The 121,896-nt window shown below is 52.9% G+C and overlaps 4 protein-coding genes and 1 long non-coding RNA gene across 9 annotated transcripts; 2 read left to right on the top strand and 3 right to left on the bottom strand.

Moving 5' to 3' along the window:
- Positions 1 to 8,184: 8,184 nt before the first annotated feature.
- ISYNA1 (inositol-3-phosphate synthase 1) lies at positions 8,185 to 13,878 on the top strand. The gene is made up of 11 exons (XM_038772856.1): positions 8,185 to 8,268; positions 9,567 to 9,694; positions 10,445 to 10,606; positions 10,693 to 10,825; positions 10,935 to 11,128; positions 11,335 to 11,484; positions 11,716 to 11,931; positions 12,156 to 12,320; positions 12,425 to 12,538; positions 12,821 to 13,038; positions 13,467 to 13,878. Exons 2-11 carry the CDS (start codon positions 9,584 to 9,586, stop codon positions 13,669 to 13,671), a joined length of 1,668 nt encoding a protein of 555 aa, XP_038628784.1. The 5' UTR covers positions 8,185 to 8,268; positions 9,567 to 9,583; the 3' UTR covers positions 13,672 to 13,878.
- Positions 13,879 to 14,755: 877 nt separating this feature from the next.
- On the bottom strand, positions 14,756 to 44,353 carry SSBP4 (single stranded DNA binding protein 4). Of its 4 annotated transcripts, none has more exons than XM_038772530.1 (18): positions 44,133 to 44,188; positions 38,254 to 38,326; positions 37,807 to 37,868; positions 37,593 to 37,677; positions 24,691 to 24,780; positions 21,421 to 21,504; positions 20,306 to 20,365; positions 19,993 to 20,062; positions 19,542 to 19,612; positions 19,359 to 19,426; positions 19,047 to 19,092; positions 18,568 to 18,603; positions 18,271 to 18,325; positions 17,820 to 17,890; positions 17,196 to 17,274; positions 16,826 to 16,854; positions 16,431 to 16,532; positions 14,756 to 15,899 (listed from the first exon to the last, which is right to left on the bottom strand). In XM_038772530.1, the coding sequence occupies exons 1-18, from the start codon at positions 44,186 to 44,188 to the stop codon at positions 15,870 to 15,872; spliced, it is 1,167 nt and encodes a 388-aa protein (XP_038628458.1). In that variant the 3' UTR covers positions 14,756 to 15,869. The 4 variants fall into 4 exon arrangements, with proteins under 4 accessions (XP_038628458.1, XP_038628459.1, XP_038628460.1 ...); XM_038772531.1 differs by lacking the exon at positions 44,133 to 44,188 and adding an exon at positions 43,570 to 43,664 and having other exon boundaries at positions 15,870 to 15,899; XM_038772532.1 differs by lacking the exon at positions 21,421 to 21,504 and having other exon boundaries at positions 15,870 to 15,899; positions 44,133 to 44,353.
- Positions 44,354 to 45,863: 1,510 nt separating this feature from the next.
- Positions 45,864 to 61,475, bottom strand: LOC119919905. Its single transcript, XR_005447739.1, has 3 exons — positions 61,438 to 61,475; positions 54,393 to 54,524; positions 45,864 to 45,948 (listed from the first exon to the last, which is right to left on the bottom strand). It is a non-coding gene; the product is annotated as an uncharacterized LOC119919905 (long non-coding RNA).
- A 35,023-nt stretch (positions 61,476 to 96,498) lies between these two features.
- On the top strand, positions 96,499 to 99,947 carry LRRC25 (leucine rich repeat containing 25). Of its 2 annotated transcripts, none has more exons than XM_038740169.1 (3): positions 96,499 to 96,601; positions 97,608 to 98,430; positions 99,162 to 99,947. In XM_038740169.1, exons 2-3 carry the CDS (start codon positions 97,616 to 97,618, stop codon positions 99,295 to 99,297), a joined length of 951 nt encoding a protein of 316 aa, XP_038596097.1. In that variant the 5' UTR covers positions 96,499 to 96,601; positions 97,608 to 97,615; the 3' UTR covers positions 99,298 to 99,947. The 2 variants fall into 2 exon arrangements, with proteins under 2 accessions (XP_038596097.1, XP_038596096.1); XM_038740168.1 differs by having other exon boundaries at positions 99,159 to 99,947.
- A 16,370-nt stretch (positions 99,948 to 116,317) lies between these two features.
- On the bottom strand, positions 116,318 to 118,432 carry GDF15 (growth differentiation factor 15). Its single transcript, XM_038740005.1, has 2 exons — positions 118,039 to 118,432; positions 116,318 to 117,413 (listed from the first exon to the last, which is right to left on the bottom strand). Exons 1-2 carry the CDS (start codon positions 118,349 to 118,351, stop codon positions 116,596 to 116,598), a joined length of 1,131 nt encoding a protein of 376 aa, XP_038595933.1. The 5' UTR covers positions 118,352 to 118,432; the 3' UTR covers positions 116,318 to 116,595.
- Positions 118,433 to 121,896: the final 3,464 nt, after the last annotated feature.

The raw sequence follows: 121,896 nt of genomic DNA, 5'->3' as shown, positions 1-121,896 counted from the left end.
CCCATTATGGGCAGGGAATGTATCTGTTATACTGTACTCTCCCAAGGGCTTAGTATAGTGCTCTGCACACAGTAAGTGCTCACTAAATACAATTGAATGAATGAATGAGGGGGGATGAATAAAGGGACCGTACCAAAGCACTTGCCCTCTTCCCTCTACTTTCCCTTACTGCCATCTTCAACTGTTCATTCTCCAATGGCTTTTCCCCAATTGCTTTTAAACATGCTCATAATAATGAGGTGGATAGGCAACCACTGGAGGATCTTGAGTGGGGAGTCATGGATTGGATTTTTTTTTAGAAAAACAATCCCCATCTTTTTAGATACCACTGCTATGTGAATGACTCCCAAATCTACCTCACTAGTTCCTAACTACTCAATGCCTCTGCAATCTGAGAAGCAGCATAGCTTAGTGGAAAGAGCCCGGGCTTGGGAGTCAGAGGTTGTGGGTTTTAATCCTGGCTCTGCCACTTGTCAGCTGTGTGACTTTGGACATGTCACTTAACTTCTCTGTGCCTCAGTTACCTCATCTGAGATTAAGACTGTGAGCCCCACGGGGGACAACCTGATTACTTTGTATCTACTCCAGCGTTTAGAACAGTGCTTGGCACATAGTAAGCGCTTAACAAATACTATTATTATTATTATTTATCCCCATTTAACAGATGAGGTAACAGGCACAGGGAAGTTAAGCAACTTGCCCAAGGTCATACAGCAGACAAGTGGCAGAGCCGGGATTAGAACCCAGGTCCTTCTGACTCCCAGGCCCGTGCTCTATCCATTAGGCCACACTGCTTCATGTGCTCTTGTCTCCCCTATCCTAAAATAAACCCTCCCTTGAGCCCCACAGCTTCCTACAGTTATTGCCCCATCTCCCTCCTACCATTCCTCTCCAAACTCCTTGAGTGAGTTGTTTACCCCTGCTACCTCCTCATCCTCCGTAATTTTCTCCTTGACCCCTCCAATCTGATTTCCACCCCCTTCACTCCATAGAAACTGCCCTCTCAAAGGTCACCAATGATCTCCTTCTTGCCAAATCCAACAGCCTCTACTCCATCCTAATCCTCCTCAACCTCTCAGCTGCTTTCAACACTGTCGACCACCCGCTTCTGAAGACATTATCCAACTTTGGCTTCACTGACACTGTCCTCTCCTGGTTCTCCTCCTATCTCTCTAGTCGCTCATTCTCACTCCCTTTCACAGGCCCCTCCAATGCCTCCTGCCCCCTAACTGTGGGAGTCCCTCAAAGCTCAGTTCTGGGTCCCCTTCTATTCTCTATCTACACCCACTCCCTTGGAACACTCATTCACTCCCACTGCTTCAAATATCTTCTCTACATAGATGATTCCCCAAATCTACATCTCCAGCCCTGATCTCTCTCCTCTGCAGTACCCTAATTCTTCCTGCCTCAGGACACCTCTACTTGGATGTCCTGCCAACATCTCAAATGTAACATGTCCAATACAGAACTCATCTTTCCACCCAAACCCTGTCCTCTCCCAGACTTTCCCATCACTGTAGACAGCATCACCATCTTCCCTGTCTCTTAAGCCCATAACCCTCCTCCCCGTTGGCTTTAAAGCACTCAATCACCTTGCAGGCACTTATCCTATCCTGCCTTGATTACTGCATCAGGCTGCTTGCTGACTTCCCTCCTCCTGTCTCTCCCCACTCCAGTCCCTAGTTCATTAATTAACTAATTAATTAATGATGGCATTTGTTAAGTGCTTACTGTATGCAAAGCACTGTTCTAAGCGCTGGGGGGATACAAGGTGATCAGGTTGTCCCACGTGGGGCTCACAGTCTTAATCCCCATTTTACAGATGAGGTAACTGAGGCACAGAAAAGTGAAGTGACTTGCCCAAAGTCACACAGCTGACGAGTAGCGGAGCTGGGATTAGAACCCATGACCTCTGGCTCCCAAGCCCGTGCTCTTTCATTCTGCTTCCTGGATCATTTTTCTACAAAAACATTCAGCCCATGTCTCCCAACTCCTCAAGAACCTCCATTGGTTGCCCATCCATCTCCACATCAAACAGAAACTCCTTAACATCGGCTTTAAAGCACTCAATCACCTTGCCACCTCCTATCCTATCTTGCTGATTTCCTACTATAACCCAGCATGCTCAATTTGCTTCTCGAACGCTAACCTTCTCAATCAATTGTACTTATTGAGTGCTTACTGTGCACGGGGCACTGTACTAGCTGCTTGGGACAGTACAACACTACAATTTATCAGAAATAGTCCCTGCCCACAGTGAGCTTACAGTCTACCCACTGTACCTCGATCAATCAATCAATCAATCATACCTATTGATCTATCTCATCTATCTCCCCACTGACCCCTTGCCCTCATCCTGCCTCTGGCCTGGAACTCCCTCCCCCTTCATATCCAACAGATGTTCACTCTCTCCACCTTCAAAGCCTTATTAAAAGCACATCTCCTCCAAGAGGTTTTCTCCAACTAAGCCCTCATTTCCTCTACTCCCTCTCCCCTCTGCATCACCCTTGCACATGGATTTGCACCTTTTATTCACCCCTCCCTCCGTCCCACAGCACTTATGTACAGATCCAAGATGTATTTATTTATATTAATTTCTGTCTTCTCCTCTAGACTGTAAGCTCCTTGTGGGCAGGAAAGTGTCTACCAACACTGTCACATTATACTCTCCCAAGTGTTTACTACATAGTTCCGTGCATAGTAAGTGCTCAATAATGAAGAGGAGAAAAACTTGCCATTGGAAATTTACCAGGTTTCTGACCAGCTCTGTCTGTCCTCCCTCAGACTGCCCAACTGCTCAACCACCATCTCTCAGGCTAAAGAGAGAGAAGCAGCATGGCCCAGTGGAGAGCTCATGGACCTGGGAGTCAGAGGACCTGGGTTCTAATTCCAGCTCCACCACTTGTCTGCTGTGTGACCTTGAGTAAGTAACTTAACCCCACTGGGACTCAGTTTCCTCATCTGCAAACACTTGTTCTCCCTCCCTCTTAGACTGAGCCCCATGTGGCACAGGGACTGTGACTGACCTGATTGTCTTATATAATAATTATGGTATCTGTTAAGCATTTACTATGTGCCAAGCACTCTATTAAGTGCTGGGGTAGTTACAGATATCATCGGCTTTAAAGCACTCAATCAGCTCTCCCCCTCCTACCTAATCTTACTGGTCTCCTACTACAGCCCAGCCCGTACACTTCACTCCTCTAACTCCAACCTACTCTCTGTACCTCCATCTCATCCATCCCGCCATCAACCCCATGCCCACGCCCTCCCTCGGGCCTGGAACCCCCTTCCCCATCATATCTGACAACCCACCACTCTCCCTTCCTTCAAAATCCTCTTAAAATCACATCTCCTCCCAGAGGGCTTCCATGGATGAGCCCTAATTTCCCCTAATTGCCTGCCTTTCGGCATCGACTATTCATTCATTCAATCGTATTTATTGAGCGCTTACTGTGTGCAGAGCACTGTACTAAGCGCTTGGGAAGTACAAGTCGGCAACATATAGAGACGGTCCCTACCCAACAACGGGCTCACAGTCTAGAAGGGGGAGACAGACAACAAAACAAAGCATGTGGACAGGTGTCAAGTCATCAGAATAGAAATAAAGCTAGGTGCACATCATTAAGAAAATAAATAGAATAGTAAATACGTACAAGTAAAATAAATAGAGTGATAAATCTGCACAAACATATATATAGGTGCTGTGGGGAGGGGAAGGAGGTAGGGCAGGGGGATGAGGAAAAGGATAGGAAAAAGGGGGCTCAGTCTGTGAAGGCCTCCTGGAGGAGGTGAGCTCTCAGTAGGGCTTTGAAGGGAGGAAGAAAGCTATATTTGTGGATGTGCGGAGGGAGGGCATTCTGGGCCAGGGGGAGGATGTGGGCCAGGGGTCAATGGTGGGACAAGCGAGAACGAGGTACAGTGAGGAGGTTAGCGGCAGAGGAGCGGAGGGTGCAGGCTGGACTGGAGAAGGAGAGAAGGGAGGTGAGGTAGGAGGGGGAGAGGTGATGGAGAGCCCTGAAGCCAAGAGTGAGGAGTTTTTGCTTGATGCATAGGCTGACTGGCAGCCACTGGAGATTTTTGAGGAGGGGAGTAACATGCCCAGAGCATTTCTGCACAAAGATGATCCAGGCAGCAGTGTGAAGTATAGACTGAAGTGGGGAGAGACAGGAGGATGGGAGATCAGAGAGGATGGGAGATGGAAGAGAGCCACTATGCACTTGTCACTTTGATACTCACTACAGCCTGACAATCCTTGTGTAAATATTCCTATACTATACTACTTTCCCTATTCCTAGTCTCTTTTAGTGTCTGACTCCCCTTCTAGACTGAAAGCTCCTTGTGGGCAGGGAACGTGTCTACCAACTCTGTTGCATTGGACTCTCCCAAATGCTCAATACAGTGGTTGCACACAGTTAAATGCTCACTAAATACCATCGATTGATTGATACAAGATCATCAGATCAGGATTGGGAGTGAGTCTATGGAGCCTGGGAAAAAGGGAAAGGAGCCCCACTTATAGCCTCCCATGTTAGTGTCCCATGGTTCTGGGTCTCTCTGGCTTGTAAAATTGGTGGGGGCTCTCAGTGCTGGGGCTTTGACCCAGCAGAGGCCTCGCAATACATCGACACACCCAGACTTCCCTGCCACGGAGTGGGCCGGGGGTTTGTGCCTGAGATAACAACGTAACTAGGCGAAGTCGGCCTGTGTGAGACCCCTGGGTCCATGCGTGACCACATTCATCCAGGGCACGTGAACACGCAGTTGCCAAGAACAGCTTGACGGCTATATATTTTCCCCCCAAACTCAGTGAGGGCCGGCCGCATGCCAAGTCTGGCAATCCACGGGCAGCTTTTGAGGATGAAAAATCCATCCTGTGTCTCTTCCAGCTGAAAGTGTTCCCTGCTCCAGGAACCTGGGCTCCGTTAATGGTGGCCTCCCTCAAACTTTCCAAAAAATCCACCTTTGGACTGAGCTCCAGGGTGGAAAGTTTGGGGCCTGAAGGATATTGTTTTTGGAAATTTCTCAGTGAAAATAAGTTGGGGAGGGGGAGAGAGGGGGGTCGTCAGAGTGGAATCCTCCCCAAGGGGCTCCCCAGGGCCCTCCCTCCCAGTCCTTCCAGTTCTGTGTTGGTGCAGTGGTGTTGGGCCAAGTAACCATCACTGTTTCTTGGTGGGGTTTTAGCTGATTCTCCCAGGTTGGCACTATCTTCTTGATCAGCAGCAAGCACCCCCTTCCTGGCTCAGGGCTCGACATGGAAATGGAAGTGGTGGAAAGAGGTGGGTGGGGCGATCTTCAACTAGGTCTGCCGGTGCTCTGGGCCCCTTGGCCTTCCCTCCACCCTGCTCCCCACCACCCTGAGGGCTATGCAGGTCTTCTGCCTCCTGGGAGTTTGGTTTGAGCACTGGTGAAGCGAAGAGCTTCCGACTGTGCTGTTGACTTGTCCCCCTGCTTCCTCTGGCAGCGGATCCTAGCAGGAGGAGGTGGAGGAAGAGGGTCTGGGGGCAGAGGTGGTGGGGTTCGGGGTGGGGGGGGGGTTGGCTCCTTAGCACCTCCAGGATCTCAGGTCCCAACCCTGCTCCCTCCTCTCCAGATCAGCTGCTGTCGGAGACAGGGCTCAGGCTCCGGGAAAGAGGCTCTGGCTGGGGCCAGTGTTTTCAGTGGGACCTGGGAGGAAGAGCACAGGACTAGGACTGGGACTCAGGAGACCCAGATTCTAGCCCCAGCTTTGTCACTGGCTTGCTGGGTGACCTTGAGTAAGTCCCTTGACTGCTCCGTGCCTCCATTCCCTCCTCTGTAAAATGGGGGTACGATACCTCACTTCCCCCCACTCTTAGACTGTGAGCCCCTACTGAGACAGCGACTGTGTCCAATCTGAGTATAGCTCCTCCAGCTTGGCCCGTAGAAAGTGCTTAATTAATACCATCACCATCCTCGTTATCACTAGTATTAGTGCTATTATTATTATTGTTGTTGTTGTTATTGTTATCCACCAACATTAGCTACTCTGGTCCTCAGTCAGAGCAAAATGCAAGGCTTGAGAACTGAACTGGAGGCTGCCCGGGTTAAAACCCAACCCTCCAGTCATCCCTTAAGTGCCAGAGCTAGCTGGAGAGGGAAAAGGAGGAGGGAGGAGAGTTTCTAGCATGTGGCACCCTGGCAGGCTGGACCTGGACCCAGTGCCCTGTGGGAGAGGATGCTGATACCCGAGACCCCATCAGTGATTCAGTCCCTAAGACTAAACAAGTCCTGCTGATCTGTTTAGCCCTGGCTGGCATGAGTCAGATTCTAGAATATTGAAAGTTATTAGGGGGTGACAGGGTGGATGGGAGGGGAGGAATCCGGAGGGAGAAAACAGTGGAAAACTACCAGTGTCCTGGTTCCCAAGAATGAGAATCTCACTGTACGTTCAACACCTTCTAAAGCAGATTTGGGGCAGAGAAGGGCCAGCCTGGACACTTTTCAGTTCAGTTCAGTGCTGATTGGGAATTCCAAAGTTGGAGCTGGGACAATAAGGAAGGGATTGTTCAGCCCCCTTCAAAGAAATGGGGACTGGGACAAGGTGGGTGGGGGAGGAGTGCAGGGGCACGCACACGAGTTAAAAAACAAAGACTAAGAAGCCAGGGTCTCCTTGCCCCAGCGAAGTCATGATTCTCACTGCCCACCGGCCTCTCCCTCCTCCAAGGTCCTGTGAAGGCTCAAAATCCTGCCACCCCTCCACCCCAGTCCAGCCGAAAAAGCCCTGTATCCAGTCTCAAGGCAGAGGGCACCAGATGGGACTTGTGCTTTCTGTCTGGGATGGTGGCAGTGGGGGGGGAGGGTGCTAAGGACACGCCACTTATCTCCTTCCACTCTTTATGACCATGGATTCACACACTCACCAGCTCCCTCTGTGCTGACTCTAGCAAGGATGCAGATGGAAAGAGGTGAAGACACCAGAGCAAAGGCGGCGGGGGTGGGTGGGTGGGGGTTCCCCCCGGACTCAGCTGAACCAGCCCCAAGGGACAAAAAGACATTTTGCTAGTAAGAAGCCCCTCTGAAGGTGTGCCCTCCACCTCCCCGACCCGCTGTCCAGCTCAGCCTGCCCTAGTGCCCCAGCCTGGCTCAGCTCTCTCTCCTAGGGGGTGGGGATCGTCGAGCAGGGATGGGTTCTCGCTGGGCACCGCCCCCAGGTGAGTGGGTGACTCAGCACTCAGACCTGCCTGGTCCAGCCAAGTATAGGTGTGCCCAGTGGCCAGGAGGAAATGGAGCCATAAAAGCCGGATATGAAGGGCAGGGCTAGGCCAAGCCCCTAGAGCAGAGAGGGCAATGGAGGAAAGGAGTTGGCAGGAATACCCGAGTAAGGGGTGGTGGGAAGAGCGGAACACTAGGAAGCCAACGAGTGGGTGCCAGAATCCTGAGGTTCATGGCCCTGGTGAAGGCTGACCTCTCCCTCTGTTTCAGTTTCTCCTGCCGCCAACTGGGTTTGAGAATATGGTTTCATCGAGGCCTTCCTGGGTCCCCTCCCTCATGGACAATGCTGGTGGGAGAGAGAGGGGTCATGATCCGTGGGCAGGGAGTAAGAGGAACAAATGCCTATTTCACAGATGGGAAAAGGGCCTTCGGGCCTGCTGTCTCCTTCCCAGTCTCCTGCCTCTTTCCCTGCCTAGCTTGGCATCTGCCCACGGGGGAAGAGGAGGAAGCGCCCAGGACCCCCAGCCGGCAATGTGGGGGGGGCGGGGGGAGGCAGTCCCAGCTCCGTAGAGTGACAGGGGAACAGGGTGCCCCCCTGACTCCCCATCCTCCAGGGCCTGAGAGGTCACGGGTTGAAAAGAAGTGAGGCGCTCGGGTGCAAATCGAGCGGGCCCTTCCCTTGCACCTCTGAACATTGGAAATGCCGCTGTGGGGATGTTTTTTTCTTCGTATTTGACAGGAAAGCAGGGTGAGGAGGCGGGGAGGACGAAGGCTGCGGGGTCTCTGGGCGAGATCCCGGTTCCCTCTGGGTCCCTCTGGGGGGTTTTGGCCCGGGGCCCGGGACCCGGCGCGGGGGCGGCGAGGGGAGGGGAGGAGGGGGCACCAGGGTCCGCGTGGGAGTCGGGCTTCTAGAAGCACAGTTCCGGCGAGGGGAGAGGGAAGAAAGGGGGAGGGGAGAGGAGGCGGGGCTGGGGGGAGGCGGGGCCGGGGCTACTCATTTACCCCCGCTCTGGAGCGCCGCGCTCAGCTCTCCGGCCCAGTCAGTCCATGTGCCCTGCTGCCCGCAGCTACCCTCGCCACCTCGCCACCCCCCGGGTGAGTGAGGGGGAGGGGGAGGGCGTCCCTCGGGGAGTAGCGCGGACCCTCAGAACCCGGAACCTCGGGGCGGAGGGAGCGGCGAAGGGGGCCCGGGAGGGACTGGGGCCCGGGCCCAGGGCCGGGGGGGCGCCCCCGGGCCGGCCGCACGTGCGGAGCTGGCCCGTCTGCACCCCTTGGGGCGGGGCCGGGCCGGGCCGGGCCGGGCACTCCCCTTCGCTGGGGGCTCTGGGAACTGGTCCCGGGGGCCAGGGCGGGCGGGGGGCCCGGGCCCTCGCTCGCGGCAGCCTTCGTCCGCTCCACCTCCAGCTGTCCATTCATCTCAGATGGGGGGCGGAGGCCGGGCCGCTGCTTCCCATGGGGCTCTGAGCGGGGCCGGGAGGGGATGCTTGTTGGAGTGCCACTTCCCTCCCTCCCCTGGTGCCCAGGAATCCGGGGACCCGGCCCCCGGAGCCACCCCCACCCTCTTAGCAGGCGCTGCGAGTCCTCCCCCTCGGGAGCGGGGAGGGGGACGGAGGCAGGAGCGGCCCCGCAGGTGACGGCTCCTCGCAGGAGCCCTGGGCGCGCTGTCTCCTTTTCAGTCACAGCCCTAGCCAACCCCCAATTCTTCGCCTTTCCCTCCTCCTCTCCCCACTCCACCCTTTCCTCCTCCAGGTCGATTTCCTTCTCCTCCCCCTCCTCACCCTTGTCTTTCTCTTTCTCCTTTCCCCCCCTCACCCTCTTCCTTCTCTTCTCCTTTTCTTCCTCTTCTACCCTCCTCATCCTTCTTCTTCTTCCCCTCCCTCTCTCCCCTCGCCCGCTCCCCTACTGCGCAGCCAATGGAGAGAGGTTGGTTCACGAGTGTTCCATAGGGCATCGAATCGAATATCCAGCAGCTGCTTCTATACCAGCGGCTGTGGGTGGATTCCAGGACTGATGTGGGGAGCTAGCTCCAGTCTAGGGCAGGCCTTAGAGCAGCTCAGCACACCTGAATCCCCATGCTGACTTGGGCCCCTTCTCTCCCCCACCCCCGACACTGATCCAGCACCCCTTCTGCTCTCCCCAGGGGTCTGAGATGACCCCGGTGCTAGTCAGTGAACCGGAACGTGTAGGCATCCTGCTCTCTGTCGGATGCCCACGAGTGCACACTACCTCACCTGGGCTCCTCCTCCCACCCCCTCAGCCTGCTGCCCTGAGCACCTTGACCTGCCCCCAGGGAATGTGTGGGGATGGGAAAGGGAGCCGGAGGGAGGGGGGAGGGAGAAGTGTGCCTTTGCCCCCTTGCCTCACCCACTTCCTGACACTGTCTCTGGCAACAGTTCTCCACAGCACTGCGATGGACGGTTTTGTGGTGGAAAGCCCTGATGTAACCTATGGGCCAGACTTCATCCAGGCCAATTACATATATCAGACTGCCCGGGTGAGCCGAGAGGGTGAAATGACTAAGGTAGGTGAAAATCGGGGGTGGGGGGGTAATATGGGGTGGTGGGAGGGGGCAGACGAGGGCCTTGCCAGGCGAAGTTCTCAGGTCTAAAGACTTGGCCACAGCTCCTTCCTTCGAGACAGCAGGGACCCTGGGGGTGGCCCTGGATGGGTTGGGGGGAACTGGATAAGTCAATCACTTTCAGCTGGAGCTGCCTAGCCAATCCCTGGTCTCTTCATGAGAGGGCTTGGGGAGGCAATGTGGAGGAGGGAGAGAGAAAGATGATGCAGCCTGATCAAGAGAGAAAGGGAAGTGAGGGTGGTCTCACGTTCAGTTACGTGGCCCTTATGGTACGGGGGATGGGGGTGGGAGGGCTGAGCATCCAGGGTTGGTCCTGGCTATTCCCCTTTTTCCTTCTCCCCGCAGCTTTCTCTGGGCCCTCCCACGCCCTTGGCCCCTGACCTCTGAGGCCCATGAACTCTAGTTCCTGGGCAGTTCCAGGGCTGTCATTGCTGTGTGAGCCCCAACCTGGGGCTGAGCCTGTCAGGGTCAGCATGTCAAAATGGACAGTATCTCAGCCTGTCTGTCTGAGGCCTTGAAACAGAGTGTATGGAGGAGGGGGCTGGATCTGAGTGAGAAAGCTAGTCTCTCCACTTTCCCATGGGTGGTTTGGGGGAGGAGGAGAGGGTAGGAGGGTGTTCTGGCCCCGGGGTGCCTGGGGCTCCTGGGCTTCCCCCTCTTCACACTGCTCCCCTGAGGAGGAGGTCTCCCCAGGTGTACCCCAGCTCCACCCGATTCACCTTCCGTACCGAGCGCCACGTGCCCCGCCTCGGGGTCATGCTGGTGGGCTGGGGAGGGAACAACGGCTCCACGGTGACTGCGGCGGTGCTGGCCAATCGGCTCCATCTCTCTTGGATGACCAAGGCTGGCAAGAAGGTGAGGGCCGGGGAAAGGGGAAGTAAGGGAATGGGGAGAGGTTCCACCCGTGTTCCTTTTGCTCAGGCTGTGGCCCTTCTCTCCAGGAGGCAAACTATTACGGCTCGCTGCTGCAAGCTGCCACAGTGAGCCTAGGGAGCGATGCCAGCGGCGGGGAAGTCTACGTGCCCTTCCGAGACCTGTTACCCATGGTGCACCCTGATGACATCGTGTTTGATGGTGAGAGGGGGTGTGTGGCGCCAACAGGGATGGGGCGTGGGGCACGTGGCTCAGCTGGGGGAGACAGGAGATGGGGGACGAGCAATAGTTGGGCCGGTGTGGCTTTCAGGCTGGGACATCTCCTCTCTGAACCTGGCGGAGGCGATGCAGCGGGCCCAGGTGCTGGATTGGCCCCTGCAGGAGCAACTCTGGTCCCACATGGAGCGGCTGCAGCCTCGGCCCTCGGTCTACATCCCCGAATTCATCGCCGCCAACCAAGAGGGTCGGGCCGACAACCTAATCCCTGGCACCCGGGCGGAACAGGTGGGTGCCAGAGGCCCTGGGCTGACCCTGGCTCCCCAGGCTAGATGGGGCCCCTCATCCTTCGCTGTAAGGAACAGCCTGCTCCCTGGGCCCACCTGGAGGAGCTCAGGGGCAGAGGCGAGGGGGCCCACTCAACCTGCCATCTTGGGGACGGTGGGGGTGGGGGCCGGGACTCTGGAGACCAGCCTGTTCCCCTCCCGCCCCAGCTGGAGCAGATCCGCAAGGACATTCGGGAGTTCCGTGCAAGCAGCGGAGTGGACAAGGTCATTGTCCTGTGGACGGCCAACACCGAGCGTTTCTGTGATGTGGTGCCTGGCCTCAACGACACAGCGGAGAACCTGCTGCAGACCATCGAGGTGGATGGGGAGCTGGGGACCTAGGGAGGAGGCCAGGCCTGGGCCGGGCCTGGGGTTGCATGGCCCTTTGCGGGGGGGGAGGGCCGTGGCCAAATGAGGGGCAGGTGGGCTCGCGTTGAGCCCGGTGTGAGTTCTGGGCCAGAAGAAGCCAGTCAAAATGCTTTGTCCTCTTGCTCCCCTGCAATGTGCCCGCACCCCACCCCTTGCCTCACTGGCTGCATCCCTCTACAGCGGGGCCTGGAAGTGTCCCCGTCGACACTGTTTGCCGTGGCCAGCATCCTGGAGGGCTGCGCCTATCTCAACGGCTCCCCTCAAAACACCTTTGTGCCGGGGGCCGTGGAGCTGGCCCTGCAGCGCCAGGTCTTCATCGGTGGGGATGACTTCAAATCCGGCCAGACCAAGATCAAGTCTGTGTTGGTTGACTTCCTCATCGGAGCTGGCCTCAAGGTGGGGGGAGTTTGGAGGAGGGGGGAGAGACACACCTCTGGGCAGGGAGGGCCTCAAGGGTCCTGTCCCTTAGAGGGGGGAGCCTCTGGGATCTGGGGTGGAAGAGGTGGGTTAGTGGAGCAGGGGCACTCAGGAATGAGGAAGGGCTGAACCTGGCCTCTGATGCCAAGGGAGGGGAAGGCAGCAGGTACTCGGACTAACTCAGCTGCCCCCGTCACCCCCAGACCGTGTCCATCGTCAGCTACAATCACCTGGGCAACAACGATGGGCAGAACCTGTCTGCACCACAGCAGTTCCGCTCCAAGGAGATCTCCAAGAGCAGCGTGGTGGACGACATGGTCCGCTCCAACCCCCTCCTTTACGGCCCCAAGGAACTGCCCGACCACTGCGTACGTGGGTAGAGAGGGCGAGGGGTGTGGGAGAACTTCCTCCCCACCCTGGGGCGCTGCAAGCTGCCAGCGGGGACTCCAGCCATCTCGGCCTCTGACTGCAGGTGGTGATTAAGTATGTCCCGTATGTGGGTGACAGTAAGCGGGCGCTGGATGAGTACACATCGGAGATCATGCTGGGTGGCACCAACACGATCGTCCTGCACAACACCTGTGAGGTACAGGGAGGGGAGTGTGGGGCAGCACGGCGGGGGGGTAGAGAAGAGGCGCCAGGCACCCTGCTCGGTGCCCATCAGCTCCCAGGGACACCTTTGCCACCGGCACCCAGCTGACCCTCAGCAGGGTCTCCATCCCCCTCAGGCCTTGCTGGGCCGTGCCCAGCTCTGGGCACCGTCACTGGCAGGCAGCCACAAAGTGGTGGCCCAGCCGCAGTAGAGGGGGCCGCTTGGCCCCTGAAGCCCCGGGCCCATCTGCCAAGTTCTGTGCCCGTCTGCCGCCAGGACTCCCTGCTTGCCAGCCCCATCATTCTGGACCTGGTGATCCTGACGGAACTCTGCCAGCGCATCACCTTCTGTACCGACTCAGACCCCCAGTTCCAGAGCTTCCACCCAGTCCTGTCCATCCTCAGCTTCCTGTGTAAGGCACCGCTGGTGCCTGAGGGCACCCCTGTGGTCAACGCCCTCTTCCGCCAGAGGAGCTGCATTGAGAACATCCTCAGGTCTGGAGAGCCGGCAGGGAGGGGGCAGTTTGGAGGAGCAGTCTGGCCCGACTTGGGAGGGCGGTCTGTTTGGGGGAAGCTGGGCCAAGGGGTAGAGGTGACTTCCTCCCTCCCCTTCCCCCCGCCAGCCCCACCGCTCCACCATGATGGGGTGGCCTGGGTGGCATCGCCCCCTCACCCTGTGGAGGGGGGGGGCGTGGGGGCCCATGGATGGCAGGGATGCAGGTCCCCGCTGCTGTGGGCACTCCTCCGGCCCTGAGCAGGCTCAAGAACATCGGAGTGGACGCTTGACCCTCTGTTCAAATATGTTCCCTCCCCGTCGCCAACTGGCCGCTGGGATTAGGGTGGGATCGCGTCGCAATCCTAGGTGCTTTGGGTGCAAAAGCACCCGGACCCCGAGGCCGACAGGCGGTCTCCTTGCCACGCAGGGCCTGCGTGGGGCTGCCACCGCAGAACCACATGCTGCTGGAGCACAAGATGGAGCGGCCGGGAAACAGTCTCAAGAGGGGCGGCTCTGTGGCTCCTGACTGCCCTGCTCCGAAGAAGAAGGGGGCTGTGGCCCCCCCCGATGACTCGATGCGCGATGCCAATGGACACGGGTGCCCCACTGCACTGCACGCCACTCCCAAATAACACCCTGCCAGACACACGTATACCCAGGCCCCCGTTGGTGTGTGCGGGGTGTTCCCAATCCTAGTGGCTCCTTTTACTGCTTTGCTCCTCCTATTCTCCCTCCCCTCTCCCCATGCTTTCTCCTCTTACCACCAGCTTTCCCCCGTCGGGGACTGGGCGATGTGAACCGAGCAACATGGTTGCCAATAAAGTGGCATTAGAACAGTGTGACCCTGCTCCTTCCTCACCCACTACCTGCTACCCTCCCCTCTCCCCAGGTGCACCTGCCCCTCCCCCAGTCCCCTCCTTCGGGATGGGCTCTGGGGCACTACCCCAGCTCCCCTCTGGGACTTGGCCCTGGAGGCAGAGGGGCGTGGGAAAGGGGCACAGAGGAGTCACACACATCTACGAAAAAAAAAAAAACCAAATTACATTTATTGATGCAGGTCCACCCCTCTTCCCCACCCCCTTCCCCCCTGCCCGCCCACCCCTCTCCCTCCCCACCCTGATAACCCGACTTTCGGGCAGTCTAACGGCCCTGGAGGAAAGAAAGAACATACAATATCCCTACACGCAACAGCTAAAACCTAGGCCAGAGGCGCTATCTCTACAAGCAGATACAGAGGGGCTGGGGGCCATGAGCCAGGCTGGGGCAGGGGAGCAGCAGGGCCTGAGCCTTACCCCTCCCTTTTCCCAGCCATCCCAGCTCCCACCCAAGGGGATTACATCACGAGGAATGGGAGGAGGAGCAGGGGATTGGGGTTGAGCTGGAAGCAGGAAGGGAGGGAGACCCCTCTCCTTCCCTGCAAATCACAACAGGCAGAGTCGGTCCCCCCGGGGTCGGGCTGTACAGGGGCCGGGGGATAACGGGGAAAGGAAAGCCGAGAAAAAACGTCCATTGCCGCGAGGTCCTTGTGTTATAAAAGAGGAGAGTCCTTCATTATAAAGTTCCGAGTGGTCCCAACATGGAGTGGCGGAGAGGAAGAGGGAAGGGGGAAGAAGGAATTGATGTATCATCTCCCGCCCCCCCCCCCCCCCCAGCCCGTACGTGCGCCGACCCCCCCCCCCCCCCGCCATTTTGGGCGAGTCCCCTCCCACTGTCCACAAGATCACAGTCGTGTCTGAAGGGGCAGGGCAGGTTCGGCACCAGGCTCAGAAGACCCTGCCCGTGCCCAGAGGGGGAGAGGGATGCGTCCTGCTGCCGGCCCCTGCAGGAGGCCAGGGACTGGGCCAAGGGGACTGGCACTTCCCTGACCACAGGTCTCCGCCTTGTCTCCTCTGTCACTTGAAGTCGGAGGGGTCCGAGGGCCCGATGGCAGAGCCCTGGACTAGTTCTGGGGCCAAGGGGCAGCGTCACCCTGCAGCACCAGCTCCAGCCTAGGCTCAGCTCACACCAGGTGCCTGTGTGTCTCCAAAGTGGGTCAGCTTCTTCCCCTCCCACTCTGAGCAGGATGCGAGGGCTTGGGGGGGGGGGGGGGGCTCTTTGGCGCAATGCCAGGCTCTGGTCTGGAGAGGGGCCCGAAGAGCCTCAGCACAGAGCCGTTCTGGAGGCTGGGGCCCCGTGTCCAGGCGTCGCCTACCCCCAACCCCCGGCACAGGGGACCAGACGCAGCCACGGCTTCCACGGAGACGTCGGCTCCGCCCCTCCACCCCGCCTCTGCCCCAGTGGGAGGGAGAGGAAGGTGGGTGAGGGGGGAGGTCTTTGGTGGGCAACTCCACTTCCAGGAGCCCCTGCCCAGGCCCAGGGGGAAGAGGGCCCAGGGAGGGCTGGGAGGAATATCCAGCATCCAACACCCCCAACCTCTGCTTGTCCACAGAAAGCATCCTATGGAAGGCAGGGCCAGGACCAGGAGCCAACTCTGCCCCTCCTGTCTCCTTCCAGTCAGACCCTCTGATGCCACCACTCCAGCTGGCAACACCCCCATCTCCGTCCACCAAACATCCAGCTGGAGCTCAGACAGCCCAGGAGGATTGGGGGCGGGGGCATGTGCCAGGGCCAGGGCAGTGCCCATCTCAGTCCAAGCCTGCGGGAGGTGTGTTGGGGCTGGAGGCAAGTGCCCAAGACCAGGGGGAGAGGGAAGAGGGGTGAAGAGGGGATGGGAGAAGAGAGAGTCCTGTCCTTAAATACACAGTTTACAAAGGTGGTGCTCAGGGACGCTGCTGGCAGGCAGGGCTGGGCAGTGCCATCCTCACCCCAGGGCACCGCCAGCTCTGCAGCATCACACGCTCATCGTCATGCTGGGTGAGTACTGCAGAGAGAGGAGACACCCTGACACTCACAGTCTGGACTGCCTGTGCCCCGGGTTCAGGGAGAGCCCCGCACACCTAGCCCACCCACCCCAACTTTGCCTGCTCCCCGCTCAGAACATGGGGCACCGTGCCCCCAACCTCAACTTCAGCTCCCTCCCGCTCCCCCCACCCCCACCCCCTCCAGCAGGATCCACGGCCCCTCCCCTCCCTCCAGAGCAAGACCACAGCCCCCACCCCCACCCTCTCAGAGCCACAAGATGCTGAGGGGTCGGCACACACAGCCATGACCTGCAGCAGCCCACCCCCCTAGGAGCTGGGCACCCCAGGAAGGCTGGGTGTGGGTGCCCACAATTGGGGAGGGGGAAAAGGGGAGGGGGAGAGGGGTTGCCCGCGGCTGGCCCTCCCACCTGGTGCCCCTCGACCCGGCCCAGCGGTCACGGTCTTGTTCTTGCCACGCGGCCGCCACGCTTGGGCCTGCCCGTGAGGCCCCTCCTGCCCGACGCGGGGGAGGGGTTGGCGGGGTCTCTTACGCTTTCACTCTGGAAGGGGTTCAGGAAGCTCCCGCCCATCTCGCTGTCATCACGTGGAGTGCCCGGAGGGTTGCTCATACCCGCCATGTTGTTCGGAGAGTTCTGGGGTTAGGGGGCAGTATTGGAGGGGAGCCCCCGATCAGAACTCCTGCCCCCTGCCCTGGGAGATGGCTTGGGGTGGTGGGGACCTGGCTGAGGGCTACAGTGGTGTCGAGGGGCGGTGGCGGGGAGGGACTACAGGAAGAGGGGAGGAGGCCAAGGCTGGAGGGTAGGTATAGCTCTGTGCCCTCGATCTCTGCACCTTGTCAGAAGAGCTAGGGAGGGCAGTTAGGGATGAGTTAGGGGCAGGCGCAATTTATTTGGTGCCAACGAGCCTGACAGCTGGAAAAACTCACCTTTGGCAACCCATCCATTTCTCCCGAGCCTGTGGAAACAAATTGCGCTTGAGTCAAGTGCCCCAGGGCCCGGAGACCGCGCTTTCTTCTTCCCCACCTGGCAGGCACCGCCTCCACCCTCCCAAGGCTGCAAAAGCACCTTCGTGCGCTGACCACCGGCAACCGCCAGAGGGCGCCCCTTACCCACAGATCAAGCTACAGAGCCCTGGCGCTGGCAAAAGGAGTTGGACCCCAGGTAGGCGCCCTAGGCCACCCCTTCCCCACCCCGGCATCTGGAGTCTGACTAGCAAAGCCCCGTACCCCTTTCCACTACTTGGCGCTCCCCTCTCCACCTTGACCGAAGGGAAGGGAACCCCATGTACACACGCACCTAACGAGCCGTTCATGTGATGGGGTTCCATGGCTCCCATAGCTCCCATGGGGCCGTCTGGCCCGGGACCCATCGGGAACTGGAGAGAATGAAAAAAAGAGAGAGAGAGAGAGAGAGAATCAGGACGGGCAGCCTGCACACCAAAGCAGACAACCAGGCACAAGCAGCGTGGCTCAGTGGAAAGAGCCCAGGCTTTGGAGTCAGTGGTCATGGGTTCAAATCCCAGCTCCACCAATTGTCAGCTGTGTGACTTTGGGCAAGTCACTTAACTTCTCTGGGCCTCAGTTACCTCATCTGGAAAATGGGGATTGACTGCGAGCCCCCTGTGGGACAACCTGATCACCTTGTAACCTCCCCAGGGCTTAGAACAGTGCTTTGCACATACTAAGCACTTAATAAATGCCATTATTATTATTATTATCCCTTTTCTTGGGCATTGCTCAGGGCCTCTTGGTGGTGGAAGACTTAATGGGTAAGGGATAGAAAGAACATGGCATGGGAGAGGGGCCTTTTATTGAGGCAGAGGGCAGGCTGAGGTGAAAGCCCCTATAAGAAAGTTGGTTTCATTCCCTCCTCCTCCACCTACCCTGTCAGCAGCCCCCGACCCCTGACGATAGCACTCACATTGGGCCTGTTGCCGCCGGGCCCGATGGGGTTCATCATGGTGTACATGTTCTCACTGGAGTTGGTGGAGTCTGCGTTCCGGAGAGTGGGGAATGTCAGGGCACCCTCATGCTGCTCTTTTGCAGCCTCATCCCCCCAGTACCCCGAGGGGCGGGAGCTGGCCCCTTCTTTTCCGGGAGCCCAGGCTCCAGTGGTTGTGCTCTCTCCTTCTTTCTGGACCTGCCTCCCCAGACCCTGTTCCCCCAAAACCTTCAGCCCTCAGGCTTCTGCCCCTCTCCTTCCTTTTTCCTAATCATGTCAACTCCCATCTCCCCCCGCCCCCCCCCCCCCCCCCCCCCCCCCCCCACACACACACACACACACACACGTTTCCCTGTGCCCCCAGGCTTTCTTCATCTCCTTCCTCCCACCTCCCCACCGGGCTCTGGGCCATGCTCTTGGGAGGACCTACCTCCAGGGCTGGGCATGATGGGCGTTCCAGGGGGGCCGCCTCCTCCAGGGGGGCCCTGCAGGCAACAGACAAGGCAAGAGTGACCAAGAAAGAGAGCTCCCAGCCCTCCCCCTTCCCCTGGCCAGACCTAAAGTGCTCCCAGAGCCTCAAGAAAGGGACCCCCTGCCCCCTCACCATCCCCAGAGGCTGAACTTCTTCAGTGGAACCTAACGCAAGGAGACCAGGCTGCAGCAGGGCAGAATCTGGGCCATTCAGGGGCACCCCCACCCCAACCCAGCACACCTGGCACACACTCACCACGTAATTTCCTGGAGATGATGAAGAGTAGGCTATCTGCGGGGGGGAAACCAGGAGAAACAGCTGTCAGCCAGAGCCCCAACCCCATCCTACAGCCCAAAAGACAGCAGTTAGAGAAAGAGTGGGGCCCAGCACAGGGTCTATGCCTATGCTGGGTCTTGGGTGAATGAGGGTGCGGGCCAACCTGGGGGAGGTTGGGGAGGCTGAACTCTGACCTAACTGCCAAGGGAAAACCAACCAGAACTCACCGTTCCAGCTGTGGATTACTGGCCCCCACCGGGGCACTGTCTTGTCCAGACATGCTTTTTGTTGGTGTGTGAGAGTATGTGGGTGTGCGTGGGCAAAATGCCCACCCTACAAGCCTTGGCAACTACAGCCTGGCACCCCCCTCCCCCACACACAGTTCATGTACAAACTCCCCGGCCCTGGGGGCTTCAGAGCTGATGCTACGAGAAAGGGGGGCAGTTGCAGAGACTCACCGAATTGGCACTGGGATTCGGCCATGGCCCCCGTCCTCCTGGACCCCTGAAACAGACGGGGGCGGGTCAGCCCAGGGTGGGGGCATCAGAGAAGGTCCTGCGAGGATCAGCTCAGCGCCATGGCTGGCTCTCCTGCCCGGCACTCCCATCACTCTTGGCACAGGCCCTTGCCAAGTCTGGGCGGCTGGCACCATGGGCGGAGAAGGCCAAGCGCATCAGGCCACCCCTCTGGCACCCCCTGCTCAGGATGTCCAGATCCTGCAGGGTCCATGGCCGTGCCAGTGGGGGCTGGGGAGGGGAAGGGGCTCTTACATATTCATTCCTGGCATGCCTGGGCCTCCTAGGGAGTTGGGTGGAGGCCGCATCCCACTGCCATAGTTCTGCAAGAGAAAAGACCAAGAGACAGGTGAAGCTGGGGGGGAGCTGGCCCCGAGGCACCCCCTAGCCAGGTCCCAGAACCGCCCCCCCCCCCCCCCCAACCAATGTTGCCCTTACCTGAGGTGCCATCCCTGCCATGCCCCGTGGCGGGTTCATCCTTTGCATTGGACCCCCCATGTTTGGATGCCCTAGAAAGAAAGGAGAGAGCAGCACTCAGGGCTGTGGGGCAGAAGCTCAGGTTCTGGAGTCACGGTCCTGGAATGGAGGAAGGGGGAGAGGGGGCGGTGGGGGCGGTCCAGGTTCTAGAGCTGAGTGCTAGGACAGGGGGTTCCAGAGCTGGGTCCCCATCCTTCCCAGGGTGGCACCATCTCTACAGTGCCCTTAGGTTACAGGGGGCCAGAGGCTCCCCAAGAAAGGGGCCACAGGGTACCTGGTGGATGGGGATGGAGCAGGAGGAAAACAATGCACTGTGCCAGCTTCTGCTCCTAGCAGAAGCCTGGGTATTCTGGGCAAAGGGGCAGCAGGAATCTACCTATAGGTCCAGGAGAGTTGCATCCACGCTACTCACCCTGCGACCGTGTTGAGGGGTCCATGGTGTTGGGCAGCAGCGGCTGGGAGCCCGGGACCCCAACGGGTGGCTACAAGACACAGCAGAGGGATCTGTGACCCCAGGGCAAGGATGCCCCCTCTAAAGACCCTACCCCTGGCCCCTGGGCCTTTCCTCCCCCTCGGGCCCACCGTGACTGAGGGCTGCCTGCCCCCGGCCCCACCGCCCCCAGAGAGCCCAGCTTGGGGGCAGCTACACAGAGGGGAAGTGAGGGAAAGCCAGATGGGTTTGACCAGGGTTGGAGAGGGGGTGGGGATCCGGGGTGGGCTCTCACCTGGTTTGGCATTCGCAGGGAGGGTCGGGGGCCGCCTGGATACCGCGGGGACATGAAAGGCTGCAAGAGACCAGCAGGGGAAGGTTAGCACATGGACCCCTGAGCACTGTGGAGTGGGGAGAGGCCCAGGGTCCCCAAGCCTACAGTAGGGGGAGGGGAGAGAGCAGGGGAGATTGGATGCCAAATGTGCAGAAAGATGGGGCAAAGATGGCACAGGGATTTGTTGCGGGCGGGGGGGAGGGCGGGAGACACAGGCCAAGGGGGTAGATGGTGAATGCACTAGCCGGGGGAATTGTCAGCCACACGACCCCCAGTCTCCTCCTTTCCTGCCTCCTCTCCCAACCCGGAAGGGCTGCTTCCTCTCCTCCTGGCTGAGAAAATGGAACCAGCTGTAGGAGCCCAGGTCTGGTGTGTGTTAAAGCTGATGGGGGAAGGATGAGGGGGGCAAAGGCTGGGGGCCAGAGGGGGAAGAGAGAGGGGAGAGAGAAAGAAAGAGAGAGAGTCCACAAGGACTCTGTGATCGAGTGAGAGAGACAGACACATAGATACAGACACAGACCACGTATGCGATGGAGTGAATCTGTGGTGAGGGAACAAAAGCTAGAAGGCAAGAAGCATACACATGAGGAGGGACAAGTGTGCAAATCGCAGGGGGGAGGCAGTGTGGATAGGGGGGAGTCTTGATGGCTTGGTGCCTGCCCATTCTCTCCCATTGCACAGCCCTGGCCGTAGATGTGCCAGCTGAGGGCAGAAGGCACTGCCCAGGCACCTGTCCCAAAGCTGAGATGTGGGCTGGCTGTTTGAGATGGAGGAGGGGGGGCTAAGGGGGGGTTCAACTGCTGCAGGCCACCTCACCCCCACCCTTGAGGGGGCACAGGTGAGGACAGACCCTGAAGGGCCCCCACCTGGTCTCTGCTCTGGTGCAAGGTGCCCTGCCTGGGGGTGAGGGACAGTCAGAGAAAGCACCTGAACCTTGGCTCGGAAGAATCAAGGCCAAGGGGATCTGTCCGGGGGCGGGTGACGGCAAAGGAGTTGGTGGGGAAGGCAAGGCCGGAACCCGTCTGAATTCCTGGCTGTGCCTAGGGGCTAAGCCGAAAAGGGAGGGCAGTCCTTACCTGGCTATGAGGGCCCATCATGGGGGTGTTGGGGTTGTGTGGGGGGGGCTGGGCGTGCGGAGACGGCTGAGAGCCAGGAGGCCCCTTGGGGAGAAGCAGAACAGACAGGGTTACTGGTGACCCCAGCGGGCACTCCCAACTCCTGGTCCTGGCACCCTCTCTAAGGCTACCCAAGTGGGGTCATGCCATTTCGGGGGCGGTGGGGGGGAGAGCCAGAAACTAAAGCTACTCCCAGCTCGTGAACAGACCTGACTTCCTCCAGGGAGGTACTAGGCGGATGTCCTACCCAGGGCCAGCTTCTGTTTGCCTGGCACTCGCTTACTTCCTGGCACTGGCTGCCTGGAGCCCAGTGCTTTGCTCCTTGAACTTGGTGGGGAGGTAACCCTGGGGACTGCAGACTGCAGACAGGAGTGTGCCAGCAAGGAGGGATGAGGGAGGGGTGAGTGGCAACCCCCACTGCCTGTGCATGCGCACCTTTGCTGGACACCCCTCGTCCTGTCCCCTGTTGTCGTCTCCCCCGCCCCACCACCCATCAGAAATGACTGGCTTTGGTTCTCCATGTCCCAGAAAAAAGGCTCTCTGTGCCCTTCACGTAGCCTGATGGTAAACAGAGGGCACAGGGAGGTGCCCAGGGCTCACGGGGTGGGGGGGCATGGAGCCAATCCCTCCCAAGTTGCCATGCAGCAGCAAATGAGGCAATTAATAAAATCATCCTCTCCCAGGCTAGGGAGATAACCATTTGGCACCCGAGTATCCCTGGGGCAGGGGGCCAGGGCTGCAGTGGGCACTAGGGGGCACTATCTCCCCACACATGTCTCAACAGCAACAAGTTGAGGGGGGAGTTGAAGACGTGAGTGAGGCTGGGAGGGGACCCCCATTCCCACCGTTCCTCCACCTTCCCTCCGACAGGATTCTTTCTTTCTAGAAAAGCTCTGTCGTGGGGGATCCACTATACCATCCCTGCAACCTCTGCGAGCGGCTCAAGGAAGCTGAGGGCTGGGGAGAGGAGGAATGGGGGGCTTGTCTCCCTCCTCAGTTCCCCTGGAGAGGACCCAGGCCCCTTGGTCCTAGAATGATGCTAGACCACAGAGGGTCCAGCACCTGGGGAAATGGGGCAGGGAAATGACTCAGGGGGACTGATCCCTCAGGCCACTGGAACAGAAAGGGAGCACGGAACACGGGGTCAGGACGAGGACAATGGCATGAGCCCAGGAGAGCACACCACTAGAAGCACACATCCACTTGGGAGCAAATGGATCTGCCTACCCCCTCACAGGGAACCCCAGGTCCCCACATGCCCAGAGCCCACTAGGCATGAAGCCAAAGCCAAACTCTGCCCCATACCTCTTCCTGCCACCCCTCCGCCACTGGCCCACTCTGACCCTGTCATTGACCCCATCATAGTGTCAGCTGCTGACAAGGCTGAGCCTGGACAGTGGGAGGACAGCTGGTCCTGCTCCTTCCTCTTCCCCACTGTGCCCAGCTTAGACGGCACCCCTGGACAATCCCCTTTGCGCCTGGCTTCTCAAAGTGCTCCTTGCCACGCTGACCTCGGAGGCCCAGCAACCAGGCCCAATCCCACATTAGACCCTGGAAGAGATGGGGATCCCAGCCCCCAGAGCCAGGTGGCCACATCTCTAGAACCTCTCCCCCTCCCCAGGTCTCCCTGCAGTCCAGGTCCCAGATTAGCATGCGGAGACCATTGTGTCTCTGCTTCCCATTAGCACTAATTTGGAGCAGATGAGTTTATAAGGCAATTGCTGGTTGGAGACCATAGGCAATAAAATGGCAGGAGCAGAGAGGCACGCACACACACACACCCATATCCATACCCATATACACACAGACACAGGCACATTCAGACACATACAGATGCACCTCAGATACAGAAATGCATGCGCGCACACGCACACACACATACACACACACACTCCCATACTCATATCCATCCATATCCATACCCATCCAAACATAGACACAGGCACATTCAGACACATACAGATGCACCTCAGATATTCACAGAAACCTAGGTAGGTGCACATGGACTCAGTCCCACACAAATACACACATTCACTTAGTCAACAGTATTTATTGAGCCCCCACTGTGTACAGAACACTGCACTAGCACTGATCATAAACACATTTAGACACAAATATGGAAACAGACGCACAGAGGTGCACAGTCACAAATGTAGATACAATCAATCAATCAATCAATCAATCAATCGTATTTATTGAGCGCTTACTATGTGCAGAGCACTGTACTAAGCGCTTGGGAAGTACAAATTGGCATCACATAGAGACAGTCCCTACCCAACAGTGGGCTCACAGTCTAAAAGGGGGAGACAGAGAACAGAACCAAACATACCAACAAAATAAAATAAGTAGGATAGAAATGTACAAGTAAAATAAATAAATAAATAAATAAATAGAGTAATAAATATGTACAACCATATATACATATATACAGGTGCTGTGGGGAAGGGAAGGAGGTAAGACGGGGGGATGGAGAGGGGGACGAGGGGAGAGGAAAGAAGGGGCTCAGTCTGGGAAGGCCTCCTGGAGGAGGTGAGCTCTCAGCAGGGCCTTGAAGGGAGGAAGAGAGCTAGCTTGGCGGATGGGCAGAGGGAGGGCATTCCAGGCCCGGGGGATGACGTGGGCCGGGGATACAAGCACAGAGACCCCCAGCCACACACTTTGACACTGATTTAGAAACAGATATACCTTCAGACACTGTCATAGGCACACAGCCCCCTGCATGTGTGCAGGCGCGGGCACGCACGCACACACACACACACACACGCCTGCAAAGAAACAAAGACAGACTCAAACCCTGTGCATGTGCTTCTGTGCATGTTCCTGCTTTCTCTCTCTTCCCCCACCCCACGTTTCCACTCGAGTTGCTCACACATACTCAGAACTTTCAGATTCACTCCTACACCATTCCTGTACAGACACCTTGACTGCATCCTTCCATGGGTGTAAACTCTCCCAGACACACACTCCTGCAAACACTTATATACACGAACACACACATACATACAAGCACAAAGCTTAGTGAGTCTCCAGGGTGACTTGGCACGGAAGGTAAGCAGGGTATCCTCTCTGCTCCCTGCCCAGAGCCTATACCCAGGTCTCTATAGCATGCTGCCAAAGCCACCTCCCTAGAGTCACAACCTGACTCCCAGCTCCATTCCACAGCATCCCCTGCCACCCTGACTTTGGAGCCTGCCCCACACCAATGCTAGGGACAAGGGGCAGCATGGGTACCTGAAAGAATCCGGGGGGCATAGGCCCACCAGGCATCCCGTCGTTGGGTGGCATGTTGCCCATCACCGGGCTTGGAGCAGCTGCAGCACTCTGAGGAGAGAGGGCAAGAGGGCAAAGGTCAGAGTACTGGGCCTGGAGGCTGTTGGACATTGGTGTGTCCAAGCTATCCCCCCCCACTCCATCTCTGTCCACTGGTTCTTGAATCCACCTAGTTTCTGAATGGTTGCTGCCCTGACTATGCTGCAATTTGGGTACAGGCAGTTCAGAGCATCCAGTTCTCTGACACTTCCTAACAATTCTATAGGCATCCATTACTATCCCTGCTGGCCCAACGTGCTCCCCCTACCGTCCCCCCTCCCCCCACAGCACCTCCTCCAACTTGCCTGGCCTCTGTCCAGTTTTGCTTTACCCCTGGCTTCCCCACTCCACTCCACATCATCCCCTGCCACCCTGCCCTTGTAACCTGCCCCACATCAATGCTAGGAACAGCCTGGGTAGCTGAAGGAATCTGGGGGGCATAGGCCCACCGGAAATCCCCATGTTGGGTGGCATGTTGTCTGATTCTGGGGCTCAGCCCCACTCTCCCCATCTCCACCTCGTGCTGATGCCTGTTACAGCTTGGGGATGGAACTGGTGGAGCTGATCACCAGAGCTATGCCTGCCTTTCGCAAACCACATTCCTCCCGGGGCCCCGGCTACTTTTTCTCATATCCACCCCACTACCCAGCTGTACCCTGGCTGAGGTGGCAATTGCAGAGGGGGTGGGTGGGTGTATGTCCCCTCCCTCCCAGTCCCTACCGGTAACAGTGGCAACAATGAGGCTATGTGCCTCCCTACATATACACCACCTGATAACTGCCTTCACCCCAGCCTCACATGTCTTCCTCCCCCACACACACCGGGAGCAGCCTCACACAAGATGTGCATCCAGGGCAAGAACCTTACTTGCCACATCTTTAGCATGCCTCTGCCCGCCACTGTTCCTCCCTTTCTCTGTGGACCCAACCACCTGCTCTGTGTGCTGGCTTCCCTCCGGGTCCCTTCTCCCTTCCAACCACCATGTGGCCTCTGGAGTGGAGGGAGGAGAGAACACTGGGTTCAGAGGGTTTGGAGCGGGAGGGACGAGCGGTCAGGGCAGCATCCCCTGACATGGGGGCAAAGGGACAGGGGAGTAGGGAAGTGGGCAAGAGGACTCTAAAACAGGACTAATCCATGGCACATTTGAGACCTGGGAAGGACCCAGAGCCAGCTGCTGGGAGTGTCTTCCAGCAGCAGGGCTGGTGAGATAGGAGAGAAAAAACTCTCAGCCATCTTCTCCTTCTGCTTTAACACGGTGAGGTATGATGGGGGGAGATGGGAGAGGAGGATACATCCAGCTCCTGGTGAAGCCAATGCCTGCACCACCCTTACCCCAAAATTGAAGCCACAATTGAGGGGTAAACTGCACTCCATGAGGGGAGGAGGGGAGGGAGAGTCTCCACCCCCGGGGACCCCAGAGCAGCTGCCACCAGACTCTAGAATCAGTGATATTTATTGAGAGCTTACTGTGTGCAGACTACTATTCTTGGCGCTTGGGAGAGGACAATATAACAGGGTTGGGTAGACACATTCCCTGCCCACAATGAGCTTACAATCAATCCATTGATGGCATTTATTGAGCACTTACTATGTGCAGAACACAGGACTAGGCGCTTGGCAAAGTACAATAAGCAGAGATTTTGCCACCCTTCCACCACACTTCCCCACCTCATCCCTCTCCCTCTAGCAGGGCGCTCAACTCCACAGCTCCTGCTTCCTGCCTTTGTCCAGGCAGCCGCTGAGTCAGTCAGTGAGGCCACAGAAGGAATAGCCAGAGGCCTGTAAAGGCCGAATTGGGGTGGGGGTGGGGGCAGGGACACCAGGACTGCAGAGGGGTTATGGGTTACTCGAAAGGGTGGGAGAAATTCTACAGACTGAGATGGACCTGAGTTTGGCAGATTGGGATAAGAGGCAAAGAAGGGAAGCTCTCTGCTGTCTGGGGACCTTTAGACAGGCCAACTCCTTCTGGGCAGGTAACACACCTACCAACTCTTATACTGTACTCTCCCAGGTGCTTCATACCGTGCTCTACATGCAGTAAGCACTCAATATATACCATTGACTGATTAATTGATTTTGGTCTTACAAGCCTGTCCTACAGCTGCCCCCAATAAGATCATCATTCTCAGAACCTTCTGTTGCCAACATGTACTTCCCAAGCACTTAGTACAGTGCTCTGCACACAGTAAGCGCTCAATAAATACGATTGAATGAGTGAACCTTCTCCACTTAAAAGATGGCCGGTCTAGTAGAGAAGAGGATCTTGCAAGTTGTGACTTGCCCAAGGTCACAAAGCAGACAAGTGGCAGAGCTGGAATTAGAACCCTTGACCTTCTGACTCCCAGACCCGTGCTCTAGCCACTATACTATGCTGCTTCTCTGTCCGCCAGTTACTGCTGTGTGAACTTGGACAAGTCAAAACTTCTCTGTACCTCAGTTCCCTCATCTGCAAAATGGGGATTCAAATCCCTGTTCTACCCCATACTCAGACTGTGAGCCCCATGTGGGACCTGATTACCTTGTATCTATCGCAGTGCTCAGTACAGTGCTTGGCACATAGAATGCGCTTTGTATTATTATTATGATTATTAAGGTGGAAAGACTCAAGAAAGGCCTCTTTCTCCATGAATATGGAGCCCCTGGGCAGCAGAGGAGAGTGCTGTTGCTAGCTCTGGAAGTTACATATTGCTCTGCTTTGCTGGGGCTGAACTCTAGGGTTGGGTGCAGTGGGGCACAGTGGGTTAGAACACGGGTCTGGGAGTCAGAAGGTCAAGGGTTCTAATTCCAGCTCTGCCACTTGTCTGCTATGTGACCCTGGGCAAGTCACTTCACTTCTCTGTGCCTCAGTTACCTCGTGTGTAAAATGGGGACCGAGACTGTGAGCCCCACACAGGACAGGGACTACGTACAACTGGATTTGCCTGTATCTACCCCAGCGCTTAGCACAGTGCCTGGCACCTAGTAAGCGCTTAACAAATACCATAACTATCATTATTCTTCTTACAGAACCTAGGTTCCCCCGCCCCAGGCTCGTGCTCTTTCCATTCGGCCCACGCCGCCAACATCTTCCATGGAGCGCCCCCTGCCGCAAGAGCTGGTGAGACCCACCTCTCTCTTAGCTGAAGCGGGGCGGTCGCTAGGGCCCAGGGGGCGACCGATGGGATTGGGGGTGGGGGGGAAGAGAGCAGACATGGCCCTGGCCCCCTGCCTCATATTTATCGGCTGCTGGATCAGAGCGGCCGAACCCAGCTGAACTCACTTTAGGGCCAGGCACAAATCATTTGCAAGACAATGGCGAGTCTGTGGAGGCCGCCAAAACCAACAGCGCCCGGGGCGCGGCAGCTGAGCGCTCCCCGCGCCGCCCCCCAGCGCCGCGCCGCCCCGCGGAGCCGCCGCCGCCACCGCATTCCAGTCCGCGTTAACCCTCTACGCGCCCCGCCACCTGCGCAGCCCCCGCGCCCCAGCCCGGGAGGGGGGAAGGAGGTGCAGATGGAGACACCGGACGGGGGAGGGGACTCGCCCTTGATTTAACCCAACAAGCCCCTTCCCCACCTCCTGTTTTTCTACGGCACCCCTGGCGCTGGGGGAAGGGGAGACTATGCCCCCACCGGAAGGCGGGGTTTTTAGCAGAAGCGTTTTTCCAACACCCGTAGCGTATGCACAACGCAAGCGGTTACGGTCAATCGCGACTGCCTTTTGCTTTTGCCTCTGCTTTTGTTACTGTAGGGTCTCTTGGGAGCACGCAGTCCCTAAACTCAATCCCACAGTTATCTCCATGAGTATAGAATATGGCAGGGGCACAGCTTCTCCTTTCTCCCATGCATGCTTCCCCCGCCTCCCCTCGCGCGCCTCAACTCTTCCAGTTGCGTTTCCCCCCCGCCACCACCACCACCCTCGGGAGTCCCGGGGGCAGCGCCAGGCGCCTGAACGTTTCCTGGCACGGTAGCGGAGGAGGAAGCAAGGCGGGTGGGCCCGGCCGCTGGGGACAAGGCGGAACGGACACACGGAATTCCCGCCCCATCTCAGCCTGGCAGACGGGGTGGGGAACCCCATGTACCCTTCTGGTGAGAGGGCCACTGTCTGAGTTCCTATTCCTGCTCTGGTCAACCCACAGATAAGTGAAGTGACTTGCATGGCCCCCTGGAAGGGGTTAGTGGAATGAGGCCCTAAGGGGTGGAAAGGCAAGGGAGATTGTAAGCGTGGGGGGATTGGGAAGCCCCTCTCTCCTCCCTTTTTTTGAACGGCTCTCCCCACCCTGATGCTCCAAGGGCATCTACCCCGGGGGCAGGGGCACGAAGGGGGTTAATCCCCCAGGCGAGGCTGGGCCTGTTCGGTGCGTTGCCCCTGCCCCGGGGTCAACGGCCCCGCCTTCCGCCCCGCCTTCCCTGGGACAATCTGTCTACCAAGCAGGACCCCCCCCGACACACACACACACACACACACTCTCTCTCTCTCTCTCTCTCTCTCTCTCTCTCTCTCTCTCGGTAGCGGGGGCTGAGGCGTGTGTCCGGGGGCAGGGCAGGCCCGGGCCCAGGGACCTAGGCGGGGCTAGGGGGCGAGAAAAGCACAGCCGGACGGGAACGAGCGAGAGAGGGCGAGACAAAGGCCGGAGCCGGGCGAGGGAGGGAGATCGGGGTTCGGGGTCCGTTTCCCTCGCTGGGCTCGAAGGTCGGGTCGGGAATTCAAGGCGGGGGTAAACCTCTCCTTGTTCCCTGTGACTCTCGGGGCCCCTTGGAATGAAGCCGGGGTCCTTGCGCCCCCTGCCCCCCCACCACTTGCGACTCCCAAAAAAGCAAAGCAGGCGTTGCCATGACAACAAGTTGGGGAGCGCTCGGCTTCTCCTGAAGCCATCAAGGTCACAAAAGGAAGAAACCGAAGAGACACGGAGGTAGAGACAGAGACACACAGAGGGACCGAGAGACATTGAGATAGAGACGGTAGGCACAAAGAAACAAAGACACAGACAAAAGTACAGGGGAAACAGACACCTAAAAAGAGATGGAGAGAGACACTTAAGAGATTATGAGGCACACCCAGAAAGCGGAGGGAGATGTAGGAAGAGGTGGTGTGTCCCAGCAGGAGTGATGGCTCTCAAGCCCTGCCCCCATTTCCCCATTCCCTTTGAAAATTCCTAATGCACCCCCTCCCCATTCCATCCTCTCGACTCATTCCAAAGAACAAGGGTCTAAGAGCTTGGTGTCGGGGGAGGGGTGGGGGAGCGTTTGGCGCTGCTAGGCCTGGTTATCCTGGCAGGATGTCCGCCCTACTTCCTGACCAGCGCCTCGGGAAAGCTCGGGTCATCCCCAACCCCGGCCTGGCTCTGCGGTGCCTCCTCCTGGCCGGGCCAGGCTTCACAGGCCAAGGAGGGGTCTGGCTGTAGACAACGCAGACCCGACAGGGGGGTACGGACCCAGCCGCCCAGAGAACACCCCCCACCTCCACCCCTGAGCCGCTTCCCTCCTGTTAGTTGGTAGCAGATGTTGCTGTTTCCGCTGGTAGAGTTCCCCACCACCTCCCCACTGCACCCACCAACCCCCATCCCTCCGGCCCCCAAGACTCCACCGCTCTCCCAGGGACTGCATCAACGGGCTCCCGGCTCCCTATTCCCCAACCCCACCGACCCGCAATCTGGATGATCCTTCTCTGTGAATTCTTCCAACCCCCTCCCTCTAGGACAGGGGATGGGGGGTGAGAGACCGAAACATGACTGGGGCACTCCATTCCTGGGTCCTGACCCCAGAGTGGAGACCCCTTCTTCTGAGTTGGGGCCAGATCCAAGCCAAGTCACTTTTCCCAATTTCTCCAGTTCTCCCATGCTGCCCTCATCCATATCTGGGCCCATCCCTGTATGCCTTCTCAACATATAACCCTGCACCTTCCTCTTGCCACGGCCACGCGGGCCCAATTGAGCACCTACTTATCCTCTTTGCTCTCTTCTTCCCTGACCCTACCCCCATTACCCAACTACCGCCGCCACCACGGTCCCCAGCTTCTCTGTCTAGGGCCCTTCTTTCCCCCCCACCCCCCGCCGCCTGGGCCCCCCACTCCGTCTACTCCTCCTCCTGCCCCCCCAACCCCCACCCCCGTGCGGCCTTTGTCTGGCCTCCCCCTCCCCCAGCTCATTGTTCCTCGGGGGCTGGCTCCCCCCGAGCGGCGGGGGGGCGGGGGCGCTGCCTCAGTCCCAGAGCTCTCCGGCTTTACATATGCAAGGCAGCGCTGCCATGGCAACGGGGCCTGACTCCGCAGGCTGACCCGGGAGGCAGACGGCCCTCTGAAGCCGAGTGTGTCTCACTTCAGGAGAATCTCATTAATTCTGAAATGGAAATCATTTCTGCACACAGCGCACGGCTCCGCGCCGCCGCGCCCGAGCCCCCGCTTGTTCTTCCTCTGATACCAGGGAGGGAGAGAGAAAAGGAAGGAGGGAGAGTGTAAGAGAGAGACTGAGACAGGTACTGAGCAAAAGAGACTGAGGTTTGAGATAGAGACAGAGAAAGAGAATCGGAGACTGAAGGAGACAAGAGACGAAAACAAGGGAAACAATAGAAACAAGGAGAAAGGGTTTCTTTCCCCCTCGTGCTTGTGGCGATTTTATTCTAGTGTAAAAACTGAAAATGAATCTGAATCTCTTTCCCTTGCATCTCCACTCCACTCTCCAGAGTAGACTCCGGGACAGGGCAGAGACCATCAATCAGTAGTATTTATTGAATGCCTATTCTGTGTGTTTGAAAGAGGACAATAGACATGATCCCTGCCCTAGAGGAGTTTACAGTCTAACAAGGGAAAAAGAGAGAATCAGTTAGTCCTTACATGTTAGGTGGGATGCACCACAAGAAGAGGTCAGAGGATGGTACTCAGGGACACTTAGTGTGCAGCTGGTAGGAGCACTGAGTCTGAAGTTGCTTTCAGGGCCTATCATGCAAAAGGAACGAAAGGGCCTTCCCTGGGTCAGGATGGACCAAGCTCTGCCCCCCATTCTCTGTTCCAGTTCTCTCCCCAACACAGTTCTGGGAATGGTGACTTCCTACCCCTGGGTAAACTGACCAGCTTCATTTAGGTTAAGTGCCCACAGGCCCCTGGTACCCTGGGCAAAGTCCCCTGGCTGGGGAGATGGGGGAAGTGTAGTAGGGTGTGCACCCCCCACTCCAGTCTGAGACCTGGGATGACTCATTGCTAGCAGTAGCAATATTGAGCACTCCTTGGTGTAGTACCTAAGACAAGGATTGTGAGCAGGGGACTTCTGGCCAGTCCTTGACCAGACACAGAGTAAAAAGGATTTGCTCCCTTTATTCACCCCTCTCTCAACCCCATAGCACTTACATATACATCCATAATTTACTTATACAGACTGCAAGCTCGCTGTGGGCAGGGAATGTGTCTACCAACTCTGTTATATTGTACTCTCCCATGTGCTTAGAACAATGTTCTGCACACAGTAAGTGCTCAATAAATACAGTTGATCGATTGATTGATGAACTGAAAGGCACTGGGATGGGGTAGATTTAAAAAAACTCACACCATCTCAGGTTGCTCCTGAATACACTATACCTGGGGCTCTTCCGCTGAACATAGAGGCCACAGGGTAGGATCCTCTGGGATCCTGGAGAAGAATGTTCCAGGAAGGATCAAGAGGGGAGGTGGAGGTAGTAAAGCTGTGCATGAATCTGTAAATGTGTGTTTTGCATGTGTGTGAATTAGTGAAAGTGGTGGGAGAAGGGTGTATCTGTATAACCTGTTTGGAGGGTGGTGTGTATATCTGTTTTTCTATCTATCTGAATTAGTGTGTATCTATAACTGTGAATATGTTTGTTGCTAGGGCTGTGAATTTGAGTATGTGTGTATGTATGTATGTGTGTGTGTGTGTGTGTGTGTGGTGCTCTGTATGTGTATCTGGGAAGGGGGCAGGGTATGTGTCAGAAACTGTTTCACTTTCCTTGGGGAGGGAGAAAGTATGGGCTGGCCTGGGTTTGGGGAGTGTTCTACCAAAAGCCCAGGTTAAATAAAGGGAGGCCCGATAATGTGAGAGAAACCCCCCTCCCCTGCTTTATTGTTCTGCCCCTCCCACTTCCCTCCTCCTATTTTTCTGACCAGGCTCTGGTAGGATGAACACGGAGAGGGTCTGGGAGGGTCGAGGAGGGTCTTGAAACCGGCTAGAACTAACCAAGGTTCTTGAGCTGCAGGGACCTAGGTGTTTTTGCCAGCTATTCCTAGCACTCCCCTCTGGAAGGGTTCAGTGTCCCGGAGCCTTCTCCCTTCTTATTCCTCCTCCTTCATTCCCCTTACCAGAGCTTGACAGCAAGGAACCAGGAGTTGGGGGCGGGTACCTGGAGGCTAAGAAACGATTCGTGTTCTTCCCAAAATCCGGGATGAAAAACCTGGATAAGGGGACCTGCCCAGGAGCACGAGTGTGGATGGAACCAATCGCCTCTGCCTAAGCCTGCTTTCCATGGGAGCACATGGGCGATGAGTTGGGGGGTGGAAGGAATGGGGGACACGCTGAGCTGGACAACGGCAAAGTGGGCTGGGCAAAGTGCACAGCCTACTGACTGTGAGTCTGTTCCGGAATGAGAAGGGGAGATGCAGGGAAGGACCTGAGGTTGGTGCAGGATGAGGGAAGTGGGGGCAGAGCTGGGAAGGAGGTGTTGCCCGGAGTTTTCAGACTCCCCTTCCCCTATGGGCAGCCCTGGCTGGTTTCAATTAGCCCGCTGGCTTTGCTTGTTTCTCCCCCCCCCCCCCCACAACTTTCCCTGAAAGCCCCTGAGTCTCTTGCTCGGACCCCCGGAATCAGCCCCCAGGCAAGATGGAAGGGAGGGCTAGGGGCAGGGGGCCTCAATAGGAGGGAAGGGGAAGAAGGAGCTGCTGCTGTCCCTCTGGGCCCAGCAAGTGGTGGGGGAGGGGAGGGGGTGAGTTGTTGAAGGGAAGGGGGGGCAGACCCGGCAGAGGGCCCCCTGTGATCTCGGAGCAGCAAAAAGAACCTGGCCCCCCACAGATTTCCCCCCTTGCCCTCCCCCCTCCCGCCTGCAATATTAAAGCCGAGAACCTGCTCCCAGCAAAGGGCATCTGGAGTTTGGTGAAAAAGAGATGCAGGGGGAGGGGAGGAGGAGAGTGGTGTTGGGGAGCAGAGAGAAAGGAAAGGGGAGCTGGAACAAGCAAAGGGGGAAAGGAAGGAGAAAAGGAGGAGGGAGGAAGCTGAGCTCTATTCCGTGAAGAAGGGTGAAAAAAACGCAACCATCTCTGTTAACTCCTTCAAAGCCAGGCAGTGGGGCAGAGCCAGCTTTTTTCAGTCCCGCTCTTGGTGGGGGTTGGGGCAGTGGTGACAATCTCTGGGTGGAGGAGTCTCCCCTCTTAACCTACCTGCCTCCTGCATCCCTCCTAGCACAGCTTGGTCTTCCCTGGCTCCCAATATTCTCTCGACAGAGACTAGAAGAGGGGGTGTTGTTAAGGGTCACCTAATCTGGGAACCTCCCACCCCAAAACACAAGTTCCACTTGACCGGAATAGGGACCCAATTCCCCTCAAATCCACAAATCAGGATTTGGGGAGGGCCCAGAGCAGATAGGTTGCTGGGATTAGGGTCTGGGTCCCAAAGACTCACCTTTGTGTGGGGGGAAGGGTGAACTGGAGTTGGGCTAGGGGAGCCAGGGACCCACCCCACAGGAACCCAGTGCCTTCCTTCATTCTGCTCATCCCACTACTTATCAAACTCATCCTCCCCCATCCCCAAGTGGAATATCCAGCACCCCCCCCCATCCCCTTCCTTGCAGGCACATGGGCCCCAGGAGTGGGAGCCTGAAAGAGAGGGAGGGGGGTCCCGGGAGCTCCCTGAGGGTGTAGAAATAAAGTTGCATCACTAAATGAGAGAAGCCGTGTGGCTCTGTGGAAAGAGCCCGGGCTTTGGAGTAAGAGGTCATGGGTTCAAACCCCGGCTCTGCCAATTGTCAGCTGTGTGACCTTGGGCAAGTCACTTCACTTCTCTGTGCCTCAGTTTCCTCATCTGTAAAATGGGGATTAAGACTGTGAGCCCCGAGGGACAACCTGATCACCTTGTAACCTCCCCAGTGCTTAGAACAGTGCTTTGCACATAGTAAGCACTTAATAAATGCCATTATTATTATTATTATTAAAAGGTGAGTCCCAGGGCAGACCCCCCCGGTCTTAGCCATGCCTAGTGGGTGTTAAGCAAAGGCTGCCCAAAGAATCCACCATGTGAGCTGCTGCCCCCTCTAGGAAGTGCTTTTGTTTGCATGGGGCAAAGAGAGAGACTCAGCACTGCTCTCCCCCTCCTAGCCATTGCTGGAGCTTCCAAAACCATCTGGCCCCCACCCCTGGCCCAACCCTCCCACTGGGCCTCTGCCTGACTGGTGCTGCACTTAGAACATTGTGAGCTTTCAATCACTGTTCCAGTGAAACAATCCGTACTCAAGATTATCTCCATCCCCTCCCCAAATCTCCTAACTCAGCAATGGGCAGAGGACACCTTGGCAAGGTAGTTGGGGCAAGGGAGGTCTCATGCCCAGGCAAAGGCTCACACCATCAACAGACCCAGATTCCCTTCACCTCCCGTGCTTTAGGCTGTTCCATCAAAACCCCCTCTAAATTGGTACCTTATTGCTGGGCAAGAGGGGTGTGGGGGTGATGGGCAAAAGCAGCGGAGAGGTGAGGACTTCTGCTGTCTCCCTCCACCCCAATATGAGGCTGGTGGTACTTGGTCTCCCCTCCCCATCCCTGGCCCCAACCCCTGCTCCAGCCCCCTCCCCCCACCGCGGCCTCAGCGCTGAAACCCTAGTCTCAGGGAGTCTGGCTTAGAGCCAAGTCGCTATCAGTTTCAGGAGGCGAGTGCTGCTAACAAACCTCCTCCCCCCCCACACCACCCCCCAGCCGAACTCGCCCAGAGCAGGGGGTGCTGGCGGCAGGCAATTTGTACTGAAGGCTTTAACCCTCTCCAGCCCATACTCCGGGTGACCCTCCTGCCTCTCCCCCTTCTCCTCCATCCCACCCCACCACATATCCAGCCCTCCTCCAACCAGGTTCTGCTTTGGTCTTGCTTCCCAGCCACTGAGGAGGGCTCTTTCCCCAGGCCCCACTGACCAGTTACCACCTGGGAGGGCCAGGATTGGACCAACTGCAGGGTCTCTGGAGCTCTGGGGCTCAACAGCTCCACTTTTCTGGACTCTGGAGGCCACTGCCACCCCCGTGGAAAGACAAGAAGGAGGTCACTCAGAGTAGGCTCAGCTGTGTGAAGGCATGTTTGTCTGTATGATGGTGAATGAGTGGGGAGGTGGTATGGGGGTGTGGATGGTATGTTGTTAATTGGGGGGGAAGAGGTTGTGTTTAATCGAAGGAGTACGGACTAGAGGTGTGTAGGAGGGTGAGGCTGTGTGTTAGTGTAGACATCCAGTGCACCCAGGACCTCCTAGCAGCCCTATCCCCAAGGCCCAAGCTATTTCTCACCCATTGGAAAAGGGATAGAGCCCATCTAGAGGGGGGAGAGGGAGAGTGGACTGAGCAGGCCCTTAGCATGTTCCTGATAAACCCACTGACCACACAGGCTTTGGGGAGGGGAGCCCAAGCCCTTCCCTCTCATCTGTGAGTTCCCTGTGGGCAGGGATCCTATCTACCAATCCTATTGTATTGTACTTTCCCAAGTGCGTAGTACAGTGCTTTGCACACAGTCAGTGCTGATTCCTGCAAGCCCCAGTCTTTCCTTACAAGCCACCAGGGCAGACTCAGGGCAGAGGCCCACTCACCTCCACCTGGGGGCCTCGAAGGGGTGAATAAATAGTGCAGCACTGGCCCTCTGGAACCCCCCCCAAGACCGGAGCTGATTCTAGGGGAGATACCCTTTCTGGCCAAAGCCCTCGCCTCAGCTCTGCTCCCCTCCACCCAGCCCAGAACTCTCAACATCTTTGGTATTTTGCCAGCCTCAGCCATAGAGCCAGTGAGAGGTCTGGCGTCTCTTCTGTTAGCTGGCCTATTCCACAGGAGCAGTCAGGAGATCCACATTTTGACAAGTAGATTCTTTTACAAACCCTGCAGGTTTTATACTGAAGAGTGTAGGTCCTACACAAATCAATCAATCAATCAATCGATCAGTCAGTGGTATTTATTGCGGGCTTACTGTGTGCAGAGCATTTTACTAAGCACTTGGGAGAGTACAATATAACAGAGTTGGTAGACACATCCCCTGCCCACAAGGAGCTTACAGTCTGGAAGAACACTGCAGGTTCTACAAAGAATTAACACTAGCAGTCCTATGCTGTAGGTCACTCATTGACTACCACTGGTTCTACGTGAACATTGCTCGGTGGGTCCTGAAATGTTGGCTATTGAATACTGTAGATCATGAGAGCCCATGGCTTTGCGTTAGGCTGCTACTGAGTCAGACTCATGGTCCATCCAGCCTATGACAGTGGCAACAGGATGCTTTGAAGGAATCTTGTGATGGCTGCTTTATTTGACATTCATCCTAATGCTTAGGTATGGACCACCTAGCATCCCTAACTACTACACAAACACTGCAGGTCATCCCCTGAATCCTGCTGTAGGCAGGGCTGTCCCGAGGTGTGTGGGGGGCCCGGGACTAAACGCTGGTGCCGGACCCCCAAAGCACCTTCCCGGCATGGCTCCCCAGGCTGCTTGCCAGGAGTAGCTGCACAAGTCCCAAATGGCCACATTCTAGGAATGGACTATACAAAATACTGCAGACCCTATACCATCAGCAAGCACTGTACAAACACAATAGTGTGATTCCTACACAAACACTGCAGGTCCTAGATCAAATACTGTAGGTCCTACATAAACACAGCTGAGGCTGGTTCTCTACTCACATAGTCATGAAACGCCTTCGCTTCACTGGAATGTTCGCAGGTTTCCCGTCTGTCCGGGGCTGCACAGTACAGATCCCAGAATACGCTGCAGGGGGAAGGGACATGTGAACCCCAGTCATTCTGAGTTTTCCAACCCCACCTTATACCAATGATTTGCTCCCTTCCCTGAGGAGAGGGAGCCCCTGGCCCTTCCCGACACCAAGCGTGCACTTACCACCACCAAGAGTGCAGGAACCCAGGTGGCTCGCCCAGCGTGATATTTTTCTCCCATCGGATCTGAGAGTGAGAGAGAGAGAGAAAGAGAGAGAGAGGGGAGCAGGTTAGAGAGAGGCCCTGCCTAATGGGACCTTTCTCCCTCCTCCCCTCATGGCCCTGCCTGCCTGCCCTAACCATTATGAGGCTGTTGTTAACTGAGCAAGGAGAGGTAGAGAGAGGATGCCCAGATGGCCTAGCCATCCTGCTCCTGCACTGGCCTGGGCTCCTGGAAGCCCTATAGCTTTGGATTCTTTGATGGGAACAAAACAAGAGTGGAGGAGAAAAGGAAATAAAGGGGCAAGGGGAACAGAAGGGGAAGGAAGTGTGGGGGATTTGGGTAGAGGAGGGATGTGGTAGAGAGGCCGTAGGGGAGATTGAGATGGAGGGAGGGATTCCCAGTTCTTACCTCAGAGAGGAAGGTCTGTGCTGATTTTTGGGCCCCCACGTGCAGCAAATACTCATAAACATATAATGCCAACCTGGAATGGAACAGGGCATCAGAGCAGTCCTACATCTTGGGGAGAGTTGATTCCCTGACCCCCCCCACCTCCCAGACACCCACATTACCCCCACCTCCCACTTCCCACCATTCCTCCACAATGGCTAAGAGCTCTGGATGGAGCCTTTTCCCCTTCCTGGGGGGCCCAGACCCTGGAGAAAAACACAGCCTGGATCCAGCTCACCTTCTACCCCCTAGCTGTTGCTGCAGCTGCCTCTGGGGCAGAACCCAGTATCCAATGTCAACCTGACCCCTGTGGGACACAAAGGGGCCCCTCTAGGCTGTAAACTCCTTCTAGACTGTAAGCTCATTGTGGGCAGGGAGTATCACTGTTTATTACTGTACTTTCCCAAGCGCTTAGTACAATGCTCTGCACACAGCAAACACTCAATAAATACGATTGAATGAAAGTGGGAAAAATGGCCAAGTTGCTCCTTGGGCCCCCCTGTGGCAGAAGCCTCATATAAGAGGAAGAACAGAAACAGGGCCAGGAGGGGATGGGGGCAGTGAGGAATCCAGCTGAGAACCCTGGCTTTAGGAAGAGAATAATAATAATAATAATAATTATTATTATTATTATTATTGTGGCATTTGTTAAGTGCTTACTATGTGCCAGGCACTGTACTAAACGCTGGGGTAGTTACCAGCAAATTGGGTTGGACACAGTCCCTGTCCCACATGGGACTTTGGGCAAGTCACTTCACTTAGTGCTTCAGTTACCTCATCTGTAAAATGGGGATTAAGACTGTGAGCCCCACGTGGGACAACCTGATAAACTTCTATGTATCCCAGCGCTTAGAACAGTGCTCGGCACATAGTAAGCACTTAACAAATACCATCATCATTATTATTATGGGGCTCACAGTCTTAATCCCCATTTTCCAGATCAGGGAACTGAGGCACAGAGAAGTGCAGTGACTTGCCCAAGGCCACACAGCAGACAAGTGGCAGAGCCAGAATTAGAACCCATGACCTTCTGACTCCCAGGCCCGTGCTCTATCCACTGCGCTATGTTGCTTCCTGTTTACTTGTTTTGTTTTGATGTCTGTCTCCCCCCCTTGACTGTAAGCCCGTTGTGGGCAAGAATTGTCTCTCTTTACTGCTGTATCGTACTTTCCAAGCGCTTAGTACAATGCTCTGCACACAGTAAGTGCTCAGTAAATACGATTGAGTGAATGAATGAATGAATGGAGAAGACCCTTCCCAAGACAGTGAGGCCTAAGACCCCCACCACCCCTCCAATTAGAGACTAAGAGGGATATTAGCTGCAGGTAATGGAGTGGGAGAGCAGCAGGGATCTAATTAACTTTTTATGCTAATGAGTATCGCAGACACAGGCCCAGGCACTGGCACGGACAAGGCGCCCCCTGCAGGATAGGGAAATCAGATCTCTCAAGTCCTCCAGGTTGCCCTTCTCCCTCCCGCGCCCCATCACCCCATGCCTCACGCCTGTGCTCCCACCCCCCAGATTCGGACCCGCCAGGACCCACACCTGGTATTCATACTCGTGACTTCTCCTGCTCCCCTGATAGATTGATTCCTGGACAGAGGGGCAGTCAACCCCCGGATGTGGGGTGGAGGGAGGAGCAGAGGAGAAAGGAGAGGAGAAAGGGTGGTGCCAGCGGGAGACCTGCTTCAAGAAGCCTCTGAACCTGAGACACCCACTTCCTGCCTGGCACAGGGCAGGATTCACATCCAGCTCTACCAGCTGCCCTCCCCCTCACAAGCCATGAGGCCCTCCTAAGGGTGGAGGTGGGGATGGGGTGAGGTGAGGGGAGCAGAGGCTGAAAGAGAAGAGGCTGAAAGGATTACTGTCTAGGGGTTAGGGTAGGAGGGAAGTTCCTGGCTTCAAGCCTGCATTCTCAGGCTCAGGGCCCTGGGGGGAGGGGAAGGTCCTGGGGGGGAGGGAGAGGGCATTGCGAGGAGAGAGCAGACGAAGGTCCAAAGATTAGGATGGGGGGCCGAGGATGAAAATAAACCAGACAGTGCAGGAAATGACAGGCCTGCCTGATGTAACCTTGCGTGCTGGGTAAAAATAGCAGTGGGGCTGGGTGGGCAGTGGGGCAGCGAGGCCCGGCCACACCTCCCGCAGCTGGCCCCTTGGTTATCCCTGGAATGAGCTGAGCTACTATCCAACTCCATTCCCCATTTCCAAATGGAAGCTGCCCCCGCCTGTCCATCTGTCCACCCCCCACTACTGTATCAGTCATTCAATCAATGGCATTTACTGAGAGCTTACTGTGTGCAGAACACTGTACCAAGGGCTTGGGATAACACAATACCGTATAGAGTAGGTAGACAAGATTCCTGCCCACAGGGAACTTACCGACTAGAGGGGGGGAAATGGATATTATTCATTCAATTGCATTTATTGAGCGCTTACTGTGTGCAGAGCACTGTACTGAGCGCTTGGCACTGTACTAAGCTCTTGGATATTATGGATATGTACTTAAGTGTTGTGGGGGCCGGGGGAGGGGTGAATATCTAAGAGCTTAAGGGTTACAGATCCAAGTGCTGTACCAAAGCATTATGGCCTCAGCTGCCCCAAGCCCTAGAGACAGAGAGACAAGAGATAGGGACAGGCCTGGAGGCTGGAGGGTGGAGGCCATTTGGTGGGAGGAGCAGGGTGAACTACTTCGGCCCTCCAGCCCAGAGTCATTACTGAGTTTCCCGGGTCCATTCTGCTAGGGGTCCAGTCCCTGAAAATCTCAACGCACTTGGTAAGTTAGTGTCCTTGTCTCCAATTTTCTCTTTTTTTTTGGGGGGGGGGGCAGGTGTAGGGGAAAGAAGAGAGGAGGACAATAATAATAATAATAATAATGTTGGTATTTGTTAAGCGCTTACTATGTGCAAAGCACTGTTCTAAGCGCTGGGGTAGATACAAGGTAATCAGGTTGTCCCACAAGGGGCTCACAGTCTTCATCCCCATTTTACAGATGAGGGAACTGAGGCCCAGAGAAGTGAAGTGACTTGCCCAAAGTCACACAGCTGACAAGTGGAGGAGCCGGGATTTGAACCCACGGCCTCTTACTCCAAAGCCCGGGCTCTTTCCACTGAGCCACGCTGCTGGGAAGGGGCAGGGGGCAGGGGGCAGGACCCAGGCTGGGGCTACAGGAGAAAGATGACCCGGCCTGTGGAGAATAAACTGCAGGGGTGGAAGGAGGGTTACCCAAGGACACTGGAGTCCCTTCAGAGGAGAAAAAGAAAAACTCCAAACACATTTTAGGGTGGCTGACCCTGGGCTGTCTCTGAGACCCTGTTCCTAATTCACTCCCACTCCCTGCCTGAGGGCTAAGTCTGAATGAGAAAGTCTGTAAAGTCTCACAAAACTTCCATCCCTTCCACCCAGTGGTCAAACCTGCTTCCCTCCCCAGCCAGCAATCCTAAAACAACCAAGCCCCGCTGACCAGGGACGACCCTACAATAACAAGTTACTGAAAACCCACGTGCTGCAAGGAAAAAAAAAATTCCGTGAAGGGGCAAGGCCCTGACAGGGCTTTTGAAGGGTTTCAAGAGAAGAAGGGGTGGCATTTCTGGATGCGTACTAACTGGCACGGATGCAAGCGACGAAACCATGCAGGGACAAGGGAAAGAAGGGGAAGGACCCTGGTGGGGGCGGGTTGTGCCAACCCCTCCCGCCTCTCCTATGACTTACCGCCTCCCTCGCCCCCCACCGCCTCCCTACCCTTCTTAATAATAATAATAATAAAATAATAATGATGATGGCATTTGTTAAGCGCTAACTATATGCCGACCACTGTTCTAAGTACTGGGGAAGATACAAGGTAATCAGGTTGTCCCACGTGGGGCTCACAGTCTTTCATTCACTCATTCAATCGTATTTATTGAGTGCTTACTGTGTGCACAGCACTGTACTAAGCGCTTGGGAAGTACAAGTTGGCAACATATGGAAACGGTCCCTACCCAACAACGGGCTCACAGTCTAGAAGGGGGAGGCAAAACAAAAGTCTTAATTCCCATTTTACAGATGAGGTAACGGAGGCACAGAGAAGTCAAGTGACTTGCCCAAAGTCACACAGCTGATCAGTGGCTGAGCAGGGAATAGATCCCACAACCTCTGCCTCCCAAGCCCGGGCTCTTTCCACTATGCCACGCTTCGTGTCTCCGGCCTCGGCAATCTGGCCCGATTCAAAGGGAGGGCACCTTAGGTGGCGCCGCCCTCTCCCGGCCTGAGGGCTCAGGTCCTGCCTAGGTGTCCGCTGGCCCCGGGGCCGGGGTTGACTCCCTTGAAACGGCCAGGTCCAGTCCTTCGACCGGCAGGGGACTGAGGGGCCGGCTACCAACTTCGGGGCGAATCACCTCCCCCAGCACTCATCCGGACCCCTCTTCCGGCCCCGGTCACAGCCTGTGTAGGCTGGCGGCTCCAGCCCCGCTCTTAAAGGGGGAGGGGGCTGCTGCCAACGGAACCCCAACCCCACCACGTGCCTCCCGACCAACCCCTCCAGTCACCGGCCCGCCCCCCCGGGGGAATTCCCTCAAACAACTCTGGGAGGAGGCCCCTACCCACTGGCAGGTGAAAACGCCAGAGAAAGCGGGTCCCGGGACGCCCCCCGAACTTGGACGGGGGGCTAAGGGGAGCGAGCGGCCTGCTTTGGTCGCGGCGGCGGGGGAGTGTGCGCTGCCCGGGCCTTGGTTCCGAAAAGCCGCTCGGATACCCCCAGGTCCTTAGAGGATGGGGAGCCCGGCCCAACTCCCCACGGATATCCCGACTGGGAGGGTACCTAGGGTCAGGGGTGGCCACTGGTCCAGCGCTCCGACCCTGCGTGGTCCCTGCCCCTCTGGCCCAGCCCCTCCCACCCCCCTCCGGGGACTCCACTCTCCCGACAACTTTCCCCAGAGTCAGGAGCGCTGCTGCTGCCGGGAGAAACTCTCACGGACTGGCAGGGCGGGAACCCGCACGTCTCCTTCCGTTCCCCATCCCTAATGTTCCAGGAGCCCTCGACCCGCTTCCCGGGCTGGAGCCGGGCCGGCCTCCGCTGGGAGCCCGACCCATCTGTGTTGAACCGATGGGCAGCCTCGACCGGGAGACAAACTTCCCACCTGGGGCCGGGGCCGACCCTGCCCCGGCCCCGCCGGCGCCCCCCTTTCCTCGGAGCCGCCCGCACCCCGCCAGATTCCCAAGCCATCACGGGGGCAACCGACAGCTCCTGCTCCTCAGCCACAAACTTTTCCCCCTGGACACTTCTTTCCCAAGACCCTCACCCTCTTCGTCCTCCCCGGCCAGGCATCCTTGGGGTCCAGACAGTCGAGACCCTGCCGAATCAAAGTGGCTCCTAAGCAGGGTATCCCCGATCTATCAACCCTGTCGCTTCCTGCCAAGTGAAGAGGCAGGCGTCCGGGAGCTCCAGCCTTGCACCCATGTGCCGGGAGGCGAGTGGGAGGTGTAGGAAGGGAGGCGGTCCAACTCCGCCGCGCAGCGCCCTGCAAACTTTCCGGCAAGGAGTTCTCATCAGGGGTGGGTGGGAGGCCCCTGCGGGAGACCTGCCTGACAACTCATCCTCTTTTCGCCCCGCGCCGCTGCCCAAGATCTCGGCGCTTCCCTCTGCACCCGACACCCACACGAGCGAGCAATAACTTGGGGAAATAATAAAAACCTCAATCTGTGAGTCCCAACACCCCTAGCCCGTTCCCCACACCCCCAGGGCTTCCTGCAGACTTCCCAGGGAGTAGTCACAGCGTACCCACCGCGCCCCAACATTCCCTCCCTCTTTTCTCGGGGCGCCCGGCCCCGGCAGCTCCCTGCTCCGTGTCCGCGTTGCACTTACTTTTCCCGTGCTTGGCTGTCGGAGGGAACGGCTGAGCCCTTCCCTTTGGCATACATGCTTGTTTCTCTTTCAGACTTTTTCCCCTACTCCACACCTGTCAAAGAAAGGAGCCAGCCGAGCTCTCCATCTCCATAGCTACCCCCTTTTAGTTTTACATCCCGGAGCTTTGGACAGAAATCAGGTACATTTTCCACGCGGGGGGAACTTGAAACGGTCGCGGCGGCTCCAGCTCCAGCTCCGGCTTTCGTTTTTTTTTTTTTTTGGTCGGGCTGTTCCAGGAATCGCGCTCCCCTCCCCCGTCTCCAGGCAGCCTCCTCTCTCTCTCTCTCTCTCTCTCTCTCTCTCTCTCTCCCCCCCCCCCCCCTTTCTCTCTCTCATCTCTCTCTCCCTCCCCAGGCTGTGCTCTTAAAAGGGCGATGGCGTGCGGAAAGAGAGGGGCTGTTGCGGTGGAGGGGAAAGGGCTTCCGCGGATGTAAACGAATCTCCACTCCCCCTCTCCTCTCTCCACGCATCTCCTTCGCACACCCTCTCCCCTCCCCGGTTTGCAGCTCCCGACATACACAACCTCTCACACAATCACCCACACATAAGTCTCTGCTGCTATCATACACCTCGCAATCATGCCATCGCTCACACCAGTCTCCCCGCACCTTGCTTTAGACTCTTCAGATCTGCACATGTTCACCCTCCTCTACAGGTACATACAAGCTGCATTCATAACCAGACCCATTCATTTATTGCTACATATTCGGTATGTCTCACACACAATTACTGTATCACACACACACATTCACAGATACACCCACCCACACTGGATCACACACATTCAAACGGTGTGCATATTTCTGAGAGGAGGAAGAAGCTTCTTTGCTTGAAACTCAGATTTACCCTCCACTTTTTGCCCCAGGCATCGTTCAGAGAAAATCTGGGGAGGAGGCTGCCCCAATCCTGCTTTTTTATGAGGGCCTTTCAGGCTCCTCCGGAGAGATGAACATCCGGCCCCCCGGGGCTAGATACGGCTCGGAGCCCGGAGCCTCGAGGCCCCTCCTCCCCAGGTCTTGGACGGGTTTGGAGCAGCGGTTGCCCCCGACTTATTTAGCATGCCCTCCCTGGCCCTTTAAATCTCCCTGTAACTGCCTTCCAGGCACGAGGAGTTTACAGCGGTGATTATACACGAGTGATGCTTTTAGCTAGGAGAGGGGCCCTGAGGACTTAGGGGTAAAGGTTTGTGACCAGGTAGGTGGTTAGCCTTGCTTCGAGCCCCATACCCGAAAGAAACACCCCCTTGTCCCCGAAGTTCCATCCTATGTGAAATAGGTAGAGTTATCTGCTGTGTCCCTCCAGCGCTGACAGTTCCCTCCTGGACCAATGAGCCACAGGGAAACCCTCCCATGTTTATGCCCCCCACCTCCTCTGGGCAGCTCTGCTTGGAGGTGGGGGAGGGACTCTTAGGATGCCCAGCTGCCCCTTACCAAAGGGGCAACCGTATAATAATGAATACACTCGGGCCTGTGATCTAGACACAGCCTTCAAACTCACAGAATGGGATCCGTTTAACCACTTCTGAAAAGAGGCCATCTCTGTCCCCCCCTCCCGTTTCTAGGAGTTAGAGGAAATATGGCCCCAGTCTTGTTGTCTGGTTGGTGAACCAGCATCTACAGTTATACCCTTTTCCCCAGATTTTCTCCAATGAAAACAACAACAAACTCTTCGTCTTTCATTTTGGATGTCATTTTATTCAAGCAATATCTCCAGTTTTCACCTTTCTCCCCTCGCCTTGCACGGAGCTCTGCCTGGACCCCGGAACGGAGCAACTCTGCAATACAAAGGAGAACGCACCCAAGATATCTAGGGAGTCGAGGCCCGACGCTACTGGGGAGAGAGCGGAGGGGTGGATGAGTAGGATGAGGGAAGCAGCACTGGGCCGGCAGGGGGAGCCAGACGCTGCCTGATCTCCAGGGCTCCGGGCATAGCCGGGCGAGTTTCCGGGTGGCACAGCGGTGGATAATTTTTTCCCCCCTCCTTAAAATAAATATTTAGACTCCAGAGGCGAGCTTCCGCGCCGGATCACCGCCCCTTTAAGTGGATTCTCGAGCTAGACTGGGCCCGAGTCCCGGACCTCGGGAATGTAATGCCCCTCCTGCGAGCTGCCGAGGACGCTGTGTCCGTTGCCCCTACGTGCTCCCCACAGTGATCGCTAATCACACTCAGGGCCCCCAACCTCGGAGCCTAGCAAACTCTACTACGGACAAGTCCGGGAAAAACAAGTGGGAGCAGTTCTCGGGGGCGGGAGGGATTCCTAGACTTAATCTGATCGTTGCTCAAAGTTCTTGTCGGTGGGCTGTGGGAGTTTGGTTGTGATGGAGGTGGGTGTATTCACCGGTAATTAATCACCTTCGAAACACACTCAGGTCAGTGACCTTAAATTGCCTGCACAGCTTGAAGTTGTGAAGAAGAGGAGGGGCCCAAAGGGGGTAGGCAGGACGCTTGGGTTGCATTTCCGACTCAGAGAATGATGTGCTGTGTGTCCCAGGTTAAGCAGACCGCAGTCTCTGAGTCTTGGTCTTCCCCCGGGGTCACACCTCAAAATAGTCGTAGCGTCCCAATGGGGGCGGGGAGGGGGGATTGGGGTCAGGGAGAGAGAACGAGATAGGATAAAAGTAGGGTTGGGAAGAGGGGATTGAGGGTGAAAGAAGGGTTAGAGTTAGGGATGAGGAGGGGGTTTAAAGTTAGGGTTGGAGAGATGAGTTTAGGGTTAGGGAGGGCGAAGGGTTTAATTGTTGGGCATTTCCAGGGCTCATGCGCAGTTCCAGGAACTGAGCTGCTGAAGAGGAGATCGCCACGCCCTAACATTTGACCCCCTCCCGTGTAAATCCAGGAATCCCCAGACGAGCAGCCCGTATTAATCAATGGTATATGTTGAGCGCCTACTGAGTGCATAAAGGAGAGCGCAACAGAAACGAGAACGGGGGACTGGAGCCCAGATTCCCCTAGCCAGCTCAGTCGAACAGAAGCCGAGTGGAAGGCGGGGGAAGGGGCGCACCGTGGTTGTCTGTCTTCCCCTTCTAGACTGTGAGCCCGTTGTTGGGTAGGGACCGTCTCTATATGTTGCCGACTTGTACTTCCCAAGCGCTTAGTACAGAGCTCTTTACACAGTAAGCGCTCAATAAATACGATTGAATGAATGAATGAATGCAGAGGTCGAGAAGCGCTGTTTACTCAGCTCACGAATTCAGGCTTTCTGAAAAGTTTAACGACAATGTAGTGAGAGCTTTCAGAGAACTATGGGAAACTATCTTCATCCAGTGTCCTTGGTCCTGAGTCTCTATCTCTGGGTTCTTACCATCAAGATAGGCAACATCTTGGAATAGTGGAAAGAGCCCTTAGAACAGTGCTCAGCGCTTAGAACAGTGCTTTGCACATAGTAAGCACTTTAGTAAGCGCTTAATAAATGCCATCATTACGATCCCGGATCTGGGAGTCAGAGAAACTGGTTCTAATCCTGGCTGTGTGATCTTGGGAAAATCACTTAATTTCTCGATGCCTCAGTTACCTCATCTGTAAAATGGGGATTAAGACTGTGATTCCCCACATGGGGCATGGACTATGTCCAACCTGACTATCTTCCATCTATCCCAGAGCTTAGCACAATACCTGGCACATAGCGAGTGGTTAATGGTTAATAAATACCATTTTTTAAAAAAAGGTAATGGCTCTAGTTATTTTTGCCTAAGCAGCAGCCCTTTCGGAAGACGGCAGGGCCATCAGCTCCCTGATTACTGGCCCATCTCCTCAACAATCTTGCTTTCCCAACTCTAAGCCCTTTTCCAGGGATATCCACCCCATTGAGGGTTGACAATCTTTTCGGGTGTTAATGAGGGCTGGTTTGGTAGGGGGAGGGGAAGGGGACTCTAGCAACAAAGGTGTAAAACACTGCTACCTAGTTCCCTATTGTGTTTAAGACAAAGGACACTGTTTCTGCCTACTTCCATACCCATTCTCACAGGTCTGAACTGCTTGAGGTGGCAGGCACTAAGGATGGGGGAAGGGCCGGGAGCGGAGGACAGCTATGGGCTTCAGAGGCTTCTTTTCCTTGGTCTTCCTGACCCAAACCGGTTAGAAGTAACCAGGACCTGGGGTTTGGGGGTGGGGGAAGGGTCGCTGAAGAGACCCTTTTGCACTAAGAAATGGGAGAGTGGGAGGTGGTGATGACCTCAGCTTGGCCGCTGAGGCCGCTGCTGCTCTGAAGACAGATATGCCAGATTCCCCACGCTTCTGGTGAATGCTGAAATCTGAGTTCCCCATGAATCCTAAATCTAAGAGGTCCAATCTCCCCCAGAACAGCCCTTGGTGATTCTCCCACAATCCCCAAAATGTAGCATGGGATCCCTCAGTCCAGCCCTCAGGCTTCTCAGCCAGCAAACAGGCAAGGGTCCTTTACTGAGACTCACTTAAAATTGAAATCCCCTTCCCCCACTCCCCCATTCCTTGTTGTTTCCTGGGGGAGGAGAAGGAGGAGCAGCAGCATCAGGGAAGGAGGCATTTAACTGTTCAGCTTTTTCATCTCTGAAGCCAGTGTCCAATGTCCTCAGGGGAATCCAGGCTCCAGTATCTCATCCTGCTCCAGCCTCGACCCTGATATCTTGCTGGGTCAGATAGACCAGATGCAAGATTCAATCCCGACAGGCTGGGAGGGAAGGAAGCCTAATATTGAGCATCCTGGATTGCAGCCCTGCTTGGGTCTATCCCACCCTGGCCAAGGCTCCACGCTACACTACTCAGTGGCCTGCTGCTGAAAGACCCACAGCAGGAAAACAGAGCCGAGACCCAATACGTAGCAGATGGGGACTTCTAGACTGTGAGCCTGTTGTTGGGTACGGACCGTCTCTATATGTTGCCAACTTGTACTTCCCAAGCGCTTAGTACAGTCCCTGCACACAGTAAGCGCTCAATGAATACGATCGAATGAATGAATGAATGAATGAATGAATGGGAAGGAGGAAAAAGAGGGAGGGAGAAGGAAAATGGTGCGGAAGGGGGTAGGGATCGGCGATGGTGCAAAATTATAGTGTTCCCTTCCCCATTTTCCATTCTTCTAGGGAAACCTCATGGAAGTCCTGGTACCCGGCCAGGCTAGGAACATGAGGACCCTTGAGTAGGGACAAGGGTCCCCAAAGAAGTACCCTGTGAAGAAGAGAGGCAGAGAGCTAGAGAAGAGAGTGAGAGAGAAAGAGACTGGAGGCAGGATGGAGGGGTGCAAGTGGGTGATCGTGCAGAATGTGGAACTAGAGTGACGGAAGCCTTAGGAAGTGTGTGCATGATTGTGTATGCATCTGTGTTTGTGGTTGGGTAAGATTGCTTCTGTGTGTGTGTTTGTGATTGTGAGGGTCTCTGTGGGTGTGGGTCTACGATTTTCTGAGTGTAATCCGCAGGGACCTCCCGCCCGCGCTGTCTGCTTATGCGGGAAGCGGCAAAGGCTGCCGTGAGCGAGGGTAGCCAGTCACACTGAGTTAGGAGGAGAAACACGAGGAACAGGAAACCGCGGCAAGCTCGCTCCCTCCCGCGGAGTTTTCCCGGGGCTCCGCCAGCAGCTCTGGGTCTGAGGGAGAGGAGGGGAAATGGGAAGGTGGGGGAGGAGATGGGGGGGGGGAGAGAGAGAGAGAGAGAGAGAGCTAGCGCTATAAAACCGGCGGAAGGAATGAACTGAGCTACGGATCCTTGGGGAAGGAGAGGGTGAAAAGGCTTACGATTTACCGTCCTTATTATTTAGCGAAGGTATTCCCTCCCTCCCTTCCCACCGGAGGATCACAGCCCTAACTCTCTGAAGTTTTCCCGCCTTCCCTCTTCCTCACCCCTAATACCAATTCCATTCCTCTACCTCCTCCTTCCTTCCGCCTCTGGATTTCCCCTTTAATAACCTCTCAATTTAACGCGAGGACCCGAGCGGCCCATAGCCCGGGGCTAGTAAAACTATAGACCTCGAGCCCGGCCCCCTCCTCCGACCCCACCCTCCTTCCAGCCCACACCCATCACACCCTCAACCTTCACGCCTCGACTTCGGGGTGCGGCCCTAAGGTCCCCAACATCGATCTGATTGCCGGACACTAGTCCCTCGGGGCGGCGCTTTTCCTTTTCCGATGCCTAACTCCCCCTTGTGGACACTAGCGGGAGCCACATAACCCCAAGTTAACAATCGATCTCAATATTTGAGTACTTATTCTGGCCTAAGCGCCTGGGAGAGTACAATACAGTTAGTAGGATTGAGTCAAGCTCCTCCCCTAGACTGTAAAATCCCCGGCTAGATTCCAAGCTCTTTGAAGGCAGGAATCACGTCTACGCGCTCGATTGTATTGTACTAATTCATTCATTCATTCAATCGTATTTATCGAGCGCTTACTGTGTGCGGAGCACTGTACTAAACGCTTGGAAAGTACAATTCGGCAACAGAGACAATCCCTACCCAACAACGGGCTCACAGTCTAGAAGGGGGGGAGACACACAACAAACAAAAACAAGTAGACAGGCATCAATAGCATCAATATAAATAAATAGAATTATAGATATATACACATCATTAATCAACTAGAATAATAAATATGTGCATATATATGCAAGTGCTGTGGGGCGGGGAGGGGGTAGAGCAGAGGGTGGGGGTAGGGGTGATGAGGAGGGGAGGAGGAGCAGAGGAAAGGGGGGGCTCCATCTGGGAAGGCCTCCTGGAGGAGGTGAGCTTTCAGGAGGGATTACTCACTCAGGTGCTTAGCACAGTGCCCTTGCATGCAGTAAGCCCTCACTAAATACCATTGATTGATCCCTGCCTGTCTTCAAGGACCTTACAATCTAAGGAATAAAGTATAGCTAGGAGGAAGTAAGAGAATATAAAGATATGCGCACAAATGCTAAGGAGGGTGTGTGAGTACAACTGCTTTGGTAATAAAATACTGAAGCAGCAGTTGGGGTTCTCTACCTAGTTCTAGCTCCTAGTTTCCCATGGCAGTTCTTGACTAGGTCCCCTCCCTCTTCTGGTCTCTACTTCCTTGCCTGGTCAACCTCTGTGGGCTAGAAGGCTATTGTTGAGCTTACAGAAAGAGGCTGGAGTTCTGGGGTAGGAAAAGAGAAGCAGCGTGGCCTAGTGGAAAGAGCACGGACCGGGGAGTCAGAGGACACGCAAATTTGTGAGGTGTTCCAAATTTTTTTTCTACTAAACTGTTCAGTCCACATTTTCCCACTCCTCAAGGACCTCCAGTGGTTGCCCATCCACCTCCGCATCAAACAGAAACTTTTTACTATCGGCTTTAAAGTACTCTCTCCTACCTCACCTCACTGTTTTTCTACTCCAATCCAGCCTGCACACTTCATTTCTTTAATACCAACCTACTTACTCACTGAATCTCGATCTCATCTATCTTGCTGCCCAACTCTCACCCACATCCTGCCTCTGGTCTGGAACACCCTCCTTCTTCATATCCGACAGATGATCACTCTCCCCACCTTCAAAACCTTACTAAAAGCACATCTCCAAGCGGCCTTCCCCGACTAAGCCCTCATTTCCTCTTACCCCACTCCCTTCTGCATCACCCTAGCCCTTGAATTTTCCCCTCATTATTCACCCCTCCCTCAGTCCCACAACACTTATGTATAATATCATAATTTATTTATTTATATTAATTCTGTCTCCCCCTCTAGACTGTAAACTCATTGTGGACAGGGAACGTGCCTACCGACTCTGTTATAATGTACTCTCCAAGAGCTTAGTTTAGTGCTTTGCATATAGTAAGCACTCAATAAATAACAATTGATTGGTTGACCTGGGTTCTAATCCCAGTTCCACCACCTGTCTTCTGTGTGACCTTGGGCAAATCACTCTACTTCTCTGTGCCTCAGTTACCACATTTGTAAAATGGGGATTAAGACTGTGAACCCCATGTGGGACATGAACTGTGTCCAACCTAGTTAGCTTGTATCTATCCCAGTGCTTAGTACAGTGCCTGGCACATAGTAAGTGCTTAATAAATACCATAAAAAAAAGAAGTGAGAAGGGGCTCCAGGGTGCAGAGGGGAACTGAGACCCAGAGTAAAGTCCTCTGTTCCCATCCTGTCAAGAAAAGTTAATTTCCTGGGTTGTTTTCCCTGCTTCCTTCCTTTACTAGAAGCCAAAGGCCAAGGGTTCTTGGTGGGCCCAGTTCCTCTTCACTTCTCCCCCAACCCTCTTCTCCCTTGTCCCGGGTTCCCTTTCTGCCATTTTCTGATTCTTTCCTTGTAGCCTGGTCCAATGGAGCTCGTTCTCAGGGCATCTTTTATTCCATGGAGGGGCTCGGAGGAGTCGCCCATTCACTGATCAAGCACCTGCCTGGGCCTCCTGGATCTTATCTTGGGAAAGCAGACTCATTCATTCATTCATTCATTCATTCATTCAATTGTATTTATTGAGCACTTACTGTGTGCAAAGCATTGTATTAAGGGCTTGGGAGAGTACAATATAATAACAAACAGACACATTCCCTGTCCACAGTCTAGAGGGGGAGACAGACATTAAAATAAATAAATAAATAAATAAATAAATAAATAGATAGATAGATAGATAGATAGATAAATAGATAGATAAATAAATAAATTAGAGATATATACATATGTGCTGTGGGGATGGGAGGGAGGATGAATAAAGGAGCAAGTCAGGGGGGTGCAGAAGGGAGTGGGAGAAGAGGAGAGGAGGGCTTCTTGGAGGAGATGTGCCTTCAATAATGCTTTGAAGTGGGGGAGAGCAGACTTTCTGGAGTTGGCTCTGGCCCAGTGACCTTTGACTCATGGTCAAGACACTGAGGTCTGGGCTGATCTTTCTGGGCCTGGGACATGGATGTCCTCTACAATTCAGTAACATTCCCTGCCACCCCCCAACACACACACCCTTGGGGCCTGGAGGACCTATCAGGCATTTCAGTGGTGGAGGTCCTTGCCGGCAGGTCATCAGGTGAGGGATTTGTAGGGGGAGCCCTGCTCTTCTGCCTCCAGATTAAGTACCTGGAATTCCCCAGATTTCCAGCAATGCCTCCCCGCCCCCCAGCCCCCTGCTGATTCAGTAGAGATCTAAATCCCCTGGAGAGGCTTCAGGAGGCCGCTGCTCTGGCATGCTCCCGATGTCTGCTTCCTGTCTCATCTGAGAGCTGGCTGGCCTCAAGCGGGTGGGAGGTCTGGTTCCACCCAGGGCCCCAGGCTGGGAACTATTTGTCCTCTGAGTTCTGGCTCAGCTCAAGCCTTGAGGATACAGGGGGTGATGCCAGATTCAGCTCTGGGAACACTTCTGCACAACGCAACTGGTTCCCCCAGGCTCGAGCTCAGAACAGAGTGGGGGAAAGTTGGGAAAAAGATGAGGTGCCCCTTTCCGTCCCCTCAGGGCTGAGGCCTCCCAGTGCTGAGGCTGAGGTAGAGTGAATTCTAGCTTCTGTAGGGTCAGGTTTCTGGGCTTCCCAGCTTTAACAACTCCCCATGGTGGGCTCCCAGCTGCTACCCAGAGAATCGGTCCTATTGAGCCTAACTAGGTAGGCAACTGAGAGCCCAGAGCCGGAGTCCCTAAGGCAGAGAACTATCCAGAGCAAAAATGAATGGCCCATGGGAGAGTGAGAGGAAATTTCTTCCTACCTTGGGCTGCCGCTTCCCTCCCTATCTCCACAACCTGGGTTCTCTTCCCAATCTGTCCTTGGATCCAGCACAGGATTTCCCACTTGTCCCTGGGCTCAGGACTGGACTCTGAAGGGATCTTGCTCAAGGGGGCAAGTGGAGGAAGCCGCTCTTCTCTTCCCCCTTCTCATGGTGGGCTTAAAGAAGAGGGTGCTCCTGTCTAATTACTCCACATTTCCCCCATAGTCACACATGTGAATCAATATTTGAGATGGTACTTGCTACTCCTTTCCCTCTGTTTACCATATGCAGCAGCAATATCCCGCTCCTCCGAGCCACTTAGCCGGGGTTTTGTTTGGGTTCTAATTTTTTTGTTGCACTTAGAAAATTACACATAATTATAGCTTCTGTATGGTAATGTTCCCATTCCTCAGACCCCCTGCATTACTCAGCTGTCGCTTGGCTGCCTACGCAGAGCTCTTAGAGAACAGATACTGCAGCAAAAAAGCTCTTTTTTTTTCCCCTTCAAAGCACACGTCTTAATGAGCTGGGGGAGGAGGGAGGGACCTAGGCTCAGGAGAAGGGGGAGGAACTTTCTCTTCTTGCTTGAAAATAAAACCCAAAAAACCCCTCCCCCAAGCCCACCTCAAGTTAGGTTTCCAGCAGCTCCCGGAGCCCGTTTTGCTGGAGCTGATCTCTGGGGCATCTAGCAGGGGCAACATGGGTCTTGGGAGAGCAGAGAAGGGTGGAAAGGAGGCGATGGAAGAACAAGACGGACTGTAGAGAGAGGGAAAATAGAAAAGAAAGGTTTAAGGACAGAGGGGCAGAAGCATCCTGTAATTACCGGACTCAGGGTTGCCTAACAGTGCAAGGTGGCCATCAGTCAATCAGTGAACGGCATTTATTGAGTGCTTACTATGTGCAGAACACTGTACTAAGCACTTGGGAGAGTACAATCCAACAGAATTAGTGGATCCATTCCCTGCCCTTACGAGCTTATAGTCTAGGCCATGAAAAGCACAAGGCTGGGAGTTAGGAAACCTGGGTTCTAGGCCTGGCTCTGTTATTTGCCTGATGTGTGACCTTGGGGAAATCACTTAACTTCTCTGGGTCTCAGTTTCCTCATTGTAAAATGGGAATTCAATACCTGTTCTCCCTTCCTCTTAGACTATGAGCCCCACATGGGACAGCAGTTGGGTCCAATTTGATTACCTTCTTTTTTGTTTTTTAATGGCATTTGTTTAGTGCTTACTATGTGCAGGCACTGTACTAAGTGCTGGGGTAGATAAAAGTTAATCAGGTTGGACACTGTCCATGTCCCACATGGAGCTCACAGTCTTAATTCCCATTTTACAGATGAGGTAAAACTGAGGCACTTAGAAGTTAAGTGATTTGCCCAAGGTCACACAGCAAACAAGTGGTGAAGCTGGGATTAGAACCCAGGTCCTTCTGACTCCCAGGCTTTCTCCTCTAGGCCACACTGCTTCCTTGACTCTACCCCAGTGATTAGCATAGTGCTAGACATATCTGTAAAGTGGGGATTAATGGGGATAATCTGTAAAAGGGGGATTTATAGATTCATTGATTCATTCATTCAATACTATTTATTGAGTGCTTACTGTGTGCACAGCACTGTACTAAGCATTTGGGAGAGTATAATATAACAATAAACAGATTCATTCCCTGCCAAAAACAAGCTCACAGTCTAGAGGGGGAGACAGACATTAACATAAATAAATAAATTGCAGATATGTACATAAGTGCTGTGGGGCTGGGAGGGGGGATGAATAAAGGGAGCAAGTCAGGGTGATGCAGAAGGGAGTGGGAGAAGAGGAAAGGAGGGCTTAGTCAAGGAAGGCTTCTTGGAGGAGATGTGCCTTCAATAAGGCTCTGAAGTGGGAGACAGTAATTATCTGTCAGATATGAAGAGGGAGAGCGTTCCAGGCCAGAGGCAGGAAGTGGGCAGGGAAGGTGTCTTATCAACTCTGCTGTGTTGTACTGTACTCTTTCAAGAGCTTAATACAATACTCTTCACCCAGTAAGCAAGCAGTAAATACCATAGATTGATTGTAAGTACTTAATAAATACCATCATTATCAATTGCCCCAAACCATTTTCTGGGAGGAGAAAGGGGTTACTAAAAGGAGTGAGGAACTGGGAGAACTCGATTTACTGAAAAGGTGCATAATGAGGGACCAGGTGAGAGAGCAAGGAAAAGTCCCAAGGAGAGGCGAGGGACAGACAAGAGGTGAGAAAAGAGCTGCCCTTTTGGAAGGGTCTGTTTCTGTGGGCCAAAAAGCTATGGAAGTCTCTGGGGAAGCAGGGTGACAGCCTCCATGGGACTGAAATGGCAACTACCTTGGGATCCCAGATGCTTACAGTCAGGTGTATGTCCACCCTGATATATTATTATGATGGTATTTGTTAAGCACTCACTACGTGCCAAGCACTGTTCTAAGCGCTGGGATAGATACAAGGTAATCAGGTTGTCCCACGTGGGGCTCAGTCTTAATCCCCATTTTACAGATGAGGTAAATGAGGCACAGTGAAGTTAAGTCACTGGCCCAAAGTCACACAGCAAATAAGCGGCAGAGCCGGGATTAGAACCCACAACCTCTGACTCCTAAGTCCATGCTCTTTTCACTAAGCCATGCTGTTTATCCTTTAGCATCCTTCAAGCTTCACATTCTGGAAAGAGTAGGGCGTGAGGGACAATATTTTGTCTAAAGTGCAAAGTTGTGATCACGCAGAGAGCTTGCAGGGTCCAGGCACCAACAATTCTGGGCCGAGTACCCTCCTCTACCCTTGGTTCCTTTTTCCTTCTGCCAAGCACCCAGTCAATCAGTCACCCAATCATATTTATTATGTGCTTACTGTGTGCAGAGCACTGTACTAAAGCTCTTGGGAGAGTACAATATAATGGAGTTGGTAGACACATTTCTTGCCCACAACAAGTTTATCCTCTAGAGGGGAAGACAGACATTAATATAAATGAATAAATAAATTATGGTATTGTACGTAAGTGCTGTGGGGTTGAAGATGGGGTGAATTAAAGGGTGCAAATCCAAGTACAAGGACAACGCAGGAGGAAGTAGAAGAGGAAATGAGGGCTTAGTCAAGGAAGGCCTCTTGGAGAAGATGTGTTTTTAATAAGGCTTGGAAGGTGGGAAGAGTGATTGTCTGTCGGATATGAAGAGGGAGGGTGTTCCAAACCAGAGGCAGGATATGGGCAAGAGGTCAGCGGTGATATAGAAGAGATCGAGGTACAGTGAGTAGGTTGCCATTAGAGGAGTGAAGGGCGTGGGCTGGGTTGCAGTATGAAATCAGAGAGGTAAAGTGGGGGGGAGGGCAAGGTGAATGAGTGCTTTAAGCCAATGATTGGAGTTTCTGTTTGATCCAGAGGTGGATGGGCAACCACTGGAGGTTCTTGAGGAGTGGGGAAGTATGGACTGAGCAGTTTTGTAGAAAAATGATCCAAGCAGCAGAGTGAAGTATGGACTGGAATGGGGAGAGAGAGAAGGCAGGGAGGTCAGCAGGGAGTCTGATATAGTAACTAAGGCTGGGTAGGATAAGTGATGGGGGTAATGTGGTAGCACTTTGGATGGACAGGAAAGGGTGGATTTTAGCGGTGTTGTGAAGGTTGAATTTACAAGATTTGGTGACAAATTGAATATATGGGTTGAAGGAGACAGGTGAATCGAGGATATCGCCAAAGGCATGGGCTTGTGAAGCAGGGAGGATGCTGGTGCTGTCTACAGTAGTGGAAAAGTCAGGGGGAGAACAGGGTTTGGGGTGGGAAGATGAGGGGTTCCAAGACTACTGATTGGATCTCTACTTGGCTCTATAGTGTCCCACTGACACCTCAAACTTAATACGTCCAACTTGTTCTTCCCAAGCGCTTAGTACAGTGCTCTGCACACAGTAAGTGCTCAATAAATACGATTGAATGAATGAATGAACTCCTTCCTTCATTCATTCAATTATATTTATTGAGCCCTTACTGTGTGTAGAACACTGTACTAAGTGCTTGGGAGAGTACAATACAACAATAAACAATCAATCAATCGTATTTATTGAGTGATTACTGTGTGCAGAGCACTGTACTAAGCGCTTGGGAAGTACAAGTTGGCAACATATAGAGACGGTCCCTACCCAACAGTGGGCTCACAGTCTAGAAGGGGGAAACAGAGAACAAAACAAAACATATTAACAAAATAAAATAAATAGAATAGATATGTACAAGTAAAATAAATAAATAGAGTAATAAATACGTACAAACATATATACATATATACAGGTGCTGTGGGGAAGGGAAGGAGGCAAGGCGGGGGGGATGGAGAGGGGAAGGAGGGGGAGAGGAAAGAGGGGGCTCAGTCTGGGAAGGCCTCCTGGAGGAGGTGAGCTCTCAGTAGGGCCTTGAAGGGAGGAAGAGAGCTAGCTTGGCGGAAGTGGGGAGGGAGGGCATTCCAGGCCAGGGGGATGACATGGGCCGGGGATCGACGGCGGGACAGGCGAGAACGAGGCACGGTGAGGAGATTAGCAGCAGAGGAATGGAGGGTGTGGGCTGGGCTGTAGAAGGAGAGAAGGGAGGTGAGGTAGGAGGGGGCGAGGTGATGGAGAGCCTTGAAGCCGAGGTGAGGAGTTTCTGTCTGATAAACAGACACATTCCCTGCCCACAATGAGCTTACACTCCAAAGGTGAGGGGGAGGCAGGGGGGCGAGAAGACAGACATTAATATAAATTACAGATATGTACATAAGTGCTGTGGGTCTGGGGGAGGGGTGGTGGTGAACAAAGGGAGAAAGTCAAGGCGATGCAGAAGGGAGTGGGAGAAGAGGAAAGGGGGGCTTAGTCTGGGAAGGCCTCTTGGAGATGTGCCTTCAATAAGGCTTTGAAGTGGGGGAGAGCAATTGCCTGTCGGATTTGAGGAAGGAGGACGTTCCAGGCCAGAGGCAGGATGTGGGTGAGGGATCTGCGGCAAGACAGACGAGATTGAGGCACAGTGAGAAGGTTAGCACTAGAGGAGCCAAGTGTGCAGGGTGGGTTGTAGTAGGAGAGTAGTGAAGTGAGGTAGGAGGGGGCAAGGTGATGGAGTGCTTTAAAGCCAATGGTGAGGAGTTTTTGTTTCATGCAGAGGTGGATGGGCAACCACTGGAGTTTTCTGAGGGGTGGGGAGACATGTCCTGAACATTTTTGAAAAAAAAAAAAGATCTGGGCAGTAGAGTGAAGTATGGACTAGAGTGGGGAGAGACAGGCGGCTGGGAGGTCAGCAAGGAGGATGATACAGTAATCCAGGCAGGATAGGATGAGTGACTGTATTTAACATGGTAGCAGTTTGGATGGAGAGGAAAGGGTGGATTTTAGCAATGTTGTGAAGGTGGGACTGACAGGATTTAGTGATGGATTGAATATGTGATGAACTCATCACCCCACCCAAACCCTGTCCTTCCCGAGACTTTCCCATAACTGTAGACAGCACCACCATCCTCTCTGTCTCATAAGCCTGAAACCTTGGCATGATCCTTGATTCATCTCTCTCACTCAACCCACATATTCAATCTGTCACCAAATTCTGTCGGTTCAACCCGCACAACATTGCCAAAATCCATCTTTTCCTCTTCATCTAAATTGCTACTAAGCTGATGCAAGCACTTATCCTATCCTGCCTTGACTATTGCATCAGCCCCCTCGCTGACCTCCCTGCCTCCTGATTCTCCCTACCATTCTGCTGCCTGGATCATTTTTCTAAAATACCATTCAGTCCACGCCTCCCCACTCCTCAACAACCTCCAGTGGTCGCCAATCCACCTCCACATCAAACAGAAACTCCTTACTCTCGGCTTTGAAGCCCTTAATCAGCCCACTCCCTCCTACCTTACCTCACTGATCTCTTACTACAGCCCAGCCCACACACTTCATTCCTCCAGGGCCAGCTTGCTCACTGTATCTCAACCTTGTCTATCTCGCTGCTGACTCCTTTCCCACATCTTCCCTCTTGTCTTGAACTTCCTCCCTCTCCATATATACCAGACCACCACTCTCTCCACCTTCTAAGCTTTATTAAGGACACCTCTTTCATCCCTCCCTCAGCCCCATGGCACTTGTGAACATAACCGTCATTTAATTTATTTATATTGAAGTCTGTCTCCCCCTCTGAACTGCTGGCTCGCTGTGGGAAGGGAGCATGTCAACTCTGTTATACTGTATCCTCCCAAGCGCTCAGTACAGTGCTCTGCACAGAGTAAGTGTTCAGTAAATACGATTGGTTGATTAATTGACATCTCCAAGGGTCCTTTCCTGATTAAGCCCTCTTTTCCCTGACTCCCTCTCCCTCCTGCATTGTCTATGCTTTTGGATCTGTACCCTTTGGGCACTTGGTATTCACCTCACCCTCAGACCCACAGCACTTATGCACCTATCCATAATTTAGCTATTTATATTAATGTAGCTCCCTGTAGAATGTAAGCTCGTTGTACGCAGGGAATTTATCTACTAACTCTGTTGTACTCTCCCAAGAGCTTAGTACACTGCTCTACACACAGTAAACCCTTAGTAAATACCATTAATTGATGGATACCACCTCCTCCCTCCATGCTCCCTATATCTCTTCTGCCCTCTGGTCTCTCCAGTTCTAACCCATTCCCATCTCAGTCCATTTGTATTCCTAGTTTAGGGCCTGGAAGCTCTTACTCCTTGCACCAGTTTTGTTGTAAGCATCTGCAACCCAGCTTGGACCAGCCCTGGAGACAGTCCCATAGGGGAAGGGCTGAGAGCCAGAACTCATGGGGTCCCTCTTCACTGTCATCTCCACGGACTTCAGTAAGGCCTCAGGTCTTAGGCCTCCATTCTTCTGGCTGTGTAATGTCAGGCCTACCAGGTGGAGAGGGAGGCAGGGGGCTAGCTAGGCCACTGGCCTGACCCACTGGCCTGACCCTTTTTCCCTGCCCCCTCCTTCTCGTGGTCTGGCCCCTGCTACAATGCCACTGTCGGTTTTCCAGCCTGCTCTGCTCACCCACGTCATTGAGGTCTGCCTACATGCCAGACTCCCCGCACCTGTCGTCCCCCCCCCACCACCACCAATCAATCCAGAGCCCAGGGCCATTGGACATTTAAACAAAAAAACATAAAGGGAACCTGAGGCCAAATTTCAATGTGAGCCCTTAAGGAGGGTCTCCAGGAGTAGGGAAAGTGGTAAGGGGAGAAGGGCAAGACAAAAAGGAGGGGAAAAAGGTGGATGGCTGGGAGGGGGTCTCAGCGGGGTGCAGCCGGTGACCTCGAATTGCTCCAGCAAGTACCTTCAGGGGCACCCAAGACCTGAGTTCCGGAGGAGAACGTCTCCCTGCCCGATCCCAGTCCTCAGGGAGTGGAAAGTTGCTCTCCTGCCAACACCTGGCTACCTTCCGCTCTCACAGCTGCTCCCAGACCTTCCCTCCCTCGATGGAGGCTCCCGTGGGAGGAGTTCGCCTTTCCATCCTCTTGGCCTCAAGGAGCTCAAGAATTCAGATCTGAGGTCTCCTTCCCCCCCAAGTGGGAAGGAAGAGCGGGTGCCCCACGTACCAACTCTGAGAAACCATGAAGGGATAGCAAAGGCCCATCTCCTTGAGAGAGGGCAAGAATGGAAGATGGGGGCTTGCAGTTCAGGTGTCTGTGGTGTCGCCCCGCCAGGTGGCGCGACAGCCCTCGGACTTACCTCCTGCTGGGGGGAGGTGGAGGTGATAACTGGAGGGACAGGCAAGTCCCCATCCCTCCTCCCCAAGCCCCCAATGCTTCTGGGGCCTAATGCCCTCTCTCCACCTTCCACCCATCCCAGGATGTCGACGGGGGTCCTCTCCCTCTGGTCAGGCGCCTCCCGGGAGAGGGCGGGGGGGGGGGGGGCAGGGAGGGAAGGAAAGGTGAAGAGCCCTGGATCTGGCCTAAGCAGGAGGTTCCGGTCCGACCCGGCCCCCCTCTCCGGGTAACCGGCCCCTGCCTCGCCCCCTCTCGCCTGCCCGGCTTGCAGGCTTCGGTTATTTACTTTACCGCGGCCTGATTTGGTATTCGAGCGGAGGGAGGGTGGCCGCCTGACTTCAAGAGCTGCTTCATGACCCAAAAAACTGTCACTCTTCCCTGGAATAAATTGTGGGCGGGTGCATTGCAGCCCGGCACGGGGGGAGCAAGCCCCGGGTAAACCGGCCCCTCCAGCCCCTCCAGTTCCGCCTTCTGCCCGACCCCATGGCTTCGGGGGGCGAAACTTCCCGGTTGTTCCCCTCGCCGGTGGCTGGGGCGGAGGGGCTCCGGGGGGCGGACAAGCTAAGCTGAACCCCGGCGGCTCCCCCCGCCTGCCCGGCCCCAGATCCGATCGTCCCTTCAGGAGAATCAATTCGCTCGTTGGGGAGCTTGAAACAGCCGCGGCGGCGAGGTCCTGGGCTCGCAGAGTGCGGGATCGCGAGGCTCAGGCGTCATTGCGAATGGGGTGCGCTTGCCTGGTCCGAGGTGGTGATGGGTTGGGCGTAGGGGTGCAGGGAATAGGGGAAGAGGGTACTTACGCCGAAGGGAAGAATGAGGGGGGAGGCAGGGTGTCAGCAGAAAGGCTTGAAGGTTCACGTGTGAATAATGTGTGTGTGCGCCTGTTTGTGTGGGGGCTTTGCGCGATAGTGTGTACATGTGTGACAACGTGAGAGTATGTTTGTGTGTGTACCTCGTCCCCACTGAAACACCCGCGGAAGAAACTCCCCTGGACCGGCATGTGGTGAAAGGGATGGGGAAGGGTGCGAAGGAGGCACAGGCAGCCGGAGCTGCAGACGATCCCGCCCGAGAAGACAGGAGGAGACTTCTCTTTCGTTTGCTCGTTCTCCCTCTCCCGCTTCGCTTGCCTCTTTCGTTCCCCTCACCTCTCCTGATTCCTGCAGGCGCTTCGCTTTGCTCTTTCAGTTGTGTTTCCGCTTTCCCAACTTTTTTCTGCCCCGAGCGGCAGAGACGTCCACTAAAGCGCGCCTTCCCCGTTCCGACTGTTGGGCTCTAGGGGTGGGGCCGCACCTGGCCGGTGGAGAAGAGAGGGAGGCAAGAGCAGGGAATTGGGGAAGGGAAGGCTTCGGATTTCACAGCTGAAGTCGCCGGGGTTTGACCCTCAGAATGAACCGTTGGTTTTTTTTTTTGGAGGGGGGGCATAGTTTGAGCAGTGGAGTGGGAGGAGACCCTCTTCCCCTCTGCTGTCCCCGAGGCTTCCTCCCACCTTGCTCTTCACCCTTGTCTCCCCCAACCTGGCGGTTCCTGAGGCCTGAGTCGCCCTGCGCGGGGGGGCAGGTGGGAAGGGTTGGGAAAGAAGTGCGGCTCAACACCCAGTCACCAAGGCCAGAGTAGCCCAGAAAGCGAGACCGCGAAGCCGGGTGGGAGTGAGAAGGAACCGGAGCGCCTGCGCAGCGTTGGGCTTTCCCTGGGGGCTGGCGGAGCCGGCAGACTGGGAGGCTTAATCACAATATTTCTGTTCACGTTAATCGAATCATTGACACTTAAATAAAAATATTAGAGGTACGGGGAGGGGAGCCAGCAAGCACGGCCGCCCGGGAGCCAATTAATTAGCAAGCTCCCGGCGGAACCGCCGGGAGGGGGAAGGGCGCAGCTTCCCACCACCGGACCCCACTTCTTCAGGCCCACCCCCGGGTCCGGTCCGCGGGTGGAAGGCACTCAGGCCCACCGAACCCCTTCGCGAGATAGGAGTTGGCCCTTAACAACGAGGAGGGAGAGATGGGGGACTGGGAAGGAGGGCATAAGGGCCTCTGGAGATGGGAAATTGCTGCTCCCTCTCTGGCCTGGGTTCTGCCTTTTATCCCCTGGACATTCTGACCCCGGATCCAAGGAAACCAGGACCTCGGGGAGGGTCAGCAGTAGGGTGGAATTGGAGAATGACAGCATGGGGAAGGGGTGGCGATGTTCCCCATCTCTCCAGACGCAAGGGAATCTTCTGCCCTGCCATCCTGAGGCTGAGGGAAGGGGTTGTCCTGGTCCACTCGCTTCCCCTCCTCCCTCAGTCTACTGACACCTCCCTCCCCCTCTCTTCCCCCGCGAACCCTGGCACAGACCCACCAAGGGAGCCGCGTGCCAGTCGGGCTGCCAGCTCGTGGGTGTCTCCAGGAAACGCAGCCAAGAAACCCGAGATCTGTTTCTGACATGTCCTGCAGAAGCCCCGTGTTTGTCTTCTCGTGTCTAGAGATTAGAGAGTTTACCGCCGGCAGCAGCGCGGCATGGTGCGGGGGGGTGGGGGTGGGGGTGGGCGGGGGGAGCTGCTGCTCCAGAATCTTCCCCATCTCCCTTGCCACACGCTGCTGCCCCTCCTTCCCCTTCCAGACTGCTCTTGAACCCTCTCCCACCCTGCCAAGACACAGCTGGGTCGGAGTCTCGCCCTCCGCCTTCAGCAGTCTCTTGGCACGGTGTCCCACTCCTGATGGCAGGGTACCCGGCAGAGGGCCAATCTAGCTGGCCTCCTCAGTACTGTCTTCCTGGGGGATTCCAAAGCCCAACCACCATAGGTCTCCAGGAGGGGGGTTTCCCTAGGCGCCTTCTAAGCTCTAGGCCTAGCCCTTGCTCACTCACCAGGGGGAATTGGGAGGGTGTAGGGGCCACCCCATATACGGGCCCTGCTACCTTCCCCCAACCTGGAATCCTGGCTTTCCATCCCCTTTCTCCCTCTTTCCCATCTTTCCACAATTCATTTTACCCCGGAACCGAATATGAAAAGGATACAAACAAAGTTTTAAAAGATATTTCTCAAGTCGAGAGTGGTGATTTTCCCCTCCTCATCCGGGTCCCCTTGACTCCTCCCGTCCCTCCTCTCTTCTCCTGTACCCTAACCCCCGTCTCCCTCCCGCCCCCAGTAATCTGTCTACATCTGCTCCCGCGTGTCCAGACCAAGGAAGTCGTTTCCCTGGCAACAGGAGCCCTACTCTGGCTCTTGGACAGGTCCCTCCCAGCTCAGCCCGCCCTGCCCCGGGCCTGGAGTTCCAGCCCTTCCAAAGGGGAGGGGGAGGCAGGAGCTGGAGGGCAGCTTTCCCAGTCCGTCCTCCCCCCCCCCCCCCATCTCCTCGGGGCTTGGAGAGGGTCTAGGGGTCAGAATGGCAGACTCAAGATGTCCTGACCTCCAGTGCCCAAGGCTTCTCAGCCTAACTGGGTTGACCCCTTCTGGAGGGGACCCCCTGGAAACAGACAGCTTTGCTCTCCTCTTGACCCTGGTGCTGAGGGCAAGGGGAGGAGAAAGCTTTGAATCTCTGGGTCCCTCTCTCAATCAATCAATGAATCAATAGTATTTCTTGAGTACCTCTTATATGCAGAGCTCTGTACTAAGCCCTTGCATGACCCCTGTCCTCAAGGTGTTTACAATCTAAGAGGGCCTAAGAGGAGGCAGACACTAAAGTAATTTACAGATTAAATCCCTGAATTTTGACCCCTATTGACCAAGCCCAGGGAAAACGCAAATTCCTAGGGATAGGGAAAAGCAGCTTGAGGAGAAAACTCCTGAATCCTCCTGCTTCCAGCATAGAGGGCTGAGAGGTTGTCAGAGGCTGAGGGCAGCACTGGACATGGAACTGAGATCTGAGGATGGCAGGGCCTGGGTGAGAGAGGCTAGGTGTATGGACACAAATACACACACACACACTCTCTCTCTCTCCTTGGAGATTACGGAGCTCAGTCTCCTGATAATAAACCTGGCTAGAATGGACAATTGGGTCTGATGGAGTGAAATGGATTTCCCCTAACTCTGAGCTATTATATCCCATAAACTGCTCTTTGCCCCTAACAGACAGGAGCCAAATGTCTAGCAGATACTCCCTACAACTCAAGGGACTACTCCTTCCTGCTGCCAAGAAGGCAGCAAAGTGTTACAGAGACGTTTCCAACCCCAGCAGCTCCCAGGAAAGTTGGGAGAAACCTCTAGAAAACCAAGGAACCATGTGGGAACAGGCTGGGAGGAGGTGAAATGAAGGGGAGAGCCCCACGTATGAGGTGGGAGGGTCTCTGAGCACCCCAGTTTAGCTCAGCACCTCACACCACTTCCCCCCCCCACATCCTGACTGAAGTTTGATAAAGGGGACCCTGACATAGCCACAATCAATCAGTCTTATTAATTGAATGCTTACTGCGTGCAGAGCACTTTCCTAAGAGCTGGGGAGAGTACAACACAATAATATCACAACAGGCAAGTTGCCCATGCAAAGACCTGCTCTGCAAGACACTAAACCAGCTGTCTCCACTTTGGACTCCCTTCCTTCCCATCCGGTTCTAGCCCTGTGGGGTCTAACTACAGCTGGCTGGGACAGCTGGTGAGCCCTTTCCATAGAGTTCATCCCCATCCCCCCTTCCTCTCTGACCCTCTGCCCTCTCCAGGGTGGAGGCCTAGGCCAGAGGTCCACAGAAGCTCTGAAGACCAGTCCTGTCTCCCTTAGACCTCTGACCTGTGGGTAGTTCCAGGAAGACTCAGAAAACAGTGTCTGACCTGAGTCAGGATGACATTCTCCCTGTCAAGCTGAGAGTGTAGCCATTTCAGAACAGCTCCTAGCATGAGGGAGTGTGCTACCATAGCACCCCCCACCCCTCCACAATTCCTCACCCCAAGGCAGTTACCTCCCCAGGAATTCTCAGGACCCTGTTCAGTCTTTGACCCTCTCAGGTTTTCACTGACCCCTTGCCCATCCTCTGACCCCTTGTCTACCTCTCTGACAGGTCAGGGCTACTGAACCAAATCCACTTCCAAGTCTCCTACATAAATAGGTCAGACATTGTCCCCCTTCTGTCATTCTTCCCCTTGCAGAAATTCCAGGGTCTGGGCCAGTATTGCCTGATTTGTGTGGGTGGGACCCATGCCCATTTCAACATTCAATGCTTTTCTTTTTGTTTAGGTCAGCCAGGCGCAAACCTGACTTTTGGAGGGGTGGGGGTGGGGCAGGTTTTTTTTAATGGTATTTGTTAAGTGCTTCATATGTGCCAAGCACTGTACTAAGTGCTGGGGAAGATACAGGTTAATCAGGTTGGACACAGTCCATATCCTACATGAGGCTCACAGTCTTAATCTCCATTTTACAGATGAGGTAATTGAGGCACAGAGAAGTGAAGTGACTTGTCCAAGGTCACACAGCAGACAAGTGGTAGAGCTGGGATTAGAACCCAGGTCCTTCTGTTTTCCAGGCCCGTGCTCTGTCCATTAAGCCATGCTGCTTCTCACAGCATTGCATATGTGTGACTGCTGGTGTTCCCCGGGACACAGCATGCCAGCAAGGCTAATGGGGGCATTGCCCTCTCCCCTTTGTCAGAGTCCAAATTCACTTTCTGATGTTTGGTTTGAGTGGGGTTCTTATACTCCCTCCTGCCTGGCACTTCCTCCCCCTCCATATCTGACAGACACCCACTCTCCCCATCTTCGAAGCCCTGTTAAAATCTCATCTCCCCCAGGAAGCCTTCCTTGACTAATCTCTCATTTTCCCACCCTATTTACTTGCCCTTCTGTGTCACCTGTGCACTTGGGTCTGTACCTTCCCTATTCATTCATTCATTCAATCGTATTTATTGAGGGCTTACTGTGTGCAGAGCACTGCGCAACAATACACAGTGACATTTCCTGTCCACAAGGAGCTCACAGTGTCTTTGCTATTCACCCTACCTCCATCTCCACAGTCTTTGTGTACATATCTCGATGCTCTGTTGTTCCCCCTACCTGCACTTTATTCTTCTGCCCCCCCAACAAGGTGCTTGAAATCTTCTTGAGGTCAGGGACCATGTCTATCAACTCTATTGTACTCTCCCAAGCACATTAGGACAATGCTCTGTACACAGTAAGAGCTCAATCAATCGTATTTGTTCATTCATTCATTCAGTCGTATTTATTGAGCGCTTACTGTGTGCAGAGCACTGTACTAAGTGCTTGGGAAGTACAAGTTGGCAACATATAGAGACGGTCCCTATCCAACAGCGGGCTCACAGTCTAGAAGGGGGAGACAGACAACAAAACAAAACATATTAACAAAATAAAATAAATAGAATAGTAAATATGTACAAGTAAAATAAATAGAGTAATAAATCTGTAGAAACATATATACAGGTGCTGTGGGGAGGGGAAGGAGGTAAGGCGGGGGGGGATGGGGAGGGGGAGAGGAAGGAGGGGGGAGAGGAATTGTTGAATGCTTACACTGTGCAGAGCACTGTCCTGAGCGCTTGGGAGAGTACAATAGAGTTGATAGACACGGTCAGATTTGACCATTTGGTAGACACGTTCCCTGCCCCACAAGGACCTTACAGTCTAGAGGGGGAGACAGACATTAATATAAATAAACAAATGACGGATATGTACGTAAGTGCTGTGTGTGTGTGGGGGTGTAAATAAAGAGTACAAATCAAGTGCAAGGGAGACACAGAAGAGAGGGGGAATAGGGGAAATGAGGACCCAGAAGGAGCACACGCCGAATGGTCTCTTAGATCGTACCCTCCCCGCCTCCCCCGCCAAGGGTTTACATGGTGCAGATCCACAGCAGCCTCTGGTGGATAATCGTCAGTATGACTAGTGCCCAAATGATTGTCCTCCTTCCTGTGGCCTCTCCAGAGAAAACGGCCCTCACCATCCAACCCAGGAAGACTTCTGCCACCAGGAAAACAGGGAAAAAGGAGCAACGAAGCCTCAATTTAGGTCTCTCCCTTTCTGAATCCCACCCCGGCTCCTTTTGGCACTCCAAAGGACAGAGAAGCTGTCACTGACACTGTCCTCTCCTGGTTCTCCTCCTATCTCTCTGGCAGTTCATTCTCAGTCTCCTTCGCGGGCTCCTTCTCTGTCTCCCACCTCCTGACTGTGGGGGTCCCTCAAGGTTCAGTTCTGAGTCCCCTTCTATTCTCCATCTACACCCACTCCTTTGGAGAACTCATTCGCTCCCATGGCTTCAACTACCACCTCTATGCGGATGGTACTCAAATCTACATCTCCAGCCCTGATATCTCTCCCTCTCTGCAGTCGCACATTTCCCCTTGCCTTCAAGACATCTCTACTTGGATGTCCTCCTGCCACCTCAAGCTTAACATGTCTAAACAGAGCTCCTTATCATCCCACCCAACCCCTGTCCTCCCCCTGACTTTCCCATCACTGTAGACGCACTTCCATCCTTCCTGTCTCACAAGCTCATAATCTTGGTGTTACCCTTGACTCCTCTCTCTCATTAAACCCACATATTCAATTCATCACTAAATCCGGTCGTTCCTACCTCCACAACTTCGTTAAACCACCCTTTCCTCTCTATCCAAACTGCTACTATGTTAATCCAAGCTCTGATACTTTCCTGCCTTGATTACTGCATCAGCATCCTTGCTGACCTCCCAGCCTTCTGTCTTTCCCCATTCCAGTCCATACTTCACTCAGCTGCCCGGATCACTTTTCCACAAAAAGTTCAGTTCATGTTTCCCACTCGGCAACAACCTCCAGTGGTTGCCCGTCCACCTCCACATCAAACAAAAACTCCTCACCATTGGCTTCACAGCACTCAATTACCTTGCCCCCTCCTACCCTACTCTCCTACTACAACCCAGCCTGCACACTTCAATTCTCTAATGCTAACTTTCTCATTGTGCCTCCATCTGGCCTATCTCACCCCCGACCCCTCACCCACATCCTTCCTCTGGCCTGGAACGCCCTCCCTCCTCAAATCTGATAGACAATTACTCTCCTCCCTTTCAAAACCTTATTGAAGGCAAATCTCCTCCAAGAGGACTTCCCTGACCAAGTCCCCCCTTTCCTCTTCTCCCACTCCCTTCTGTGTCACCCTGACTTGTTCCCTCTGTTCTTCCCTCCTTCCACCCCCATGGCACTTATGTACATATCTGTAATTTATTTATTTAATGATTGTCTCCCACCCCCCTCCCTTTAGACTGTAAGCTCGTTGTGGGCAGGAAATGTGTCTATTTCTTGTTGTATAGTACTCTCCCAAGCACTTAGTGCAGTGCTTTGCAGACAGTAAGTGCTCAATAAATATGACTGACCGACTGACAATGAATGAAAGAAATGAAGTGGGAAATGTGCTGTAGTGGAAAGAGCAAGAGATTAAGAGCCAAAAGACCCAGGTTCTAGCCCTCCTTCTGCCACTGGCCTGCTGTGTGACCTTGGGCAAGTCACTTAATCTATTTGGACCTCAGTTTTCTCATCTATAAAATGGGGACAAAGACAACTGCTCTCTCTTCCTCTTAGATTGTGAGCCCTGTGTGGGAAGGGACTGTGTCTGATCTGTTGATTATCCCAGTGCCTAGCACAAAGTAAACGCTCAATAGATAGATAGAAGAAGCAGCATGGCATAGCGGATAGAGCACAGATCTGGGATTCAGAAGTTCATGGGTTCTAATCCCAGCTCTGCCACTTGTCTGCTGTGTGATCTCGGGCAAGTCACTTCACTTCTCTAGGCCTCAGTTACCTATCTGGAAAATGAGGATTAAGACTGTGAACTGCACGTGGGACAACTTGACTATCTTTTATCTACCCCAGCACTTAGAACAGTGCTGGGCACTTAACAAATACCATTATTATTATTATTATTATACCATAATTATTGGGGCTGAGAGGGGCTCTGGTATCAGAGAAGGATGGGGTAGGAAAATAGTCCATCTCCATCATCACAAGTCTGTACAGCAGGAGAGGTGAAGATATTAGCCATGGTTAAGGGATGTAAATAATAATAATAATTATGGTACTCGTTAAATATTTACTGTGTGGCAAGCACTCTACTAAGCCCTAACAGTCACTCTCCCACATCATCATCATCATCAATCGTATTTATTGAGCGCTTACTATGTGCAGAGCACTGTACTAAGCGCTTGGGAAGTACAAATTGGCAACATATAGAGACAGTCCCTACCCAACAGTGGGCTCACAGTCTAAAAGGGGGAGACAGAGAACAAAAGCAAACATACTAACAAAATAAAATAAATAGAATAGATATTTACAAGTAAAATAAATAAATAAATAAATAGAGTAATAAATATGTACAAACATATATACATATATACAGGTGCTGTGGGGAAGGGAAGGAGGTAAGATGGGGGGGATGGAGGGGGGACGAGGGGGGAGAGGAAGGAAGGGGCTCAGTCTGGGAAGGCCTCCTGGAGGAGGTGAGCTCTCAGTAGGGCCTTGAAGGGAGGAAGAGAGCTAGCTTGGCAGATGGGCAGATGGAGGGCATTCCAGGCCCGGGGGATGACGTGGGCCAGGGGTCGATGGCGGGACAGGCGAGAACGAAGTACGGTGAGGAGATTAGCGGCGGAGGAGCGGAGGGTGCGGGGTGGGCTGTAGAAGGAGAGAAGGGAGGTAAGGTAGGAGGGGGCAAGGTGATGGAGAGCCTTGAAGCCCAGGGTGAGGAGTTTCTGCCTGATGCGCAGATTGATTGGTAGCCACTGGAGATTTTTGAGGAGGGGAGTAATATGCCCAGAGCGTTTCTGGACAAAGATAATCCAGGCAGCAGCATGAAGTATGGATTGAAGTGGAGAGAGACACGAGGATGGGAGATCAGAGAGAAGGCTGATGCAGTAGTCCAGATGGGATAGGATGAGAGGTTGAATGAGCAGGGTAGCGGTATGGATGGAGAGGAAAGGGTGGATCTTGGCAATGTTGCGGAGCTGAGACCGGCAGGTTTTGGTGACGGCTTGGATGTGAGGGGTGAATGAGAGAGCGGAGTCGAGGATGACACCAAGGTTGCGGGCTTGTGAGATGGGAAGGATGGTAGTGCCGTCAACAGAGATGGGAAAGTCAGGTGGAGGGCAAGGTTTGGGAGGGAAGACAAGGAGTTCAGTCTTGGACATGTTGAGTTTTAGGTGGCGGGCAGACAACCAGATGGAGATGTCCTGAAGGCAGGAGGAGATGCGAGCCTGGAGAGAGGGGGAGAGATCAGGGGCAGAGATGTAGATCTGGGTGTCATCAGTGTAGAGATGATAGTTGAAGCCGTGGGAGCGAATGAGGTCACCACGGGAGTGCGTGTAGATCGAGAACTACACTTGGTGTCATCCTCGACTCCGCTCTCTCATTCACCCCTCACATCCAAGCCGTCTCCAAAACCTGCCGGTCTCAGCTCCGCAACATTGCCAAGATCCACCCTTTCCTCTCCATCCATACCTCTACCCTGCTCATTCAAGCTCTCATCCTATCCCATCTGGACTACTGCATCAGCCTTCTCTCTGATCTCCCATCCTCGTGTCTCTCTCCACTTCAATCCATACTTCATGCTGCTGCCCGGATTATCTTTGTCCAGAAACGCTCTGGGCATATTACTCCCCTCCTCAAAAATCTCCAGTGGCTACCAATCTACGCATCAGGCAGAAACTCCTCACCCTGGGCTTCAAGGCTCTCCATCACCTCACCCCCTCCTACCTCACCTCCCTTCTCTCCTTCTACAGCCCACCCCGCACCCTCTGCTCCTCCGCCACTAATCTCCTCACCATACCTCGTTCTCGCCTGTCCCGCCATCGACCCCCGGCCCACGTCATCCCCCGGGCCTGGAATGCCCTCCATCTGCCCATCTGCCAAGCTAGCTCTCTTCCTCCCTTCAAGGCCCTACTGAGAGCTCACCTCCTCCAGGAGGCCTTCCCAGACTGAGCCCCTTCCTTCCTCTCCCCCTCGTCCCCCTCTCCATCCCCCCATCTTACCTCCTTCCCTTCCCCACAGCACCTGTATATATGTATATATGTTTGTACATATTTATTACTCTATTTATTTATTTATTTATTTTACTTGCAAATATCTATTCTATTTATTTTATTTTGTTAGTATGTTTGGTTTTGTTCTCTGTCTCCCCCTTTTAGACTGTGAGCCCACTGTTGGGTAGGGACTGTCTCTATATGTTGCCAATTTGTACTTCCCAAGCACTTAGTACAGTGCTCTGCACATAGTAAGCGCTCAATAAATACGATTGATGATGATGATGATGAGAACAGAAGGGGACCAAGCAGGGGCCCACATGCCGCTCACAGTCTAACTAGGAGGAAATAGGATTTCATCCCCATTTTACAGATGAGGTAACTGAGGCCCAAAGAAGTAAAGTGATTTGCCTAAGGTCACACAGTGGACAAGTGGCCTAGCTTGGATTAAAAACTAGGTCCTCTGACTCCAGGTCCGGACTCTTCCGACTAGGCCACACTGCTCTGCCTGAGTTCACTCTCTGGGTCGGTCTGGGCTGTCAACTGACCACTGTTTTCCTTGAAGGGCTCTGTTCCCACCACAAGGGATGCAGCCGTATCCCCGGGAATTGGCAGCTGCTTTTTCTCTCAGCCAGGTAGGCAGCCGCCTCAGGGCCTTCCCTGCCACCCCCATAAGTCCTCACGGAAGGGCAGGCAGCCTCCAGTTTCCCCAAGGTTCAGGCTTCACAAATAATTGAATTGGTTCCAAATGGGCTGTTTTTGGAAAGGATCATCAATGGCTTAAGTGGCTGATCAATGACCTCTGCCGGGGAGGGGGGCGGGGAGGAGAATCGATGGCTCCACTGAACCTTTGAGGGCCCCTGGCTGTTTGGGGTGAGGGGGGATTTCACCCATCGACTTTTCGGCCCCTTCCCTCTGCTTAAACACTCCCCACTTCTCCTCCACCCCCAGGGAACCTTGACTCCTCAAGGCTCTGCTGCCCCCTTGTGGTGGAATTGGGAAATGGCAGCCCTCATCCGCGCACGATGATAATAATAATAATAATGGTATTTGTTTAGCGCTTACTATGTGCCGAGCACTGTCTAAGCGCTGGGGTAGATACAAGATTAACAGGTTGTCCCACGTGGGGCTCACAGTCTTAATCCCCATATTACAGATGAGGGAACTGAGGCCCAGAGAAGTGAAGTAGACTTGCCCAAAGTCACACAGCTGACAAGTGGCGGAGCCGGGATTCGAACCCAGACCTCTGACTCCCAAGCCCGTGGTCTTTCCACTAAGCCACGCTGCTTCTCAAAAATAATTTTGGTATTTGTTAAGCACTTACTATGTGCAAAGCACTGTTCTAAGCGCTGGGGGAAGATACATGATAATCAGGTTGTCCCACATAGGGCTCACAGTCTTAATCCCCATTTTACAGATGAGGGAACTGAGGCACAGAGAAGTTAAGTGATTTGCCCAAAGTCACACAGCTGATAAGTCACGGAGCTGGGATTAGAGCCCACGACCTCTGACTCCCAAGCCCATTTTCTTTCCACTGAGCCACGCTGAGAAGGCATACGGGTAGGGAGAAGAGGGGTGATCAATCAATCAATCATATATATTTAGCATTTGCTGTGTGCAGAGCACTGTACTAAGCTCTTGGGAGCGTACAACACAGCAATATAACAGACACATTCCCCGCCCACAATGAGCTTACTGTCTAGAGAGGGAGAATGGAGAAGGTGAGGATTCATTCATTCATTCAATCGTATTTATTGAGCACTTACTGTGTGCAGAGCACTGTACTAAGCGCTTGGAAAGTACAAGTTTGCAACATATAGAGACAGTCCCTACCCAACAGTGGGCTCACAGTCTAGAAGGGGGAGAACAGAGAACAAAACAAAACATCATCATCATCATCATCATCAATCGTATTTATTGAGTGCTTACTGTGTGCAGAGCACTGTACTAAGCGCTTGGGAAGTACAAATTGGCAACATATAGAGACAGTCCCTGCCCAACAGTGGGCTCACAGTCTAAAAGGGGGAGACAGAGAACAAAACCAAACATACTAACAAAATAAAATAAATAGAATAGATATGTACAAGTAAAATAAATAAATAAATAAATAGAGTAATAAATATGTACAAACATATATACATATATACAGGTGCTGTGGGGAAGGGAAGGAGGTAAGATGGGGGGGATGGAGAAGGGGACGAGGGGGAGAGGAGGGAGGGGGCTCAGTCTGGGAAGGCCTCCTGGAGGAGGTGAGCTCTCAGTAGGGCCTTGAAGGGAGGAAGAGAGCTAGCTTGGCGGATGGGCAGAGGGAGGGCATTCCAGGCCCGGGGGATGACATGGGCCGGGGGGTCGATGGCGGGACAAGCGAGAACGAGGTACGGTGAGGAGATTAGCAGCAGAGGAGTGGAGGGTGCGGGCTGGGCTATAGAAGGAGAGAAGGGAGGTGAGGTAGGAGGGGGCAAGGTGATGGAGAGCCTTGAAGCCAAGGGTGAGGAGTTTCTGCCTGATGCGCAGATTGATTGGTAGCCACTGGAGATTTTTGAGGAGGGGAGTATATGCCCAGAGCGTTTCTGGACAAAGATAACCTGGGCAGCAGCATGAAGTATGGATTGAAGTGGGGAGAGACATGAGGATAGGAGATCAGAGAGAAGGCTGATGCAGTAGTCCAGATGGGATAGGATGAGAGGTTGAATGAGCAGGGTAGCGGTATGGATGGAGAGGAAAGGGTGTATAAACCAAATAAAATAAATAGAATGAATATGTACAAGTAAAATAAATAAATAGAGTAATAAATATGTACAAACACATATACATATGTGCAGGTGCTGTGGGAAGGGGAAGGAGGTAAGGCGGGGGGATGGGGAGGGGGAGGAGAGGGAGGGGAAGGAGGGGGCTCAGTCTGGGAAGGTCTCCTGGAGGAGGTGAGCTCTCAGTAGGGCTTTGAAGGGAGGAAGAGAGCCAGCTTGGCTGATGTGCGGAGGGAGGACATTCCAGGCCAGGGGAAGGATGTGGGCCGGGGGTCGATGGCGGGACAGGTGAGAACGAGGCACAGTGAGGAGATTAGCGGCAGAGGAGTGGAGGGTGCAGGCTGGGCTGGAGAAGGAGAAAAGGGAGGTGAGGTAGGAGGGGGCGAGGTGATGGAGAGCCTTGAAGCCGAGGGTGAGGAGTTTTTGCTTAATGCGTAGGTTGATTGGTTGGTAGCCACTGGAGATTTTTGAGGAGGGGAGTAACATGCCCAGAGTGTTTCTGCACAAAGATGATCCGGGCAGCAGCGTTAAGTATGGATTGAAGTGGGGAGAGACAGGAGGATGGGAGATCGGAGAGGAGACTGATGCAGTAATCCAGTCGGGATAGGGTGAGAGATTGAACGAGTAGGGTAGCAGTTTGGATGGAGAGGAAAGGGTGGATCTTGGCAATGTTGTGGAGGTGAGACCGGCAGGATTTGGTGACGGATTGGATGTGAGGGGTGAATGAGAGACCGGAGTAGAGGATGACACCAAGTTTGCGGGCTTGTGAGACGAGAAGGATGGTAGTGCCGTCAACAATGATGGGAAAGTCAGGGAGAGGGCAGGGTTTCAGAGGGAAGATAAGGAGTTCAGTCTTGGACATGTTGAGTTTTAGATGGCAGGCAGACATCCAGATGGAGATGTCCTGAAGGCAGGAGGAGATACGAGCCTGGAGGGAGGGAGAGAGAGCAGGGACAGAGATGCAGATTTGGGTGTCATCAGCCTAGAGATGATAGTTGAAGCCGTGGAAGCGAATGAGTTCATCAAGGGAGTGAGTGTAAAGAACAGAAGGGGACTGAGAACTGACCCTTGAGGAACCCCTACAGTAAGGGGATGGGAGGGGGAGGAGGAGCCCGCAAAAGAGACTGAGAATGAATGGCCAGAGAGATAAGAGGAGAACCAGGAGAAGACAGAGTCTGTGAAGCCAAGGTTGGATTAGTGTCTGGAGCCACTAGTTAATGGAGAATTCTTACATGAGCCCAGCTGTGGTCCCCATAGGGACGTTATGCTCAGGAGCCGCATTCCCTACACCAGAATGTGTCACCAGCACCCCCATACCCTTAGGGACCATTCAGACCAGGGCTGTGACCACCACCAGCCTATGAGTTAGTCTAAAGGCTGCGGTAGTTCCTGCTGGACAGGAGGGTCTTCTGGTTGAATTCCCCTGGAGCACACAGGCAGAGTGACCCCTTATCTTAGAAGGATACCATCTCCAGGCTGGATCCAGGGGAAAGGTAGGAAGGGGAGAGGACTCCAGCTACCCCAGCACCAGCTTTCTGGTGTCCCCCCGAGTACCTATCTGCACTGAGTGCAAAGGGCAGGACTAGGGGCCACCCCTGGCCCTGAGTCCAAGAAGAGCCAAAAGGAAGGAAGATGTGGATCTCTTGAGCATCAGGCAGGTGTGGGGAGATGACATAGTGGATAGAGCACAGGCCTGGGAGTCAGAAGATCATGGGTTCTAATCCTGGCTCTGCCACTTGCCTGTTGTGTGACCTTGGACAAGTCACTTCATTTCTCTGTACCTCAGTTACCTCATCTGTAAAATGGGGATTGAGACTGTGAGCCCCACACGGGATAGGGACTGGGTCCAACCTGATTTGCTTGTATCCACCCCAGTGTTTTTTTTTTTAATGGCATTTATTAAGCGCTTACTATGTGCAAAGCATGGTTCTAAGCGCTGGGAAGGTTACAAGGTCATCAGGTTGTCCCACAGGGGGCTCCCCATTTTACAGATGAGGTAACTGAGGCACAGAGAAGTTAAGTGACTTGCTCAAAGACACACAGCTGACAACTGGCGGAGCAGTGTTAGTACAGTGTCTGGCACATAAGTGCTTAACAGCTACCAGCTTGGAGCTACAGCTTGGAGAAGCAGTGTGGCTCAGTGGAAAAGAGTCCGGGCTTTGGAGTCAGAGGTCATGGATTCAAATCCCGGCTCTGCCACTTGTCAGCTATGTGACTTTGGGCAAGTCACTTGACTTCTCTGTGCCTCAGTTTCCTCATCTGTAAAATGGGGATGAAGACTGTGAGCCCCCCATGGGACAACCTGATCACCTTGTAACCTCCCCAGTGCTTAGAACAGTGCTTTGCACATAGTAAGAGCTTAATAAATGCCATTATTATTATTATTATTACCATAATTGTTATTATTATTAATAAAGAGCATGGCCTTGAAAGAGCATGGGCTTGGGAGTCAGATGTCATGGGTTTGAATCCCAGCTCCACTCCTTTTCAGGTGTGTGACCTTGGGCAAGCCACTTCTCTGTGCCTCAGTTGCCTCATCTGTAAAATGGGGATTAAGACTGTGAGGCCCACATGGGACAACCTGATCACCTTGTGTCCCCCAAGCGCTTGGAACAGTGCTTTGCACATAGTAAGCATTTTACAAATACCATTATTATTATTATAATACGACCTGGGTTCTAATTCCAACTTTGCCACTTGTCTGCTGTGTGACCTTGGGCAACTCACTTAACTTCTCTGGGCCTGAGTTACCTCATTTGTAAAATGGAGATGAAATCCTACTCCCTCCTACTCAGACTGTAAGCCCCATGTGGGACAGGAACTGTGTCCAACCTGATTATTTTGTATCTACCCTAGTGCTTAGTACAGTGCTTGGCATAGTAGGTGCTTAATAAATACCACTAAAAGCAAAACAAATAAAAAAAACCCCTCTGAACTGACTGATTAGGGATAGCTAGACTCCCCCAGCTATTCAAGGGGCATCCAGACTTATCTAGGGCAAAGATCTTCCTTTGAAATACATTGATACCCTTTCTGTGCCACATGGGGTGTAAACTGCACCATGGTTATCAAAGCTACCAATGGCATAAATGTTACTGCCCAGGGCTACCACTTCTGCAGAAGAGTGAGGTCAGGACTCAGCAAGTCAGGGAGCTCAGGAAGGCATTTATTATGATTATATGAATCACAATATAATGGTGCTGAAAGTAAGCTCGGGTTTTACCTAAGCCTTGTAAATACGCAAGCCAGGTCCACCTGCCCCTTGGGGACAGGAAGGGCCTATTACTGCAAGAAGCTCAAAAACCATTCCATGGTCTATGATCTCATTCACTGGCCCCATTCCTTGGGAAGCCTTAGCCCTCCATCAATCAATTGGTGTCAATCACCAATTGGTGATTGACCAATTGGTAACACCAATTGGCGTCAATGGGTGTCAAAATCTGGTGTCAATCAATCATCAATCAATCCATCAATCATCATCATCAATCATCTGTAAAATGGGGATGAAAACTGTGAGCCCCTCATGGGACAATTGGATCACCTTGTAACTTCCCCAGCACTTAGAACAGTGCTTTGCACATAGTAAGCGCTTAATAAAAATGCCATTATTATTATTATTATTAATTGATCAATCAATCACATTGTTGAGCACTTACTGTGTACAGAACACTGCACTAAGCTCTTGGGAGACTACACTATAACAGAGTTGGTAGAAATGTTCCCTGCCCACAAAGAGGTTACAGTCCAGAGGGGGAGACAGACAATATAAATAAATAAATTATGGATATGTATATAAGTGCTATGGGGCTGGGAGGGGGGAAGAGCAAAGGGAGCAAATCAGGATGACACAGAAAGGAGTGGGAGAAGAGGAAAAGAGGGGCTTAGTCAGCGAAGGCCTCTTGGAGATGTTTCTTCAATAAGGCTTTGAAGGGGGAAGAGTCATTGTCTGTCGGATTTGAGGAGGGAGGGTGTTGCAGGCCAGAGGCAGGATGTGGGCGAGGAGTTGGCAGTGAGACAGATAAGATAGAGGCACAGTGAGAAGGTTAGCATTAGAGGAGTGAAGTGAGTGGGCTGGGTTGTTGTAGGACAGTAGCCAGGTTAGGTAGGAGGAGGCAAGGTGATTGAGTACTTTGAAGCCAATGTAGAGGAGTTTTTGTCTAATGTGGAGGTGGATGGGAAACCACTGGAGTTTTTTGTGGAGTGGGGAAACATGTCCTGAAGGTTTTGTAGAAAAATGATCCAAGCAGCAGAGTGAAGACCCCAGGTCCTCTTACTTTCAGGCCTGTGCTCTTTCCACTAGGCCACACCACTTCCCTAGCTTGCAGGAGGGTGCATGGGTGCTCAGTCCAAACAGACTTTGTAGATCTCTGAGTTTCACAGCTTGCTGAGCCAGTCCCAGCTCAACAGGCCCTGCAGCTGGCAATGGGCCAGCTGCAAGAAGTTCATCCTCCTGGTCACCAGGCGAGCAGGCCGAGCGGGTCAGGGATGCTGGGAAAGGCTTCTCAGAAGTAGGTCCTTCACCGGGCATGGGACCTCTCAAAGTGTTCTCAGGCCTGAAACCCCAGATCCCTAGGCTCAGGGATGACTAGAGGAGACTCTGCCTCTGTGGATGGGCTGGAGCCCTCTTCTCCTATACTGTCCCCAGGAAGCAGAGCAGGGCTGAGAGATTATTAGGTGTGAAGCTAGGTGTGGAGACTTTTCAAATAAACAACGGGGGAGGAAGGTAAGGGCTCAGGATCATTCAGTGTGGTATTTATTGAGCATTTACTCTGTGCTAAGCCCTGTACTAAGTGCTTGAAATAGTCTGCCCAGCTATGACCTGCAGAAAAGACAGGTCCTGATCAGAATCCTGGGCCCTCAGCTCCATTTAGGCCTTCTTTCTGACCCCAGAGAGGAAACCAAGCTGAATGTTGTCTGGCTTGCTGTTTTTGGCTCACTGTTGGCATCAAGCGCTTAGTACAGTGCTTTGCACACAGTAAGCGCTCAATAAATATTATTGATGATTTAAGGGCTACAGAGACCCCAAATGCCCCCCAGTACCAGCTCCTTATCAGCTCAAACCCTCTTCTCCCTCTTGCCCCTATCCAGAGCATCCAAATGCTATCTTGGTTGGTCCCCCACCTGGAAGAAGTTCCAACTGATGTATGTATTCCTTGCCCTTCTGGCCCAGCATAGGGGCAGACCAGCCGCTCAGTCAGTCAGGTGGTGCTGATGTCAATGATGCTGCCCAGCTTCAGCTGATGCCCGAGGAGGTCCCCATGGGTCTGGGCCACCACTTGGGAGCAAAGGGTGGCCAGCAGCAGGGGTGGCACACTGACTATGTCCACCCATATCTGGGACAGTTCTCCAGTGGGGCACCCGGATATTCTGTAGTCCAGGGATCTGCTGGGCCCCAAGGAAGACCCTGGACAGCTGGCCTGGAAGGTGAGGTCTCCCCATGCCTCAGGGTTTTTCCTTGTCTTCCATCATGGTAATGAACTAGTAATGAACCAGCAATTAATGAACAATTAGCCAGCAATTAACCTGTGATTAGTTGGCATGGGACCACATAACAGCTAGCAGAAACAGCTGTTCAAGGCTTTACACCCCAGCTGCTGGGGGGCGACGGGGAGGGGTAGGCAACACTAGCCACCTCAGGAGAAGATTGGGCTCTCTGGTCTGATGACTCCAGACAGTGAGGAGTCTCTGGCTGGGGTGAGGGGAAATAGGGACAATAGGGACATTGGCCAGAGCTCTGAGGACTCTCAGATCACAAATCACTAGCTCTGATTAGTAGACCACAGGCTCAGAACCTCAAGGGAAGCAGGGTGGCACAGTGCTTGAGAGTCAAGGCTTGGAATCCAATCTGGACTCCATCTATGACAAGCAGTTTGGTAGCCTTTTTGGCCTAAATAAAAGCTAAGCAGACCCAGGTAGGGCTATTACTTGAATGGAAGGCCGTGGCGGGGAAGGGGAGGTTCATTTTTCCCTGTTAGCCTCTTGTCCCTGAAAGTGCAGGTTCAACCAGACACACACAGACCCAGATGCAAAAATCAATAGATCAGTCACTACTATTTATTGAGCACTTACTATGTGCAGAGCACTACTGTCCATAGATTCACATACCCCAGGAGGCAAGGGTCCAGATCCAGGGAATGTATGTGTGGGCAGTGGGGGAGGGAGGGGGCTAGGTTCACTCTTTCTGTTTATAGACACATCACGTGGCTTCTGAGAATAGGCAGCTGACTCCATCTCTCCCCTGCCCCCTCCCCAAAGCTTTCACAACCCCAGGCCTCTCTGGGGCTTTCCCCAGCCCTGCTCTTGGAACCCAGTTACTAGCAGGATCCTGGGGCCCCAGCCCCCTGCAAAGATGGGGAAACTGGGGGGAATAATCCAGACTTTGCCCTCTGCCCTCCCCCCACATCAGCTGCAACTTCCTCTCTAGGAATCCGAAAGCAAGATTGGCTTTGCAGAGTCTTATACCCAGTTGTCTTAGGAAAGGGAAAATCATCTGAGTTTTGAGATGTGTGAGGGGACAGAGCAGTTCTCTTGGGGAAACAAGAACAGAGGTATGTGTTCCAGAGACAGCAGGCGTGGGGGGAGGGCACGGGACTGACAGGCTCTGTCGGGAGGAGGGGGCTATCCTATAGCCAGGGGGAGCTCCCACCTAGGGCCAGACTCCCGGGGCCCCAGTTAGATGGTACTCTCCCAAGTGCTTAGTACAGTGCTCTGAACACAGTAAGTGCTCAATAAATACCATTGAATGAATGAATGTATAAATGAAGATGTCCCCCACAGTTGGCCTAAAGACCCAGGGGGGCCCTCCAGGAGCCCAACTCCAGGAAGGTCACTGCAGCAGTGAGTGGGACTATGTGAACCGGGAGATCAGGATATGTGAGTTTAAGTCATGGCCATTCCGCTGCTCTGGACCGTAAACCTCAATTCCTCCTCCTGCGGGGTGGGAGCCCCAACTTCAACTTCCGCACCAAATAGCGTTAAGGGGAAGATGTTGCAATTACTGTACTGACAGACACCCAAACTGCCAAATGCACAGGGGCATCTGCTTTGGAATTAGGACTGTGGGAACGAAGTCACCCTGTGTGTGTGCCTTTGTGTCTACAGAGCGTGTGTGTGTGTCCACCTCCGAAACACTCCAGCTAGCCGCTCATTTCCCTATTTCCGTTCCTGTCCAAACTCCTCAAATGGGTTGTATACACCCACCGCCTCCACTTCCTCTCCTTCCACTCTGTTCTTGACCTACCTCATTTTGGTTTATGCCTCCTTCACTTCACTAAAACCGCACTCTCCAAGGTCACCAGTGACCTCCTTGCCAAATCTAATCCTAAACTCCATCTGAATCTTCCTTGATTTCTCAACTTCCTGTGATTCCCTTCTCTTGGAAAAACTATCTAACCTTGGTTTTACCAACACAATTATCTTCTGGTTCCCCTCTTACCTCTCTGGCTGCTCTTTCTCATTCTCTTCCATTGACTCCTCTTCTACCTCTCACCCAATAAATGTGGGTGTCCCTTAAGACCCTGTTCTAGGTCTAATCAATCAATCAATAGTATTTATTTAGTGCTTACTATGCACAGAGCACTATACTAAGCACTTGAGAATGGTCAGTACGGTAGAGTTGGCAGACAGGATCCCTGCCCACAGTAATTTTTTTAGTAGTATTTGTTAATGCACTTTCTATGTGTCAGGCACTAAGTGCTGGCCTAGGTACCAGCTAATAAATTGGACACAGTCCCTGTCCCAAATGGGGCTCACAGCCTTAATCCTCATTTTACAGGTGAGGGAACTGGGGCACAGAAAAGTGAAGTGTCTTACCTAAGGTCACACAGCAGGCAAGCAGCAGAGCAGGGATTAGAACCCAGATCCTATGACTCCCAGGCCCGTGCTTTATCCATTAGGTCACACTGCTTCTAGATCTTCCTCACTGTGATCATGGAATGTGTCTGTTGAGTGTTACATTATACTCTCCCAAGCGCTTAGTACAGTGCTCTGCACACAGTAAGCGCTCAATTAATACGATTGAAAAGCAGCGATGAATACAATGGAGAAGCAGCGTGGCTCAGTGGAAAGAGCCCGGGCTCTGGAGTCAGAGGTCATGGGTTCAAATCCCGGCTCCACCAATTGACAGCTGTGTGACTTCGGGCAAGTCACTTCACTTCTCTGGGACTCAGTTCCCTCATCTGGAAAATGGGGAATAAGACTGTGAGCCCTCTGTGGGATGACATGATCACCTTGTAACCTCCCCAGCGCTTAGAACAGTGCTTTGCACATAGTAAGCACTTAATAAATGCCATTATTATCATTATTATTATTATTATTATTATTGAAAGAATGAGTGTATGTATGAGTCTTCCAGTCTAGAGGGGGAGGCAGACAGCAAACAAATTGCAGATAGGGCAAATGACAATGTAAGGCTATGTGCATGAGGGCTGTGCATCTGAGGGTGGGGACAATATCAAGTACTTAAGAAGTGCAGAGCCAAGTGCATAGGTGACACAGAGGAGGACAGGTAAGGGAAAGGAGGGCTTAGTCTGGGAAGGCCTTCTGAAAGAGATCAATCAACGGTATTTATTGAGTGCATACTGTGTGTAGAGCACAGTACTAAGTTCTTGGGAGAGTACAGTATAACAGAGTTGGTAGACACGTTCCCTGCCCACAACGAGCTCACAGTCTAGAGGGGGAGACAGACATTAATATAAATAAATAAATTACAGTTAAGTATATAGGTGTTGTGGGGCTAAAGTGGGGTGACTATCAACTGCCCACCAAGTGCAGATCCAAGTGCACAGATAACTCAGAAGGAAGAGGGAGCAGGGGAAATGAGGGTTTAGTCAGGAAAGGCCTCTTGGAGAAAATGTGATTTTAATAAAGTTTTGAAGCGGGGGGGAGAGTGGTGGTCTATCGTATATGAAAATGTGGAAGTTCCAGATTACAGATAGGAGAAATGGTAGGGAATAAGAGGTGTGGTGGATATCACATGCTTCAAGCCACAGATCCAATAGCATAGGCAATACAGAAGGGAGAGAGAGAAGGGGAAATGAAGGTTTAGTTGAGGAAGGCCTCTTGGAGGAGATGTGATTTTAATTAGGCTTTGAAGGTGAGGAAAATGGTGGTCTGTTGGATATGAAGGGAGAGGGCCTTTCAGGTTAGAGGGAGGATATAGGCAAGGAGTCTGTGGTGAGATAGATGAGATTGAGGTACAATGAGTGGGTTGGTGTTAGATGAGCGAACTATGTGGGGCTGGATTGTAACAGAAAACAGAGAGGTAAGGTAGGAGGGGGAAAGCTGATTGGATGCCTTAAAACTGATGGTAAGGAGCTTCTGTTTGATGCTGAGGTGGATAGGCAACCACTAGAGGATCTTGAGGAATGGGGAGACAAGTACTGGATTTTTTTTTAGAAAAACAGCCCCCAAGGGAGTCAGAGGTTCTAATCCCAGCTCCGTTATTTGTCTGCTGTGTGACCTTGGGCAAGTCACTTAACTTTTCTGTGTCTCAGTTACCTCATCTTTAAAATGGGGATTAAGACTGTGAGCCCCACGTGGGGCAACCTGATTACCTTTTATCTATCCCAGTGCTTAGAACAGTGCTTGGCACATAGTAAGCACTTAACATATACCGTAATTATTAATTGTTATTATTATTAGATACTACTGCTATGTGAATGACTCCCAAATCTACCTCACTAGTTCCTAACCACTCAATGCCTCTGCAATCTGAGAAGCAGCATGGCATAGTGGAAAGAGCATGGGTTTGGGAGTCAGAGGTCGTGGGTTCTAATCCCGGCTCTGCCAGTTGTCAACTGTGTGACTTTGGGCAGCCATTTCACTTCTCTGTGCCTCAGTTACCTCATCTGTAAAATGGGGATTAAGACTGTGAGCCCCACATGGGACAGCCCGATTATCTTATAATAATAATAATAATGATGGTATTTGTTAAGCGCTTACTCTGTGCAAAGCACTGTTCTAAGTGCTGGGGAGGTTACAAGGTGATCAGGTTGTCCCACGGGGGGCTCACAGTTTTAATCTCCATTTTACAGATGAGGTAACTGAGGCACAGAGAAGTTAAGTGACTTGCCCAAAGTCACACAGCTGACAGTTGGCAGAGCCGGGATTTGAACCCATGACCTCTGACTCCAAAGCCTGTGCTCTTTCCACTGAGCCATCCTGCTTCTAGTGTATCTACCCCCATGCTTAGAACAGTGCTTGACACATAGTAAGCGCTTAACAAATACCATGATTATTATTATTATTATCTCACATTCCCTCTTGCCTGCTGGTCTTCTCTATCTGGATGAACCACTGGTACCCTAAACTCAGTGTGCCTAAACTGACCGTTGCAACTTCCCTCCCGAATCCACTTCTCCATCTAACTTTCCCATCACAGTTGACAATGGTGCTACCACTCCCAGAGAGGTATAATGCAGATCACGCTGCAATGGACACGTTTATTCTCCCTCCCTCCTTGGGGCTGGGGTTGAAGTTGAAAACAGAGTCAAAGTGGAAGAGCAAAGTGGGTTTTGGGGAACCAGGAGTTAAGGGGATCATCTGGGTCAGAGAAACTTGGTGGATCCAAAAGATGGCCACTGTCCTACCCCACCCTGCCATTTCTTTCCTGGACACTGGTATCTCCCCTTCACTCCCAGGACAAGGTTTAGCTTACCTGGCCACGAGATGACCTAACAAATTCACTGGGAACTCCACTACCTTCTCAACGTGACCCCCAGTAATCCTGCTTCCAATGTGTCCTGTGCACATGGTGCCATGGGGATTTGAGAAGCAGCATGGCCTAGTGGTTAGAGCAAGGGCCTGGAAGTCAGAAGGACCTGGGCTCTAATCCTAGCTCCACTACTTGTCTGCCGTGTGACCTTAGGCGAGTCACTTAACTTCTTTATGCCTCAGTTACCTCATATGTAAAATGGGGAACAGGACTGTGAGCCTCATGTGGGTCAGGGACTGTAGCCAACCTGATAAGCTTGTGTCTACCCCAGCATTTAGTACAGTGCCTGGCTGATAGTAAGCTCTTAACAAATACCAAAAAATAAAAAAATAAAAAAATAAGCCACTGTAGAATGCCCCCGGGCTTCTCTCTCCACCACATAGCTGAGAGAATCCTCCTGGAGCCTGCCATCTCTACATGGGGACCCTGGTGTCCTCCTCTATCAGACCATCATGCTGCCTCCCTGGGATCCTCCACCGAAGAGCCTCCGTCCCGGCTCCCCTTGCACCATCCCAGTGGGGTGGAGAACAGCAGGCGCATCCTGGCGCTGCCACCTCAAAACCTCAGGAAGACTGAAGCGGATGCTGCTGTAGTGGTCACTGTGGTTGTGGTTCTGGCAGTGGACTCTGAGCCGCAGAGAGCTTGAAATTCTGCTCCTCTATCCACATTATCCTACTGATTTTTCTTTTTCTTTTGTGTATTTGTCCATGTCTTTATGTTGTCTTAACGTGTTGTTTCATCTCTGCTCATGTGTCCATTCATTTAGTCATATTTATTGACTGCTTACTGTGTGCAAAGCACTCTACTACAGCGCTTGGGAGAGTACAATAAATGAACTGTACTTCCCAAGCGCTTAATATGGTGCTCTGCACACAGTAAGCACTCAATAAATACAATCGAATGAATAATAGACACACTCCCTGACCACAGTGAGCTCACATTCTAGAGGGGGAGACAAGCATTAATATAAGTAAGTTAAAAAACAAATAAATAAATAAGTTACAGATATATACAGAAGTGCCATGGGGCTGGGAGGGGGGATGAATGAAGGGAGCAAGTCAGGATGACACAGAAGGGAGTGAGAGAACAGGACAAGGAGGGCTTAGTCAAGGAAGGCTTCTTGGAGGAGATGTGCCTTCAATAGAACATATAGTAAGCACTTAACAAATACCATTGTTACAATAATAATAATAATAATATTAATAATAATAATAATAATAATGAGGCTTTGAGCGGGGTGGGGGGGGCAATTGTCTGTCTGATGCGAGGAGGGAGGGCATTCCAGGCCAGAGGTAGGATGTGGGGTGAGAGATCGCCAGCAAGATAGACGAGATCAAGGTACAGTGAGAAGGTTAGCATTAGAGGAATGAGGTGTGTGGGCTGGGCTGTAGTAGGCGATAATAATAATTGTCATATTTGTTAAGTGCTTACTGTGTCCCAGGTACTGTATTAAATGTTGGGGTGGATTTGAGCAAATCGGGCTGGACACAGTTACTGTCTCATATGGGACTCCCAGCCTCAAACCCCATTTTAGAGATGAGGTAACTTGAGACAGCAGGTATAGGAGGGAGATGGGGTGATAACTGAAGGGAGCCATGGGGTCAAGGGAAGCTTTTTTGTAGGATAGGGAAGATATAGGCATGTTTGAAAGCAGTGGGGAAGAAGCCAATGGAGAGCGAACAGTTGAAGATGGCAGTCAGGGAGCGAAGAAGGGAGCAGGCAAGTATTTTGATAAAATGCAAAGGAATGGGGTCAGATGCACAGGTGGAGGGGGTGGATTCTGAGAGAAGGTAGGAGATGTCCTCTAGAGATACGGCTGGGAAAGATTGTTGCCAGTCTCCTCTCCTCACCTTATATTTTTAGATTGGGAACACCTTGAGGACCAAGCTAATTCCCAACTGTGTATTCTTTTCTAATGCTTAGTACATAGTAAGCACTTAATAAATACAATTAGTACTACTACTAGACATGGGGTGAGGGGAGGTAGGGGAGAGGGGGAGTGACTTCTTGGTCATTGGGAAATGGCATAGCCTAGTGGAAAGAGCACAGGCCTAGGAGTCAAAGGACTTGGGTTCTAATCCTGGCTCCACCACTTGCCTGCTGTGTGACCGTGGGCAAGTCACACAACTTCTATGTGCCTCAGTTTCCTAATCTCTAAAGTGGGGGTTCAATGCCTGTTCTCCCTCCTACTTAGACTGTGAGCCCCTTGTGGGACAGGATCATCACCCTGATGATCTCGTATTTACCCCAGGTCTTAGTATAGTGCCTATGACACAGGCTCTGGTGAACTCCCCTTTCTGAGACAGAGTCAGGCACACCTTATTTTTCATTTACTTCTCCCCATTCCTGGATGTGTCTGATTTGTGGTTCTGCCACAATCTGCCCTGAGTCTATCCCTTCCTAACCTTGACTGGTCTCACTTCCTCTCTGAAGTTTGGGAACCAGGAGGTATCTTGTTATGTCCTAATGTAACAAGGGGAAGGGGAAGGGAGAAGGAGGAGACTGGAGAGAGGGAGAAGAGGGAGATCTGAGGAATTCTTGGCTCTTTCTCCCTGTCTCTTTGTCTATCTGTCATCGGTCTCTGTTTCCCTCTCTCTCTTTCTCTCCATATCCTCACTAGACTACCTTGGTCCTGACTGGAACTGTTTTCCCATTTCTAGGTTTGGTCAGCAGGGAGTTAGCATTTGCAAATTGTTCTCACAGGAAGTTTTGTAATAAAAAATGTCAATAGATTCAAGAGGGACTTGATTATATTCATGGAGCAGTCCATATATAACAAGTTATTTGAGAGGAAATTAAGGGGTGTTAGACGATCCATCCTTAACCATGAGGGTGGGTGTTGAGGAGGGCAACTATCACATTCCCTCTAGACTGCAAGCTCCTTGTGGGCAGGGGTCATGTTTACCAAATCTGTTATACTCTCCCAGTTGCTTAGCACACAGTAAGCACTCAATAATTACCATTGATTGATTGATTGTCCACCCAGGTATCTTGTGTTTTTTTTAAATGCCATTTGTTAAGCATTTTCTATGTATCAAGCACTGTTCTAAGCACTGTGATAGATACAAGCTAATCTGGTTAGATACAGTCCCTGTCTCACGTGGAGCTCACAGCCTTAATCCCCATTTTACAGATGAGGGAACTGAGGCACAGTGAAGTTAAGTGATTTGCCCAAGGCCACATGGCAGACAAGTGGCTGATCCAGGATTAGAATCCAGGTCCTTCTGACTCCCAGGCCCATGCTCTATCTACTAGACTGTGAAGCTTCTCTTCTTGTTGTCACGGAGACAGAAGATGGGCCTGAATGGACCATTGGTCTGACTCAAGAATGGCCTTGGGAATGCACTCTTGCTATTAAGAGCCTTATCCTGGCTGGGCCTGTGCCCATGCAAGCGAGAAACTCATTCATTCATTCATTCATTCAATCGTATTTATTGAGCGCTTACTGTGTGCAGAGCACTGTACTAAGCGCTTGTGAAGTACAAGTTGGCAACATAGAGACGGTCCCTACCCAACAACGGGCTCACAGTCTAGAATGGGGAGACAGACAGCAAAACACGTGGACAGGTGTCAAGTGGTCAGAACAAATAGAATTAAAGCTAGATGCACATCATTAACAAAATAAATAGAATAGTAAATATGTACAAGTAAAATAAATAGAGTAATAAATCTGTACAAACATATATACAGGTGCTGTGGGGAGGGGAAGGAGGTAGGGTGGGGGAATGGGGAGGAGGGGAGGAAAAAGGGGGCTCAGCCTGGGAAGACCTCTTGGAGGAGGTGAGCTCTCAGTAGGCAAGCTACTAACGGTGGTAGGCTGAAGCCATGCGAGCTGATGAGCTCCATGTGGGAGTGAATATAAAAGTGAGAAGAGTAGGGGACCCAAAATAGAACTTTGATGGCTACCCCACAATTAAAGGGTGAGAGGCAGAAGAGGAACCAGTGAGAGTGAGAAAGAATGACCAGAGAGATTGGAGGAAAACCAGGAGAGAACAGTATTGGTGAAACCAAGGTTACACAGCATTCCCAGGGGGAGGAGGAAGTGGTCCACAGTGTCAAAGGCAGCTGAGAGGTCAAGGAGGATTCAGGTAGAGAAGATTCCATTGGATTTGGTGAGGAGGAGGCCAGTGGTCTCCTTGGGGAGCGGTGCCTCAGAGAAGTGAGGCTCTGCCACTTGTCTGCTGTATGACCTTTGGGCAAATTGATTTACTTCTCTGTGCCTCCCCATTCCCTGTTCCCCGAACCAGGGCAGACCAGCCATTGCTCCTTGGAGGCTCCCAAAAGGATGTCCTGAAACAGCCCTTCTGTCTCTCTGTGGAATTGTGGGAGAGCTGTCCTTCCCAGGTCTCCCACTCCCCAGACCACCCAGCTTGTCAGACCTCTCTTTCTAGCTATTCTGACTAAGCCCTCTTCTCCTCTTCTCCCACTCCCTTCTGCACCACTCTTACTTGCTCCTTTATTCATCCTCCCTCCCCCACATAGCACATATGTATATATATGTATATATCTGTAAATTATTTATTTATCTATACATTTATTTATATTAATATCTGTCTCCCCCTCTAGACTGTGAGCTCGTTGTAGGCAGGAATGTGTCTGTTGTTATATTGTACTCTCCCAAGTGCTTAATACAGTGCTTTGCACACAGTAAGCGCTCAATAAATACAATTGAATGAATGAATGAATGAATTGTACCTGGACCCTGGCTCAGCACTTTCTCCCTCCAGGCTGGGGGTAGAAAGATGTTTTTTTCCACCCTCCCCCCGCCCCCCACCCCCAGTTTCCCCTGGCACACCACCCAAGGGAGAGTTGCAACAACTGGACTTTCATTTCCCTATTTCTGTTTCCTCCCTTGGCTGGAACCCTAAGGCAGGGGAAGGGCTGGGGGCACGTTAAGAGATCTGGGCCATGAGGGGGTCAGAAGTGGGAGAGGTCTCCATCACAAGGTCTCCTGGGGTCGGGGGAGGTGGGGGAAGGGCCCTCCATGGAAGGACAAGCCGACCCAGAGACCAGAGTTCAGTGTTCTGCAACCCAATTTTGAAAGCAGCGACATTGAGCAAAGGTGAAGAGGGAAGAGGAGAGGGGAAGTGGTGGAGAGAAACAGAGGAGAGAGAGCAAGGTGCCTCATCTAGCTTTGAACCCCCTCTTCCTTCTCCCCTTTCTGGAGTTCTTACCCATTCCCAACCACAGAGGCTATCTCAGTCTGCCTGAGGGAGTTCAAGCCCCTTGGACATGAGCCCATCCTTTGCTACTAGTAATCCAGATTGAGGAAAATGCCCTCCAGTGGATATCCTGGCATTAGTCACATTACCTCATGAATAGTGACTGCCCTTAGTCTGTGAAGACAGCAGGGACAAACTAGGGACAACAGCATCCCAGACAGAGTAAGTTATTGGCCCAGGGTAAAACTGGCTTTGTGGGTAAATAATAATAATAATAATAATAATAATAATAATAAATAATAATTATGGTATCTGTTAAGCACTTACTATGTGCCAAGCGCTGTTCTAAGCACTGGGGTAGATAGGGTAATCAGGTTGTCCCACCTGGGGCTCACACTTTGGAAAGAGCACGGGCTTGGGAGTCAGAGGTCATGGGTTCTAATCCCAGGTCCACCACTTGTCAGCTGTGTGACTTTAGGCAAGTCACTTAACTTCTCTGTGCCTCAGTTACCTCATCTGTAAAATGGGGATTAAGACTGTGAGCCCCACGTGGGACAACCTGATCACCTTGTATCCCCCCCAGAGCTTAGAACAGTGCTTCACATATTGTAAGCGCTTAACAAATGCCATTATTATTATTATTATTATTTTACAGATGAAGTAACTGAGGCACAGAGAAGTTAAGTGACTTGCCCAAGGTCACTCAGCAGACAAATGGAAGAGCCAGGATTAGAACCCACATCCTCTGACTCCCAAGCCCATGCTCTTTCCACTAAGGGACAGAATGTATGTTTGGAGAGTTCATTGGTTGGTGGTTAATATTAAAAGTCATAGTATCTGTTAAGCACTTACTATGTGTCATGCACTGTCATAAGGGCTGGGGTGTATCCAATATTAGCATAGCGGACATAGTCCCTGTCCCACATGGTGCTCTCAGTTTAAGGGGGTATCTTATCCCCATTTTATAGATGAGGAAACTGAAGCACAGAGAAGTCAAGTGATTTGTCCGAGGTCACACAGCAGTCAAGAAGCAGAGCCAGGATTAGCACCCAGGTCCTCTGACTCCTAGACCCGTGCTCTTTCCCCTAGGCCATACATCATCATCAGCAAGAGCATCTATTGAGTGTTCAGTGTGTGCAGAGCACCGCACTACGCATTTGGGAGCATACAACAGAAACAAAGACATAATCCCTCTTCTCAGTTTAACTGGAGAAACAAGCACACAAAAATTGCCAAAAATATAATAGGTTGGTTAGCTGGTGAGCTACTTAGTGCCTGGTAGTTTGGGTTAAGCGGTGGTCTCCTCCCTCCTCTTCATTCATTCAATCGTATTTATTGAGCGCTAACTGTGTAGAGCACTGTACTAAGCACTTGGTAGAGTACAATATAACAATAAACAGACACTTTCTCTGCCCACAACGAGCTTACAGTCTAGAGGACTTAAAATCTACCCCTCCACCTGCGCCTCTGACCCTATCCTTCCTCACCTTATTACAACACTTGCCCCCTCCATTCTCCCCTCTCTCACTGCCATCGTCAACTGCCCACTCTCCAATGGCTCCTTCCCCACTGCTCTCAAACATGTTCATGTCTCCCCATCCTAAAAAAAACCCTCCACTGACCCCCAATGGCTCCCACCAGTTATCAATCAATCAATCAATCATATTAAGTGCATCCATCAATCAATCATATTAAGTGCTTACTGTGTGCAGAGCACTGTACTAAGTGCTTGGGAGAGTACAGTATAGCACTACAACAGAGTTGGTAGACACATTCCCTGACCATTCTTTTCCAAGCTCCTTGAGGTAGTTGTCTACACCCATTGCCTCTACTTCCTCTCCTCCAATTCTCTCTTTGACCCGCCTCCCCCACATCTGGCTTCTGCCTCCTTAACTCCATGGAAATGGCCCTCTGTAACAACACTCAAAAGCTACTTCTTGCCAAATCCAACAGCCTCTACTCCTTCTTCATCCTCCTCAACCTCTCAAATTACCTTTATTATTATTAATAATAATAATGATGATAAATGTAGTATTTGTTAAGTGCTTACTATGTGCCAGACACTGTACTTAGTGCTAGGGTGGATACAAGCCAACCGGGTTGGACACAGTTGCTGTCCCACGTGGGGCTCACAGTCTCAATCCCCATTTTATAGGTGAGGCAACTGAGGCACAGAGAAGTAAAGTGCCTTGCCCAAAATCACATGGCAGGCAAGTGGTGGAGGCGGGATTAGAACCCATGTCCTTCTGACTCCCAGTCACATGCTCTATCCACTATGCCATGCTGCTCCACCTTTGACACTGTGGATAACCCCCTTCTTCTGGAAACATTAAGTAGCTTTGGCTTCATGGACAATGCCCTCTTCTATCTCTCTGGCTGCTCCTTCTCAGTCTCTTTCCCCATCTCCTCCTTTGTACAGATTTATTACTCTATTTTACTTGTACATATTTACTATTCTATTTATTTTATTTTATTAATATGTTTTGTTTTGTTGTGTGTCTCCCCCTTCTAGACTGTGAACCCACTGTTGGGTAGGGACCATCTTTGTATGTTGCCAACTTGTACTTCTCCTCTCCTCTCGGCCCCCTCTTCAACTTTCCGACCCGTCACAGCAGTATCTTCAGAGGAGATCTCCTGCCTTGTGCATCAGACCCCTTTCCCTCCCACCTTATAAAAACTTTCGCCCCTCTCCTCCTCCCCTCCCTAACTTCCATCTTCAACTACTCACTCTCCAATGGCTTCTTCCCCTCTGCCTTCTAACATGCCCACGTTGCCCCCATCCTAAAAAAACCCTCCTTTGACCCCCCCCAACCCCCTCCAGTTATCACCCCATCTCCTCCCCTTCCTCTCCAAACTCCTGGAGCGAGTCATCTACACTTGCTGCCTTGAATTCCTCTCCTCCGATTCTCTCCTGGACCCCCTCCCATCTGGATTCCATCCTCTCCACTCCACTGAAACCACCCTCTCAAAGGTCACCAATTACCTCCTTCTTGAAAAATCCAGCGGCTTCTATTCCATCCTAATCCTCCTCTACCTCTCAGCTGCCTTTGACACTGTGGCCCATCCCCTTCTCCTCAGCATGTTATCAAACCTTGGCTTCACTGACTCTGTCCTCTCCTGGCTCTCCTCATCTCTCTGGCCGTTCATTCTCAGTCTCCTTTGTGAGGTCCTCCTCTCCCTCCCATCCCCTAACTGCAGGGGTTCCTCAAGGGTCAGTTCCTGGTCCCATTCTATTCTCCTTCTACACTCACTCCTTTGGTGAACTCATTTGCTCCCACAGCTTCAACTGTCATCTATATGTGGATGATACTCAAATATGTATCTTCATCCCTGTTCTCTCTCCCTCCCTCCAGGCTTGCATGTTTGCATCTCCTTCTGCTTTGAGGACATCTCCACCTAGATGTCCTCCTGCCACCTAAAACTCAACATTGTCAAGACAGAGCTCCTTATCTTCCCTCCCATACCCTGTCCTCTCCCTGACTTTCTCATCACTGTGGATGGCACAACCATCCTACCCATCTCACAAACCCGCAACCTTGGTGTCAGCCTTGACTCCGCTCTCTCATTCACCCCACACATCCAATCCATCACCAAAACCTGCCAGTCTCACCTTCACAACACGCCCACATGCCAAGATCCACCCTTTCCTCTCCATCCAAACCGCTACCACGTTAGTACAATCACTCATCCTATCCTGACTGGATTACTACATCAGCCTCCTTTCTGACCTCCCAAAGTCCTGTTTTTCCCACTTCAGTCCATACTTTATTCTGCTGCCCGGATGATCTTTCTATAGAAACGTTCTGGGCATGTCACCCGCCTCCTCGAAAATCTCCAGTGGTTGCCTATCAACCTCCGTATCTGTCCCGAGGTGACCCCGGGGTAACGGCCATCTCAAGGTCAAATACTATCTCGTGACCACCTGAGCCAGCGGATGGAACTCGGAAGTGAGGGTGGGATACCGCCCCCACAACAAAAACTGCTAGATTGACAGCCCAAGCCGTCAATCTAGCAGAAGGTGCCCCTTACCCCCGTCCCAATCAAATTAAGTATGGAGGAGGGGGGAGGGCAGAGATTGGATAGAGTGAGGGTGGAAGCTGGAATGGCCTGGGGCACAGGCGATAAATACCTGTCGCCTCTGACCTTCGGGGTTAGAACACCAAGATGCGCAGCAGCAGGAGGAGCTGCAGCTGCAGCTGCAGCAGCAGCCCACGTGTCTTTCTCTGCCCAGAGGGCAAGATGCCCGCTCTGCAACCAGAACCAACACACTGAGGCAAGGGACGCGGGACGGGTGAGTGTCTCGTGGGTGGGACCCAGGTGCCCCGCTGCTGATGGGAATCATGAGTGGATTCTTCCCATGTAGGGAGAGCACATGGTGAGAACTAGCCACCCACCACGTGCGCGGGTAATGGAATGAATTCCTCTCATGTGGGAAAGTAAGTGGATTCTTCCCAAGTTGGAAGTGCACGTGGGTGAGAGCTAGCCGCCTCACCCATGCGCGATTAATGTATGATTGTGTTCCTCCCATTAGGGAAGCTCGAATATTGCTAATTGATTACATTCCTCTCGAAAGGGAAGCTCAATCCATTGTGCCTAAACAACTAAATAATTCAATTCGCCTCGCGGGATAAATTTTATATAAAACTCAGGCTTTCCGTCCCCAGCCCCTCTCTCTCTCTCTCTCTCACCTCGCTGATTACTGAACGAACCTGTCCCCGAAACTCCTCACTATTGGCTTCAAAGCTCTCCATCACCTTGCCCCCTCTTACCTCACTTCCCTTCTCTCCATCTACATTCCAGCCCCCCCACTCTGCTTCTCTGCTGCTAACCTTCTCACTGTGCCTCATTCTTGCCTGTCCCGCCATCGACCCCTGGCCCATGTCCTACCTCTGGCCTGGAATGCCCTCCCTCCTCAGATCCGCTAATCACTGTTCCCCCCTTCAAAACCCTACTAAAGTCTCACCTCCTCCAAGAGGCCCTCTCAGACTAAGCCCCCTCTTCCTCAGCTCCCCCTCCCCTCTGTGTCACCCCGACTGGCTCCTTTTGCTCTACCCCCCCTCCCTGCCCTACAGCACTTGTGTATATATGTACATATCTATAATTCTATTTATTTATATTGATGCCTGTTTACTTGTTCTGATGCCTGTCTCCCCCCTTCTAGACTATAAGCTCTGTGTGTACAGGGATTGTCTCTATTGATGAATTGTACTTTCCAAGCGCTTGGTACAGTGTTCTGCACACAGTAAGCATTCAATAAGTACGACTGAATGAATGAATAAATGAATGATAGGCTAAGGCGTCAGCTTCCTTCTTTCTAGGGTCATGAAGGCTTGAGTGAGTATTATACAATTCTCAGGCCCTTGGACAAAGGGGAGGGAGGATAGGGGCGGACTTCTCAGCTTTTTCATTCTTTCTCACCATGAACCATCAGTTCTCGCAATCAGCCGGCGACGAGTCTGTTCCTTTTCTCTTTTAGCCGCTGGGTCCCACTTGCCGAGCAGACAGACTTAGTGCTGTGCTGGGAGAGGAAGCAGACCGGACACCCAGAAGCAGGGGCCCTTTCTCTGTGGGGAGAAGAGAAGGTGCTAGACCTCTTCGAGACACCCTAACCAGGTGAGAAGTCTTCTCCCCCTCTGAAGTGCAATTGTCTGTCCCCTCCAGAAAGGCCCTCACCACTGGGGCAGTAGGAACTCAGTGTCCTGACTTGTGAAATGGGGCAGACAATGCAGGGAGCCCCCAAAGGGAGCTTTTGGCTGCTAGGGACAAGAAAGAGACTTGGGCTTTCCTCGATGGCCCCCTTCTCTTCTCCCCTCCCCACCAGGCCCCTTGGCTTGTCCAAAATTTACCCCCTCATCTCGTGTCGTCCCTTTGGGGTGACTCACCCTCACTCTCTGAGCTTGCAGCCTGGCCTTGCCCAAGAGGCGATGGAACCGGAAAACCTCAACTGCAGGAAATCCACAGTGTCTGCAGCCTCACACTACTTCCCCACTAGCCTCCAGCCTCCGGCCTCCAGCCCCGAACTGGGTTTCCCTGGTGCATCCAGCAACAGCCTGAAAGGCTGTCAGGACACAGGGGCTGGCCTCTGGCCTCTTTTTTTTTGTGGGGGAGATGAGGGTGGGGGGGTGGGGTGACTGTTAATTTGCATGAAGTCCCATCCAGGCCAATAAAGGGTCAGGCTGGGACTCCAAGGGTGTGAGAGGTGGAGGTGGAGAAGAGGGATGGAGAATGGATGGTGGAGAGGATGACACAGAACAGGGATGAGGCAAGATTGAAGAGATATCTGCCCCTGAAGGGCAGGAGAAGAAACTCAGGCGATTTCCCCCTAGCCTCCTTCTCACCTTCCCCATTGGCTACAGCTCAGCACAGGCTCCCTGGTGTGGGTGGAGGGGTGAAAGGAGTGGGAGCAGGGTCCAAGCAGTGGGGCTTGACTTTTGAAAATGAGATGACAAAGAAACAGTTCCCCAGGCTCTTCACTGGTTCCATCCTGACCCCGCCTCACACACCCTCTTCCAGGCTGCCCCTCCCCCCCCCACCTCATGGCAGAATTCATGGCAGTGGGACAGGAGTTGAGGGCAGAAGGGGGGGGGGGCCCTCGGTCCCTAACCCTGGCTCTCCCCAGGCATTAGGATGAAGGCTTCGCTGGCCTCCATGTCGCTGTTGTTGTTGCTGCTGCTGCTGCTGCTATGGGGACCTCCCTGTGGTGCCCAGTGCTTCAGTAACCAGAGCCTAGTGGAGGGTAAACTGAACCTAAGCTACCAGAAGAATTGCACTTGGCTGGACTGGAATGATTTTCTTGGTATAAACAACCTGACCCTCCTGAACCTCAGCCACAACCAGCTGACAGAACTGCGGGGGAGTTCCCAGAACCTGACCATCTCCCACCTTGACCTGTCGGCAAACCGACTGCAAATGCTCCTGCCAGACTCCTTGGGCCCCTTGGAGTATCTCAACCTGTCCGGTAACCCTCAGCTGGCCACAGTCCCCCCAGACGTGGCGAGCCGCTGCAGCCTGAAACTGCGAGTGGACTGTCGCTGCAATGTGGCAGGAAGCGTGGTCCTTGCCCGCAACTGCTCGTCTGCCCAACCGGAGTGCAGCCACCTGCAGGGCCAGGTCCTCGACCTCGCCACCTTCTACTCTGGGTGCCGCAACCGCCGGATCGCTCTCATCGCGGGGGTCACTGCCGCCGTCGGAGCTGTCATCATACTGGGTGTGGGAAGCATAGCAGTGTTGGTCAAGCGGAAACACCGAAGGGATGTGACGGTGCAGGAGAAGTGGAGCAGCAGCGTGGGATCTGTTGCTGCCAGCCAGCAGCCCCGCTACAGCAGCCGGAGCCCTGTGGTTCTCGATGGCGCCAATTCCGACGAAGACTACGAAAACGTGTTTGAGGGTAGCCCTGTGGGCGTGCATCTCCAGGAGAGGGACTCAGGAGATGGTATAAGCAGGTGAGTGATTGAGTAGGGCTCTCCCTCCCTCCCTCCTTCCTCTTGCCCCAAGTTGGGCTGTGAAGAGCCGGAAAGGAACAGGAACCAGGGCCGGAGGGGAACATCTTTGCACACTACCATTGCGTGTGTGCAAATGACATGCAAAGGAGTGTCAGAGCCCTCTGGGCCATAGGACTGGGGAGGGACAAGGTTTCCCTGGGGCAAGGAAGGGAGTCGGACAGATGAAGAGATGGTACCCCTACCTCTACCCCTTGCTGATTCTTTTTATTTTATGATATTACAGTATTTGTTAAGCACTTACTATGTACCATGTAATATTCATTCATTTAATCGTATTTATTAAGCGCTTACTGTGTGCAGAGCACTGTACTAAGCGCTTGGGAGGTACAAGTCGGCAACATATAGAGACAGTCCCTACCCAACAACGGGCTCACAGTCTAGAAGGAGGAGACAGACAACAAAACAAAACAAACATTTAGACAGGTGTCAAAATCATATAGTCAAAATATGTACTAAGCACTGGGGTAGCTAGAAGATAATCAGGTTGGACACAGTCCTAATCCCCATTTTACCAGTGGAGGTAACTGAGGCACAGAGAAGTGAAGTGACTCACCGAGATCACACAGCAGACAAGTGGTGGAACTGGGATTAGAACCCAGTTCCTTCTGACTCCTACTTTCTTTGCCTCCTCCTCTCCCTCCTCGTCTTTTACCTCACCCACGCTCTAGCAGGGTCAGGCTGCCAGAGGACGAAAGCAACTACATGAACTATAAGAATCTTGCAGACATCGAGCAGCCTGTTTACTGCAACCTGCCGGACCTGGGCTACTGCCACTCATGGGAGCTGGAGACCAACTTCCAGGAGTAGTACATCCTGCCAGAACAGTGAAACATTCCCGGCTCGGTCCCACCGCCCCTGGGGCAGCTCAGCCCAGGCCTTGGCCAGACAGCACAGAACACCTGGGCCCATCAGACCCAAAAACAAGCCCCAAGCTGTGGCAGCACAGAGAGGGGTCAGAGATGGAACAAGATTGAACCTCAGAGCACACCCCCTCTCTCTGAGCTGTGGTCAGGGAGGGATCCTGGTGCTCCCAGGCAGTCCGGGCACCCTTTACCCCAATTACCCCACCACCCCCACCCCACACCACAGTTCTTGGTGATACTTTCAGCCAGGGTGGGTCTCTGAGCTGTGCCCTCTCCCTTCTCCAACTTCCCAGGACACAACTATGTCTCTTCAAGCTCCGTCACCTCAGGAAACCACCTCCCTCTCCCTTCCCCAGAGGTGCATGCAGAAAAGGGGAAGATGCTGGCCAACCCACTCCCTTCTTTAGCTGTAGCCTGAGACCCTGGGGCAGAGACACCTTCTGGGGAGTGAGTAGTGGGGAGCGAAGACCTCAGCACCTTCTCCCGGGTTTGAGGAGTGGGGGTGAGCGTGAAGCTGGGCTTTTAGAGCCGGACCAGAATGGGTCACTGAGACATTTCCTTCCTCTCTATAAACCCTACACTAAACAGACTGCGCAACACTACTGATTTTCCATTTGAGTGTCAGCTACCCTCTTTGACCACAGAGGAGGCTTAAGTGTGTCCGCAGGGGGATTTAGGTCAGGGTGGGGTGAGAGAAGAGATCCAGATTGAGGAGATGGTGACTTCTCCCCTCCAATTCTCTGGAGAAAGGACATGCCACCGCCTGGGAAGCCACTGTGCGGCAAACGACGTCACGGCAGGGTGTGTGTAGGGGGCCATCGGTGGGTCATCCATCAGCCCAGTAGGGCTTCCATGTCGGGGCACTGCCTTCGACTCCGGGTTTTTCTGAAGCCGCACAGTCACAGCCCCGGGGGAAGCTAGGGAGACCCGTTCGCCTGGTTCCGGGCGGGAAAAGACCCGGCTCTCAGCGGCCCTATTGAGGTCCCTGGCAGAGGGGGAGGCGGTTATAGTTCAGGCTGGCCGCTAGGCGGCAGTATTGCGTAGCCTTGTCCCCCTGCAAAGCCCTTTTCGTTCCCGGTGAAGGTCCTCCTTGCCCCTAAGCCTCTCCCCTAACTCTTGTTCTGCCTCAGCCAGAAGCTCCCGCTCCTTCGAGAATCCGGGGAGTTCGGAGTGGCCCAGCTAGGACCGGACTCCCAGGCCACAGTTATGTGGGAGAGGCGTTGGGGGCTTGTCAATCAATCAATCAATCGTATTTATTGAGCGCTTACTGTGTGCAGAGCACTGTACTAAGCGCTTGGGAAGTACAAGTTGGCAACATATATTTGTCCGCCTAAGGACAAATTTCTCCGTCTCCACTTTACCGCTGATCCCCTCTCCTCCTCGGCTCCCTCCCCCGCTCCAAGAAGGGACCCCAGAAACTGCATCCCCAGTTCTCGCGGATTCCCCATCTGTCCCCAGGGCTCCTGGGCAGACATCGGATCCCTATGACCCCTCGGCCGGGCTCCCCCCGGTTTCTCCACCGATCTTTTCGCCTGCCCTTCCCCCACAACTGTTTTGACGCGGGGACTCGCTAAGCCCTCCTCCCCTCCCCCTTCACCCCGCGGAACCCCAGACCCCGGCTCCCCACCCCAGAGCCAGCTCCATCTCCCTTGGAGCGACAAATGAGGGGCGGAGCCACAGGTGGAAGAGAACTCCAGGGAGTCGGGATGGGAGCGCCGGGGACAGGGAAAACAGAACAGGTGACCGGGAGCCCCGGGGAGACGTGGCAGCTGTGGGTAAAGGTGGCCCCCGGGAGGGAGAACCAGTTCCCCCTCCCCTCCACCCCCTACAGCTCTAAACTGACAGCGTTTCTCCTTGACTCGGGACAGAAGGTGCGGGTGGCGTTGCTACAAACTGTTCCGCGCCCCACTTCACCCCGCCCCTTCCCGCGGCCACCTATTCCCTTATGTTCCTCCTCAATCAATCAATCAATCAATCAATCAATCATATTTATTGAGCGCTTACTGTGTGCAGAGCACTGTACTAAGCGCTTGGGAAGTACAAGTTGGCAACATATTCCTCCTCTACCCGGCGACCGTTTTTTCTCGCTACCGCCTGCCTGGAGGCAAGCCCCAAACCGTGAGTGGGTCCGGTCCTGGGTGAGGGGAGACGGGGGCCGAGGGGCCTGTTCAGACGAGGCTCCAGATCCCGGCCCCCGGCCACAAATCCCACCCGGATTCCGCCCTGCTTCGGCCCCTTCAGTTGGTTAAAGTGCAACGCCCTTGTGCCCGAATCAATCAATCAATCAATCAATCGTATTTATTGAGTGCTTACTGTGTGCAGAGCACTGTACTAAGCGCTTGGGAAGTACAAGTTGGCAACAACCCTAGGGGAGGCCCTGGGCTACGGGGAGTCAGGGCAAAGGGGCCCGGGAAGGCGAGGACTTCATTCATTCACTCAAACTCATTTACTAAGCTCTTACGTGTGCAGAGCACTGTAATAATAATAACAATAAAACTGGTATTTGTTAAGTGTATATCATGTGCCAGGCACATGTAAGCGCTGGGGTGGATACAAAGCTCATCAGGTCGGACATAATCTCTGTCCCACATGGGGGCTCATAGTCTCAACCCTCATTTTACAGGTGATGTAACTGAGGCACAGAGAAGTGAAGTGACTTGCCCAAGGTCACACAGCAGACAAATGACAGAGCTGGCATTAGAACCCATGACCTTCTGACTCCCAGGTCCGTGCTCTATCCACTATCAATCCATCAATCAATTGTATTTATTGAGCCCTTACTGTGTGCAGAGCACTGTACTAAGTGCTTGGGAAGTACGAGTTGGCAACACATAGAGACAGTCCCTACCCAACAGTGGGCTCACAGTCTAAAAGGGGGAATCTAAAAGCACTATGCCATGCTGCTTCCCACTGTACTAAGCGCTTGGGAAAGTATGATACAACAACTCATGGTCTCGATTCCTGGATACCTTGGAGCCTGCGAGAGCCCAATGAAGGAGGACGGTGATGTCAGGGAGGATGTCCTCAGGACAAAGGGCCAGGGGAACATGACCTTCCAGGTCAGGGCTAGGTTAGGAGGCACTCGGGGCACTCTACTGGCTGGTCCTAGCTGCCCTCCTGCCTGCCTCTCCCTATTTATTGAGCATTTCCATGTGCAGAGCACCGTACCGAGAGCTTGGGAGAATACAGTATAACAGAATTGGTAGACATGTTCCCTTCCCACAAGGATCCACCCCTCATCTCTGCTCCTCAGCCCTGGAATATTCCACCAGCTTCTCCTGGAACCTCGCCTGTTGCCTCCAACATTGGTTGGTCCAGTTCTCCAGCCACAAATCCCTGGCCTGGCACTCTGGGCCCCTGGGGGGGGGGCTGTGCATTCACCAGTTCCTGACCCAGGAGATGAGGAGGCCATGATGCCTTATCGATTGGCAGGGTGAGCACCCACATCAAAGCACGTCGTGGGCCTGGGTTGTAGTAAACATTAACCCAGCCTGGGAGTCAGTCAGTCAGTCATTCACATTTATTGAGTGTTTAATGGAGAACCAGCATGGCCTAGGAGAAGCAGTGTGGTCTAGTGGATAGAGCATGGGCCTGGGAGCCAGAAGGACCTGGCTTTTAGTCCTGGTTCTGCCACTTGCCCCAGTCACCTCATCTATAAAATGGGGATTAAAACTGAGAGCCCCATGTAGGACAAGGACTATGTCCAACCCCACTATCCTGTATAATAATAATGGTATTTGTTAAGCACTTGCTATGTGCAAAGCACAGCACTTAGAACAGTGCTTGGAACTTAACAAATACCACAATTATTATTATTATTATAATTATTACTGTGTGCAGTACACCACACTGAGCCCTTGGAAGAGTACAATATAAAAGACACAGTCCCTAATAAATACGATTGATGATGATGATGATGATGATGATTCCCTACCCACAGTGAGCTTACAGTCTGGAGGGGGAGACAGGCATTAATATAAATAAATAAATTACAGATATGTACATAAATGCTGTGGGGCTGGGAGGGAGGCTAAATAAAGGAAGCAAGTCAGGGTGATGCAGAAGGGAGTGGAAGAAAAGGAAAAGAGGGCTTAATCAGGGTAGGTCTCTAGGAGGAGATGTGCCCTTCGATAAGGCTTTGAAGACTTCTAGACTGTGAGCCCGTTGTTGGGTAGGGACCATCCCTATATGTTGCCAATTTGTACTTCCCAAGTGCTTAGTAAAATGCTCTGCATACAGTAAGCGCTTAATAAATATGATTGAATGAATGAATGAATGACTGAAGGCTGTGGGGGGTGAGTAATTGTCTGTCGGATATGAGGAAGGAGGGCGTTCCAGGCCAGAGGTAGGACATGGGTGAAAGTTGGCGGTGAGATAGATGAGATCGAGGTATAGCAAGAAGGTTAGCATTAGAGGAGTGAAGTGGGCATATTGGGTGGGTAGGAAAGTAGCGAGATGAGGTAGGAGGGGACAAGGAGATTGAGTGCTTTAAAGCCAATGGTGAGGAGTTTTGGTTTGATGAGGAGGTGGATGGGCAACCACCGGAGCCTCTTGAGGAATGGGGAAACATGGCCTGAACATTTTTGTAGAAAAATGATCCAGAGAGCAGAGTGGAGTATGGACTGGAGTGGGGAGAGTGGAGCAGGGAAGTCAGCAAAGAGGCTGATACAATAATCAAGGCAGGATAGGATAAGTGATTGGAATAATGTGGTAGTAGTTTGGATGGAGAGGAAAGGGTGGATTTTAGCAAAGTTGTGAAGGTTGAATCGACAAGATTTAGTGATGGGTTGAATATACGGGTTGAATGAAAGAGAGAAGTCAAGGATAATGCCAAGGTTACAGCTTGTAAGACAGGAAGGATGGTGGTGCTGTCTACAGTGATGGAAAAGTTAGTGGGAGGACAGGGTTTGGGTGGGAAGGTAAGAAGTTCAGTTTTAGCCATACTGAGTTTGAAGTGACGGGAGAACATCCAAGAAGAAATGTCCTGAAGAAAGAAGGAAATGCAAGACTGCAGAGAGGGAGATAGATCAGGGCTGGAGATGTAGATTTGGGTATCATCCCCATATCATCATTATCATCATCATCATCAATCGTATTTATTGAGCACTTACTGTGTGCAGAGCACTGTACTAAGCGCTTGGGAAGTACAAGTTGGCAACACACAGAGACAGTCCCTACCCAACAATGGGCTCACAGTCTAAAAGGGGGAGACAGAGAACAAAACCAAACATACTAACAAAATAAAACAAATAGAATAGATATGTACGAGCAAAATAAATAAATAAATAAATAGAGTAACAAATATGTACAAACATATATACAGGTGCTGTGGGGAAGGGAAGGAGGTAAGATGGGAGGGTGGAGAGGGGGACGAGGGGGAGAGGAAGGAAGGGGCTCAGTCTGGGAAGGCCTCCTGGAGGAGGTGAGCTCTCAGTAGGGCCTTGAAGGGAGGAAGAGAGCTAGCTTGGCGGATGGGCAGAGGGAGGGCATTCCAGGCCCGGGGGATGATGTGGGCCGGGGGTCGATGGCGGGACAGGCGAGAACGAGGTATGGTGAGGAGATTAGCGGCAGAGGAGCGGAGGGTGCGGGGTGGGCTGTAGAAGGAGAGAAGGGAGGTGAGGTAGGAGGGGGCGAGGTAATGGAGAGCCTTGAAGCCCAGGGTGAGGAGTTTCTGCCCGATGCGCATAGAGGTGATAGTTGAAGCTGTGGGAGCGAATGAGTGCTCCAAGGGAGTGGATGTAGATGGAGAACAGAAAGGGACCCTGAACTGAACCTTGAGGGATCCCCACAGTAAGGGGGTGAGAGGCAGAGGAGGAGCCTGTGAAAGAGTCTGAGAATGAGCAGCCAGAGAGATAGGAGAACCAGGAGAGGATAGTGTCAGTGAAGCTGAGCTTTCCAGGTGAAGGGGGTGGTTGACAATGTCGAAGGCAGCTGAGAGGTGGAGGAGGGATAGGATGGAGTAGAGGCCGTTGGATTTGGCAAGAAGGAGATCATTGGTGACCTTTGAGAGGGTGGTTTCTGTGGAGTGAAGGGGATGGAAGCCAGATTGGAGGGGGTCAAGGAGAGAATTGGAAGAGAGAAACTTGAGATAGAGATTGTAGACAACTTGCTTAAAAAGTTTGGAGAGGAATGGTAGGAGGGAGATGGGGTGATAACTGGAGGGAGCTGTGGGCTCAAGGGAAGGTTTTTTTAGGATAAGGGAGACATGGGAATTTTTCAGAGCAGTGGGAAAGAAGCCATTAGAGAGCAAACAGTTGAAGATGGCAGTCAGGGTGGGAAGGAGGGAGGGGGCAAGTGTTCTGATAAGGCACGAAGGAATGGGGTTGATTGTGCAGGTGGAGGGGGTGGATTTTGAGAGAAGGAAGCCTCTAGAGATATTGCTGGGAAAAATGGGAGAGTTGCAGAAGGGGCCAGAGGGAGGAGGGCCTGGGAAGGTCAGGGGAGATTTTAGGGAGATCTCGCCTGATAGTTTTGATTTTCTCAATAAAGTAGGTGATCAGGTGATTAAGGGCAAGGGATGGGGGAAGTGAGGGGACGGGGGTTTGAGGAGGGAGTTAAATGTCTGGAACAACTGTCAAGGGCAATGGTCATGACTGTCAATAAGGATGGAGAAATTATTTTGCCAGGCAAAGGAGAGGGCAGAGTTAAAGCACACAGGATAAACTAGAAATAGACAAGGTCAACCTGATATATAGATTTCTGCCAGAAGTGTTCTCCGGTTCATGCCCAGAGCAAAGGAGGTGGACTGTGGAGGTGATCCAGGGCTGTGGGTTAGTGATATGAGATTAATGAAGGGATAGGGGAGAGAGTGAGTTGAGTTCAGTAGAGAGGGTGGTGTTAAGAGTGTCAATTTGGTCATCAAGCGAAGGTAGTTTGGGTGTGGAAGCTAAATGGGGCAGATGAATTGAGAAAATTGGATAGGGTCAAAAGATTGGAGGCCTCTGTGGGGGAACAGCACAGATTTGCGGGAATGAGGTGTTTAGGAGAAAAGGCAGGTGAGGAGGTTGTGGTCAGATAGAGCAGGGAACAGGTGCCAGAATAGGTACAGGCCCACAGGGAGCTCCATCCCTCAGCACAGAGAGGAAAAATCCACATGGCACCCAGCAAACCCCCAGCTCCCAACCCAGAGTCCTCTGGGGCCTACTGGGGGCCCAAAAAGCATCTGGATCAAGGACCAGTGGATGGGAAGGGGAGCCAGGGTCTGTATGCCCTGATGTGGTCTGGCTGGGAAGGGTCGGGGCAGCCTGAGGCTCAAGATTAACCATGGGGGTCGAAGACTTGCTTCAGGGTCCTTGGAGTCTCTGACTCGACTCTGCTGTCTTCACAGCTGGGAACTTCTCAGACACTGCTACCAGATTGGGTCAAGGTGATCTGGTTATCTGCGGGGGTGGGGGGAGGGTTTTTTATTTTTTATTTTTAATGGTATTTGTTAAGTGCTTACTGGAGATACCTGCCAACCCATGAACGATTCAGAGTGGGCCTGGCCTAGGGAAAGAAGGGCAGAGGGTGGGGACAGGGGTTCGGAGACAGGAGGGCAGCAGGCAGGCAAGCTGTGGGGGAGTCTATCTCCTAGGCCGAAAGAGGCAACCCCCAACCTCGCACTAAGGCAGTTCTCATTCATTCATTCATTAAATCATATTTATTGAGGGTTTACTGTGTGCAGAGCACTGCACTAAGCATTTGGGAGACTACAATACAACAATAAACACATTCCCTGCTCACAATGAGCTTACAGTCTAGAGGAGGAGACACATATTAATATAAATTAATAAATAACAGATATGTACCTAAGTGTTGTGGGGCTGGGATGGGGGATGAATAAAGGGAGCAAGTCAGTGAGGCGCAGAAGGGAGTGGGAGAAGAGGAAAGGAGGGCTTAGTCAGGGAAGGCCTCTTGGAGGAGGTGTGCCTTCAATAAGGCTTTGAAGGCGGGGAGAGTATTTGTCTGTCGGGTTTGAGGAGGGAGGGCATTCCAGACCATAGGCAGCATGTGGATCCGGTGTAAAATGGAGGAGATTGAGGTACAGTGAGAAAGTTAGCATTAGAGGAGTGAAGTGTGCGGGCTGGGTTGTAGTAGAAGAGTAGCGAGGTGAAAGGAGGGATCAAGGTGATTGAGTGCTTTAAAGCCAGGGGTGAGGAGCTCTTGTGAGAATTCAGCTGGTAGAGGCATTGTGGCTGGTAAGAGGCTGGGGAATCAATGAGCTCCTCCTGCAACTCCTGGAGCCCGAAATGGTTGTTAGACAAGGCAGCCTGGGACCTCCAGGAACCAGGACCAGAACAGGACCTTTCCCTGATTGGGGCAGAGCAGGGAGCCCTGGGATTGAGTTCTCCTCTTGCCTACCACTGCCCCTGCCGTGGTGTTGCCCGCGCCCCAAGGCCTCACTGTTGTGCCCTTTTCTCTGGCTCCATCTGCCCCTGGCTGGGCCCACGGGCCGGATTGTTCCGGCGGGCCACCTCCGCAGGTCAAGGCTTCTGTTTGATGGCATCAGCCTCTTTCCAAGGCCACGGGGAGCTTTTGGCCTTGAGATCAGAGGCTGCCATCCCTCTCCACCCAATTACTCAGCTACCTGACTGAAAGCGGGCTGGGCAAGGTGGGGCTGGGTGGAAGAGTGGAGGGGGGGAGGGGGTTTGTGGCAGGTTGGGTTCTGGCTGAGTCAAGTAGCTGGGAAGCCTCCAAATCCCAACACGAGGCCGGAGGAGAACTACTCTCTCCACTCCACATCTGGGTTCAATCTCCAGTGGCTACCAATCAATCTGCGCATCAGGCAGAAACTCCTCACCCTGGGCTTCAAGGTTCTCCATCACCTCGCCCCCTCCTACCTCACCTCCCTTCTCTTCTTCTACAGCCCACCCTGCACCCTCCGCTCCTCTGCCGCTAATCTCCTCACCGTACCTCGTTCTCGCCTGTCCCACCATCGACCCCCAGCCCACGTCATCCCCCGGGCCTGGAATGCCCTCCCTCTGCCCATCCGCCAAGCTAGCTCTCTTCCTCCCTTCAAGGCCCTACTGAGAGCTCACCTCCTCCAGGAGGCCTTCCCAGACCAAGCCCCTTCCTTCCTCTCCCCTTCGTCCCCCTCTCCATCCCCCCATCTTACCTCCTTCCCTTCCCCACAGCACCTGTATATATGTATATATGTTTGTACATATTTGTTACTCTATTTATTTATTTATTTTACTTGTACATATCTATTCTATTGATTTTATTTTGTTAGTATGTTTGGTTTTGTTCTCTGTCTCCCCCTTTTAGACTGTGAGCCCACTGTTGGGTAGGGACTGTCTCTATATGTTGCCAACTTGTACTTCCCAAGCGCTTAGTACAGTGCTCTGCACACAGTAAGCACTCAATAAATATGATTGATTGATTGATTGACTGATTCTTTTCTGCTTCCCTGACCGGCTTCAGGGACAAGCTAGGTCCCTGGATCCTGTGTCAAATCACTCTCCAAGCAATGGAAAATACCTAGTTCCCTGGCTGAGGGACCTAAATAAACTAGCTCTCAAGGCTGAACATTTAGAACTGGTCCACCAGGCCTGGTGGGTTTTTAGGGGAGTAATGTCAGTTCCTTGGTCTGGGCTCACGTGACCGTTTGCCACCAGCAAGGACACACAGGGGGATCTTGGGGACACCCTCTCCAGAATCCATCATCATCAACAACAGCACTGATTGAGGTCTATGGTGCAGAACACTGTTCTAGGCACTTGGAGACAGACATTTTCTGTAAAATGCCATCCCTAACCTCAAGGAGTTTACGGTACAGTCTTCTAGGCTGTGAGCCCACTGTTGGGTAGGGACCGTCTCTATATGTTGCCAACTTGTACTTCCCAAGCGCTTAGGACAGTGCTGTGCACACAGTAAGCACTCAATAAGTATGATTGAATGAATGAATGAGAGAATCATGTCAACGTTAAATAAAATGTTTCCAGGAGAAGGGAGTAGTCCACAGGGTCGAAGGCAGCTGAGAGATTGAGGAAGGTGAGGATGGAGTGGAGTCCTTTGGATTTGGCAAGAAGCAGGTCACTGATGACTTTCGAGAGGGCAGCTTTCTCTGGGGTGAAAGGGACAGAAGCCAGATTGCAGATGATCAAGGAGAGGGTTGAAGTAGAGGAAATGGATGCATCGGGTGTAAAGAATTTACTTGAGGAGTTTGGAGATGAATGGTAGGAGGGAGATGGGGCAATAACTGAAGGGAGCTGTGGAGTCAAGGAACATTTTTAGGATAGGGGCTACATGGGTACATTTGAAAGCAGAGAGGAAGGAGCCATTGGATGGACATCTCCATCTGGATGTCTGCCCGCCACCTAAAGCTCAACATGTCGAAGACTGAGCTCCTTGTCTTCCCTCCCAAACCTTGTCCTCTCCCTGACTTTCCCATCTCTGTTGACGGCACTACCATCCTTCCCGTCTCACAAGCCCGCAACCTTGGTGTCATCCTCGACTCCGCTCTCTCATTCACCCCTCACATCCAAGCCGTCACCAAAACCTGCCAGTCTCAGCTCCGCAACATTGCCAAGATCCGCCCTTTCCTCTCCATCCAAACCGCTACCCTGCTCATTCAAGCTCTCATCCTATCCTGTCTGGACTACTGCACCAGCCTTCTCTCTGATCTCCCATCCTCGTGTCTCTCTCCACTTCAATCCATACTTCATGCTGCTGCCCAGATTATCTTTGTCCAGAAACGCTCTGGGCATATTACTCCCCTCCCCAAAAACCTCCAATGGCTACCAATCAATCTGAGCAACAGGCAGAAACTCCTCACCCTGGGCTTCAAGGCTGTCCATCACCTCGCCCCCTCCTACCTCACCTCCCTTCTCTCCTTCTACAGCCCAGCCCACACCCTCCGCTCCTCCACCGCTAATCTCCTCACTGTACCTCGTTCTCGCCTGTCCCGCCGTCGAACCCCGGCCCACGTCATCCCCCGGGCCTGGAATGCCCTCCCTCTGCCCCTCCGCCAAGCTAGCTCTCTTCCTCCCTTCAAGGCCCTGCTGAGAGCTTACCTCCTCCAGGAGGCCTTCCCAGACTGAGCCCCTTCCTTCCTCTCCCCCTCGTCCCCCTCTCTATCCCCCCATCTTACCTCCTTCCCTTCCCCACAGCACCTGTATATATGTATATATGGTTGTACATATTTATTACTCTATTTATTTATTTATTTATTTATTTTACTTGTACATTTCTATCCTATTTATTTTATTATGTTGGTATGTTTGGTTTTGTTCTCTGTCTCCCCCTTTTAGACTGTGAGCCCACTGTTGGGTAGGGACTGTCTCTATGTGTTGCCAATTTGTACTTCCCAAGCGCTTAGTACAGTGCTCTGCACATAGTAAGCGCTCAATAAATACAATTGATTGATTGATTGATTGGAGAGTGAGCGGTTGAAGGTGGAGGTCAGGGAGTGAAGAAGGGAGGGGGCAAGTGCTCAATCAGCTCGCCCCTTCCTATTATGATAATTGATCATTGTGGTATCTGTTAAGCACTTACTATGTGCTAAACACTATACTAAACACTGGGTTAGATTCAAGATAATCAGGTCCACATGGAGATCACAGTCTAAATAGGAGGGAGAACAGGTATTGAATCCCCATTTTGCAGATGAGGGGACTGAGGCACAGAGGAAGTGAAGTGACTTATCTAAGGTTATACAGCTAAATGGAAACCCGGGATTAAAACTCAGGCCCTCTGACTCCTAGGCCTATGAGAAGCAGCATGGCTTAGTGGATAGACTAAGTGGGATAGACTTAGTGGGAGTCAGAAGGACTTGGATTCTAATCCTAGTTCTGCTACTTGTCTGCTGTGTAACCTTGGGTAAGTCACTTAACTTCTCTGGGCTTCAGTTGCCTCATCTGTAAAATGGGGATCAAGGGTGTGAGCCCCATGTGGGACAGGGATTGTGTCCAACCTGATTACCATGTATCTACCCCAGTGCTCAGTACAGTGCCTGGAACGTAGTAAATGCTTAGCATTTACTCCAATTATTATTATATCCATTAGGCCATGCTGCTTCTCCTACATATCCTTACTTCTCTCCCACTACAGTCCAGCACACATGCTTCACTCCTATCAAGCCAACGTACTCAGTGTTTTGTTCTTGTCTCTCTCGCTGTCAACCCCTTGCTCATGTTCTCCTTCCTGCCTGGGACTCCCTCCCACTTCATATCTGACAGTCCTTTACTCTTCCCATCTTCAAGGCCCTAATAGACTCACATCTCCTCCAGGAAGTCTGCCCTGCTAGCCTTTCATTTCCCCATCCTATTCTCCCTCTCTCCTGTGTCACCTATGAAATTGGGTCTGTACCCCCGCAAGCACCTCGATACTCACCCCACTCTGCTCTCTCCCCACCCTATGTTCCTCTTTTACTCTGCCCCTGCTAGAAGGTTTTATTCCTCTCATGCCAACTTAATCACTGTGCCTTGTTCTCTCTCTCCACCTACCTCTTGCTCACACCTTCTCTTCAGCCTGGAACTCCCTCCCACTTCACATCCGTCAGCCCCATGCTTTCCCCATCTTCAAGGCCCTTTAGAAACCACTTGTCCTCCAGGAGGCCTTCCACGATTACTCCCTCATCTCCACAACTTATTTCCCCCCCAGTTGCCACTTCAACACTTCCATGTCACTTAATCATTTGGGCACTCACTCCCCCTGAAATCCTGCTGCACTTATGCAACATCCTGCTGCACTTATGCACATATCTTTACACTCTATTGCTTCCTCCTTCCGGTAATTTATTTTAATGTGTGTCTTTCCTGACAGACTGTGAGCTCCTGGAGGGCAAGGACCAAATCTATTGTACTCTTCCAAGCCCTTAGTACTGTGCTGTGCACACAGTGGTGTTCAGTAAATCCTATTGATTAAATCAGAGAAGTTCTCCTGGAAGAGGTGGCTTTGTAGGAGGGCACTGAAGGAGGGGAGGGATGTATTTTGTTGACTTTGAATTAAGAGAGAGTACCAGGTTGGGGGGTAAGGGGAGCAATGGATCCTGGTTTTGGAGGCCTCAGAGGGTAGTGGGCTGCGTTGGAGGAGCCAGGTTCTCTGTGGCCAGGTTCAGGGCCTTGGTTGCCAGAGGCTGGGAAGAGCTGGCTGACGTGCAGCTTCTACGCTCTGTTCCCTCTTTTCACTTTTCTCATCAGTCATTGTCAGTGGCAGCGGCGAAATATCTCAACATCATCTTCAATCTCTCCCTCTGCCTGCAAAATTAGTCAATTGCCAAACCCTGCTGATCTGGGTAGCCCATGGATTTGTCTACATATGCAGGCCCTTATTCCCTGGCCTCCTTGCCTCCAGCCTCTCCTCCTCCAGCCTGATCATCTCCATCAAGACCCCTGGCCATATTGGGCCTCTCCATATTATAATTAGTATAATAATAATAATTATGATATTTGTTAAGCACTTACTATGGTTCAAGCACTGTTCTAAGTGTTGGGGTAGATACAAGTTAATCAGGTTGGACATAGTCCCTGGTCCCACGTGGGACTCACAGTCTAAATAGGAGGGAAAACAGGAATTTGAATCTTTATTTTATAGGTGAAGAAACTGAAGCCCAGAGAAGTTAAGTGACTTGCCCAAGGTCACACAGCAGGCAAGTCCTCTGACTCCCAGTCCCATGCTCTTTCCACTAGGTCACACTACTCTTCAGCCAGAACCCAGCAGGGCTCTCCAGCTCCCAGTCTTTTGATAACGTGCTTCCCCAGCAGGTGTCTACCCTCCCCTGTCACCTTCACCACACCCTGTGCTCACACCCTCTTGGCTCAGGCAAGCCCGATCCAGAGTCCCAAAGCTGTCCTCCCATTCCCAGATAAGCCTGCCCTTCAGTGTCTGCTTACAACTTCCCTCCTTTAGGGAGCTTTCTCTGCCTAAGCAGGAGCTTGATACCAGCCTTTTCCAACCCCTCCCCCACTCCTCACCCTCCACATCCAGGTAAAATTTCACAATGTCTGATCATGCGACCGGACTGTAAGAGGTTGGGCGGAGGAGGCAGTCTTGTCTATTCATCAGCCAGGAATTTCCCCTCTTCCACCCACCCAATCTCTCTAGGCTCTAGTCTCCCCAGCTCTCCATTTCGTGGTTCCCAAACAGGAGGCTTGGAGGAGCAGGAGGAAGAACAAGGATATAACAAATCGTAGTAGGATGAGTTTGTCTGGATGAAAGCAGTGTGGCTCAGTGGAAAGAGCTTGGGCTTTGGAGTCAGAGGTCATGGGTTCAAATCCCTGCTCTGCCAATTGTCAGCTGTGTGACTTCGGGCAAGTCACTTAACTTCTCTGCGCCTCAGTTACCTCATCTGTAAAATGGGGATGAAGACTGAGCCCCCAGTGGGACAACCTGATCACCTTAACCTCCCCAGCACTTAGAACAGTGATCTGCACATAGTAAGCGCTTAATAAATGCCATTATTATGATGATGATGATGATGATGAAATGGCTGAATAAATAATTGACTATGCCGAGACATATGTATAATATATATACTGCTGATGGGGGAAAATACATCTCAGTGCTAATAATCATAATAGTTGTCATATTGGTTAAACACTTACTATGTGCCGGGCACTGTTCTAAGTGCTGGGGTAGTTAATCGGGTTGAACACAGTACAGTCCCTGTCCCACAGAGGGCTCACAGTCTTAATCCCCATTTTACAGATGAGGCACAGAGAAATGAAGTGACTTGCCCAAGGTCACACAGCAGACATGTGGCAGGGCCAGGATTCTTCTGACGCTTTCTGATGCCCAGACCTGGGTTCTATCCTCTAGACCCCACTGCTAAGGGTGGCTGTTGGGTTGACTTTACCCAGCTGTGGTCTAGGGCCCCAACACTTGGTCTTAGAAGCAGAGAGGAGTTTCCCCTGTTCTTCATTTCTCCTCCAATTCTATGTAGAGGAGACTGGGAGACAGGGAGCGGTGCTATCTCCGGCCTGCACTACCCACCACCCCCCGCAGTCACTGGAAAAATTCAGCATTGGTTGGGAAGGAGTTTGGGGGTGAGTTTAGACTAGGAGGCTGTCCAGGGGAGCCACAACATCAGGCCAGGCTTGGCATTCTTAGGCCTTTATGCTGGTGTTTCACAAAGTCATGTACCAGGATTGGAACCTAGGTGCCCAAACTCCCAGTATGGGGCTATCGCTAGCTCATCTATGCAGGGAACATATCTACTAATTTTGTTGTATTGTAAGTGCTTAGTTCAGTGCTCTGCACAAAGTAAGCCCTCAATAAATACCATTGATTGATTGATTATTGGGCTCCCTGGAACTTTCCCTATTTGTACAAAGATTGACAAGTCACCTAAAACCCAAAACATAACCTTCGGCTCTCTTCTTTCTACTTCTGGTTTCTCCACCTCAAATCCTCCAATTCTTCCTTTACCAGGCCATTCTGGTCTCTTCCCTGCCCATCTCTCTAGGGCTGTTACCTTCCCGAAAGTCCTGAATTGCAGCACAACACAAGATTTAAAATTCCTTTTTAGCAGCCCTTTCTCCCTTGACTCCCTCCCCCAGGCCTCGCAGGTTAATAATAATTTTGGTATTTGTTAAGTGCTTACCATATGCTAAGCACTGTACTATAAGAGATATAAGATAATTGGTCGTGGTCCCTGTCTCACATGGGGCTCTCAGCCTAAAGGGAGGGAGAAAGGGATTTAATCTCCCCATTTTACAGATGAGGTAACTGAAGTAACTGAGACCCTAAATGATGTGCCCAAGGTCACACTGCAAGCAAGTAGTGGAGCTAGGATTTGAACTCAGGTCCCCAACGCCCAAGCCCATGTTTTCATTTTCTTTGCACTAGGTCGGACATTCCATGGGCCCAGAACAAGGAACTCCTTTTCTCTCTATTCAGGTCTTGTAGAACCCAAGGGTCTCTCTTCGGTCCCTGCTTCTTTCTGTTGCACTTCCCATCCCTTCCTTGCTCCCACTTAAAGCAGAAATGGCTTGCATGGATTGGACTTTTCTGTGGCCCCAGATGGTGCTCTAGGAATTCTTAGTAGCCAAGGGCAAGTTTGGGTCTCCATTGGAAGCTCTGCAGCTGTCTCTCCTACTCTGTCTCTCCCTCCTGAAAACTGAGCTGCCTGGAAAATGGCTAGGCCCTTTCTCCCAAAAGAGCATAGGACTGGAAGCCAGGAGACCTAGGTTCTCATCCTGTGTCTGTTTATTGTTGTAGTGTACTCTCCCAAGCACTTAGTACAGTGCTTTGCACATAGTAAGCACTAAATAAATACAACAATGAATGGATGAAGTGTCTGCTCCTTGCATGTTGTGTGACCTTGGGTAAGTCATTTAATGGCTTGGTGCCTCAGTTTCCCCATCTGTAAAATAGGGATTAAATGCCTGTTCTCCCTCCCCCTTAGACTGTGAGCCCAATGTGGGACCTGGACTCTCTGATCTGATTGTATTGTATCTACCATAGTGCTTAGTAGAGACAATTCTAGTGCTTAACAAATGTTATTATTATTATTATTGTAGTTATTAGTGAGAGGGAGAGATTTCTGCTTCCACTCTGCCACTTCTTGAGCCCAAAGAATTCTCCTAAGGGCAACAGGGAGGAAGTTTAGTAGGAATCTCTTTAGGGCTCCAGGTCAGCCATGAACACAACAAGCAAATGCCAGCACTGCAGTTGTGATTAGGCCAAGGGGTGCACTTCCCTTATCTAATTCTGCATGTACTAAATCATGTCATCTGCCAGTCACTCCGTGTACCTCGGGCAGAACCACTCATCCAGTCAACACTCTCGGTAAAAGTGTTTTGCTTGGGCTTTTCAGTGCTGGCTGTGAGGCTGGCAGGAACCCAGAGACAGGGGTTGAAGAAAGTTGGAACTCAGCATTGGGAGGAGGGTGAGCTAAGAGTGGGGTGGGGGGCACACAACATAAGCTTTCCGGAACCTGGAGGCTTCCTGAGGACCCACAGATCTGGAGCACTTTCAGCTAGGAGGCTTAACTCCTTCCCCCAGTGCTTCCACAACCCCCTGGATGCACAGAGACGTCCCAGTTTCCAGTTTTTTATAATATTTATTGTTGAACATCCACCGAATGCCTCTTGGGCTCCCACAGGAACAACAAGACAAGAATGCCCTTTTATAGCACCGTGGAACAAACTGTACAGAGTTCTCCTCCCCAACCCCCTGCCCCCCGAATAAATTATCAATAAATAAAACCATCCATAAATACAGCCTCCTCCCAGACAGGTGGAGAAAATACAAAACTTTTTGCTTCCTTCTGGGTGGCTTTTGCCTTTTCGGAGTAGATGCTCCCGGAGGGCGGGTCCCCTCAGGCACAGTGGCAGTCCTTGGCGATCATGTCTTCGAAGGGCGAGAGTGTGATCTTACCCTCACTGTTGTAGTGCATGAGCACCAGAGGTTCATAACTGGCGGGCACGCAGCAGGGCTCTGGCATGGTGCCCGGGGCCAGGTTGTGCATGCGCGCTTTGATCTGCGAATGCATGCTGGCCGGCTTGTAGTTGTGCGGGCAGGAGCCCTGACAGAACTTCATCATGTAGTCCTTCGGCGCGAGCACCCAGTCTGCCCAGCCCAGCTCCTGGAACGACACGCGGTGGGTACGCGGGCAACACTTGCCCCCTTGGTGCTCGCAGTCCTGGCCCAGAGCCCTGGCTCTCCGGTTCCCCTTACCCCGAAGCTCCTGAAACTGCACCTCCAGCACAGGGAGTTCGGCTCCGGGGCTGGCCAGAGCCGCCATCACCTCTCGGGGCCCGACAAGCTGCAGCCGCAGCAGGGGCTCAGAACTTCTCTGGAGCCACTGCTGTAGCATCGGCGTCAGGTCTAGGGTCAGGATCGCGGCCTCCAGGCTCCCAGAGTCCAGGAGTCTGATGGAGCTGGGGCCTTTACTTATGGCCCCAGGCTCTGGCAGCTGATATGCTTGGATGTGGGACTGCCTCTTGGAGAGGAAGCGGCCGAGCTCCACGCTGAGGAACCCCCGTGGGAAGAGCCGGAGCTCGGCGTGAGTCACCTGCGGCTCCAAGGGCAGCCCGGCCTCCACCGCCGATCTGGAGAGCTGTAAACCCAAGCGGCCCTGGCCCGGCTCTTCCCGCCCTTCGTCGTTGCTCCCAGAAGCCTCGCTGTTGAGCTCCACTGCAGAGAGAGAGAGAGGAGGGAAGAGAGTTTGGGACACTCCATACTCCACAGTTCTCCAGAAGCATCTGGCCCTGGACACCAAATTGGTGTATCGTGCCTCCCCCACTGCCCCCACACATCGCCTGACTCCCAGTTTCCCTGTCCTGGTCCCAGCCTCTTGGATGCAGTAGGGATGTCAGAAACGTCAAGAACGGTGCTGGCTGCATTTGTCCAGCTCCACCCACCCCTTTGGCATAGAAGAGTCAACCTGAGGAGGGCAGGGGAGGGAGAGCTGGACCTCCTGGGGGCCTCCTATGGGCCCCATACCCCTGGCGAAAGGAGGAGGAGATGCCTGGCTCACCCCTCCTCCCTGCTGCCAGCCCACTAGGCAGCCGGGGAGGGTGGGGGCTCCCAGGATGCTCACATGGGTTAGTGAAGGGTGGATTGGGATTCTTAGGCTCTTTTCCTCCTGCTCTGCCTGGCAAGGAGATGCCAGGGCAGGTAACGGGACCTAAAACCGAGATCCTGCTTGGCTCTGTGCTAGCTTAAGTCCCCGGGGCCATTCCCCCTCCACCCTTCCTCCCCTGGAAGAGCCACTGCAGACCCCAGTCTGCGCTCCTTTCCAGGCAGAGTGGCCACTTACATTTTGGGGTCAGGAGCCGTATGGCTCGGGAAGCTGGCCCTGTTTCTCCCCTGCTCTGGTTTCTCCGCATCTCAGCCAGCGCCTCCTCATAGCGATGCTGCAGGCTGAGGGCCTCTCCGGGGCTCAGGGGCTGCCTCACTTTGGGGGGCTCCCGCAGGTCCAGCCGTTCCAGGATGCCCCGTTTGATGGCTTCCAGCTGCAGCTGTCTCTCATGGGCCGTATGGGGGCGCGGCTCAGTGCCCGGGGACAACAGCAGCAGCAGCAGCAGCAAGGCAGCCGCAGCCAGACGGTGGGCCGGGACTGAGCCTACCATGGTGGGGACGGGCAGTGGGTCGGCGGCAAGGGAGTTACGGCGAGGACGGGCGAGCGAGGGCAAGCGTGGGGACCCGAGGGCAATGCCGCAAGCGAATGAATGAACTTGGGTGCCTGCTGGCTTGGCTTTTATATGGAGTTGGACTTTATACCCCCCCACCCCCTCCCCTCTCCCCGCCCCCGCCACGCTCCCTACCCCACGTCACTGCTGGAGAAATAAACACACCAGCTCAGCTAGAAAGTGATTTTCCATTCTGGCCCCGGCCTTCTGCTCCAGGGGAGACTACAGCCCTGCAGAAGGAGGAGGAGGAGAGACGACCAAGGTGGGGAGGGGAGGGAGAAGAGAAGTGATGGTGTTGAACTCCAGGGCAGGTGGGGACCATCAGGGGGTGCTGCAGCTGGAGGGCAGGATTCAGCCATGAATTCCCCTCTTAGAGTGAATTGACTCCTGTTCTGGGGGCCTAGAGTGTTCTCCCCCCCCTCCACCTGCTGAAATGCCAAGGGCAGAGTAGGGAAACAGGTCAGGAGGCAGTTGGTAAGAGTGCAGATACAATGACCTGGAAGTTCAGACAACCTCTAAGCCTTAGGCTCCTAGCTGGCTCACTGAGCTCACCTCTCTACCTCTCCTCACTGCCTACTATCCCTTTCACCAGCTCAGGCTTGAGTTTGTGAGACTGCAAGGGGCAGGGGCCTTTGGAGCTATCAAGTTTGAAAGTACTTTGTCTTTATTTTAGTGCCCATCTCCCCTACTAGATTGTCAGTTCCTCAAGGGCAAGGATCAGGTCTATACTAGCTCTCCCTCTGTGCACAGCAGGTGCTCAATCAATCAATCAATCAATCGTATTTATTGAGCACTTACTGTGTGCAGAGCACTGTACTAAGCGCTTGGGAAGTACAAGCTGGCAACATATAGAGATGGTCCCTACCCAACAGTGGGCTCACAGTCTAGAATAAGTACAATTGATTAATTGATCCAGAACTTGGGTCTCCACTGGTACCCCAGCCCAGGACAGATCTTATCTGTAGTCTCCAGGAGCCTGGCAAAATCAAGTGGTCAACTTAATAATAACTGTAGTATTTGTTAAGCGCTTATTATTTGCCAAGCACTGTACTGAGCGCTGGAGTAGACAGAAGATAATCAGGTCCCACATGGGGTAGGAGGAAGAACAGGTATTGAATCCCCATTTTACAGATGAGGTAACTGAGGCACAGAGAAGTTAAGTGACTTATCCAAGGTCACACAGCAGACAAGTGGCAGAACTGGAATTAGAACCCAGGTCCTCTGACTCCCAGGCCTGGTTATTTTCACTAGGCCACGCTGCTTCTCAGCACTGCAGGTAACACAATTTCCCTGTTATGTAGAGAGGCTGGGCAAGGCTCATCATTGTCTAACTGCTGTCAACCCATCAGTGGTATTTATTGAGCACTGACTGTACTTGGGAGAGTACAGTAGAGTTGGTAGATAAGATCCCTGCCCTCAGGGAGCCGATATACAGTATTTCTTGAGCTCTGACTGTGCAGATCCCTATACTAAGCAGCGTGGCTTAGTGGAAAGAACACGGGCTTGGGAGTCAGAGGTCATGGGTTCTAATCCCTGCTCCACCACTTGTCAGCTGTGTGACCTTGGGCAAGTCACTTCACTTCTCTGTGCCTCAGTTACCTCATCTGTAAAATGGGGGTGAAGACTGTGAGCCCCACGTGGGACAACCTGATTACCTTGTATCTTCCCCAGCGCTTAGAACGGTGCTTGGCACAAAGTAAGTGCATAACATATACCGACATTATTATTATTAGCTGGAATCCAATCCAATAGGGAAGCAGCAAAAGCAGCATGGTCTAGTGGAAAGAGCCTGGGCCTGGGAGCCAGAGGATCTGTCTCTTTTGCAGGCTCCTCCTCCCGCTCCCATCCCCTTACAGTGGGGGTTCCCCAAGGCTCAGTGCTTGGTCCCCTTCTGTTCTCGATCTACACGCACTCCCTTAGTGACCTCATTCACTCCCACGGCTTCAACTATCATCTCTATGCTGATGACACCCAAATCTACATCTCTGCCCCTGCTTTCTCCCCCTCTCTCCAGGCTCGCATCTCCTCCTGCCTTCAGGACATCTCCATCTGGATGTCTGCCCGCCACCTAAACCTCAACACGTCCAAGACTGAACTCCTTGTCTTCCCTCCCAAACCCTGCCCTCTCCCTGACTTTCCCATCTCTGTTGACGGCACTACCACCCTTCCCGTCTCACAAGCCCGCAACCTTGGTGTCATCCTTGACTCCGCTCTCTCATTCACCCCTCACATCCAAGCCGTCACCAAAACCTGCCGGTCTCAGCTCCGCAACATTGCCAGGATCCGCCTTTTCCTCTCCATCCATACCACTACCCTGCTCATTCAAGCTCTCATCCTATCCCGTCTGGACTACTGCATCAGCCTTCTCTCTGATCTCCCATCCTCGTGTCTCTCCCCACTTCAATCCATACTTCATGCTGCTGCCCGGATTGTCTTTGTCCAGAAACTCTCTGGGCATGTTACTCCCCTCCTCAAAAATCTCCAGTGGCTACCAATCAATCTGCGCATCTGGGAGAAACTCCTCACCCTGGGCTTCAAGGCTCTCCATCACCTCGCCCCCTCCTACCTCACCTCCCTTCTCTCCTTCTACAGCCCACCCCGCACCCTCCGCTCCTCTGCTGCTAATCTCCTCAACATACCTCATTCTCGCTTGTCCCGCCATCAACCCCCGGCCTACGTCATCCCCCGGGCCTGGAATGCCCTCCCTCTGCCCCTCCGCCAAGCTAGCTCTCTTCCTCCCTTCAAGGCCCTACTGAGAGCTCACCTCCTCCAGGAGACCTTCCCAGACTGAGCCCCTTCCTTCCTCTCCCCCTCGTCCCCCTCTCCATCCCCCATCTTACCTCCTTCCCTTCCCCACAGCACCTGTATATATGTATACATGTTTGTACATATTTATTACTCTATTTATTTATTTATTTATTTATTTTACTTGTACATACCTATTCTATTTATTTTATTTTGTTAGTATGTTTGGTTTTGTTCTCTGTCTCCCCCTTTTAGACTGTGAGCCCACTATTGGGTAGAGACTGTCTCTATATGTTGCCAACTTGTACTTCCCAAGCGCTTAGTACAGTGCTCTGCACACAGTAAGTGCTCAATAAATACAATTGATGATGATGATGATGATCTGGGCTCTAATCCCAGCTCTGCCACTTGCCTGCTGTGTGACCTTGGGCAAGTCACTGAACTTCTCTCTGCCTCAGTTTCCTCAACTGCAATTCAGTACCTGTTCTCCCTCCTACTTAGGATGAGGGCCCCACGTGGGACAAGGACTATGTCTGGCTTGATTAACAAGCAGCATGGCTCAGTGGAAAGAGCACGGGCTTTGGAGTCAGAGGTCATGGGTTCAAATCTTGGCTCCACCAATTGTCAGCTGTGTGACTTTGGGCAAGTGACTTCACTTCTCTGTGCCTCAGTTACCTCACCTGGAAAATGGGGATTAAGACTGTGAGCCCCCCGTGGGACAACCTGATCACCTTGTAACC

Source organism: Tachyglossus aculeatus, chromosome X1 (genome assembly GCF_015852505.1).
Source record: "Tachyglossus aculeatus isolate mTacAcu1 chromosome X1, mTacAcu1.pri, whole genome shotgun sequence".
Taxonomy (NCBI): Eukaryota; Metazoa; Chordata; class Mammalia; order Monotremata; family Tachyglossidae; genus Tachyglossus; species Tachyglossus aculeatus.
The sequence above is the reverse complement of the archived record's forward strand: the minus strand, read 5'-3'. Positions and strand labels throughout refer to the sequence as shown.

Bases quoted from the DNA above. Each gene is read 5' to 3' on its own strand.
- GDF15 (XM_038740005.1), bottom strand. From the start codon at position 118,351: ATGGTAGGCTCAGTCCCGGCCCACCGTCTGGCTGCGGCTGCCTTGCTG. The intron at 117,414-118,038 runs GTAAGTGGCCAC...CTCTCTCTGCAG, and splicing joins ACGGCTCCTGACCCCAAAAT to TGGAGCTCAACAGCGAGGCT.
- LRRC25 (XM_038740168.1), top strand. From the start codon at position 97,616: ATGAAGGCTTCGCTGGCCTCCATGTCGCTGTTGTTGTTGCTGCTGCTG. The intron at 98,431-99,158 runs GTGAGTGATTGA...CCCACGCTCTAG, and splicing joins TCAGGAGATGGTATAAGCAG to CAGGGTCAGGCTGCCAGAGG.
- ISYNA1 (XM_038772856.1), top strand. From the start codon at position 9,584: ATGGACGGTTTTGTGGTGGAAAGCCCTGATGTAACCTATGGGCCAGAC. The intron at 9,695-10,444 runs GTAGGTGAAAAT...AGGTCTCCCCAG, and splicing joins GAGAGGGTGAAATGACTAAG to GTGTACCCCAGCTCCACCCG. The intron at 11,485-11,715 runs GTGGATGGGGAG...ATCCCTCTACAG, and splicing joins ACCTGCTGCAGACCATCGAG to CGGGGCCTGGAAGTGTCCCC.
- SSBP4 (XM_038772530.1), bottom strand. From the start codon at position 44,188: ATGTATGCCAAAGGGAAGGGCTCAGCCGTTCCCTCCGACAGCCAAGCA. The intron at 20,366-21,420 runs GTAAGGACTGCC...GGTCTCTTGCAG, and splicing joins TGATGGGCCCTCATAGCCAG to CCTTTCATGTCCCCGCGGTA. The intron at 19,427-19,541 runs GTAAGGGCAACA...TTTCTCTTGCAG, and splicing joins TGGCAGGGATGGCACCTCAG to AACTATGGCAGTGGGATGCG.